This window comes from Artemia franciscana, chromosome 17, assembly GCF_032884065.1.
Source record: "Artemia franciscana chromosome 17, ASM3288406v1, whole genome shotgun sequence".
Taxonomy (NCBI): Eukaryota; Metazoa; Arthropoda; class Branchiopoda; order Anostraca; family Artemiidae; genus Artemia; species Artemia franciscana.
Window position 1 is genome coordinate 40,574,823 of NC_088879.1, and position 123,171 is coordinate 40,697,993.

At 35.5% G+C, this 123,171-nt stretch overlaps 2 protein-coding genes across 2 annotated transcripts in view; both read right to left on the reverse strand.

Annotated features, from left to right (window-relative positions):
- Positions 1-8,495, reverse strand: part of LOC136037586 (rho guanine nucleotide exchange factor 28-like) — a 330,822-nt gene extending 322,327 nt beyond the window's left edge. Inside the window, exons 1-2 of the mRNA XM_065720307.1 lie at positions 8,342-8,495; positions 5,324-5,500 (exon numbers count right to left, since the gene is read on the reverse strand). Of these exons, the coding sequence (XP_065576379.1) occupies positions 5,324-5,500; positions 8,342-8,411 (247 nt within the window). The 5' untranslated portion in view covers positions 8,412-8,495. The remainder of the gene's footprint in view (positions 1-5,323; positions 5,501-8,341) is intronic.
- A 42,962-nt stretch (positions 8,496-51,457) lies between these two features.
- LOC136038237 (serine/threonine-protein kinase PLK4-like) lies at positions 51,458-121,670 on the reverse strand. The gene is made up of 13 exons (XM_065721343.1): positions 121,612-121,670; positions 111,207-111,350; positions 105,987-106,082; positions 103,683-103,893; positions 100,965-101,077; positions 95,754-95,990; positions 93,161-93,292; positions 82,622-84,013; positions 77,655-77,913; positions 75,825-75,955; positions 66,286-66,450; positions 60,451-60,627; positions 51,458-53,401 (listed from the first exon to the last, which is right to left on the reverse strand). Exons 2-13 carry the CDS (start codon positions 111,228-111,230, stop codon positions 53,189-53,191), a joined length of 3,150 nt encoding a protein of 1,049 aa, XP_065577415.1. The 5' UTR covers positions 111,231-111,350; positions 121,612-121,670; the 3' UTR covers positions 51,458-53,188.
- Positions 121,671-123,171: the final 1,501 nt, after the last annotated feature.

Below are 123,171 nucleotides of genomic sequence, written 5' to 3' on the forward strand. Positions count from 1 at the left end.
CAGCCTATTCTAAATTTAAGAATATCAGGTAGATATTGATATAGATATTAATATATATTGATAAGATAGATTATTAGATAGATAGATATCAAATATAAGATGTTAGATATTTTGCGTTAGAAAGGAGTAACACGTCTAGCTTGAAAGCATTTTACCATTTTACAGTAGCAGACTATTCAAAATTTTATTTGACGAAAAAATTAAAATATTAATGAATAGAAAATTAACAGGACTCAGAAGCCCCATCAGAAGTCTCGGATCATCGACGAAAAGATAACATATCGTAATTTACCCCCATAGTTCCTGTTTAAAGGTATCCCATTTTGCCGAAACGTCTGCCATTAAATACTTGTTCAAAATGTTATATGTAGAAGGAATATATGCGCGGGCTCAAATTTTAGGGCTCAAATTTATAATCGTGGTGGGGGAATAAAAAAACAGCAAAAAATAGGCTAATTATATGAGAAGTAAAGAAAATTGTAGTATTTTTTAGGTTCAGGATGGGGCCCAAGTATAAAGCCGTATCCCAGGGGATTAAAAGGTTTGAATCCTGCTCGAAATTTTTGTCCAACTTGTAAAAACATAGCAAAAATAAACGTAAACAGTTTATTTATGCGTTTTTGCACCCTCCCCCGGAAAAACCCTTTTTTAGCCCCCACACAAAATCCCGGATACGGACCTGCCCAAGTCCCTGTGTGTACATGCTTGATTAGACAAGTGCTCAATTTCTTCAGGGGGGGAGGTAACATTGAATAAAACAAACAATTGGGGAATTGTTCAGAAAATATAAAACAAAATAAGAAAAGGCGAAATATATGAGATAAAATCCCGGATACGGACCTGCCCAAGTCCCTCTGTGTACATACTTGATTAGACAAGTGCTCAATTTCTTCAAGGGGGGGGGGGGGTAACATTGAATAAAACAAACAATTGGGGCATTGTTCAAAAAATGTAATACAAAATAAGAAAAGGCGAAATATCATGAGATATTTCGAGGTTTCATATCTATATATATAAAAATAAGTTGTCTGTCTGTCTGCCTGTCGAGTGACGTCATTAAGGATTGAGCTATATGTTGTCATGAAGTTAGTTGTCGACTGACGTCATGTTTGTCAAGTGATGATATTACAGACCGGGACACCGGGACACATATGACGACCGGGACGCCGGGACACAGGGAATATAAATGACGACAGGGACACTCAAAGAGAAATTACAGACTGGGACACCTGGACACAAATCACGACCGGGACAGAGGGAATATAAATGACTACCGGGACACAGGGACACAACTACAACGGGGACGCCGGGGGCAGAGGGGGGACATATAAATGACGACTGGGCACAGGGATTGTTCGAAGAGAAATTACAGACCGGGACACCGGGACACAAATGACGACTGGGACACCGGGACACAACTACAATGGCGCGTAACTAATATGGCGTATAACGACTTACACGCGCGGGGGGGGCTTGGGGGCGCGAAGCGCCCCCACCAACTAGGTGTTAGGGTGGCGCGAAGCGCCACCCAAACAGCTAGTTCTATATAAAATCAAACCTTTTATAAAAGATTCACAACCGTCAAGTAAATTGAAGTCTTTCAAAACTAAGAAATCGGCATGAAGAAAAACAAACTCGCAAACAAATTAAAAAATTAAGGCCTAAAAATATGTTTTTACCTTTTTGACCTCCCGCACAAATAAGCATCAAATAATTATTCGTCCAGGGATTGATTCAAAATCGGCACTTCTCCAAAGGAAACTTTAGTGAAAGTAGAAAAATTATGGCCTAAGAATGTATTTTTCGTATCCCCCCCCCCGAGGAAAAATCTGGTATTAGATAATTCTTCTTTTTTATCTTTCTATATTTTTATACTTCAACTTTTTAAAGGTATAACCATCTAAAAATCAATCTTTCTTCGAAGATTGATCGTTGAGGATTAATGAAACGATTCTTTGAAAGAATGAACCTAAGGAAAAACTGAATACTAGGCTGACATGTATAGGGTTATCCGAGCTCCATAATACAGATGAAAAAAGTTGATATGCAACAGTTGTAGCACTGCTCTGATGCAACTAACGGTAATAATGACGGTAATAACGGAATGACGGTAATAACGGAACGGCAAATAACGGTAATAATAAGTATAGCATAACTTGAACTTGGATCGTGTATCATCTGAATTGCCAAGGAGGTTTCCCATTAGAAAAAACCGTGTACGTTGCATGAAATATTCCACCCTTTATGGAATACATGGCACTCCTGGATGTGCACCTGGGAATGGGCAAACAAATCCCTCAAGATTTGGTTTCCACAATGATCTTATAGCATAGTACTTTATTAGATACGTTTATCTACCATTTAGAGTTGGTTCTCTTTTGTCATTTTTCGGTTTATACGCTAAACAAGCATGGGCGTATGGAAGGGGGGACGGCAGCCACCATAGAACTTCAAATTTACACTAGATATTAACTAGTTATTAACTCTTCGTATATTGGAATTTTTCTGTTGGATGTTCACTGGTAGAGGGTTGAAAAGCCGGAAATAAACAGGAATTTCCAAATATCGTTTCCGATATTGATATTTACGTTTTGATATTCAATATTTATTTTTGGTCCAATATAGCCTATAGATACACCAATTTTGATATTTAGTATCGCCCAACTTTAAATTTTTGAATTGAATTTTTGAACAAGAAGCTTTTATCTAACCGTAATGTGATTTGTGTTACATCATTTTTATAGTGTTTAGGTTTATTATATTTTAATATTACAAGATGATAATCAAAAGAGTATAGTAATCGAAAAAAATTATTAAAAATTAATTATTAAAAATTATCGAAAAATTATTAAAAATTATCGAAAATTAATTAATACTGAAGCTCATTGATGATTTATAGCTTTGGTGATTATTGATGAATAAAGATTTCAAAAGTTTAGATCGAACTTGCTGGTCAAGTGAGGTTTTGTGAACTACCGATATAACTTCAGCTCCACTTCCCATCACAAAATCAGCCGCCCTCCCCCCTTAGATAAGATACTGCCTACACCCATGCAAACAAGATTTTATGTGTCCTTTCTTCAGCTACTCGTCTTAAGCTTCAAGCTAGTAGGTAGAAATATTTTCTTATGGCTAAGGAAGATAGCTCCCTTTGCAGTAGGTAGAATTACCTTTTTGCTTTAAAATATATTCCGTGTAAAAAGAAAAATATTTCACAACATATTAACGCCAATTTCTGCAGAAAATTTTCAATAAAAAATCAGCAAAAGAAAAAATTGCAATATAATGGTTTTTTGTCGTTTTTTCCCCCCAAATAGGGTAAAAGCAAAGTAGTATTTTTTCTAAAAAAAAAACAGGATCAGTTAAAAGAAGCAACAAACTGTAATTCAGTTTAGGATTTACTAGTCTTGTACACTCATATCCTTATGGGAAAGGTTTGGCGGCCACACCTTCTTTACTAAAGTTAAAGGTTTCGTAAAACATTTTCCATAATGTAGGATTTTCCTTGAAACAAGAACAGGATAAGTTTCTCTGTAGTAACTGATCAAACCTGACAATTGTGTAGGAGAGTGGCTTATCTCCGATCCTGAATGTCGTTGCGTTACGTAAATGAAACATTCGGGAATAGATCATCATCACAGATTGAGGAAAATGCAGGTGCAATTCCATCCTATCCCTACTTTCAATGGTGAAAGATTTTATAAGCCGCGTTAAAATCTTAAAATCATTAAAATCTAATTAGTCAGCGGGTATTATAACAAGCCACGCCTTATTCTGCTTCCACGACAATCTAATCCTAAGCCTAAAACAGGGTTTCACTTCAATACTAAGATAAGTAACAGAGTAAGAATATAGAATCGTTTGTCAATATAATTAAATTCGCCATTTTTTCAATTCTTAAAGATATATATGGTTATGTAAGTTTGCACTTAACAAATTCAAACAACCAGATTTCATTTCCACTATCCTGGGTGGACGAATAAAAACATAACCTTTTGGAAGTAGATGCTTAGTAAACTAATCATGCTAGCACAATAGGAGAAGACCTGTCACAATTAATCTTTTAATAAAACGGGGAATGTTATCCAAGGTGGAAGAAGTTGATGAAACAGTGGATATAAGCCACTTTTAATGGAGAGGGGATAATATTCTTTAAAATCGTCTTATAGCTTAGAAACCTCTAGACTTTGCTTTCGAATTTGGGAAAATGAAAGATATTTAATACTGTATGATCTCTCCAAATACAACGATTATTGTCGTTGCAATTAGATCCTAAGCCCTCTCCCCTTGGTGGGACAAGACGTAGACTTATGACATATGAAGAATTTTGCTGATTTTGTTGTGTATTGTTTTTTTTTACGCAGGAAAACGAATAATTATCACCAAGATAAACTCGGTCTCTTGGCATACAAATTAGTATTATGATTTTTCTGCAACAATTTGCAACATTTAATGCGAAGTAATTAAGAAGTCGAGACTCGCTTCACAGTTATCAAATGGGAATGTATTTCCCTTTCAACCTTCAAGGGTCTCTAATTGCAGCCAGCAGACGATTCATGAAAAATATTGACAGGACTGGGAAGGGGAAACAAATTTTCTTAAAGATGTGGTCTACCTAATTCGTTTTGCATGCTAATTTTCCGAAAAATTAAAGAGCCGTTTTCAAGAAAAAACTAAAGGATATATATACAATTAAGACATAAGTATATATATATATATATATATATATATATATATATATATATATATATATATATATATATATATATATATATATATATTGAGATATGTAATACAATATTTCAAAATTTTAAATAAATATATTAGGTTTTGTAAGTTTTCACTAGCAAATCCAAAAACCCGATTTCAGTTTCTCTGTCCTTGGCTGGCACTTTAAGAATAGTAGTCCAAAATAGTGAGATTTTTGTGCTACGTGAATAAGAGTTGTGACCATGTCCACCAATCTACATTGGCTGAATCTCAATCTCAGTAAAGTGCCTTTGTGAATGAGGACTCAACAAAAAAGGCGAATAAGAGTTGTGGATCACGTCCGCCCTCTCCATTGGATGAACCTCAGTCTCAGTAAAGTGCCTTTGTGACTGAGGACTCAACAAAAAAGGCGAATAAGAGTTGTGGACCACGTCCGCCACTCTCCATTGGCTGACCCTCAGTCTCAGTAAAGTGCCTTTGTGGACGAGGACTCAACAAAAAAGACGAATAAGAGTTGTGGACCACGTCCGCCACTCTCCATTGGCTGAACCTCAGTCTCAGTAAACTGCCTTTGTGAATGAGGACTCAACAAAAAAAGCTGAGAAATTCTTACCTAAAACAAGGGATGCTTTACCAGCAGCAGGCGAGACGTGCTGTGTTATCGATATTGTCGGGATTGGTTCTCCTTTGACAGCCATTTCTGTGTTGCAGTTCTGATCGCCAGCACAGGAAGAATTAGAAATATAGTCTAAGATTATGTCTTCGTCGCTGTCATCGTCAAATTTTTCATCTAGAAAAATAACTGTTGGGTTAGCATTCATTACCTAGGGCAAAGAGCAATTAAATGAAAAGATAGGTTGGCAGCTACACCCCCTCCCCTTCTTCGTAAAATGTCAATTATGTATGAAAATATATATAATATCTGAAAAACAGGGCGATGGTCAGGTAAAGAAAAAAAAAACACATTTTAGTTCAGGCCTTTGTGCCAAAATCCCAGAAAAATATTAAAGAAGCTTACTCCCCTCACCTTCGAAAAATTAATTAGATTTTTAGAGCAATACCAAAGAGCACTGCAATAGCTCCGAGATATATCTCGGATACTATATAGTAATCATACTATACTATGTAGTATATAGATACTATATAGTATCCGAGATATATCTCTTGTTCCCAAATCATTTTCATCTATCATACCAATTTATATGCAGTAGTGTCGGTACTTTTATCCATTTTGTATCGCTTACACGTAAACTGAACATTTCAATAATGAGTAAAAACAAAGGTAAAGGACGCGGCTCTCTTTCGGTAAAGGTCCGAACAAAGGTTCGGACCCTGAAGGTCCGAACCGGTGGTGCTGGTTTCCGTCTCAAGGCCCTTCAGTCAGGAAGTGCAATGGGAGGATGAGGGCCAGCCATCCTCTGCTTTTGCACACCCTTCCTGGGTTTGCTGCATTTCATAGATGTAACATATTTCATAGATGTAACACTGATGACCAATAGATGTAACTTAAATAAATAAATTATGTTCTCTTAATGAAATAAATAAATAAATATAATTAATAAATAATCTTAAATAAATAAATTATGTTAAACTTAACAAATTATTTCATAGATGTAACACTGATGACCAGAAATACCTGTTTTTAAAAGCCAAGATCGGTTACAATTTATAATTTAAAGCCACCTAAACCCCTCCCTTGAGAGACAAAAGAAAAATGAAAAAAATCATAAACGTTTGCAATATCCGGAAAACATAACATTATTGTAATAAAAAAAAACTGTTCAAACCTTAGACCCATTCCCTGAAATAATAAAAAGCTTCCCTCTACCCTCGGAGAATAAATTATCCGGATGCCTAGAAAAACGCAAAAGTTCAAATCATTTTCCTTGTTCCAAAATCATTTCCACCGTCGGAATTATCATGGAAACTTCGAGTTATATTTTCACGTTTCTATAGAATATCAAAAGCATTAATTCATTTTTATCAAAATTAAGTAAGCTGCATATTCAAAAGCAAATATCCAAGAAAATTTCAGAACTAAATTGAATCGACTGAAAATAGGCTAGGCTCCCTTCAGAAGGTAGTCGTAAAACGCGTTGCCTGTTTGCCTTGTTAGACTTGCCCTCCCCCCTCAGGTACGCCCCTGTTCCAGAGGGCTAAAGGGATTCTCTCCTATAGATCGGTTTCATACCAGAAACTCAAAAGTGGAAGCTCTTCTTTTCTGAGAATTTAGAACGGTATAATATTAACCAACTGAGAAAATATCAGAATTTTAATCACTTTTTGCTTAATTGACTTACTGATTCGCTTCAAGTTACAAACTTTGACCAGTGTTTGCATATAGTAAAGGTTATTGGGGAGTGTACAGATGTTTTCAGGGGGATTTTTTGGTTGGGAGGAGGGGGTTATGTGGGGGAAACTTTCCATGGAGGAATTTGTCATGGGGGAAGAAGATTTCCATGAGGGGGACGTAGCATTTTCTAGCATTATTTAAAAAGACAATGAAAAAATAAATATGAAAAAGTTTTTTCAACTGAAAGTAAGGCGTAGCATTAAAACTTAAAACGAACAGAAAATATTACGCATATAAGGGGTTCACCTCCTCCTAATACATCACTCTTTATACTAAAGCATTTTTAGTAATTTCAACTATTTATTCTACGGCCTTTGTGATTCAGGGGAAAAATTCTAGCTTTAATGTAAAGAGCGAGGTATTCACGAGTGGGCGAACCCTCTCATATACGTAATAAAAACATATGAATATAGAAGTTTGTTACGTAAGCTAATTCGTAATTTACATTTATCTATTACTAATGAAAACGTTCTTAAGAAATTAAAAGTTCTAATTGCCATTTTTAGTAACCGAAAAATTGGGGGGCAACTGGGCCTCCTACCCCTCCTTTTTTTCAAAACGATTCGATCAAAACTATGGGAAAGCCATTTAGCCAAATAAATAAATATGCAAAATTCGCTTTAATTATTCACCTGCGGAGAGCCGAAATCAAACATGGATTAACTGAAAAACGTTCAGAAATTAAATATAAAAAAAAACAAGTTTTTTTTTAGCTGAAAGTAAGGAACGACATTTACTGTTTTAAAAAGTTGAGTTGAGAGAAAGAGTCAAACTTTAGCGTAAAAAGCGGGGCGTTGAAGAGGGAACTTCTCCTTTCATATACGGGGTAATTTCTGCTCGTTTTAAGTTTTAATGTCGCTCCTTACTTTCAGTTAAAAAAAAACTAGTTTTTTTATTTAATTTCATTAGGATTGGACTGACTTCACTTCTTAAGTTTTGTCAGGATATTTTTTTTTCAGTAACATCTGCTACCACGAAGGTGACCTTCCTTATTTGACAAAGAATTAAATTCAGTGCTTAAGGCTCTATAGATGATAATTATAAAAACCAGTACATGAATGAAAATTCAGCGAGGCATAGTCCCACCAGAATTCCACAGCCCTTACGTTTTCTTCAGGAAAAAGTGTACCTCAGAAGGGGAGCATCAAAAAAAATTATAGAATGAGGGGACCGTTCAGAAAATTGATGGAATATCCATATCCTCTCTTACAGATACAGCGAATAAATATAAATAAAAAAAAAGAAACTAAAAAAAGTACCGATAGAAAAACAACATACCAATACCCAAATTCTTCTTTAAAGCACGATTTACGAAAATAGGCTCAAAATTACAATATAAACATCTCATAAAAGCAAAACCAAATCCAAGTAGTATTTAATATAGATTAGTCACAAAACATAGAAGATGTGCAAATTGTTTGTTTCACTGAAAAACAAACTAAGTACCAAAGAGAACATAATTTCAATCCAAGGAACCATTTAACGCGCAGGTATACTCCTTAGGAAATGAGAATGAGTTTGCAAAAAATAGTTTTTTGGAAAAAATTAAACACAACCAATTTAAAAATCGAAGCAGCGAACCATGATAAGCGAGAAAAATAAACAATATTTTAGAATTAACATAGGTACTGCCATTAAGAGGAAAGGAAATGACATATATTTTGCAGCAATCTTCATAGTTCATCCTCAAAACGTAAAAATTATTTAGTATTTTTACCAACAGGTAGAAAAAGCGGATTTATAAACCACTAAGTTTTATTAGACTAAATCTTTTGCTGGTTTTACTCGGAATTATTTTAACTGGAATAATATTTTTACAAAATATTAAGATTTAGCGATTTGACACGATATTTTTTAGTGGCAAATTAACCTAAAGCAATTTTTAAAGCCCCAACAGGAGCGTATCATGGATTTCTGTTCGGTTTTTTTTTTTCAGCGGGGTACATATAAAACTTCAAAAAACCCACCAAAATTTTTTATATGCATTTTGTTATGTTTTTACGAGTCAAATAAAAACTTTGGGAGAGGGCCAAACCAGATTCTAGCCGTTTACTCCCCCCCCCCAGGAAAATACCCCCGCAGAAAATATACTCCTACGGAAAATACCCCCCAGAAAATATTCCCCTCCCGTGGAAAATAAGGCTTTCAAAATTTAAGAATTTAACATGATTTTTTTCCGTAGAGAAAAGGAATTTTTGTACTTGTGTATTATACACCACTCACTACAGTTTACGCTGTGTAAAACACAATTCTTACTTCATAATATGCAGAATAATTGTACCTAACACATTTTGAATGCAGACCCGCTATAGTTCATCCCCTCCCCCCTAATGTGCAAATATATAGCAAAAATTTGTTTTTAACAGTAACGGAGAAACTAACAAAGAAACCAGTTTGTTCTCGAGTTTTACAACTGTAAACTTAAGCAAGTGGCGTATAATACACAAGTACCGGATTTTTTCATGTCTTTCTTTGTCTTGTCTCGCTCTAAACTGAAAGAAACTAACAAAGAAACAGGTATGTTCTTGAGTTTTACACAGCGTAAACTTAAGTGAATGGCGTATAATACACAAGTACCAAAATCCTTCCCCCTACGGAAAATAAAAAAAACAAATAAAATTATAAAATTTGGAAAGCCTTTTTTTCCACGGTGAGGGGCGGAATCTTCCGGGGTATTTTTCATGGGGAGATAATTTCCAGAGATATTTTTCTAGGGGTTGTCCCCTCCTCAACGCCCCAATCTTCATGGTAAAGTTTGGCTCTTTCTCGCAACTCTACTTTTTAAAACAATAAAAAACTTTAGCGTAAAGAGCGAGGCGTTGCGGAGGGAACAACCCCTTTCATATACGGAATAATGTCTGTTCGTTTTAAGTTTTAGTATCGCTCCTTACTTGCAGTTAAAAAAAATCTTTCTTTTTTTTTATTTAATTTCTGAAGGTTTTTGAATTAATGCATGTTTTCATTTTGGCTCACCGCACATAAATAATTAAAACGAAATTTGCATATTAGTTTTTTTCGTCTAAGTGGCTTTCTCACAGTTTTGATCAGAAGGTTTTGATACAGAAAAGGGGCTGGGGGAGGAGGCCTAGTTGCCCTCCGGTTTTTGGTCACTTAGAAAAAACAACTAGAACTTTTTATTTATTTTACGAACGTTTTTATTAGTAATAAATATACGTAACTTAAGAATTAACTTACGTAACCAACTTCTATATTTGTATATTTTTATTACGTATATCAGGGGGTTCACCCCCTCGTCAATACCTCGCTCTTTACACTAAAGCTTGAATTTTGTCCCAATTCTTTAAGAATGGCCACTGAATCCCAAAGGTCGTAGAATAAATATTTGAAATTACTAAAAATACTTTAACGTGAAGAGCGAAGTATTGTGGAGGAGATGAACACCCTTATTTATGTAGTAATTTCTGTTCTTTTTGGGTTTTAATGCTGCTTCTTACTTCCAGCTGAAATTCTTTCTTTTTTTATCATTGTTTTTCTTAAATGATGCTAGAAAATCCTGCAGCCCCTTCATGGAAGTTATCTTCCCTCATGATAAATTCCTCCATGGAAAGATCATCCCGCGTAACCCTCTCCCCCCAATCCTTCAACACAAAAAAAATCCCTCTGAAAACGTCTGTACACTTCCCAATAACCATTACTGTATGGAAAAAATGGCCAAAGTCAGTAACTTGCAGCCCCTCCCCCAGGGACTGTGGGGGATTATATCATCCCGAAAGACATCATTATTAGGTTTTTCGACTATGCTGAACAAAATGGCTATCTCAGAATTTTGATCCAGTGACTTTGGGCAAAAATAGCATGAGAGGGGCCCTAGGTGCCCTCCGATTTTTTTGGTCACTTAAAAAGGGCACTAGAACTTTTCATTTCCGTTAGAATGAGCCCTCTCGCGACATTGTAGGATATCCGGGTCGATACGATCACCCCTGGGAAAAAAAACAAATAAACACGCACGCATCCGTAATCTGTCTTCTGGCAAAAATAACAAAATTCCACATTTTTGTAGATAGGAGCTTGAAACTTCTACAGTAGGGTTCTCTGATACGCTGAATCTGATGGTGGGATTTTCGTTAGGATCCAATGATTTTTATGGGGTGTTTCCCCGTCTTTTCTACAATAAGGGAAATTTTCTCAGAGTCGTAAATTTCGATGGGTAAGACTAAACTTGATGAAATTTATATATTAAAAGTATCATAAAAATGTGATTCTTTTGATGTAACTATTGGTATTAAAATTCCGTTTTTTAGAGTTTCGGTTACTATTGAGCCGGGTTGCTCCTTACTACAGTATATTACCACTAACTGATGGATTGACATACCAATAGAATCAATGTTTTCTTATGGTTTCAACAATATCAATTCTACTGCTTCGTTTTTACTTAATCCCACTAGCATAAATTTGTTCAATAGCCTTATGGAACACAATAGTTGTAGCATCCTATATATTGATTGTTGCATAGCTCGATGATCAAATGCAGAAAAGTTGGGTGTTACAACTATTTTTATGGGCTTGTAAGTAAGCAACAAAAATTTATGCTTGTTTCTTTTCGCGGTTCACTGCAGCAACAAAGAAAGCAAAAGAAAACACTGCCGTACATCTAAGGTATGCATGAAGACGGATGTTATTACAGTTATTCAAGATTCAACACTTAAATTATTAGTTAATTGAATTATTAAAAAAAAATATTTTTTAGAAAGACTAATTAGGCTACAGTACTGTTATATTAATCCCTTTAGTTAAGTATTGACATATCAATAGAATCAACGTTTTCTTATGGTTTCAACAATATCAATTCTACTGCTTCGTTTTTACTTAATCCCACTAGCCTAAATTTGTTCAATAGCCTTATGGAACACAATAGTTGTAGCATCCTAAATATTGATTGTTGCATAGATCGATGATCAAATGCAGATAACTTGGGTGATACAACCATTTTTATGGGCTTGTAAGTAAGCAACAAAAATTTATGCTTGTTTCTTTTCATGGTTCACTGCAGCAGCAAAGGAAAAAATTTAAGCAACGAAAAAATAAGCAAAAAAAATAATAACATAATCTGCGATACTTTGTAATGACTAAAGAAATAGTTTAGCCCCTTCCCTTAACATAAATTCGAAGTCCCTTAACCCAGCCCCACTTCCCAAAACAAACTTTTACTGTAAGTTACCACTCCTTCCCCCAGCGGAGACAAGAAGTAGCATAGACCAACCAGAACTACGTACAGATGTCATCACCATTTTAATTATACCTACTGGCTGTATATATGAGAAATATTCATTTGATTTTGGCTTCAAGTATCCGTTGTAACCGTAACGGATTTATTTATTGGAATGACTGTGTGGAATGGCATCCATTCCATTCCTTTTCTTTTCAAGTTTGATTTCTTGCTTTAAAGTAGTTTCTGTTTGATTTTGAATTCTTTTTTGAATTATTTTTAGGCCCTTTATAAGTTTTAATGTACTCTTTAAATTGTTAAGTAATTTTGTTTTGGTTTTTTAACCAATTCCTATTTCCTTTTCCTTTAACTGCCGTAGCAACAACATTTAACCTTGTTCAGCATTGCAGGCGATTTTTGGCCTTGATTCTTCTGGCTGCATCCATTTGGAGGATTGCAGTTTGATTTTGATGTTATAGCCATATACCCTTGTTCTGTCATTCCTCTCCAAAAAGTTATCAATGATAAATCATGGGAGTTGAACCCTGGGCCTCCGCCTAACCCTCCATGCCCAAATAAAAAAACTACTAACAATATTTCATTCCAAAAGTCAAAGGAACTGACCCCTGGCCCTCCATTCATGGCCCAACTGCCCCCCAAAAGAAAAAAAATTATTAACAGTAGTCTATTTTATTCCAAAAATCATGTGAACTGACCTCTGGCTCTCCTTCCTCGCCCTCCCCAACAACAAAAAAACGTATTAATAATATTTAATTTCAAAAAATCATAGGACCTGACCCCTGGACCTCCCTGCATGGCACATGACCCAATAATGTAACCATTTAGTATGTCGCTTAACTTTGTTCCATCACTTAGTAACTATGATAGTTATGAAAAGTAGTAAATGAGGATAAAAATACAACTTGTAAATTCGTAAAAGACTTATTAAACATTAAATACAAGTTCTATTAGGGGTATAACAAGAAAAACAGAACGAATAGATAGAAATGCAAAGCAGACATTTAAAACGAGAGTTTGAAGTATGAGCAATAAAGAATCAACTAATCATTGTTTCTTTTTAAATTTAGTGTCTTAATAAACAGTGTCAAATTTGATGATATCTCAAAAACCTACTAATCAAAATTTTACTTTTCACAATAACGTAGCGAATCTTTTCATCTTTTAAAGTTCGATATATTTCGCTTAAACTTAATTCGCAATTTTATAAGAAAAAGTCTATTATTACATTTCCACACCCGTCATATCTATTTATTACACGGTCGATGTCTATCTCAGTATTTCGGTGAACGTTTATAATACTTATACGAACCTTTATTAAAGTTCTGGAGTTTGGCCTTTATTTTAATATTCTAGGATGAACAGATGAGATGATATGTCATATAATGCAGAGCTTTAATTGGATGAAAATCGGTAGTAAAGTGGCCACCATTTCCTCACCAAAATCCAAAACTTAAATTAACAATTTTTGCACTTCTCATACATTTACTATTTCTTATACAAATCCCCTAAAAAAAACAACAATGTTGTAAAAATCACCCCACTTCGCCAAAAAAACAAGAAAAAACAAGAGCTCATCTGGCACTAGTGACGATGTCGGGAGAGCTCATATGGTATGATCTCTAGCAAAATTCTAAGAATCAATAGATTGATTTAAAAAGAAAATCAGAGGCTTAATGCCCGTCAAGATTTAAAATAAGAGCTCTGAGACACGAGGTCCTTCTAAATATCAAAATTCATTAGGATCCGATCACCCACTCTAAGTTAAAAATACCTCATTTTTTTAATTTTTACTCCTTCAGCCACCCAGATGGTTGAATAAAGGAAAACGACTTTATTATGTCAATTTGTGCAAGTCCCTGACGCGCCTACCAATTTACATCGTCCTAGCACGTCCAGAAGCACCTAACTTGCCAAAGCACTATTTCCCCCCCCCCTAGATCCCCCAAAAGAGAGTAGATCCAGTCCGGTTACGTCAATCACGTATCTACGACATTTGCTTATTCTACCCATCAAGTTTCATCCCGATCTATTCACTCTAATCGTTTTCAAGATTTCCGGTTTCCCCCTCGCTCCAACTCCCCCCAATGTCACCAGATCTGGTCGAGATTTAAAATAACAGCTCTGAGACATAAGTTCCTTCTAAATATCATTAATCCTTCTAAAGTTCAGTAACTTCTAAATATCATTAATCCTTCTAAAGTTCAATAAGTTCCTTCTAAAGTTCATTAAGATGCAGTCAACCGTTCTTAAATTAAAAATACCTACACTTTTCTAATTTTTTCGAATTAACACCCCACCCCCAACTCCCCCAAAGAGATCGGATTCAGTCCGGTTATGTCGACCATGTATCTAAGACTTGTGCATATTCTTCCCACCAAGTTTCATCCCGATCTCTCCACTCTAAGCTTTTTCCAAGATTTTCCGTTTGCCCCTCCAACTCCCCCAATACCACCAGATACATCAGGATTTGCTGACACGCCAACCAATTCTCATTGTCCTAGCACGTCCAGAAGCACCGAACTCGCCAAAGCACTGGAAATCCCTCCCCAACTCCCCCAAAGAGAGTGCATCCGTTCAAATTATGCCAATCACGTATCTAGAACTTGTGCTTATTCTTCCCATCAAGTTTCATCCCGATCTCTCTACTCTAAGCATTTTCCAAGATTTCCGGTTTCTAAGATTTCGGTTTCCCCCCTCCCATTCCCTGTGTTTCCGGATTCGATTCAAATTGAATTAAATAAAACAAAACTAGTTTTTTTAACTGAAAGTAAGGAGCGGCATTAAAACTTAAAACGAACAAAAATTACTCCGTATATAAAATTGTTTTTAAAACAATTAAAAAATTTAGCGTAAAGAGCGAGGGATTGCGGAGGGGACAGCCCATTTTATATACGGAGTAATTTCTGTTCGTTTTAAGTTTTAATGTCGCTCCTTACTTTCAGTTAAAAAACTAGTTTTTTTTATTTAATTTCTGAACGTCTTTGAATTAATGCATGTTTGATTTTGGCTCTCCGTACATAAATTATTAAAATGAAATTTGCATATTAATTCTTTTTTTGGCTAAATGGCATTCTCTTAGTTTTGATCAGACGATTTTTAGAAATAAGGGGTGGGGAAGGAGGCCTAGTTGCCCTTCAATTTTTCGGTTACTTAAAAAGGCAACTAGAACTTTTAATTTTTAACGAACGTTTTTATTAGTAAAAAATATACGTAACTTAAGAATTAACTTACGTAACCAACTTTTATATTCTTATATTTTTGATTATATATATATATATATATATATATATATATATATATATATATATATATATATATATATATATATATACTAGCTGTTGGGGTGGCACTTCGCGCCACAACAAAACCTAGTGGGTGGGGGCGCTTCGCGCCCCCCCACGCCCTCCGCGCGCGTAAGTCGTTACGCGCCATATTAGTTACGCGCCATTGTAGTTGTGTCCCTATGTCCCACCTTTGAATATATATATATATATATATATATATATATATATATATATATATATATATATATATATATATATATATATATATATATATATATGTTTTTAACTACGTAAAACTTGGGAATATACAACATTCTTTGCTGTCCCATTGTCTATGCATATAAATAGAATGTCAGGTTTAACGACTCTTGATCATGCAACATATAATGGTCCATGGGAAAACAATCCGTATTCAGATCTATACCTCATGATTCTAATGATTGCCCTTGAGCTTTGCTGATGGTGATTGCTAATCGACGATTCCCTGTGTCGCCATCGTCATTTATATAACCCATTGAGCCCCCCGGCGTCCCTGTTGTAGTTGTGTCCCTGTGTCCCGGTCGTCATGTCCCGGTGTCCCGGTCGTCATTTGTGTCCCGGTCTGTATATACATTCGTTTTTGAATTGGTCTTTTTTTAGGTTTTAGTTTTTTACCTTTTTTTAGTTTTTTTTTTTTTTTTTTTAGTTTTGTTTTTCTACTTTATTTTTCTTTTTTTTTTTTCCTTTTTCATTTTATTTTCTTTTTTAGTTTTTTTAGCTTTTTAGCTTTTTTAGTTTTTTATTAGTTTTTAGTTTTTTTTTCTTTTTAGTTTTTTTGTAGTTTTTACTTTTTTTAGTTTTTAATTTTTTTTTACTTATGTCCTGGTCGTCATTTATACTCCCTGTGTCCCGGTCGTCATTTGTGTCCCGGTGCTTTGTTGATGGTGATTGCTAATCGAACATTCCTTGTGTCCCGGTCGTCATTTATATTCCCTATGTGCCGGTGTCCCCATGGGAAAAACAATCCGTATTCAGATCTATACCTCATTATTCTAATGATGTATCCCTGTGTCCCGGTCGTCATTTATATTCCCTGTATCCCGGTCGTCATTTGTGTCCCGGTGTCCCAGTTTGTAATATCTCTTTGAGTGTCCCGGTCGTCATTTATATTCCCTGTGTCCCGGTCGTCATTTGTGTCCCGGTGTCCCGGTCTGTAATTTCTATTCGAACAATCCCTGTGTCCCGGTCGTCATTTATATATCCCGCCTGTGCCCCGGCGTCCCCGTTGTAGTTGTGTCCCTATGTCCCGGTCGTCATTTATATTCCCTGTGTCCTGGTCGTGATTTGTGTCCGGGTGTCCCAGTCTGTAATTTCTCTTTGAGGTTCCCGGTCGTCATTTATATTCCCTGTGTCCCGGTCGTCATTTGTGTGCCGGTGTCCCGGTCTGTAATTTCTATTCGAACAATCCCTGTGTCCCGGTCGTCATTTATATATCCCGCCTGTGCCCCCGGCGTCCCCGTTATAGTTGTGTCCCTGTGTCCCGGTCGTCATTTATATTCCCCGTGTCCTGGTCGTGATTTGTGTCCGGGTGTCCCAGTCTGTAATTTCTCTTTGAGGTTCCCGGTCGTCATTTATATTCCCTGTGTCCCGGTCGTCATTTGTGTCCCGGTATCCCGGTATGTAATTTCATCAGTTGACAAACATGACGTCAGTCGTTGTCATTTATATTCCCTGTGTCCCGGTCGTCATTTGTGTCCCGGTGCTTTGTTGATGGTGATTGCTAATCGAACATTCCTTGTGTCCCGGTCGCTTTCTCTTTGAGAGTCCCGGTCGTCATTTATATTCCCTATGTCCCGGTCGTCATTTGTGTCCCGATGTCCCGGTCTGTAATTTCGTCGGTCGAAAACATGACGTCAGTCAACACAGAAACATGAAGTCACCTGACAGATCCACATACAGACAACTTATTTATATATATATATAGATATATATATATATATATATATATATATATATATATATATATATATATATATATATATCACTATATATGCTTTTTTGGTTTTTCTTTTTTCTTTTTAGTTTTTTTTTGTAGTTTTTACCTTTTGTAGTTTGCTTATTTTTGTTTTTATTTTTTTAGTTTTCTTTTCCTCCTTTATTTTTCACTTTTTTTCCTTTTTTTATTTTTTTTTTCTTTTTCAGCTTTTAGTTTATTTTTATTAGTTTTTAGCCTTTCTTTCTTTTTAGTTTTTTTTCTGTAGTTTTTACATTTTGTTTTGTTTTTTTTTTTAGTTTTTAGTTTTGTAGTTTTTACATTTTTTAGGTTTTTTTTCTTTTTTAGTTTTTAGTTTTTTACTTTTAATTAGTTTTTTAGCTTTTTTATTTTTTTTTAGTTTATTTTCTTTTTAGTTTTTTTTGTAGTTTTTTAGTTTTTTTATTGGTTTTTACCTTTTTTTTAGCTTTTTTAGTTTTTTTTCGTTTTTTCTTTTTAGTTTTTTTTATTTGAATTTATATTTTTTTAGTTTTCTTTTTCTCTTTTATTTTTCAGTTTTTTCCTTTTTTTTAGTTTTTTTCTTTTTTAGTTTTTTTTAGTTTTTACCTTTTTTTAGTTTTTTTAGTTTTTTTAAGTTTTTTAGCTTTTTTAGTTTTTTTATTAGTTTTTAGTTTTTTTTGTAGTTTTTGCCTTTTTTTTAGTTTTTTCAGTTTTTTTAGTTTTTAGTTTTTACCTTTTTTTTATTTTTTTTTAGTTTTTTAGCTTTTTTAGTTTTTTTTTTCTTTTTAGTTTTTTTTGTAGTTTTTACCTTTTTTAGTTTTTTTCTTCTTTTGTATTAGTGTGAAATAATTCAGACGTCATATGCGGACAATCACGACGTCACTCGACAGACAGACATAACCCACAAACAATATATATATATATATATATATATATATATATATATATATATATATATATATATATATATATATATATATATATATATATATATATGAGGGGGCTTGTCCCCTCGTTAATACCTCGCTCTTCACACTAAATCTTACATTTTGTCCCAATCTTTAAGAATGACCCTTGAATCAGAAAGGCCGTAGAATAGTTGAAATTACTAAAAATACTTTAGCATAAAGAGCGAAGTATCAATCTCCTCCTAAATACATCGCTCTTTATGCTAAAGTATTTTTAGAACCCCTCATATGCGTAATAATATCTGTTAGTTTTAAGTTTTAATGCTATTCCTTACTTTCAATTGAAAAAACCTTTTCATGTTTATATTTGCATTGTTTTTGTTTAATAGTAATGCTAGAAAATCCTGAGCCCTTTTAATTGAATTTCTCTTCCCCCATGAAATATTCCTCCCAGGAAAGATCCTCCCACTTAGCCCCCTCCCCTCAACCCCACACCCAAACCAAAAAAATCCCCCTGAAAACGTCGGTACACTTCCCAATAACCATTACTGTACGTAAACATTGGTCAAACTTTGTAACTCGCAGCCCCTCCCCCAGGTACTGTGGGGGAGTAAGTCATCCCCAAAGACATAGTTATTATGGTTTTCGACTATGCGGAACAAAATGGCTATCTCAAAATTTGATCCGTTGACTTTGGGAAAAAATAAGCGTGGGAGGGGGCCTAAGTGCCCTCCAATTTTTTGGTCACTTAAAAAGGGCACTAGAACTTTCATTTCCGTTAGAATTAGCCGTCTTGCAACACTCTAGGACCACTTGGTCGATACGATGACCCCTGGGGAAAAAAAACAAACAAACAAATAAACACGCACCCGTGATCCGTCTTTTGGCAAAAAATACGAAATTCCACATTTCTATAGGGAAATTCCACATTTCTATCGACATATTTCTATAGGGTTCTCTGATACGCTGAATGCGATGGTGAGATTTTCGTTAAGATCCTATGACTTTTAGGGGGTGTTTCCCCCTATTTTCCAAAATAAGGCAAATTTTCTCAGGCTCGTAACTTTTGATGACAAAGATTAAATTTGATGGAACTTATATATTCAAAATCAGCATAAAAATCCGATTCTTTTGATATATCTTTTAGCATCGAAGTTCCGTTTTTTAGAGTTTTGTTTACTATTGAGCCGGGTCGCTCCTTACTACAGTTCGTTACCACGAACTGTTTGAAATGGAGCATCTGAGACATAAGATCTTTCTATATATCAAGTCCCATTAAGATCCGATCACCTATTCGTAAGATAGAGATGCCTCAATTTTCGCGTTTTCCAAGATTTCTGGTTTCCCCCTCCAACTCCCCCCACTGTCACCGGATCTGGTTGGGATTTAAAATGAGAGCTCTAAAGCACAAGATACTTCTAAATATCAAATTTCATTAAGATCCGATCACCCTTTCGTAAGTTACAAATACCTCATTTTTCTAATTTTTCCAAATTACTCCCCTCCCCCAAAGAGAACGGATCCAGTCCGGTTATGTCAGTCACGTATCTTGGACTTGTGCTTATTCTTCCTGCCAAGTTTCATCCTTATCTCTCCACTCTAAGCTTTTCCGAGATTTCCCCCCCCCCCGACTCACCCCAATGGCACTGGAGTTACGAAATCCTTCTAAATATGAAATTTCATTAAGATCCAATCACTCCTTAGTAAGTTAAAAGTACCTCATTTTTCTAATTTTTCAGAATTAACCCTCTCCCCCCCACCAACTCCCCCAAAGAAATCGGATCCGTTCCGGTTACGTCAATCACGTATATAGGATGTGTGCTTATTTTTCCACCAAGTTTCATCCCGATCACTTCCCTCTAGGCGTTTTCCAAGATTTTAGGTTTCCCCCTCCAACACCCCAAAACGTCACCAGATCCAGTCGGGATTTAAAGTAAGAGCTCTGAGACACGAAATCCTTCTAAATATCAAATTTCATTAAGATCCGATGTCCCGTTCGTAAGTTAAAAATACCTCATTTTTTCTAATTTTTCCGAATTAACCGTCACCCCCCAATCCCCCCTCCAGATGATCAAATCGGGGAAATGACCATTCCTAATTTCATCTAGTCTGGTTCCTGATACGCTTGCTAAATTTCATCGTCCTAGCTTATCTGGAAGTGCTTAAACATGGACAGACAGACAGACAGACCGACAGAATTTGCGATCGTCATATGTTAATTGGTAAATATCAAGTTCCATAAAAAGCCAAAAAAAAGCAATGATATCAATTTCTTTTCCTCAGTGCCATAGCAAGACTTGAAAACAAATTTTTGACAGTAAAAAGAAGTAAAAATTTTGCTTTTCAGCCCTGTTGTGACAGCACAATCCTGAAATAACATTTCGATAGCCTAAAGAAGTTATGATTGTAAATTTCTCCTCCTTGTTATTACAAATCAAGATTTTTGCCTCTCAGTTGCTCTTGTGGCAATACCTGACTGATTCCCTTGATAAACCTAAATTTAACAAAATTATTTTTGGAGGTATGCGTCATTAGTAAAATCTAACAGAGACCGCACAAAGTAGCTGAAACCTTGTATCAAACTTGTTTGCAAAAAGAAACAGTCTTAATAATTAAAAACTCCACTATTAAAAACCAATTACAAAAAAAAACTTTCATCCCAAACCAGAGCAAGCGGTCCCAACCACAAATCCACCAATACGTCAGGGGGAACTCAGTGGTCTCCGGGCCCCCAGAATCCGCCACTGAGCGAAGAACAGATAAATGTAAGAATGTCGACACTAGGATGGAGACTTGGTGAAGGTGGCAGGAGAACACACAGTCAAAATGGTGAAATGGGCAAAAATATGATGAGAAGAAGCAAAATTGATCTGCTTTTAAATATGTGAATCACAATAAAGACAACAGTACACGACCATATAACAGAAAGACCTAGAAAAACAATTCAAGATACAATGGACAGTAAAAGTAAATATGATTCGTTATATTGATTATTATTTATCTAATTTTTCTTATTATTTATTTTTCTTCGCATACAAAACCAAAACACAACTTTTACAAAATGTTGTAGCACGTGTGGTGGAAACCCTGAAAGATCCACGGAATTTAAAAATTCAGATGGATAATTAACCGCCTCATTTGGTTCCAAAACTGTGCCGACTGACTTGTAAAGGACTGCCCGGTCTCGAATCTTTGTCAAAACAATATTGTTGATTTCGTGGATGTCTATATTTTTGGGTGCAAGAATCGCTCTTTCACTTAGCCATTTATTATTTTTATAATTGTTTAGAATATTCGGAAATACTTTTTCAATCAATTCATTTTTGGACGTCACTAAATTACAGAATTCAGCAGGTAGTTGTATACGTCCTGAAATTGAGTCTACTGGGAGCTTTCCGTTTCCAATTGCCAGCAATTGATCTGAAAATGTTTGACCAGAGTCATCGTTTTGCAATCGGACACGCATATTTGTAGTTAATTTTGATGTTTTTACGTGTGCCCATAAATTAGAATTTTTCAGGCAAGCATTCATTTCGTCTGCAGGGGTTGATCTAGGTATTATAGGTAATGTTTGCCTGAAATCTCCCGCAAGCAATATTAATGTGCTGCCAAAGGGTTTCGAATTCCCTCGCAAATCTTTCAAACATTGATCCAGAGCCTCGAGCGATTTTTTGTGTGCCATTGTGCACTCGTCCCAAATAATAAGTTTACATTGCTGCAATACTTTACCCATCCCAGATGATTTGGAAATATTGCACGTGGGAGTTTCTGTAGAATACAAATTCAGAGGCAATTTCAAAGCGGAATGAGCAGTTCTTCCGCCAGGCAGCAACGTTGCGGCTATTCCGGACGACGCAATTGCCAACGCTATATCATTTTTTGATCGAATTGATGCCAGAATCAGTTTTATCACAAACGTTTTACCAGTACCTCCTGGCGCATCCAAATAGAAAATTTCTCCAACGTTGTTATCGACAAAATGCATTATCGTATTATAAATGTCTTTTTGTTCCGACGTTAACTTGGAAATGTTATTTTGTACATACGACAATAGATCACTCGTACTGTAACTTTGTTCACGATCCAATTCTACACATGTCGAAACAGCAGCGGTACGATTAGGTGAAGGCATTCCCAAATCCTGAAGAGGTTTGTTTGCCATACATACGCACAAATCTTCTATAATAACTAAAGTGTAGTTATAAATTTCTGATGTAAAATCAAAAGTCATATCTGATGTCTCTAACCGTTTTCGATGGAGTATATCTTCGGACATTATTGATTTATATTTTTCCCATAACTCTGTAGGAGCTGATGGAGAGCAAGTTGTTAGTATGATGCCGAACAATGCACGAATTTGACTTGGAGTTGACGTTTCGCACGCGTCATTGATGCAGTTATCCCAGTGTTGGTCATTCTCCAATAAATTCAGAGCTTGGCATGCACTACGGTAAGTATCATGTATAGTACCGTTTACAGTTCTCAAATACTCAAAGGACGTCGGACCGGGTACATTCACCAAAGCAGGCGTAGAAAGAAGCATTCATGTTGATTGGGGTGAACGGTGTAGTCTTCCTATCGTGGTATCTTTGAAGATGGTAGGTTGGCCGTCGACTGACTTACCCTGTTTTCGACGTTCAAATACTTTATTTTTAGTATTCCACGTGTAATACGAAGGCACTTCAGTATACAGCAGTTTTTTTGCAAAAGAATCATTTTTGCATAGCGAAAAGAAAGCAGTTAACTTTGTATCCGGTGGATTCAGGGCTCTTTGTTGCACGTTGGATTCCGAAAAATAAACATGTTGACCATTCTGTAAATGTACCGCTAAGTGAACAACAGCTGGACTACGTTCATGTATCGGAAATGAAAGAATTCGCCAAACAGCTTCATTACTGCTTATGTATCTTCCAACCTGATATTGTACGATTTCGTCGATATCTTTGATTTCGGACTGCAAGCCAAATACTGCCATGTCACTGCCTTTGTTGACGTATTTACATATGTATTTGATTGCCTTTACGGAGTTACAATATTAAACGTTTATGTGTGCATTAAATGTTTTTGATAATAATGGGGAATATGGAACAACCCACTGGTTATCTACTTCGATGGTGGTACCGTTACGCTTCTTTATTATTGCTGTTTTACCGCCATCTTCAGTAGATCTTCTTCTATATTGTGGGTAACCATCATTGCCAGTAATTGTGTTGGATACTAAAAGTCGAGGATATTGCTTCGTGCACCTTCCTTTGGCAATGCAAAGTGAATTTTCGTTTAGTCCACCGCAAGGTCCATGTATCATATTTTTTACAACAATATCATATAACCCCTTATCGACATTTTCATCAGGTATTTCAGCGGAAATCACATCATCAATTTCGTTAGAAGTAATTTTATTATGTAGCCAGATTAGTATACGTGCGTGTGGCAAACCTCGTTTTTGCCATTTCACTGAGTACATCCAGCATCGCACTGACCCAAACACTTCAAGTTTAACTATGTAGTTTATCAGTGATTTCAACTTTTGCCGGAAAACACGGGCCGTAATGTCATGTCTATGAACCGCCGATTTTCCTTGAAGTAAAAGCTGCTGTATCTCGTCCCAAGATTGATTACATGTAAATGTAATAAATAAATCTGGACGACCATAGAGACGAACATACGCAATAGCATCTTGAGCATATTCATGCATATGACGGGGACTGCCAGCATATGACGAAGGTAAAATCGTTAATCTTCCAACGTTTGTAGTATTACCGTCATTTACAACTGCATCTAGCAAATGAATGTATTGTTCAGAGCGGAGCTTGGTCTGATTCAGACGGATAAATAGCAAACGTTCTGATTCAATTTTTGCATATATATAAACGACGTATTGGTGAAACAATTGACGGTATTTTAAAATATAATTGTCTTCATCCTGCCGAATCATTAGTCTATAGGAATAATAATGCATTGCACTGCATTTCTTATTCATTTCTTTGTTAGTGACTGGATTCATCAATTTAATATTAAAGTGATAGCCGTCGGCTCCATCCCAAAAAATGATAGGATATTGTAGGGCATCGTAGCATCGATGAGTTTCAGCAATTCTTACCAACTGAGCGTTTCGCTTATGAAGAAAAATATCTCGAGGTAAAAACTGATAACCGACCATAACGATTGCCACTTCGTCGATAGTTGGAGCATTGTATCTACGCACATGTTGGCCAGGAGGCGTTTTGTCAGCGGAAATAACAATTTTATGCGTATCAGTAGGCATCAAATCGATGGCTGTTTTGAACAGACGCAATAAATTATTATTTTTGTGGAAAAGATGTTGCAATTGGGAAACGATTGTCCTTTCAACGTTGGGAGAAATTTCGCAACGTGTATTCAATTCAGAATTTCTATCACTGATGAAGTACAATTGTAAAAATTTATGATTCTCGCCTGAGAATGGTAGAAGGGACCCTGCTCTATGATAAATTTGCCCTTTTACTTTGAAAGTAGGCATAAATTGATCTTGATTTTCGATTTGGGCACCAAACGACGTCATTTGGAAACATGAGTTATATTTTCTGATGTTTGATAAAAAACGCTTAGATTCTGACGTAGTTCCAGTAAGCAGTCTTCAATGGCTCTGGGGGTGCAGCCAGTAGAGGAAGTTTAACTTTCCCTGAGGCGCAACACATTCCCATTGTTTCACCATTAAATTTCAAGGCCTTGCAGTAGGGACAAATTTTAGACATAGTCCCGATTTGAACACATCTACTATAATCATCGACTGGGCTGTACCTGAATGCCATGCGATAATTTTCACGTTGCTCTTGTGATTCCTCGGCACGCTTTCTTTTCTTACTTTCTCTATCAGCCGCAAGCCTGTTTTCTTGCTGTTCTTGTGATTCCTCGGCACGCCCTCTTTTTTCACTTTCTCTTTTAGCAGCAAGTCTGGTTTCGCGTTGCTCTGGTAGTACCTCGACACGCCTTTGTTGACGTAAATTGCACATTCCTAATCTAGCATTATCTCTTGAAGCCGCAAACCTGTTTCCACGTTGCTCTTGTGATTCCTCGACACGCCTTCTTTTTTTACTTTCTCTTTCAGCAGCAAGTCTGGTTTCGCGTTGCTCTGGTAGTTCCTCGACACGCCTTCGTTGACGTAAATTGCACATTCCTAATCTGGCCCTTTATCTTTGAACCGCAAGCCTGGTTTTGCATTTTGGTATCATTCTATAACATTGACAGTTTGAGAAATCTCCACGTGCCAAGCTTGCTAAACCTCAACAATTTATAATAAACCTCAAAATTTTAAGTATCTTTTTTAAGGTTTTCAAATTACATTCATCTATTGTCAAAATATTTGAAATATTTATGCAATTCCCAGTTTTTACATTTAAACCCTCAACACAAAAATACATACAACTTATTTTTATATATATAGAAGATATAATCTGGCGTAACAGACAAAGTGTAACAGACATAACATTCAGACAACTTATTTTTATATATATAGATAAGCGGACCAATATATGTTATCGTAATTGCTGATAAAACTGTACCTGTTGAGAGAAAACTTACACAACCATACATAAAAAAAAAAAATCAGAAAAAAATTGAAGTCAGCTTTGCTGAAAAAGACCTCCGTGTGCAATCATGCACACGCATTTTTGACTGGGTGGGTGCCAAATCAAAAAAAAAACACAGGCCAGAAAACAGCCGAAAACCAGCTAAAACATATGACAACAAACAGCTTAAGAAGATAAAGGTTTCCTCTGAAGGTTTAGCTGTCTTTGGAAATTAAGAGATTGTTAACGCTTTAGTTTTTAAAGACGAGAAGCATCATCGAATTTGACAAATTAGTTTGGCCTATTTTTTTCTATAGTTCATCGTGGCAACACCAGCGGATATAAGATATTACCCTAAAAACCTCATAATTTGAAAAAAAAAATATATACACGAAAACAGCGGTTTCTAGGTATGAATAAACCTAAGACGGATCATTGAGACAAAAATAATCTCTTTTTTGTATGTCCCTGGTACTTTAATTAAATCTATATCCCTAGACTCTCCCCCAATAAAAGAAGAAGCAAACGAAGATTATAAAATCACTTTCAAGGCATTTATATGGACGCAAAAGCGCTACTCCAGTAAGAGAAGAAAACTAAAAATAGCTGGCTTCCAGCTATTGGAATTACAAATTTTCTTTTTGACTTTTTACTTTCACTTCTGAACATACAATTTCTACAGAATTCTATGGATCAATCAAAAAATAAGAGATAAGGCGAAAATAAAGCCTTAACTTCCTTTTCCCTAGACATGAGTCTCTCTCAAATCAATTTGGAAAAAGAGAATTTACCTCTAGCTTAGCTCGACTGATGTTTTTCAGTTATTTTACGTTTATTTATTTTAAAAAATTATCAAACAAGTTTACTCCAAGTATACAAAACAATTCATTTTACAGAATACAGTACATTTTCTGATTTTTAATACCTAGAAGAAAATTGAACCGATAAGGAACGAGGAAGGTGAGGAAAAAGACAAGACCGCGTTTTAATACCCTGTGTCTATGATTACGAGCCACAAGGGGAGGGGGTGCAGAAATTGTGGAAACGCAACTTCAGCAGATACCCCCCCCCCAAGAAAAACTCGAAAAGGTTCTACATCATCTACTTACCTTTCTTTTTAGCATTTTCCAATCTAAATAAATTTAAAATGATTAGCTACGCAATTATGAAAATTTGTTATAATTGGAACTCGAACTCAACGATGGCACATCTTTTCAGACATTGAATCCAAACTCATAGCAACTCAAGACATTCAGAGCCAAACTCAAGACATAACCAAACTCAAGACATTCATAGCCAAACTCAAAATCACACTGACAGATTGTTCATAACAAATTTTTCTTAGATAAAACTATGCCGCTGGCGAAGTGAAATAAATGGAATACAATCTTTAGGACCAAGGCGAGTGTATGTACAAATAAATATGTGTTCAAGTTTCCTCTTGTTAAAATCTTTTGTACTAAGGTTGGGTGATTAGCTTCAAACAAGCCGCGTACGTAAGGAGCCTTCGAGTTCGGGGATACTTTTAAATCTCGCTATTTGTGTGATTATTACTAGAACTTCTTCCATTGTCCAAATCAATTATCCCCAAGCACCTCCCCCACCCCCTCAGAAAAAACTACGCACGGAACTACTTCAAAATTCTTCAGTTTTTACGATTTTAATCGTGGTGATACAACAAAAAGTTGAAAAACAACATCTTTGGTCTATTCAGGGGGAGGGGTTAGGGAGTTTGACCCCTCACTCCCGAATTTTTGTCCTACTTGCAAAAACGTAATGAAAATGCATAAAAATACATTTTTGATGCGTACTTATAGTTTTTATACCCCAAGAAATTTCCATCCCAATGGAAAATCTCCCCAATGAAAAATTCTAAATATGGGAACTTTTGTACCTGTTTTGTTTTTTTTTTTTTTTTTTTTTTTTTTTTTTTTTTTTTTTTTTTTTTTTTTTTTTTTTTTTTTTTTTTTTTTTTTTTTTTTACTGTCTAAATAAATGGATTTATCCCCATTTGAAACTTTATTTGTTCGTCATAAAACGGCAGTGCGGTATAAGAAGAGAAAGCCTAGTTTAAAGTGTTACGTCGAAAATACCTCGTATATATAGGGTAATGAGACTGACCAAGTGAACAATTATAAACTCAATATTTCGTTTGCAATTAGAAGATATAGAAGGTTTTGCCACCTTCATTGGAAATTTGTTTTACTTTTGGATAAGATTAGAGAAGCAAATTTATATCAAAACTTTGAATGAACTTTTTCGGTAATCTCTTTCTGAAAATAATCTAGTGAATCACCCGGATATTCGTTATTTTATGAATCACCCGAAAAGTTATTTATTTTTTTATAGATATGCTAGTTTGAATTATATTATTTTAGTAATTCTACTGATGACGATCGCTGTATATGTGCTCGAAATATCTAGACTTCTGCAACTGTTTTTTTTTTACCGTCTAAATAAATGGATTTATCCCCATTTGAAAATTTATTTGTTCGTCATAGAACAGCAGATCGCTTCACATCTTCTAGAATGAGCAGATTTAGAACAAGAATTTCAATAAAACTTCAAGTATCAATCTGAGTTGGGTAAGAAAAAATAAAACGCATGACTAAAGCACGGCTCCTTTTTCCCTAGACAAATCTTTTTTTCCCAACGAAATTTCTGAAAAGAGAACTTACCTCCACTATAGCTCGACTGATGTTTTTCCATGATTTTGCTTTTAAGTTGCAGAATTCTTTCACTTCAGCTAAGAGTTTGGAGACAACTTACTTGCTAGAAAGAAAAGAAATATGAAATGGGAAACTAAAGGCTTATATTGATCTGTCAAAACATAATACAAAAGATTTTATTTTTAGTTACGTAGCATATGTAAAACTGTGATTCAGGGCATTACGGTAATATAAATGTTTGTATAATTCTACGTATGTGAGGAGGGTATTAATGGTTTCAAAAGGACAGAGGTTTAAAAAGATACCAAAATGAAAGTGGAATCTATCAGAGTTCCAACATCAAAGAGAAGGTAGGAGAAACAGATTATATGAAATTGGTTGGGCTAACAAATTTGGTATCCAATATTTGAATTAAAAAGCTTATATTAATTCGGTGTATATGTATCTGCCTTTAAGTTTCGTATGCGCACACACGTATTTATAGGAGCATTTTCCGAAAACATTTTTCACAAAAATACTACTGTACACACAAGGGAAATGTTTAATTATAATTGTGTTGCGAGAGCAACACTTTGGTTTTGTCGTGTTTTTTTTTTTTTTTTTTGTTCCTAGCACCCCGATTTCAGCTTATTCCTAGAAAGTGGTAAGGGTCTAACCTCTGCGGTTTTTACGGAAAGTGTGGACCTTAGGCCGGATTGATGAATATGAAAAGGATGGTTTTTGCTTGTCCTTGAGCCAGAGCCTATAGTGTGTGAAGTGAAGAGGAGTTGTATAGCCTATGTCAGAGAGGAATATCTGAAGTTATGCAGCCAAGCTTTCGTTTCATCAAACCATGTTTCTGCTTTCGAGTGGAAAGCTCCGTTCTAGCAGGCAAGCAGGCAGACACCAGTTTCAAATTGAAGATGGACTAAAATCTATAATTGTTAAATATATGCGACAGTTACCCTGCCCCACAGCCAATATATCTTCTTTGAGTGATAAATAGAAAAATTTAGAGAAGCAAAAAAGCGGCATTTTCCCACGGGTCCGAAAGTGCTGCCATCTATTGTTTCTACCCATTTCTATTCGTGATTTCAGCTGAGTTTATCATTCGGTTTTTCGCACTTGGGATTGCGGTAGAGAAATGGTATCAGATGTGCCTCTTAAACTTTAAAAGTTCTCTCATTGCTAAAGAAATTAGAGTTTATCCTTTGCTCCTTTCTAAGTGATGACGTTAGAAAGTTGGCCTACGGCAAAAAAGTCAACTTTTGAACTAAGACAGATAGATTTTTTTTTCGACGGCAGTCGATAGCTTTTGATGAGCTGATCAAGGTATATGACATCCATTTTTTTGTACAAAAATTCCTTCATGAGATATACCAGTTTGAAAGTTTAAAGGGGTTGACAACTTCAGTAGTAAGGTACACACTGAAACCAAACATAGGCCGATACCAATTGTGAGACATATAGGGGAATTGTAAGCAACAGTCGGCTGTTAGCTCATAATCATCCTCGGCAATGAGGGGTTCGAAACTCTTACTAGTTGGTGTACTTATTTTTTGTTTCTGTTGTATTTGATGGTAAGACCAATTTGGTTCCAGTGGTAAGACATGTAGGGGACTTGTAAGTAATAATCGGCTGTAAGGCTACAATCATCTTTAGCAATGAGGAGTTTGCAACTTTTGCGAGTTGGTGTACCTAGTATGTATTTTAGCATCCTTACAGATTAACAACTTCAGCGTTTAGTCGCAGCGAGGAAACAAAACCAAAGTGTTGCTCTCGCAACACTTTACTCGGCGAAGCCGAGCAAAGGTTGCTGCAACACCTCACGTTGCCCATGCAACGTAGATCTAGTTTCTAATAACTTAATTTGATTTACCAATCCTACGAATTCCTTAATATGTCCCCCACCAATCCTAAGCAATATCATATCCGGATCCCAGAAACCTGTACTGTCAGGATCAGAGAATAATCTGGCACTAGTTGGTTGAAAAACAATGAAAATGAAGTTACATGCGGATCTATTAGGCAGCTTTAATATAGATTCTTTACAGCATTTTCGCGTTTCCTTTTCATACGGCTAGTCAGGTCTTATTTTCTACAGATCTTCGTTTTTTCCTTCGGTTTATTCCTGTATCCAAGCACATCCTTGGCTACATCATTGTACATGTTTTTCTTCTGCGATCAGACTGATTCCCGACCCTCTGCAGAGTTTTCGGCATCAAGAAGAGCAAAAGAGTTTTTTCAGCCCTGCATGAACTTTTTTTATCTCGGTCATTTAATTTATCCATGTCCACTGACTCTTGGTACTAGATTTGGACTTCTTGGGGAATTTCAGCTTAACTTTTATCCCTGCCATAATAAGAATGTGGGTTAAACGAGCATCCACCCCTCAAAAACCACGTACGTAAAAGAAAACTTGTCTGCACTCTCCTTGACATCAGAAAATGGTCAACTCGTGAAACAACTCCTTGACGGCATGATCTTTGTTAGTTGGGGCAGGGCATTGCATGTAATGACTGAGAGTTTTGATGATTTACAAATCTTGCAAGTAGCCGAAGCATTCTTCACTTATTGGCTTTCATTCAACTAAGGGATTAGCAGCGTGGACACAGACCATGATCCTCCTGCAGCCGTAAAGTCAGGATTCGTTTTGGCTGTAAATCAGTGAGTATCCAACATCTAGCTGTTCCAGTAACGACCTAACCCACCTGACTTCACTTGCAGCAACGAGATCTAGCGTATAAATTTATGTGATTACGTGTTCAGGTTTTGTCAACTGGTTTAATGTTGTAAGATAAAAAAAATCATAATTTTGTCAATATTTTCGCTTTCATAAGTCGTGTTCGTGGATGTGCTGGGGCGAGCCATCGAAAGACGTAATGGGGTATCCGAGAATATCATCAATGTTTCCTTTGAACTTCTATTTTTTTACGAGGATAGGTAGCACACCCAACCCAGAAGTTGGAAAGTCGCGATACCCACCATTTCACCTAGAGTACAGTTTGATAGCATTACACCCTTTCGACGCTTTGAGATACACTGATAGATTTCCACTACTGTCCAGGAAACGAAAGTTAAGCCTCAGCCTCTACAGTGTCAACACCACCACGACAATAGTGATCCGTAAATAGATGGCGGCTGTGAATTCTTTCTACACTGATAAAATGTAAAAAAAAAGAAATTAAAATAAAAAAAAATTTAACTGAACTGACTTTACAGCAAGTTTCTGATTTTGCAGATAGTTTTTAAGCATCCAGAAAGTTTCAAATTTACAGCAAGTTATCAACATTGAAGCAAGTTTCTGACTTTACAGACAGTGTTCGACAGCATCCGAGGATATGATCAATGTTTCCTATGAACTTCTATTTTTTTTTTACAAGGATAGGTAGCACGCCCAACCCAGAAGTTGGAAAATCCGTAGTGCGATACCCACCATTTCGCCTAGAGTACAGTTTGATAGCATTGCACCCTTTTGACGCTTAGAGATACACTGATGGATTTCAACTGCTGTCCAGGAAACAAAAGTTAAGCCTCAGCCTCTACAGTGTCAACACCACCACGACAGTCGTCAACTTTGTTTTTACTTATTAGTCCCAATCTAGATTAGCAAGGATCATAGCCCAGCATAAAAACGGGCTGGAAAGTTTAACAAATAGGGAAATGGGTATTTCAATCAATTCAAATGTGTACAAATAGGCAGGGCCAGGATACCCCCCAAGATTTTTTTGGCGCCCTCATTCCATTTTGTTTCTTTTTTTTAAAACTTGTCAATTTGGTCGATTATAGTCGCCATTCTCACATTGCCCCCCCCCCCGGGATTTCGCTCTAGATCCACCTTTGGGTGGGGATTCAAGTCGTCTTTTGGCAAACATATATGTATGTTATGTAAAGACATAAACCTGAAATATATTTAAAAGACCTATATTTTGGGATGTATTACTCAATCTGAAACGTGGGAATTCAAGAACTCATTTTATAGTGTAAATACAATAGGGGGGGGGGGGGGTTAAATTCATAAGAATAACTTCCAGTCTTTGACATTTTGTTCTCAAGAGACAAAATTTAGAGTTTTCTGCTTATTGAAAACCCAAAAATATTAAATACTAGTCATCATTTCTAAAAATAAACAGACTCAATTTTAAAAAGGACATTTATTTCGAAGATCTTCAGGATTTCTAATTTTCCAAACAAATTCTTTGGGCTATATCAACCACAGAACATTTTTTGCAAAAAATTTTACTAGTGTCCATAGTAGAAAGAAGCTTAAATCAATCAGTGTACCTGATTCAAGTCCCACAAGCCATTTCCTTTCCTCTCAAAGCCTTGTGGAGCACAATTAGACATTTTGATATTTATGTGCCTAGAGAGTAAGAGTATTCAACCTATGTCGATCTACTTTAAAAGCACTATACAATTCCAACCACCCACTTATTAGCATAAGAAAAAGTGACTTATTAGTGACAAAAGAGCAGAATAAGAAAAGGGCTGATTTGTGAAACTGAAAAGCCCAAATTGATGGAAGAATCCCACAAAACATCCAACAAAAAATTCCGCTAAAAAGTCCCACAAAATATGCCTTCCCTCCAAAATCCTTATGGAGCACAAATTGACAATTTGATATTTATGTGCCTCAGAAGAAAGAGTAATAATTCTATACCCCTCTGCTTTAGCAGCATTATGTAGAATGAGAAAGGGGCTCATTCATGAAACTGAAAAGCCCAAATTAATGGAAGAGTCCCGCAAAAAAAAAAAAAATCCCACTAAAAAGTCCCACTAAACATCCTTTTCCTCCGGAATCCTTATATAACACAATGGGATATTTATGTGCCACAGGAGGAATAATATTAAATCGATGTCCATCTACTGGACATCAATGTCCATCCTTTATATCTAAATGACTTTCCCATGTCTGCAACCTGGGGACGCGCCTGGTACATAGGGGTAGGCTAACCAGATCAAAATATGAAGAAATTTATTTCCAACAGTTTTCAGAGGGAGGTGGACTGTCCCTCCAATTCTTGTGTAGAAATACTACAGCATCATGTTTTTCCCAGCTAGTGTTGGATTAATAATATACTAATGGCTGTGTATTACGTAACTCCACCCAACACCCTTATCAGCATAAGGAAAAAGTGGTTTATTACTGACAAAAGGGCAGAATGAAAAAAAAAACGGCTGATTAGTGACTGAGAAGCTCAAATCTCAAATGAAAGAAATTTCTTTGTCTTGTGGTTAAAGGTTCACTTAAGGCACTGTGGGTCTTATAATAGTAGCCTACAATGCATTTTTATATATATTCATTTGAAAATCCGTCTTACAAAAAAAAGGCAGAGCATTAATAATAAAAAAAGAACAAAAAGTAAACTATTAAAAAAATAGTACCCACTTTCCTCTCCTCTAACTGTGAAAGTTCTACAGCCTATTATGTCATTTGCGCTTTACTGAAAACATGCTGTATTATAAAAAAAATTTTATATACTTATAATATTGGAAAAAAAATGAAACGAGATCTTGAATTCCTCAGTGGCCGGGAGTCAACATCATTATATATTAAAAGTAACATTTTATTTTCACTAGTTCTTCCCAGTTATCTTGATTATTATAGTGATTTATTTTCATTTGTCGTCAATGCTTCAGAAAACAAAGGCACACTGTTCAAGACACAAAAATATTAATTTATAAAAATAAATTTATAAAATTTATGAACTTTATAAAAATATAAAGTTCAAACACACATACACATATAACCTGTAATTTTCAACAAAATGCAATGATGTAACAGGTTTTAGAACTTTTGCAGTTATGGAAGGTGGAAGGGAGCAGTATCCAAACTCCTGTTTGTAGTAATTTTTGTTTGTTTTAAGATGGACTTGAAGGTTCAATTTTATTTCTAGTCATTTCAGCATCAAAAAATTTATTTCAGCATATGTTATCTTTTTTTATATGATCATTTATTTCAATTTATGTTTGTTTTGGGCTCCATTCATTCTTTAATAGTAATTTCTGGTTGTTTTGAGTTTAAACTATTATAGGACTTCATTACTGATGGTCTTAAGTTTAATATGTTTCTTTACTTTTTTTGGAAAACTTCTTTTTTAGGAATTTTTTTGAATTAATAACTATTATATGGCAAACCTTAATGTTACAATTTATTAGGAAAAAGATTTCTACAATTTCGAAAAAAAAAATTAAACTATTCAAAAAGTGTACGAATGGAATTGCCACTGTCAACAAGCTTATACTGGAGAATTATGGTGCCCCACCTTGTGACAAAAAAAAATGAACACTACTTTGCATGAATAGCACAGGATGTGTCATTTTTTTCTGTTTTTTTGTATCTGATCATGTCAAACCAGTGGCTGTAGAATACTGAGAAAGGGCCCTTATGAAAGGATATCGAATATCTGTTACCCCCTTTGATACCAATTTTTTTCTACCATTTTTTTCTGAAGAAAATCAATTTCCGCCCATTAAAATGGACATTTCTATGTCAAATACTATTTCTAGGGTCAAAATACTTAACAGAGGTTTAAAATCTCCTCTATTGTGTACTCTTTCTTCAAGTGCCTTTACTAAGTAAAAAATAAAAGCTTTTGAACAAAAACTGCCTAATAAAAAAATAATAATTTAGTCTAGTTCATTTTTATGAAAATAACTCAATTTTTATGTAAAAATTCACAAAGATACCAGTGACAAAATGCCCCTTGTATGATTTATTTATGTGAGGAAGTTGCTCACATTTTGTTCGAGACTTTAAGGGAGATAGGAATACCTATAAAATTCTATATTTGAAGTTCTTTCTAAACAAAACATCATGTTGACTTTAGTTTCATTACTTAGGTTAAATTCCTATATTCTTTTAATGTACGTCAGTTTACTAAAATTCCCATATACTTCATATGGAAGAGTATTTCTTAGATAATTATATTTCCCCCCCCCCCCGTGTCTTCTCAAAGATATCAAGAACACCCCTTGGACACTTTTTTTGAAAAAAAAAAAAACTTCAAAGAATTCAATTTGTCCAGAACCTATTAAATTTTAATTATAATTAAGTTTCAATAAATATTACTGATACACTCTTTTGATAGCCTGTATCCCCATAGTGTGGTTTTATTAAGGTCAATACCTCTTAATTTCTGCTTAAAGTTCCATACATTTAGTTTTCAACATCCCTTGAATAGTAGTACCAGCACTAGTAATATGCATAAAGTGACTTTTGGCTAGTGCAAGAAATAAGGACAATCGATTGTCTTCTGAAATAAAAACAATGAAACCTATCAACGCAATAAAATTTTTCAAAGACGGAATGTGTTAGAAACGCAAAACTGAAACATTTTTGTGCTATTAGGGAGAGCCCAATACAGTGTAAACCCAGGACACTTTGTGTCACTACACTTTGTGTGTGAAAGTTTAAGATGGATACAAAATAAAGCCAATATTTAATGCACTACTTTAATAAAAATTAATTGTGAATTCTTTAATTTTATGATCTAATTAAAAAAAAAGACGGGGTGTAAGTTTTATTGTGTATATTAAAAAAAATAAAGAAAGGGCCAAAATTAACTTTTTAAAATTAGGTTTTTCTCAATGAAGTAAAGAGCAAAGCAGAAACGTAAAACGAACCCACTTTACTTCATCGTGTACTACGTAAAATACATTAACAAAACCAGCTCAAATAAACTGATTCACGATATTTCCCAGCATTTATAGAATTCTCAAAACTAGTACCTTACTGAAAACTGAGCTTATTCAATAGAATTATAGTTACATACTAAAAGTTACCAATATCATAGCTGATGAACAACTATTGATAGCCTCATTAGTGGCGTCAATTCAAAGGGGCAGTGCCCCCAGCTGACACTTGTGATGGCAGAGGAAGAGTTGAGCATACTTAGCAGCGACTTTAACGCACAGAGCCATCTATTTATACAAATATAGATGACATTGAAGTTGTTAAACTGACAAAAAAATTAAGTCTTATCACAGGTTGACTTGCAAAAAAAAATAATTGCAGCTAAAACACATGGCATGCACTAATCTATACAAATAAATATATGAAAAAAAACAGCCCAAGAAGAGAAAAAATGAAAATTACTTTGAGAAATAAGCCAACTTCACTTTATGTTAGAAAATACAAACATTGCTGGAATTAATCTAAATTAATTTTTTGATATACTAGATTTTAACTACTGAGCTTCTTTGCAAATTTTTAATTTGGTCTTATATTTTAGTTATTACAATTTTTCCACTACAATATTTCAAAAGTCATTTAGTCTCTGCAGAATTCTGAACACTATCTTTTGTGATCCATTTTGAGAAAAGATTTTGTTGAAAAGATTTAACCATTTTGAGAAAAAGATTTAACATGTGTATTTTTACAATGTTTTCTTCACTGTTGCCTTTAACCTTGTACTATTTAATACAACAAGCTCTGTAAAACCTACTGCATTTATTATGCATATAATAAATATGCAATAATGCATATCAAACAGTTCGTGGTAACGAACGATTTTGAACGATTTTTGAATTTGTAGTAAGGAGCGACCCGGCTCAATAGTAACCAAAACTCTAAAAAATGGAATTTTGATACCAATACCTACATCAAAAGAATCGCATTTTAATGCTGATTTTAAATATATAAGTTTCATCATGTTTAGTCTTACCCATCAAAAGTTACGAGCCTGAGAAAATTTGCGTTATTTTAGAAAATAGGGGGAAACGCCCCCTAGAAGTCATAGAATCTTAACGAAAATCACACCATCAGATTCAGCGTATCAGAAAACCCTGCTGTACAAGTTTCAAGCTCTTATCTACAAAAATGTGGAATTTTGTATTTTTTGCCAGAAGGCAGACCACAGATTCGTGTTTATTTGTTTTTTTTTGTTTTTTTTTCCCAGGGGTGATCGTATCGACCCAGTTGTCCAAGAATGTTGCAAGAGGGCTCATCCTAACGGAAATGAAAAGTTCTAGTGCCCTTTTTAAGTGACCAAAAAAATTGGAGGGCATTTAGGCCCCCTCCCATGCTAATTATTTTACCAAAGTCAACGGATCAAAATTCTGAGATAGCCATTTTATTCAGCGTAGTCGAAAAACCTTATAACTATGTCTTTGGGGACGACTTAATCCCCCACAGTCCCCATGGGAGGGGCAACAAGTTACAAACTTTGACCAATGCTTACATATACTAATGGTTATTGGGAAGTGTACAGGCGTTTTCAGGAGGATTGTTTTGGTTGGGGGAGGGGTTGAGAAGAGGGGGGTATGCTGGGGGAACTTTCCATCGAGGAATTTGTCAAGGGGGAAGAAAATCTCCATGAAGGGAGTGCAGGATTTACTAGCATTATTTAAAAAAAAACAATGAAAAAATAAATATGAAAAAGTTCTTTCAGCTGGAAGTAAGGAACAGCATTAAAACTTAAAACAAACAGATATTATTACCCATTTGAGGGGCTCACCTCCTCCTAATACCTCGCTCTTTACGCTAAAGTATTTTTAGTAATTTCAACTATTTATTCTATGGCTTTTGTGATTCTGGGGTCATTCTTAATGAATTGGGACAAAATTTAAGCTTTAGTGTAAAGAGCGAGGATCTGACAAGGGGGCGAACCTCCTCATATATTTAATAAAAATATGAGAATACAAAAGTTCTTTAAGTAAGCTAATTTATAAGTTACGTAAATCTTTTACTAATTAAAATATTTGTAAAAAATTAAAAGTTCTAGTTGCCTTTTTAATTAACCAAAAAATCGGAGGGCAACTAGGCTTCCTCCCCTGCTCTTTTTTTCTCAAAATCATTTGATCAAAATTATGAGAAAGCCATTTAGCCAAAAAAAAAATATAAAAAAAATACAAATTTCATTTTAATTATTCCTCTGCAGAGAGCCAAAATCAAAACATGCATTGATTCAAAAACGTTCAGAAATTAAATAAAAAAACAAGTTTTTTAAACTGAAAGTAATGGGCGACATTAAAACTTAAAATGAACAGAAATTACTTTGTATATGAAAGAGGCTGCTTCCTCATCAACGCCCCGCTCTTTACGCTAAAGTTTTTTACTGTTTTAAAAAGAAGAATTGAGAGACAGAGTCAAACTTTAGCGTAAAGAGTGGGGCGTTGATGAGGAAGCAGCCTCTTCATATATGAAGTAATTTCTGTTTGTTTTAAGTTTTAATGTTGCTCCTTACTTTCAGTTAAAAAAACTTGTTTTTCTATTTAATTAATAAATAGATCAAAGTTGATTGGTTAGACCTCTATAGCCAGATGTAAAACATAGAACATAGTAAGTTGGTACATCTTGGTGATATTTATCTTATGCTGTCAAAGAGGCAAACTGCATATTGGCTGCCTTTTTTGCTAAACAACTTCAAAAATTAATAGACTCAAAAGTTATTTAAGGTGACTGGAAATTAGCACATATTTCTATGTATAAGGGAAGAAGAAAGAAAGGCACTAGGAATTACAGAAATATAAGCATTTCATCTTCAGTGAGGAAGTGTCTTGAACCTACAGTTAATGCTTCAATTATCAAATACTTGACTAATAATAATCTCTTGAGCCAAAATAAAGGTGATTTTAGACCAAATGATTCAGTTGATACTAATCTCACCACTACTGCTACTGCTACTACTACTACCAACAACTCATTACAGCACCAAGCCACCTGAGGCAAACACAGCTATGCATACTCCTCCTGTCATCTAATCTATTTAAAGCCTCCCTCTTTGCACCCTCCCAGGTAATACCCATTTCTCTTAAATCTTTCATTGCAACATCATACAAACCCCAACCCCAGATGATCTACCTTTTGTTTAGCCCTAGACAGCTGTCTGAAAAGGATAATCTTCAGCAATTGGTCAACCTTCATCTACAGAACGTGCCCTAACCATCTCACCCTTTCTCTCACTATATTCCTAGAAAGTGGGATTGAACCACACTTTTTGCACAGCCTACTGTTTGAAATACAGTCAGTCAGCCAGGTACCCAAAATGATCTATTGGCAATTTATCTGGAAAATATCTAGCATATCTTCCTCCATTTCTCAGAACCACACTAGACCATTGTCATTACTGTAGCTCCCAATATTCTAATCTGGGTTTGCAGACTTATCTTCCTATTTGTCAAAACTTTTTTCCAACTGTGAAAAACCACCCTTCTACTTCTACCTTCTAACATCTTCACATGTCCACCTAATCTTCCACATTTTAACGTCTTCCACATTTTCCACCTGTTCTACTTTTAACATCTTCACTGCTCCCAACATCTTTATTAACAACACTATCAAGGTAAGTGAAGCTGTCCACTTGATTGATCTTTTTGTTATCAAACATCACTTTAACATCTTCACTTATTCCTAGCCTTAGTAACTTAGTCTTTTTAACATTAATTTTTAGACCTATTCTATCATCCTGAACTTGGAAAGAATTTAAAAAGGCACATCAAAAGCTGTTTTTACCTTCTGCCTAATTGTAACACTAAATACTCAAAGTAATAATCAAAAGTAATTGAAAACACTAAATATTTATAGGCTAAACTGTGTTTTTTTCACATGAAGAATCTTGCTGCACAATACCAAAATGAGTATTAAAAGGCACCTTCAGCAGTATATTCACCTTCTAGCCAGCAAATTAATTGAGGAAACCTAACAGGCTAGATGGGATGGATAGTCACCTAGTTAGCCAGGTATCTATTAGGCTATATTCAGCCAGAGTAAGGGAAAAGAGCAGCATTAACTGAGATGGAAGAGGAGAGATGGCATTTACCCCCAAATTTTAAAAAAATGCTATTTAATATATTAATATATTCTCTCTACAATTTTGTAAATTAGTTTAATGGATAAATAAGTACAAGATATCACAAATAACATAGGGAAAAGGTGAACATGATACCCAATTCCTTTTTTATGCTCCTTCAAAACATAATAATAAATTCACTCATTAATGTATCCCTTTCCCCAAAAGGTCCCATATAGAGTCCAAGGAACAAAAAAAAATGAAATTCCTATTTTATAATATGCAGGATGTTATTGTTAGCAGATTAAACTCTTTAAAATCAATTGAAACAATATTTTGGTAAATTATAGACTCAATTGCCATTTTTGGACACCTGTCTATGCTAAGCAGAAAGCAGGTCATCTGCAATTGGAGTATAATGTCATAAAGAAAGATTTAAAGGAAATGGGAACTTCTTTAGAGGGTGTGAAGAGGAAGGCCTTGAGCAGATTGGGATGAGGAGAAGCACGTGTAGCTGTGTTGACCCCAGGTAGCTTTGTGCTGTGGTGAGTTGTTAGTAGTAGTAGTATCTATCCAATTACAGAGGAAAATAAATTTCAGGCTGAAAAGATAACCTTCTTAATACAGGAGCTATAAAGCATTACTGAATTGAAGCAATGGAGAAATATATCATTAGGTTTATATATTAGACCACCTTAAGAGGAATGTGCATTTGCAAGTGACATGGTTAGTTGTAAAGAGCACAAAAGAATCAAGTAGTGACCTTGTTTCTATACCAGTTATAAATCTTATGTTAAATCACATTAAATTGCAGCTAGGAGCAATCTAAAGATTTCTTCTTGTAGAGCTCCATAATGATGCCTTGAGTTGTATTCAAAGTTCTTTAGTGACCAGGTGCTGTTGCATGATCAGTAGCATCTCAATTGAGCCTACACTCTATATAGGACAACACAGCAGCCAGCCTTTGTTTGAAAACATCAATAGATTTAGCAGTAAGTGTTTCATTTGATAGTTTGTTCCAACTGTTGAAAATTCATGATGAAAAGAATTGAGTGTAGACTCTAGATATGGTAGACTGCTTAACAAGTTTCAGATGATGACCTCTAGTTCTTGAGTTGGGACTAACACTAGGGAATAATGCTGGGAGAGCACTAGCGCTCATGAACTTGGAGGTTAAAATGGCATCCCCTCTTTTTCTCCTGCAAGCAAGTATAGAGAGATTCAGCTTTGATAGTCTGGCTGGGTAGGAAAGCTACATCAATGCCAAATATCACTTTGGTGGCATGTCTTTGCACATCTTCAAGAACTTTTATGTCTTTTTAGAATATGGGGAGGCATTCCAAACAATAAGTTTAGGATGCACACATCTCTTATATAGAAGACTGAATAGTTCAACTAGCATCACCAGCAGACCTCTCAGTAGGAGTACTGGATTTTAGTTCATTGCCAATAGTGACATCAAAATCTTGCTCATTATTTACAGAAAAGAGTAGGTTGCCTACAAAAAAATAAGAGCAACAAAGATTCAGTTTGGCAAAGTGATTGATATGGCACCTGACAACATTGAATTCAAGAGGACATGCCTCACCCCAATGACCAAGCAATCAAAGATGATTTTGTAGATGGGCATGATTTTCATAGGACCAGGCTGGTCCAAGAAGCTTAATGCTGTCTACATAAAGAGTCAATTCAATCTTGATAACTGAAGGAGCATCATTGATGAAGATTTTAAACATTGTAGGACCCAAGACACTTTCCTGGGGAATTCCACTCAAAATATGTATAGAAGAAAGAATACAATTACCAGAGTCATCAAATAACTGAACAAATTGAGATCACAAATAAAGAAAATCAAGGATCCAGAGCAGGTTAATTGCAAGTCACTTGTGTTAAAGGCTTTAGAAAAGTCAATCAGGACTGATTGACATGACCAATCATGTCAGCAGGGTAAAAAGGTAAAGGAAACGGCATTAAGACTTTACAGTCCGTACCGGCGGTGCTGATCTCTGTTTCTTGGCCCTTCAGCCAGGAAGTGCAATGGGGGGTTGGGGGCCAGCCATCCTGTGCTTTCGCTCACCCTTCCTGTTTACCTTCCCCAGATTTCTCCAGGTACCCATTTAGAGATGTCAGCAGGGACCCCCATATCAAGCAATTTGGTGATGTTACCTTAAATTGCACCTTGGAGCAATATAAGGATTTTTCCTTGTAGAACTCCAGAGTTGATAACACATGACATATAGTTGAATACATACACTTGACTAGTAGTTTGATGTTGCTGATTTGAGTGCTTCCCAGTTGTACTTCCATTCTTTTTTTGACCATTCATTGTCAAAATGGTTCTTAAAGCTGTCTATGGTTTGGGCAGCAATGGTATGTCATCATATGATTCAGGGAGATTGGTATCAATAGGTCTTCCTGAACAAAAGCCATATTGTGAATTGTGCAAAACATTATTTGCTTCAAGATGTTTATTGACTACAGAATTGATTATTTTTCAGGAACTGTAACTGTTGATGTCATGCTAATTGGTTGATAATTTTCAGCAAGGTCCTTTATACCTTTTTTAAAATATAAGATGTTTCAGGTTTTAAGAAGAAATATTCAGCCAATTTGTTTTCTTAATAGCATTTTACTTTTAAGACTGAGGAAAATAATAACCAAGATTCCTGATTCAGCTGTATATGTTAATTTTTTCTGACTAGACAGTTTATCTTAAACATGATTTTATACTTTTAGGGAATATGGGCTCTTTTGAGGCCTTATTAACAGCTCAAAATGGAATTTGTGTTATAAAGATCATTAAGCTCCTAAAGGACATGAGAAAAGACATCAAGTGATGCATTAACCCCTATCTTAGCTGAATTATCCTATGTTGTAAGCTACAAATTTGCCTAGGCCCACTTCATCCCTAACTCCCCCAAATGCACAAATATTTAGGCCTAGCTCAATTTATATACTTCCTATGCATTTTCTGTTTTTTTTTTGTTGGTAAAATTCTAGTTCATTGACTATTGGCTATCTCAGAAAGGGGTTAGGTTAGGAAAATGAAACTTTCAGGGGAGAGTCTAAAGTATGTCCCAGGAAGGTATTTTGAAGTATCCACCTCAACTCCTTCTCCTTCTAGAGAGCCCTGACCTTAGATGACCTTTAAAGATATGTATGTTATAAAAGTGAAACCTTGCAAAATAGATCTTCTGCTTCAATGAAGTATAACAAAATTGTTTTCAGCTTCACAACTTTGTTCAATCCCAATTTATAAGGTTTTAAAGTTATGCAAATACATTCCCTAAATTTTGAAAAAAAAAAGGTTGACATGGCTCAGAATTTTACTCAAATAACTGGAATTGCATTTTCAGAACTAAAGGCAGAGAAAAAGCAACTGGTAACTGAAAATTAAGGTAAAATGTTGTTTTGTCAAAATTTCAATTGGTATAGACCTGTCATGTAGGCAAATTTCAGGGCCCTCTAGAGCAAGAGGAAGTGGAGGTTGGTACTTCAAAATACCTTCCCAGGACATACTTTAGCCTTTAAACATATCCCTCAAAGTTTCATTTTTCTAACCAAACCCCTTTCCAAGATAGCCAAAAGTCAATTCAAAGGTCAAGGCCCTCTAGAGGGGGGAGTAAAGATAGTTGCTTCAAAATACCTTCCCGGGACATACTTTAGTCAGTAGATTCATTCCTGAAAGTTTCATTTTCCTAACCTAAACCCTTTCAGAGATAGCAAGAAGTCAATTAACTAGAATTTTACCCTTTACATTCCTTTTTGTATCTGATTACTATCATACAAGTAACTTAATCCATTATTTACTCTAGCCTAGTAATTGTATCAAGATTTTTGATAGGCCTAGTTGGAGTTACCAAGAATAAAAGTGGAGGCAAAACAAACTTTTTTTTCAGTAGTTCATAGCTTCAATGGATCTACAGCCTTCCTCAAATCATTTCTAGCAATTTAAAGTTGGATTAAATCATTCAAACTGTTAATTGAATTAGAATCAGCATGCTATGGAGCTAGTTATATTGGACATCATTATTTTGAATATTGTTTTTGCAATTTTCTAAATAACACTCACCTGAAAAATTTGAGTTATTATTAATGAAATTTGTAGTGCGTTAACTTTGTTTTACAGTTACCTTTACCTTGTTTATATTTGTACATATTCTTAAAAATGTTGCCATAACGGTCGAAATTCTTCCTTTCGTTTTAATCTGAGAGATAGAGAAAAGAATAGAGTGCAGATTTAGGCTAGATTTCGCTAATTTTCGCAGCCAGATCTCAATTTTAACTGGAATTAAATTTGGAAGGTTAAATTTTAGAAATTAAATTGTTGCAATAAATTGATATCAATTGATATGAAATTGTCCTCTTTTAATTTTTTCTGTCTCTAATGGGAAATGCCTAGAAGCCAGATCCTAGCAAAACTTTTGTATTTACTAACTCTGCTTTAACGACAAATTACGGGAAAATTTTTGCAAAATCTGGTTTCTGATCCATTTCCTTCTTTTATGGTTTTCTCTCGTTTAGACAAAGCCAAATACTCAAGTTAGAATATCAACATTTTAAAATTAGCCAAATAATTCCCCTGGTTTGAAGATGAAAAATGAAGCCACACAACAGGTAATACTTTCTTAGTTCAATAGCTATCACATACAACCTATTTAAACAAGCATATCCAAAAACTATTTTAGTTAATAAAAAATTCATTACTTTAAGGTAAAATTTTAAAAGATCACAATTACTGATTGTAATGTGGCAGTGTTATATTAAAAATTTAGAAGATTGTGATTTGCTGAGGCTGTTACAGAAAACCAGGCCATGATTAGTGAAGTAGCAAGCAGAGCATTTTTGACTGGCCTCTAAATAAGTCTACTGAAGATGAAAACGATACGGAAAGCTGTGATGGGTGACACCCATGTGACCCTAAATGGTAGTCGAATCGAGGAGGTTCAGTCGTTCAAATACCTTGGCTCAGTGATAAATGCAATTGGGGGTCATCAGAGGAGATTCCGAATCACATATCCTCAGAATGGAATGTCTTTCTACAGCTAAACGATTCGCTTTGGAAGCGTAGTGAAATCTCTTCCCGCACAAAGTTCCGAGTTTATATAGCCATGATACTTTTTGTTCTTCTCTTTAGGTGTGAAACATAATCACTGAAAGCAACGGTAGCGTCAAACACGGACGTATTCCATCAAAGATGCCTGCGATAAATATTACGCATCCGCCTCTTAGACACAGTCTCGAACGAAGAGGTCAAGAGAAGAAATAGGCGTCGCCCACTTGCCTCTGATGTTGTCAAAATGAGACTTCTGAGGTGGTTTGGCCACACCATGAAGAGATCAAAAGAATATATTACCAAAAAATGTCTTAAATGCCTTTCCCTACCACTATGAAAGAAGACAGCAGGAGGACAGAAGGAAACATGGCTTGCGACAGTCAATGCCGACCTAGAGCCTATTGTGATCTATACTTATTGTGTTTTACCTTCGTACCTTTCTTCTCATCTGTTGATTTTGTTGTACTTATGTGTTGTTTTCTTTTCTGATGTTTATTTTGTTTTCTCTCTTTTTACTCCACTATCCTCACATTGTTTGTGCAGTGGGTTATAAAATTATTATTATTATTGGGGATTCCGAAAATTTGGGTGATGCTGGGATCACCACTGGCTGGAAAATATGAGGCCCGCCATCCTAGAAAGAAATCTATGGAAAGAATTGAAACATTTCGTCTTCTGTTGGGCGGTACGACGAGCCTGGATGCAGATTGAACTTGCAATAAGTACAAGTATGTAAAGTACAAGTAAGGACCTGGGATACACTCCTTCAGACATGATACAGATTAAGTACTATTTGTAATAGTTAAAAAAAATATTAATAGTATCGTATGATTCTGATAGACTAAATGAGGAGCTAATACAGTAATGTAATGAAAAAGAATACAGGCCCAGGAATTTGGAGAATGCAGTCTCAAGGTAAAATCTCTGGATATGATCAACAAAACTTTAATGCATCACTGCTAACTTATGAAGTCAACGTACTTCCACTACATTAGCAATTATTCATTTTTAAATACTTAATTATGTTAAAAGACCAGTGACAAGCTATTACTTTTATTAAATGCGCAATATAAACAAACAAAAAGATCATTTTCTTAGAATATCATATCAGAAGACAAGGCCAACTTTTTTTTGCATATCAGTATTTGTCAGAAGTCAGGTATGTTTTATGACCTGGGGCAAATCTAAAATGTCCCGAACAACAATCATTTTGTACAAGAATTATCTGAGCGATAGATCATATGAAAACCAAAAAAAAATGCAAAGAAAGCGGAAAAAGCATTAATATGAACTAAGAAGGTGTGAAGTGGAGGTCATGGATAGAATTGGAGATCTGGAAGACGGCACAATAGTGAAATATTGTACTGGCATGTTAATAAATTGAGAAGGAGTTGTCAATCTGGACTTGTCCCATTTAAAGATAGAAACGGGACCATAATTAGTTATGAGGAAAGAGTTAAATAAGAACTCTGTGGAACTTACTAAAAATTTGTTCACATTGCTCTAATGTAGTTTTTGCTCACCATGGTAACCTTACTGAATCTACAATTTTGGCCATTGCTATGTAATCTTTTTAGCATATTAAATAAAAAAAGAGTTCTTTTTACAAAAATTAAGAGTGAGTAATAAAAAAATAACATAAATTATAATTAGCAATGAACGAAAAGTTAAAAGAAACGGATATTAGGCTTAGTAAAAAATGAAACGAACAATAAACTTATAATGTACTAAAAATAAACGGATATTGAGCTCAAATTCCAAACGAACAGAAATTACTAGATAAATTAACTAGGAGGTCATATCCATCCCAATTACAGTAAAAAAAAAGCCTTAAAAAATAAAAAACAAAATATAAATATAAAAAATGAAGCCTTTAATGTAAATAAATAAAACTAATATTCAGCTCAAACTTAAACAAAAAAAGAAATTACTAGATATATGAACTAGGAAGTCGTCCCTCTTGTAACCCAATAATAGCACGAGTGTCGTTTGCACTTTAATGAAAGCAATATATATTTTAAGCAATTTCAAAGGAAAATGAAAAAAAAAATTCCTTAGACCACACTGCTTTTCCATTTGAGAAAAACAATTAAGCAAGAAATTGTCTAATGTAGTAGCATTAGTACTGGAGGTTTGTTTATAATGTAAGTTGTTCTTACTTTTTTTCTCTTTTTGTGTGTTTAGTTGTCGTTTTTTTGTGTTTGTGTGTGTTATTTTCAAAAAATAACCGTTTTTTTCACTTACTATTTCTTTTATTTATTTTTTTCTTTTTTTTTTAAGTGAGAAAGGCTCCCGAACGTGGGACCGAAATATTCGGATTTTTTTTTATTAAAATGTTGTCTTGTTTTTATTTCTTGTTCATTGCTTTGTTGAAATTAAAAGCCGTTTTTCTCCCTTAATTTTTCGTAAAAAATTAATCTTTAGTCAAATAAAAACTCTAGGGCTTATCCAGAGTGAAGGGAGTACCTAAATTAATTAGCCATTACCTAATTTGCCTAATAAATTGCCTAAATTAGGCCAAGAGTCGGGTAAGACGGACCCCACGTTGTCGTAAGTAAGACGGGTAAGACGGACTGACGTTGGTCAAAAAGTCCGTGTTGCCCACCCCATAGGATAAGACAGACCAGCCTTTAGGGGAAGAGGGATTTAACTGAAGAAAGATGAATTGTCCCTAAACCGATTTATTTGCAATGCTTAAAAAATAGTAGAAATAAAAAATAAATGTGTGTAAATTCTAGATTTAAGCACTTTTCAAGGACAAATATAAGTGAAAAACAAAATCAGCCGATTGTCCTTTCCGTCCAATAGGTAGGTCTTGGCAGCTTCATGATGACCTCTTTTGTCCGTACGAACCTCATCTCTTCATTGGCCACGAATTTACTCGACGGAACTAACCGCTTCCAAGACTAAACTTGGAAACCATTAGATTCACAGTCACGCACAACTCCATCGTAATTCCTGAGGCTCTTAGCGGTTGGAACTTTCACAGCCAAGGAATCACCAGATTTTGGTTTGGTCTCATCAAGAAATTCATCCTCTGACCAATCCAAATGCAAGCTGTCATCGCTTTTATCACCCAGCGAGACATGTTAATTGTGGCTATCTTCATGTTCTCAAGCTCTTTGGAGAGGTTTCTCTTTTGAGACCATTTTTTGAGTTTTATTTTGTGATGTTTTTCTTTTCAACTCAAATTCTTCTTCCAGTCTGTTTTTATGAAACTAAATATTAACCAAGTGACATATAACGATCGCAAATTCTGTCGGTCTGTCTGTCTCGGTTTTACTAGTTTAGGCACTTCCAGATAAGCTAGGACGATGAAATTTGGCAGGCGTGTCAGGGACCAGATTAAATTAGAAATAGTCATTTCCCCGATTTGACCACCTGGGGAGGAGTGGGGGAACGTTTAATTCGGAAAAATTAAAAAAATGAGGTATTTTTAACTTACGAGTGGGTGATCAGATCTTAATGAATTTTGATATTTAGAAGGACCTCGCGTCTCAGAGCTCTTATTTTAAATCCCAACCGGCATTAAGCATCTGATTTTCCTTTTAAATCAATTTATTGATTCTTAGAATTTTGCTAGAGCTCATGCTATATGAGCTCTTGGCTCTTCCGGCCTCGGCATAAGTGCCATATAAGCTCTTAGCTCTTGCTTTTCAGATATGTTCTTTAGAATTTTGGAATTTGTTCTTTTCCTAGACGTAAGTCTAGGAAACATTTCTAGTCACATAAGTCACTGGGCTGCTGATTGTTGGCAGTACATTGTTATCTAAGCCGTCGTCACCAAAAATGGTTTATACAGCTACATACTGGTCTGTCCTAGGATACGCCTCTGGTGCTGGTTGACTGGCCACGAAGGGGCTGAGAAAGTCGTGATCTTGAAAAAATCTCCCATCAAAAAGAGTATATTCCCGTTTTTGGAACCCACTTAGCATGTTTTCTATGGTGAAAGCTCTTGGAGAAGCGATTTTGATTTCATGGATGGTAATCCTCCTGTTTTGGATCGAAATGGTCCACAAATTATTGTATTATCGCTTCAATGGCCCGTCTATAAACAGCAACATCAACAGGATGCAGCTTGTGACTGCATTATGACAAAAGCGTTGAGACGTCAGTACCTTTTTCTCTACCAACATTAACCCCACTCAACGATACCAACCATGAAGAGCTTTAGGAATTATGACAGAGTTGTGCGTAACTGTGAATCTGACTGTTAAAACGCAAAATATGTTCTGGTCTTGAGAAAGCATGAGGGTTATCAGCCCTACGCGTGTTAATTATTGCTCGTTTTGAGTTTGAATTGTCCGTTTATTGTAATTTCTGTCCGTTTTCAGTTTCATTCGTTTACTGATAGTATTTCGTGATAGTTTTAGGCTTAGAAGACTATTTGACTTTATTTCTACTCATTTTTGGCTTAATGAAGCTCCTTACTTTTCTTTGAAAAATTTGTTTTGGAGAAAAAGCTTTTAAGTTATTTTCTGTTCGTATTTAATTGACGTAGTCTTTGAAAAACTAGCGTATTTCACACGTTTTCAATGTTTTTTACTGAGAATCTACTGAGCCAATGTTATGACTACATTCAATCTTTTTGTAGATAATGATCTATATGATAAAACATTGAAAACTAGCGAATTTCACACGTTTTCTCGGGTAAAATACGCTAGTTTTTCAATGTTTAAAGAGGTTTAGATTATTATCTACAGAAGTTCTGAATTCTGCCATAACACTGGCTCAGTAGATTCTCAATAAAATACACTGAAAACGGTGAACTACGCTAGATTTTCCATGTTTAAAGCGGTTTAGATCATTATCCACAAAAGGTTTGAACTCTGTCATAACACTGGCTCAGTAGATTCCCAGCAAAATACATTGAAAACGTGTGAAATACGCTAGTTTTTCAATGTTTAAAGAGGTTTAGATTGTTATCTACAAAAAGATTGAACTCTGTCCTAATTCAGGCTCAACGTCATAATTCTGGATTAGTAAATGGATGAATCTGAAACCAATGAATACCACGATATAAGTATCTTGTTCTTTTAGTGAAAGTTAAAGCTGTAGGCTTATCACAAGGTTATACATTTCAAGAGATCCAACATACAGCGGAAATGCCCTTCTATCGTAGATGCAGAGAGTATGTTTATATTTAGCTCATTATACTTCTTAACATTCGGCAAAAATTTCACCTCAATACGGCTTATTATTTTCGGGAGCATCCCTTTCCCAGTAACAAATCTTGCATGTTGAAAATAGAAAAATTGAATAACTTTCAATCCTTGCCCCTGGGGAAGTAAGGGGATTATATTTTCCAATAAAATACACCTCCGACAAAGCTTTTATGGCCACCCCTTCCATAAAAAACATATAGGCCCAGGGACATAGCTGAGAAATCTTTGCCTCCCTCTAGTTCTTGATTTTTTGTACCCTGGAGGCATTGTTTGAACTATTTTGAACAAGATGGATATCTCAAAGTTAGAAAAGGGCACTGGGAAGCTAATTGCCTTACGATCACTTTTGACTCTTAAAATGAAACTAGAACTTTCAACTTTCAATCAAATGAGCCTCTTCCGAAGTTTGTAGGACCACTCCTTCCACAAAAACCTTGTATGTCCTTGGGGCATACCTTACAACCCTTGTCCCCGGGCTATGGAGAGGGGTTGGGGTGTATCCTGAAGGAATTGTTATATGAATCTTGGAGAAAAAAGGGCATGAAGGGGTTAATTACCCTCTGCTCAATTTTGACTCTAAAGAAAAAAATAATAAAACTAGATACCATTCAAATGAGCCTTTTCCAAAGATTATTCGATCATCCCTTCCATAAAAAAACCTTATATGCCCCCGGGGCATAACTTAAAACACTTGCCTCTGGACTCTACGGGGTTGTTTTTTTATTAACAGATCTTCGAACTATTCTGAGCATTAAACGGTGTTTTTCAACGTTCACCAGTCCATTTTCAACGATTTTTTGTTTATAGTTATCAGTTTTTGTATATTTATAAAAAAAAACAACCCATTAACAACTATAAAACCCTAAAACCAGCTCTAAAATAGTATAAAAATAATCAAACTTATGAAAACTAGTATTCATATCCTCAAAGATAAAATACAAACATCACAGACTTCCTAAGTCATTCCATAAAACACTGCACTGTAATTGTCAAATTTAGGATCCACATAAAGGTAAAGTTAAAGATATTAAGGTTTATACACCCTCTAAAAGTGATTCTGTTCTATTGGACATATACAAATTACATTTCTGAAGCCTTAATGCCTAAAAATTTCAATGTTATTCAATATTTTCGAAAGCATTCAGTAGCTGAGTTTCAGTTTTATCCATCTATTTTTTTTAAAGTTTTTTTTTTTTTAAGATTTAGATCATTATCTAGAAACAGTTTAAACAATGTCATAATTATGGCTAAGTAAAATACGTTGAAAACGTGTGAAATATGTTAGTCTTCATTGTTTTTAAGAGGTTTTAATAATTATCAAGAAAAAGTTGGAATTCAGTCATAATGCACTCCTAGAAACTGCTCAACACATTCTCAGTAAAATACGTAGAAAACGTGTAAAATACGTTGGTTTTCAAATTTTTTAAGAGATTTAGATCATTATCATTATCTAAAAGTTTTAATTCTATCGTGATTCTTGGCTCAGTAAAATATGTTGAAAACGTGTGAGATGTGTTGGTTTTCAGTGTTTTTTTAAGAGGTTTAGATAATTATATAAAAAAAAAGTCTGAATTCTGTCACAACTCTGTCTAAGTAAATGGCTCAGTGAATTTTCAGTAAGATACACTGAAAACGTGCAAAATACATTAGTTTTTCAGGATTTTGAAAGGTCTAAATAATTATCTATAAGAAGTTTGAATTCTACTATAATTCTGGCTCAGTAAAATACGTTGAAAACCTGCAAAATGCGTTAGTTTTTCAATATTTTTAAGAGTTTTAGATCATTATCAAGAAAATTTTTGAATTCTGTCATAATTCTGGCTCAATGTCATAATTATGGCTTAGTAAATGGATAAATCTGGAACCGAAGAATACTATGATATCAGTATTTTGTTCTTTTGGTACAAGTTACAGCTGTAGGCTTATCGTAATATCATATGTTTCGAGGGAACATAAATCTTAAATTGTAAATAATAATTACCACAAAAATTCTAGTCTCCTAGCAAGGTCATAACCAGAATGTTATGTTAACAGGGGGAGGATGGAGGATCATAGTGACTAATCAGTAATATAAACAAAATATAAAGTCATGTAAATAATGGGACGCGTTCCGATAAGTAAAGTAAAATGGTTAGACACAATTATAATCCTAAATTAGTGCAATTTACAAATTAAATTATACACTTGAGATAAATATGAATGGATGGGGTTAAAACGGTGAAACGCCCAATGGCTATGCAACATGTAATTATTTCAAAAACAGAATCTATATCCCCCGAAGATAAAAACTATAATAAGGAATACAAAAGGACGACAGAAGTGAATACCATATATGGGGAACATTTGGTTTTCAGTTGGGATGAATTCATAGATGTAGCTAGAGACTGTCTAAAATTTTAACTGTTCCCTGAAAAAGTCGTCTAAAGCGAATATAAAGCTAAATCCTGAAAAATGACACTGCATATACACCCCTCCACTCTCCCCCAGAAGGGTTTCAAGCTACACCAGAAATTAAGTTGATGATCTTTCTCTAATTAATCACAAAACTGTTGCGAATCGTCTTTACCATGTGACATATAAGTTCGGAAAAGCAGCCAATTATCTTGAGTGTAATTTCAAGTGAGATTATCTCAAACCGGAAGGTAACTTTTTAAGGTGTTGTAAAAACTTTGGCACTTGCGATAGTCTATGTTCTACATCTGCAGGAAGAACAGAATTAGGAGGAAACCGAATTGAAACAGGGTCAGTTTGTCTACGCACTTTAATCGCTGCAGTGTAGGGTGATATGCTAAGCTCATATTTGTCACTGAAATATATGTCCAATTCTCCATTAGTACGCTAAAAAAGGAGAAATCCATTAGAAAAATCATCTAAATAGTATATATAAAATAGCATAATAAAAATAATAAAAATATAATAAAATAGATAGAAATAGCATATTATAAAATAAAATAGGTATTATAAAATAGCATACAAAACAGACAGGCAGGAGGCCAGACCTGTACGCAAATTAATAACGCAGTATAGCATGTCTAAATTTTCATTAAGGAAATAGCCGTTTAAAGCAAAACCTTGTTTTAATGCAGTGGATTGCCATATAGGTTGAACCCCAGCTCCGCATCATACATTTTCAGTATTCTGGGCTTAAGACGAATCAGTTACAATTCGTTTTCAGCCACTATGCACACTCTCGTGTTAAACCCGGGTTTTTTTGAACTTAGAAAGCCCTGAAATATCGAGTTCTAACTTGGGGTTCCTCAGTACTTAGCGTTGAAATTCATAAATGAACCACAAAGGTGATTTCAAAGTTGATCTGTTCACATAGGACATCAAAAAGGTTTAAAACGAAATTTTTAATTGTTAAACATTAGTGCCTGTGATCCATTTGAAAAACAAGAGCTAAGAGCTCATATGGCACTTGTGACGAGGCAAGAAGAGCTAAGAGCCAAGAGATCATATGGTATGAGCTCTAACAAAATTCTATGAATGAATAGATTGATTTAAAAGGAAAATAAGAGGCTTAATGCCGGTCAGGATTTAAAATAAGAGGTCTGAGTCACGATGTCCTTCTAAATATCAAAATTCATTAAGATCCGATCACCCAATCGTAAGTTATAAATACCTAATTTTTTCTAATTTTTCCTCTCCCTTTAGCCCCCAGATGGTCGAATCTGGTAAAACGACTATATCAAGTCAATTTGTGCAGCTCCCTGACACGCCTACCAATTTTCATCGTCCTAGCACGTCCAGAAGCACCAAACTCGCCAAATCACTGAACCCCTCCCCCCAACTCCCCCAAAGAGAGCGAATCCAGTACGGTTCCGTCAATCACGTATCAAGGACATTTGCTTATTCTATCCACCAAGCTTCATCCCGATTCCTCCACTCCTAGTGTTTTCCAAGATTTCCCCCTCCAACTCCCCCTAATGTCAAAATATCTGGTTGAGATTTGAAATAAGAGCTCTGAGACATGAATTCCTTCTAAATATCAAATTTCATTAAGATCCGATCACCTATTCGTAAGATAGAAATACCCCAATTTTCACGTTTTCCAAGAATTCCGTTTCCCCCCTCCAACTCCCCCCTATGTCACAGGATCTAGTCGGAACTTAAAATTAGAGCTTTAAAGCACAATATCTTTCTAAATATCAAATTTCATTAAAATCTGGTCACCCTTTCGTAAGTTACAAATACCTCAATTTTCAGAGTTACCCCCCCCCCCCCCCCAACTCCACCAAAGAGAGCAGATACGGTCCGGTTATGTCAGTCACGTATCTTAGACAGGCTTTTATTCTTCCCATCCAGTTTCATCCTGATCTCACCGCTTTAAGTATTTTCTAAGATTTCCGGTCCCCCCCACTGCCCCCTCCCAATTACGCTGGATCCGGTTGAGATTTATAATAAAAGATCTACGAGGTTAAACGAGGTAAAGTTACGAGGTCCTTCTAAATATGAAGTTTCATGAAGAACCGATCACTCCTTCGTAAGTTAAAAATACGTCATTTTTCTAATTTTTCAGAACTAACCCCCCCCCCAAATAGAGTGGATCTGTTCCAATTATGTAAATCACGTATCTAAGACTTCTGCTTATTTTTACCACCAAGTTTCATCCCGATCCCTCCAATCTAAGCGTTTTCCATGATTTTAGGTTCCCCCACCCCAAATTCCCCCCAATGTCACCAGATCCGGTCGGGATTTAAAATAAGAGCTTTGAGACACGATATCCTTCTAAATATATAATTTCATTGAGATCCGATCACCCGTTCGTAAGTTAAAAATACCTCATTTTTTCTAATTTTTCAGAATGAACCCCCCCCCCAAACTACCCCAAAGAGAGCGGATCCGTTCCAGTTATGTCAATAATGTATCTAGGACTTGTGTTTATTTTTACCACCAAGTTTCATCCCGATCCCTCCACTCTAAGTGTTTTCCAAGATTTTAGGTTTCCCCCTCCCAACTGCCCCCAATGTCACCACATCCGGTCGGGATTTAAAATAACAGCTCTGAGACACGATATCGTTCGAAACATCAAATTTCATTAAGATCTGAACAACCGTTCCTAAGTTAAAAAATACTTCAATTTTTCTATTTTTTCCGAATTAACGGGGCCCCCACTCCCCCCAGATGGTCAAATCGGGAAAAAGACTATTTCTAATTTAATCTGGTCCGGTCCCTGATACGCCTGCCGAATTTCATCGTCCTAGCTTACCTGGAAATCCCTAAAGTAACAAAACCGGGACCGACAGACAGACAGACCGACAGAATTTGCGATTGCTATATGTCACTTGGTTAATACCCAGTGCCATAAAAAACTCTGCTCTCTTCCCACCCTTCCCAACCCCGCGTTTTAGCTCTAAGACCCTCGTTGTTTATTCTTGCGGCACTACATACGTCCAACCCACGTTGGAACCCGCTGAGTCTGAAAAACGAGGCACAGTCAAGTTCATCATCTAATATTATTAGCCTCATTGATCTTTCCGTTTTTTTAATAAGAGCTCATTATAAATACATATCATGAAGATTTATCTATAAAATATATCTCTCACTGACCACATAACATACTCCACTGAATCCGTTTGCCTCATAAGGCATATCTTATGGAGTAATGAAACTATCTTTTTGCCGGAAATATCTCGTGATATTTCATGAATCAATATCACGAGTCATCTTCCACGACTCGTGACAATATCACGCTAGTTGCCTCCCGATTATTTCTGATTCTTAAAAGAGCACTAGAACTTTCACTTTTCAATCAAATAAGTTTCCTCTAAAGTTTACTCAACCATCAGTTCCATAAAAACCTTTTATCTTCCTCAGACACAATTTACAATCTCATAATTTCTAATATTGCAAGATTTTCGTTTTATGTCAGTAAAAGCCGCTGATGTTTAAGGGGTTGAACGAATGAATTAAATTTATCTCAGTCGTTAGAGCATCATTCTCCCATTCCAGGGTTTAAAGGTTCAAACTTGAAGTTAAAACTAAAGTTGAAGTTGAAGTTGACGATGAAGTTACGGTCGCTAAGAAGTAAAACATTGAGAATAAAAATATTCCTTTCTGGGTAAAAGCGGTATTTGTTGGTAAAATCTACCCCCAACAAAGGATACTGCAAATATACACTAGATTCGTTGCTATGTCGATAGAACTTACAAGAGAAAACCCTTATTTTAACATACAAAATCAACAAAGGGGTTGAACGAATGAATTAAACCTATCTCAGTCGTTAGAGCATCATTCTCCCATTCCCGGGTTTAAAGGTTCAAACTTGAAGTTAAAACTAAAGTTGAAGTTGAAGTGAAGTTGACGATGAAGTTACGGTCGCTAAGAAGTAAAACATTGAGAATAAATATATTCCTTTCTGGGTAAAAGCGGTATTTGTTGGTAAAATCTACCCCCAACAAAGGATACTGCAAATATACACTAGATTCGTTGCTATGTCGATAGAACTTACAAGAGAAAACCCTTATTTTAACATACAAAATCAACAAAGGGGTTGAACGAATGAATTAAACCTATCTCAGTCGTTAGAGCATCATTCTCCCATTCCCGGGTTTAAAGGTTCAAACTTGAAGTTAAAACTAAAGTTGAAGTTGAAGTGAAGTTGACGATGAAGTTACAGTCACTAAGAAGTAAAACATTGAGAATAAATATATTCCTTTCTGGGTAAAAATTTGTTGGGTAGAAAATCGATACTTAGACTAAAATATGCACGTAGATGGATAACATAGAATGTAAGGAATTGATGGACAAGGGCGTACCCGGATTTTGTTCGGGAGGGGGGTATTTTTACCAGGGATTTACAACAACAAAAAACTTAAAAAAAAACAAGGTTTATTTACATTTTTCTTATGTTTTACTTGTCGGACATTTCTTTTTTTTGTGGGGGGGGAGTTATTCGATCCCAGTAACCTATCCCTGAATATGGCCTGGGTGGTGATGGGGGGTATATTTCCTAAGTAAAAGAATATTCCTAATTTATTTCATTTTGCGTATAACTTATTACCGTCTTTTGAATGATTATATCTACTTCAATCACTGAATTTTGCTCAGACACGAAGACGATAATTATAACATTGATAACGTTTCTGAAACAGTTTATAATGGCGCTACGTTAAAACAATAAATTTTAGCATGCATAATTGACCTAGATTTTGACTATTTAGGGGACTACCCGAGCAAAGCAATTACCCCATCTAAAGGCAGAAGACTTGAATCTTTGTCAAAACAAAGCGAAGGCCTTATGCGAAAGGAGGTGAAAAAAGTGGCAAAGCCGGTTTTCTGCGACAAAAAGACCCACTGAACAGGCCTTTTTGGCTAGTTACTTCCTCAATTTGCTGATATTTTTGGCTTTGCTTACGGCAAAACCAAATTCCACTTTCATATTGCCTAGGATACAAAATTCTAGAAGACGAAAAAAATTTAATTGCGACGATTTTCTGTTTGATTATTTCCCAATATTTTATTCCCAGTCGACTTTTTGTGTGTTTCAGCTGCAAAAAAATGAAGGCTAGAATACATTTGACAAACAGTATCACAATGACTACATCAAATCGCAAATGAAATCTGCGGTTAGAAAAAAAAGCAACAGTGAGAATCACAAATAGTTTTATAGGAAAACATATCCTATAAAATGCGTGATTCTTTAATACATTAAGAGGAAGGAGAAATTGAAATCGCGCAAGACTTTCTTAGCTCAATTATTATTGAACCTCATGAATTGAAACCTCATGACGTAAAACAGAAGAATAACGGATAAATACCCTTTAAACCAGTTCAGGTTCAATAAATTAAAATAAATTAAATAAAACATCCATACTTCACTACATACAATTCATACAATTCTAAACATATTCTCCCGTCATTGCCCGGTCAACAACACCACCCGTTGACACGTCCAGCGAAATAAACAAAAATACAAAAAAATTATAATAAAAAATAAAAGACACCAAGAACCCTGGAGAAATCCAGGTCCAGTATAATCAAAAACCAGATAAAATGGGAACAAACTTAACATCCCAAAGGCGATCCGCATTAACTAACAAAAACTCACTTATCACAAACAAATTCCAATATATCAACATAAATTTAAGTTTTCGTTTGGTTGTTTGAATTGATTTTGAAGTATCCAATTTAGAACTGTGCATCTATTTAAAACATCTTTTATTTTTAGAAAAATACGCTTTTTTAGTATTTTTTTTTCCCAGTGTGGTTGTATTGATCCTAACCTGACGCCATGACATTAAAAAAAAAGTTAACACTATCTGTATTTGGATGAAAAGGGACAACAAGTCAAGCTTTAATTATCGTCTATGCCAGGGCTTCTTAAACTTTTGTAATTCCCGACCCCATTTATGATTGCGAGTTTCTTAACGACCCCAGCAAATATAAAAGAAAAATAAATTAATATTTTTTAATGATATATTTATTAGGTAACAATATACATATGCATATGAAAATATATAAATTTAGAATTCGTTTTGAAACATATAAAAATCTAAAATTGAAATTTGCGCAAAATGTTATAGAAATGTTTTTATTATAGTCTCAAAAACAAAAGTGGATTCTGACCGTCTTAATTCTCTGGAATATATCCAAGTAGTTCCGTGGTAAATATTAAATTAAAGTTTACGTTAAAAATTTAATGAGATGGATGTGCCTGTTTTTTATTGCATAACAAATCAAATCTTTGTGTAATGTTTGAAACTGCTAGACGTAAGACCTCTTCAACATTTTTGATCGCTGAACGATATTGGGATTTAATGTGTGTTAAAGCTGAGAAAGTAACTTCACATAAATGTGTGGTGTTGAATGGCAGAAGTACATTTAACGCCATATCGGCGATTGTGGGAAATTCAGTTCTAGTTCCAATCCAGAATTCAGTGAAGGGCTTTTTTTGGAATTATAGTTTTAAGTTTGAGTCACACGAAAGCTCAGCAAATTCCTCTTGAGCTTTAAGTGGCAGATGATCAATCTTACTTAATCCAATCCAAAACGGCCTTTGAATCCAAACTATTTTTTGTAAATCAATATTTAATATAAAATATGTCCGGAACTGTATTTCTAGTTCCTTTAAGTGATCTACAATAGTTTTTGCAATAAAAGTTTTACGATGAATTTTCTCAATTACAAAATTGTCGACACTAGAAAACATTTCGAACGAATTTTTTTCGACCCTACTTTTCCAAATGGTGGCATTTTTAATAAAACTTTCAATTTTATCGTTTGAAGTAAATATATCGCAATTTTTTCCTTGAAGAGACAAGTTAAGATCGTTTGACTTCGCAAAATATCTGACAAATAACACAGCTTGGATAGCCACAAGTCATTTTAAAAAAAAGCAGCAAATTCACATGTTCGTTCAGTTAAAAATATTTCGATCTCGTCCTTTAATACCAATAATCTTTTTAAACTTTGACCTCTTGACAACCATCTTACTTCTGCATATAATAACAAAATTGTGTAGTTGGAATTCGTATCCTTACAGAGATTTGAAAATAAGCGATTGTTAAGGGCATGGCTCTTAATAAAATTTATGACCTTAACAGCATCCTGAAGCACATCGTTCAATTCTGGTGCTATCAACCAATTAAGAAGCGCCCAAAGGATTTTTACATACCGGGACTGTAAGGTCCCGTCGGTCGCAAAGGGTTATATTTATCTACGATGATTGTTATTTTTCTTTATAAAAACAATTTTAGAAGTTAAAAAACATTTTTTGTTAAATTGTATTTTTATCACTCGCGACCCCATAATTTTGCTACGCGACTCCAAATGGGGTCGCGACCCATAGTTTAAGAAGCCCTGGTCTATACGATTCATGCATTTCCTAGTAAAGACATCTATATAAATATTATCAGAAAAATTACTTAGGTAAAATATATCCTTACCTCGACAATTCTTCCTAAGCCAGGTACATCCGCCCTCTTCACTCGGCTTCCACTGTATCCTTCAGCAACAGATACATCATTTATGCCTTTTGTCCGGCCGAGTTTTCTATCTGATTGACTATTACCTGATTCCCATCTACTTGAGATTGTGCTTACCGAAGTCCCAAAAGAGGGCATCTAAATAAAAGACTGATATCATTATCATAGATAGCAGCAGCAACAGATGAGAGAAACTCAAACGATCCAATAGAAGTTTACTATCCAGTTCAGAAAAAAAAAAAACACATATAGTAGAAAACGAAAATAAAAATAGGATATGTATTATTATTTTCTCTTAAGAAAATAATGATATGTAGAGTTCGTTGATTTTTGAATCAGCTTGGTCAAATTAGTGCCTAGATTAATTACTTTAATTAGTGCACTAGAGTGGCTAATTAAAGTAAAGCCAAGAAAGATAATCTCTTTTAGAGGGGAAGCTGGCGTATCTTTTTCATAGCTGTATGAAAATGACCAAGTTTTAAATGTTAGAAAACTTTTGTTAATTTACATGCAACCATACCTGCACACGAATGGGTAAGAATATATTTTCATCCAGAAAATGCCTCAGATAGTTTACGTTGTGATAATTATCAAAAAGCGACGGGGAAAGTCTAAAAATTTGAAAACTATTTTTTGAGAAGATAAACGTCGAGATCCAAAGAAGAAAATCTTAAAAAACAACGGATCTATAGCCATTAAAAAGAGAGAAAAAAACAACCATTTTCGCCTGTACACAATACGGCGCCCTTAGGACTGAAAAAGAAAGAGTCTAAACCACAAACAACTTATAGAAAGGAAGGGATCTGAAATCAAAAAAGGACAAATAGATAAAATCAAGCTGACATACAAAATTGTTACTCTGTCATTAAACCACGAAAGTAGAATATACTAAAGTACTAAAAGAAGTATAAAAGAATATAACAATATAAAATATAAAAGAACTAAAAAAGAATATATTAAAAGAAGTAGTACTTCTGGACTCTTTACAAAGACAAACAACTTATAAAAAAGGAAGAGATCGGAAATCAAAAAAGGACAAAAAGGAAAGATCAAGCTAATATACAAAATTGTTTCTCTGTCATTAAACTACGAAAGTAGAATATACTAAAATGGTAATTTTTCAAAGACCACACAGTCTTTCTATGACAAACAAACAAAAGTTCAAATAGGGGCAATTCCTTTTATTAGACAGTGAAAACCGATACAAACAATTCTGGATATTTCAACCAGATACATCAATGATCATCATCAGCAGATAAACTAAAGTATTACAATTAATACGAACTATATGTAACTCCACCTCGGTCCAACTGATGTTTGACTGCGACAGTCCCAAGCCTGTGTAAAGGTGGAGGGTTGGCAGTGGGTTTGCACCCCACTCCTGTGATCTGAAGGGGAGACTTGACAGAGAAACCTAACTACAACCGAAATATCCAAAGAAAAGAATACTGGACCGATCTCAAAGACAGCGACCAATGCGTTCCCCCGGACAAGATTTTTAAATGCGAAACAAAAACTAAAAATTGGACTTTGGAATGTGCGACTACTCGCACAAGATTCCAAGCCGGAACAATTGGAGATAAAAATGACACGATACAATGTAGACATTTTTGCTTTGTCATAAGTTCGATGGCTTAGAAATGGTAGAGAGAGGTTACCTGGAGGGTCCACGATAATGTACAGTGGACCTGAAAAGAAACAAGAACATGGAGCAGTTATTATTCTTTCGGGAAAAACTTCCAAACACATCGTTAATTGGAAACCTATAAACCCCAGACTGATACATACATACATATATATATATATATATATATATATATATATATATATATATATATATATATATATATATATATATATATATATATATATATATATATATATATCATGAAAAGAGAAATCAACAATGCAACAGCACAAACACATAAAAAAAAAAAGAGACAGAAGGAGAAAAGGAAGACTGTTTTCCTAAATTAGTGATTAATATAGACCAGCACTTGAATGAGGCCTTAACCCTACTCATCCATACAATCACATAGGTCAAACAGCATAGCCAAACACAATCAACCATAAAGAATAATCCATGGACAGGCAGTCATGTCGTCAATAAGTATAAGTCGTCATTTACCAAACAATAGAAAAAACAATAAAGACAAATAATTCAGAGGCAACAACCCAACACAAGGGCTCATCAGGAGAATACACTGGCCTATAGGGTTTCGCCACTTTAAATTCTCTACCCAGCCAAGTGTTGTGGCTACCATCGAATATCTATGGCATCACCGTGTCAGGTATCACCCCCAAAATACATGCCTATGAAAAAAAAAACAAAAAACAGCAAATGTAAAACAACCAAGTAACACCAAAACAAGCTTATCCTGTTAATTTATCCCTCTTTTTAGCAACAATAGGTAAACTAAATATGATAAAATTTACCAAATCACAAATATTAACACATTGCAAAAAAAATAAAAAAATAATGAATTAAACAATTATAGAATTCATCTTTACCATGTGGCTATTTTTAAAAAAAATCCAATCTATTAGAAACACAATTCAAAATAAATGGCGCTGCATCATCATTTGTCGAACCTCCGAAATTAGTTGAAGAGCTTGCATAGCTGAAACTAATTGCTTGTTAAACACCCAAAAGTGATGCAGGAGATGAAATACAGGAAGAATTCTACAATCACTTAAATGTTACAATAAAGTTAACACCATTGCATGATATCATATGCTTGACATATGATTTTAATGCCAAGGTTGGAAACGACCAAACGCATTGCCCTGCAACCATGGGAAATGAAGACCTTGGCACCAGAAATGAAAATGGAGACTGCTGATAACCTGTGCACTATCAAATGACCTTATCATCGGCGACAAATTTTTCAAGCACAAAGACATCCACAAATATACATGGACGTCTCCAGACAGAGTGACAAAAAACCAGATTGATCATATACTTATAAGCAGAAAATGGCGAACGAATCTCCAAGATGTTTGCTCATTCAGAGATGAAGATAAAAGCTCTGATCATTCAATTATGATAGGAACGATCAAAATCAAGCTGAAAGCCCCGAAAAAAAGGGTGCCTCCGCAAAAACCACAATTTGGACTCGGAAAAACTGTCAGATAGGGATATCAAAAGAATTCATCAAAGAGCTGTCTTAACAGATTCGAACTCCTACAATCCCTTGAAGAAATGGTTGAGGAATGTGGGGGAAAATCGAAGAAAATTATAATGGAGCTGCTAAACTAGTCCTTGGTTTCAAGAAAAGACCAAAAGACCAATGGCCGTTGGATTAAACGTGGATATTGAAAAAGGCAAACAGACGAAACTTCTTCTTCTTCCTAACAGCATTGCTGAGAATCGTGTTCAGCACCCTGACACACCAATATCATGGACAAGATGGTGAAAAAAGTGCTAGGAAGGACAAACGTAACCATCTTGAGAAGAAAGCGGAATTAGCTGAAGAAGCTGTAAGAAGAGGAGACTCGAAGACTGTATACCGTTAAGCCAACAAAATCGTTGGAAACGTCAGACTATGGAAGGTCCTATACGAGAACCGAGTGGAGGTCTTGCAACAAATCCAAAAGATATGAGCAAAGTCTGGGTAGACTATTTTCGGACACTTTTAAACCGTCCTCCCTCTAGAGCCACCAACGATCCCTGATACACCGATACTAAACCTTCAAATCAACATAGACTTCCCGGATACCACAGAGATTTATATAGTGGCAAAACGACTGAAAAATTGACGATCCCCAGGCAAAGACAGAATTACAGCAGAAATGCTTAAGACTACTGTCATCCCTTACATGACCTTGTGGATCAAATTCTTCAAGACAATGTGGGAATCGGAAAAAGTGTCTAAAGATTGAACTAGAAGAGCCCTGGTAAAATTTTTCAAAAAAGGAGATGCCACAAGTGTAAAACTGGCGTGGTATCCACCTCCTTTCAATCCCAGGAAAGTTGTTCGCTCTCATAATCCTCAACATAATAAAATCACATCTTGATAGACACCTACACGAGCAACAACACGGCTTACGCCCAAACCGCTCCTGTAATGACCTCATATTTGTCCTCAAATTGCTGCTGGAAGCAACCAATGAGGGAAGAAGGAAATTGTACCTTGTGTTCATACATTTTGAGAAAGCTTTTGATTCAGTAGATAGAATCAAAGTAGATAGAATCATCCTTGTTGTAGACTACATCTTAAGTAAATGTGAGGGATATGAAATTGATATTGGTGAGCTGGCCAGACTTGTAGATCTCGATTTGGCTGACGATATAAACCTTCTTGAAACATGTAAACTGAGACTGTAGACCTTTATAAATAGTGTTAGAGATGCAACAGACCGATTTAGACTAAAAATCAACAAATAAAACAAAAAGCAAGGCTACCAGTGGATCCCCTCTTGCTATTAAGTGTGGAGATGACCACATACAACAGGTGGTCGAGTTCAGATACCTTGACAGTACAGTCGAAAAAACTGGTCCAAACGCAAGAGAAGTCCAACTTAGGTTGAGACAAGCACACGGGGCATTTAACCGTCTCAGACGAGTTTAAAAATCTCAAACATACTCTCTGAGGCTAAAACCACAACTATTCCAAAGCAATGTTCTGTCAGCACTGCTTTATGAATCTGACACCTGGCACCTTAACCAGCAATAAGAGAAAAAATTACAATCATTCGAAAAAACTTGCCAAAAAAGAATTCTAAATATAAACTGGACCCAGAGGGTAAAAAATGGCACCATCGGGCAACAGGTCCAGCTAACTTTAATAACAGACATTAACCGTCAACATAGGTGGCGTTATTTAGGGCATGTCATGAGGACGGGCAGTAATTGATCGTCGCATTCCATCCTCTTCTAGCAACCAGAAGGTGTAAGACGAGGCCGTTCTAGAAACACCCAAAGACGTTCATACAGATGAGGCCTGTCAAATATACATGCGTCCCTAGAGCCTGAAGACGCACTAGCTGCAGCAGGCCTCCAAGATGACTGGAAACTTTTCGTGGATGCCCTGGGTGCCTCTGGAGGCCCAGGAGGAACTAATTTCTAGGGTGATATTTATACAGAATAAAATAATTATCTCTGGGTTACAGATAATTTCTAGTTCATTGGCTGGGAAGGGTCATTAACAGAGTTTGTTGAAAAATAAAATATAAGTTTAAAAATTTAGGCAATATTAAAGAACTCAAGACTTTGAATGAACCCTGTTAATGACCCTTCTCAGCCAATGTACCGGAAATTTACGGGACCTGAAAGTAATTATATTATCTCGTATAAATATAGTTTCTTTTAAGCGTAATACTTTAGTTTATATACTGATAATCACTGATGTATGTGGGCAAAATATCCAGAATTTCTTCTGTCTGTTTTTCACTGTCTAATAAATGGACTTGTCCCTATTTGAACTTCTGTTTGTTCGACATGCTGCAATTGTATGAGCCGCTTGTATGTGAAATGTTACATCAACTGGGGTCATTCCATTTCAACATGGACTAGCAGAGCAATTATAATTAAACAAGTTAATAGCTTACTCTAAACTTAAATAAGTTAGACTAAAAAATCTTACTCTTTTTCTTAACGCTACGATCATATTCTTTACTGCTATATGGGATTTGCAACGGCTACTAGATGAGGTGGGGGAGGGTCAATATGCCATTATTAAGATTTTTAGGATGGATTTGGCCTTGTTGCTGCCTTTCTACATTTTTTAAATTCGTCACACAACTAAAAAGCCCAGTTACAAAAACGTAAGGAAAACTTAAGTTAAATGTACTTGCCATAGCTGATGAGACTGTTGGACTCTGATTTTCCTTGTTCTCAGTCAACAGCCCAGAATTTTGAGATGGCTTTCTTCCAAAAATCACAGGGAAAAGTTGTAGTTCAGGGTTTCGACCTGCTACTTCCTCCAAAACGTTCTCATATTGCTTGCACTTCTCATGGCACTATGAAATAACAAGAAACTAATGGGGCATGTAAAAAACGTTCATAGTCCTAGTAAAACTGTGTTTCAATTGCCTTTTTCAGGTGAAGTTGGACAAAGGCCAAGACCAATCATTGCATACCTAAATGGGTGGTATCTGAGCCGCCTTATTAGGATGCAATCTGATTGGTTATATAATTTTACACCACTATATTTTATCGAACGTTAAACACCATACGCAAAACAAATGTAACAAGACATAGTACTGTTCACATCAACCCATCCATCGAATTCGTTCATTATGAGAACGGCTAAATAATCGGTTCATTATCGACTGTATATACTAATATATATATAATTAGAATACATCTTATTGTTTTGCTATTGTCCAAACCGTTGGCTTTTGTGTGTTTTGAAGGAAATTTGTATCTTAGAATATAGCCAATCTAGTTTGAATATAGCAATCTAGAAATCTAGAAACCAGAATATAGAATCTAGACATTTGCACTGGCTTCTGATTAATGGATAATTATTCTAGACTTGGCCTGTTTTTTTCGGGGAGGGAAGGCTTTTGTGGGCTGAAAAACCTCTTCCTGGCTATGTTATCTATTATGGGTTGCCTCCCCGTAGAAACATTGCAAAAATATATAAGGAGTCAAAGGTAATAGGCTAGAGACTATCTGTAGAGGATTTCGACTCCTGTTGATAGACCAAGATGGGTCCAGGAATGCACGAAGCCTCCATTTAATTGGAGGTGCCAGGGATTTCTTGCTGTCCAGTTATAAGCTGGATTAAGCGATTTGTGTATACTTGAGAAGAAGTGTTAATCCCCATCCTGCACTGATTCTGGGACCATAGCTTTTCCCGAGACCACAATAATTTCAATGATTTAAAGAATATGAAAATTTCAACTGTGAATATTATAACATTAAAAACAACTATCGTACTTAGATCTTGACTGACGAATTCAGATGCTTCGAACTGGACTTATTATGATTGTCAGAAAATCATATCCCAGGGGAAGGAAAAATGAAATTAGGTGATTTAGAATTTAGTTACTAGTGTAGGAAGGATTGGGTGCATAAGCAGAGAGTAAGGCTTAAGATGAATAAGGAAACTGCTAAGTCTTGTGCAGGTTGAGAAGGTATTAATAATAGAATGCTAGTGGCTCATTTTATGACTAAAATGTGCAGGGTATATGCCTGCAGGGTATATATGCAGTAGTATATGCCTCTGTAGAACCGGCTTATGGAGATAGTAGACTCAGATGAACATTAATTACAGCTACAGGAAAAAATAAACAAGGTTCCAGGTAGAAATATGGTATTTTCATTAGGAGATTTTAATGTCCAGGTCGACAGAAAAAGAAATAGATGGCATACAAGTGTAGGTAAATTTGGTGTAGGAAAAGGAAACAACAGTGGTTATAGATAGCTTCAATTTTGTAGGTATAACAATTTAGCTATAACTAATACGATATTTGGTCATAGCCCATATGTTAGCAAGGTATTCACATTATGCTAATACACCTAAACCTGTTGTTTATATTATTGTAAACCAAAGACTGGCAGGATCGGTACAAGCTAATAGGGTATACGTATATGTTACAAATGTTAAAATTAAAGATCGCCATCTAATAGGGTCTTAAGTCTAGGGCTAACCTAAAGCTGAAATTTAGGAAGGATAACTACCCTCCGGGAAGCTATGAGGTTTGGTAGACTTCAGGATGGGAATATGAGAGAAATTTTACAGGAACGTTGAATACTAAACTGGAGGGTTTAAACCATGAAAAAAATTTTTGGAAAAAAGTATGTGAGATCACTGATGGTGTAACAGGGGAGAAAGTTTGAAACGCAACTAGATGTATTATTGAAAATGCTTTAAACTTAATAGAGAGGAGGAGGAACTTGTACAAGAAATATTTGAGCGTTAGATCATATGAAAACAATATAAATGTAAACAAAGTGGAGAAAGCACTAAAACATGCATTAAAGAGGTGTGAAGTGGAGACCATAGATAAAATTGCCCAAAATCTGGAACATGCAGCCAGACAGCATAATAATAAAATATAGCACTGGTATGTCGATAAATTGAGAGGAAACAGTCAATCCGGACATGTCCCCATTCAAGATAGGAACGGGGCGACAATCAGCAATAACGAGAGTTAAAAAGAGATAAACATAACATTTTGAGAATGAGCTAAACCACAATAGAGTTACAGGAAAAGATATAGTAGAGAATGAAAAAGTTTGTGACACTTTGGATGAGAATAAAGATTTGCAAGGATGAATTAGTGACGGTACTCAAACGATAAAAAATAGTAAACCCCAGGTGTTGATAGTGTGATAAATGAGTTTTATAAACATGGTGGTTATGGAGCTGAGGACAAGTTAGTAAAGATTGCGAACACGATTTTTAAAAAAGGGGAAGTGTCTAGCGATTTTAGGACAACTTTAATTAAAAAACCCTAAAAGAAATGTGATAAGAGTGACTGTGGTAATTATAGAGGCATTGACATGGTTTCTTTAGGAAGCAAATTACTTGGCAATATGAGCGTATTATTCAGCTGATAAAAGAGCTTTAGCAAAGGTCCTATCCTTGTGTGATACGCCAGATAAATAAATACCTTAAAGTGATTAACAAAATCCGTTCGTCCTCAGACGAGGCGGTCTTCATCATCAGACGAGTTCATGATGAAGGATTTAAAAGAATTAAGAATTACGTATATTTTAATACATAGATAGTGCATACAGTCTAATGCATATTTAGTGCTTAGCAGATCCATTCATTTTTTGTTTTTCCTTAGTTCAGTTTTATTTCAGAGATCAATGAGAAAAAACTGTTATGTGGCGTACTTAAGGTAAGATTAATTTAGGTTATTAATTTGATATATTTAAGAAATTGAGTTTAATGGAATACCAGAGTATTATATCAATAGCAAGCCGAGCATTATTTTAATTATTTGTTGTCCTTTATTAATATAATGAGGGTAATTTATATATTAGTGCGGTGTTAATTTTCTAGTTAGCAAGTACGGCAAGTATCTATATACGTATATTTAAGAATTTTCTTTGCTTTTTTTGAATGGTTGAAAAGAATAAAACACAAATATGACTTTTTTTTACATCTTTTCGTCTTGGATGGCAAGTAGTACGTCTATCTACTAACAATTATACCAGATTGGGATGGAAACTCCATTTTATACCTTAAAATGGTGGTTCGTTTTACAGAAATAGTAGGAGGAAAATAAGTATTGACCGGGAAAAATTGATACAGAAATGGTTTCTCGACCCTCCGAACAGGAAAAAGAAGCTTAGCAATATATCAAAATTTAAACCTCTAGTTCGATCTAAAATTGTTTTTTTACGTTTTTTTTTATTTATTTGCTAAAAACCGAGAAAAATTTAAAAAAAATATGTAAAAACTAAGTGTTTCACACATCTTGTGTTTCACATATGTTTCACATATGGTCAACTTTTGACTCTGAATTCATTTCTGGTGTTCATCTCACCGCCTGGCCAAAGGAAAACTACTTATTAGCAAACAAACATATTTCTAAAAGAAAATAAGCTGTAAATTTTCAGAAAACTGCTACTACCGTCTGTCAGGGTCTATTTGGTAATGTACAAAAATAGGTTCAAAAGCAAAAAACGAATTAACAGGAGCGACAAAACACCTCAGTGCCCTAGACTTTTTAGAACAAAGTACGTTGTAGCTTAGACGAAAAGCTTTTATCTTATTAACAAAATGTATAAAAATTGCACTTCATCTAAATGTAGGAACTAAATTTGTCATCATCACAGTGAACTTTTATTCTTCCTCACTAAGTTCGTCTTGAAACTTAGAATCGTCGCCTGAATTCCTGATACAGGTAAGGCAGACTACGGTACACTCAAGCCGTTTTTCTTACAGGTACACTTACTATACCAACCGTCAATACGACAAGAGCATTTAATAATTTTCAGCAGCTGAGACGGAGCGGCAGGAAGATCTATTTTCATTGGCGCAAAAACTTCATTATCTTGCAGTTTCCATCCTAAGTTTATAGGGTCTACTGGGTTCCTGAGCCAGACTTGAACTTAACAGTAGACTCGTACGGAGTGGTACTCCGCTGCTGCCTGAGTCAGTGGCAGCTCTTGCGGATGCACGAAACTACTGGCAGTGCTCACTTTTCTGTGAAAGATTGCCTTTCTGGCAGTGTCAAGGATTGAAATATCAAGGTAACCGTAGAGTACCAACAAGACCCGCTCTCTTGCTCCCACAATATCGTCAATCGATGCGAACCTGTCACCAAACACAGAAGCGCCGTCCCTAAAACTCTTGTCTGTAAGTAGCAGCTAAACGGCTCTGCTCTTTCCTATTCCATAAAGGTGAGAGTTTGTGTCACAACCAAGCATGGCGTGACAGAGCAGCATCAGATGGCTGGCATCTGTTCCAAGCTTTTGTTTTATCTCACCAATATCCCAAGCTGAACTGGCACTACTAAACTTAGCTTCAGGTGAGAAATATAAACGCCCAGAGCACGAGTCTGATCGACTGATCAGAAGAATTAAAATATCAGTATCATCAGCAACCACGATGGTATCTGTAACACGAGCAGCTTCTACTGCTTTTTCTGCAATTAGAACTTCAGCGTCTCCTTCCGAGTGGAAAATTTGCAAATTGATGGCATCCAAATGGTTGCCAAGAAAATTCAGGAAACATGCTTTGTTCGCTTTGCACGAAAGAAACTCTTCCTTTTTCATGCAGAAGGTCATCTCTTCGATGAAAAAGACCTGGCGACCAACCATACTTCCTCGACGTAAATGGGTAGCATCTTTGATTTCTAGACCCCCTTCACAGCCATCAAAGAGAACAATAGCACTAGTACACCTTGCGTGTTTGTAGTGAATGAGCTTGAAAGATCGCGTTTGCACGTTCGGGCTTATTTGCTTTTCTTATTAAGCCTTTGCTTCCAAAGAGAGAAGGAGTAATCGTACTAAGTTCGCACTTGAAGTATCCTTTTTGAAGGTCAGTTCGCTGGGCCACTATTATAAATCACTCGACGAGGAGCGCCAGATCTATGTACACTACCCACGGATGACCCCGCCCATTTGGCATTCAGACAGGTTACTTGGTTTTTTTTTTCTTGAAGACTTGCTCCTTCAAGGTTTTTCCCGTCATCTCATTAGGATCAAATTTCCAGCCGCATCAGCCTCGTCAACATTAACATCTGAGGAAGAAGTTATGCCGTTGACAATGTTTCTATGCTAATCGTCTCCACTGAGCGGGGAAGATTCTCCAAAGCATCCAGCGATCTTCTGGGTGTCGTCAAAGTCACGCTCCTTTCTCCTGGAACTCATGTCGCGATGCTGTTTCTCCATCAAGAGGTCGATCTCAAGGCATGTTGGTCTTGAAAGTACCTAAATGGGTCTTTGTCACCCCACCTCAAGTCGTAGGACCACCCGATGTCTTTAGGCTTCGCATGTGCTCTTTTTCGATGACAAGATATGCCGAGAGCCCAGCCCAGCGTAGCTTTGATCTTTTAATGGTATGAACTCCGCGTTCAAATGCTTTGGAGATTTCTGAGTAACTGGTTTGGATCTTAGCCATCTCTTGCTGGTATATCTAGACAGACATGACATAGAGGTTATGTCCAGATGCTGCTAAAAACGGAAGCATCTCTACTGCAGCTTGTAAGTGCAGATCCCACAGGCGCAGTCTCTCGGCACGTATGTATTTGAGCAGCAGTCCAACCATATCAAGAAACTGAAACCAGAGCTTTGCCGTTCTCTGAGACAGCAGGTCTTAGCGTTGCTGCTTGAAAAAGTTATCCAGTTGCTTGAGTTGGAGTTTCTAACTGAGATCTTCGGGTGGGAGGTATCCGTCTAGGACGTCATTGAAGACAGAAGACATGTCTAAAAAGCCAAGATTGCTTGCTTGTCTTCGCGGAGATGGGCATATATGGCCGAGCTCACGAGAATATGAGCACGAATAGCTCTGGAAATTCCTTTTCCAGAGAGAATGTGCGGTCCTGCACCAGGTGCATATAAAAAAAAGGTAAAGGATACGGCATTAGACTTTACAGTCCGTACCGGCGGTGCTGATCTCCGTTTCTTGGCCCTTCAGCCAGGAAGTGCAATGGGGGGTTCCAAGACCTCTTTCAGACCGGAACTTTGCAAGAGGTGTCCTATGCATCCGACAAAACTCATCATCAAATGGAAACCACCCGGTTTGAGAGCAATACTAATCAGCTCATTCGTGGTGTCGGACTTAAGGATCTTCACTGACTTCCACCAGAGCGGCTGATCAAATGTGAGAACTGGTGTGAATCCGTATATTCTCTCTTGCCAAGCATCAAAGCGCAAGGTTGAGTAAAGGAAGGATCCATTTACACGGGAGATCAATCATGGGCAAAAACAAGATTCTTACCTTATTGCGAAGGTTTCCAGTTTCATTGTGAATTTTGTTAGAGAAAACTGACTACATGAAACGAGCTCGACCTTGGAAAGTTCAAGAACCCGGTGGCTAACCACAGCTCATCGAATGAGGCATACCGGTCGTTAAAAGTTCTGTCAGGAATCTTCTCATATTGCACCTTTGAAAGCACCGCCTCACTAATGCGGTAAGGGTGGATGGGAATTTTTCTTTTTTGAGATTCTTCATTTAATGAAATTTTAGCTCTCGGAATGAACGGTCGGCTGTTACTGAGAGGTGGTGTGACTGTTACTAGTAGATGCATCCCACGGAAAGTGTTTCTTCCGTCCATCGTGCATACATCGTAATCTGCATTGTCAGCTACATGCTGCACAGCATGTGTGGAGGCGAATCCCAGAAGGCTAGATTTGTCATGGACTGATGCACAACGTTTAAATTTCTGGACCTCAGCGTAGGATGAGCAGAATCCATGGATGTGTAAAGTGTCGATAAGGAATCTGGACTTGAAACGGTGATCCAGTTGCACTGCTGAGGCTAGTTGCAGCGGGTTCTATCAAACAGTTCTTCTGAGAACACCATCAGGCTACCAGGTAGAGAGTCTTTCAGCTGCTTTGCCAGCTGAAAATAACTGCTTTGCTTTCATATTTGATTCCTTCTGTACTGGCAGTCCTTTCATATCACTCTTGAGAATTTTGGCTGTTAATCTAATAAGCTTGATTTTCTCACTCTCTTTGTTATCAGTTTTTTCAAAGTAATAAAAATCCTGGAGTATCTAGGATATTTTTTCTTTGAATGTCACCACGTCAGCCTTCCCGTCAATAGTTGCAAATATCAGCTGGTCTTTGAAACATTCCAGGAGCTTGCTCTTCAAGTACTTTTTACAGTACGGTTCAAGGCCAGTTCCATTCAAAGAATTTTTGCAACAAGCTCACTGACAATAAGCTGTTCTTCGTCATTTTCTTTCGAAAAAATCGAGCAGCCTCAAAAACGCCTGACATCTTTCATTGTGTCCTGACCCTTTTTGGACGTTTTTTTATATCTGGTTCGATATCTTCAAGTATTTCAGGGAGTTTTTGCGTCATAAATCTGGGTGGAATACTCTTCTTTGATCGAAACATAGAAGAACAGGCTGCATGGTAAATAGGGTCAACTGCGTGCAGGTCCGACACTGTACATATTCGGTGGAAAACGTTATTGGCCCAATCATCCCCTTAGTTTTTGCATGCTACTTTTATACTTTCTTCAATGTCTTTGGTCCGACCCTTGTACCACTCATGACCTTTTCTGTGGTTAGTGTTAACATTTATCCTTGTAGCGCAGAAAAAGCAACACTCTTGGAAATTGAAACTGGGAGTCCGTGATCCCAGTACCACTTTTTCTGCGTCCGTCCTTTCTGACAAGGCTCGTCTTCTATCATTATCAATTTTTGACAGGTATATTTTGTTTGTGAAAGTATTTCTGCAAGCAACATGAACTTGGTTCCCAGCCTGGACAGACATGCTAGTACTTCACGTTTATCCAGCTTGGTTAATCGCTAGAGCTCCTTTCTCTGCCAGTACCAACGATTCTGAGCTGTCTATTGGTCGCTCCCACAAAGGGCACAAGGCGTCGGTACTGTCTACCATCTAGAAGCAAGAATTGGGGATTAGTAGACTGTCAGTGAATACGTTACAAGAAAAATTATGACCTGAATCGGACAATCTGCAGCCAAGTCCCAATAAAATCGAGCAAAAAACCTCCCACGGATAACCCTCGTTAGCTTCCTTCGCCAAAACCCCAACGTGAACGGTAAGTTTTTTGCGGGCGATAGTACTCTCACTTGCACTAAATATTAAAAGGGTACAATTACTTCTGCGAAAGTGACGGGAGGCTTTTTGGCGGGCGTTAGTACCCTCACTTCCACTAAAAAATCTCCATTCAGGGCAGCTACGTCTAGCGTGCTGCATTAAGCCGGCATGTTGGCTCTACTTAACTTTAGTCAGGTAGATGGCGCTGACAAAGTATGTGTCGAAGAAAGAAGTAGGAAGAGCGTAAAGTTGCTTTACTTTCTGCATTTCCTTCTTTCAATTCATTCCTATTCCGTAGTAGTTACGTAACGAAAACAATGACAAGATTGAAAAATCCATCTGCGCAGTTTTTTTGTGGATAGGTAGGTCTGCAAGGCTGAGCACAAAAAAATACTTTGAAAAGAGAGTAAAAGATCAATGCATGGTTGTAGCAGAAGCTGAATATCAGAAGGGGATCTTTAAGCGTCTGTAGTAATAGATATTTATTCGAAAATTGCTATTTGTGGAGAATGGTGAAAATGAATCGAAAATTTGTGCTCATCTTCGAAAAATACCCTATGAACATAGGTCACTTGTGTTTTTTTTTTTTTTTCATATGTCTCTTTAACTTGAAAAACAAAAAAGTAAAAACAATAAAATGACAAAAGGTGACGTTTATGTTATATTCACTGTAATAAAATCATTTCTTGAAAAGGAAACCATTAACTGGCTTCTTTTCTTTTCATCGTTCCTCATTCTTGGATTCTGAAAAAAAAGCGAAAAAAAAACCCAGAAAAACGCGATGGAGATTTTATTTTTAATATATTGTAGAAGTCTCTTTTCTGAACGAAGTTGTGCAAAAATAATTTCTGTGTCAATTTTTTCCTGGTTCGACCATTTTTTTTCCATATCTCTCTACTACTAAAAGACACACAGAGAGAGATACAGAGAGTACGAGAGAGGGGTGAGGGGGAGGGACAAAACGATAGATAGAGAGAGGCATAGAGATTTGATAAGCAACTACCCTGATTAGCTAACAAAGTAAACAAAGTTGAAATCAATTACAAAGGATTTAGCTGACACACCCACCTGAAAATACATGGAAAATATAATGCAAAGGTAAATATGTTATAAAGGAATTACGTAATATAAGGAAGTATAGAAATGGAATACAGAAAATATATAACATATAGAAAAAAGTCAAAACACTTGCCTCCACATAATGTTCATACGATACAAGTATCTCACCCGACAACTTGGATGGATCATTCTCAGGAAGTAACTTTGGGGAATGGCCCGGCTCTGTTAAGCTTAATCCAGAGTTACTTTTTAAAATCCTAGAACCTAGAGAAAAAAGTAGAAAAACTATAAGTGAAGATGTCAAACTTTCATCGCTAAAAAATTAAAACAAATATATACATTATATTAAATATAATATACAATTAAATTACATAATTCACGATAATTAAGTTACAACAAATTACGGCAAATTAAATATTATATATAAAATGGAAAAGTATACAATTAGCAGAAGTAAATATTAATCAAATATGAATAATAAAATATACGTTAACCCTGCAAAACTGCATTTTGATCATTTTGAATGTTCATTTTGTCATTGAGAGCAGCCAAATTCTCAGTCTCCTTGGATCTGCTGATGACACTGGATAAAACACTAGATGTCTCTTCAAACACACTGTTTGAGCGAAGAGGCGGTTTTAGGGGGGGGGAACTTGCCCCAGGCTCAGAAATTATCAAATAAATAATCTTACTGTTATTATTGTTTTATGATTTTTAAAAATTTATTAAAATAAAGTAGAGGGCGCAGTATAAGCAAAGGGAATCCGAAATTTCTGTTTTTCCTACATGTTCATCACCATTTCTTGAAAATATAAGTAAGAAGGCCGAATTAGATCAATTTTAATGCTTTTAGTGGTATTTTGAATTCAAATTTTGTTAATAAATGAGAATTCTGTTAAAATTTGGCCCACAAATTTTTGGCAGTCAGGGGGGGGGGGAATGTTGCTGATTAAGATTTTACCCCAGGCACAACAGAGGCCAGAATTACCGCTGTGCTCTAATTCTCTCTAAACAAAGTAACTTCAAACTACAATTATCAAATCTATCATTCGCTTTTTGTCTTATTGCAGAATTGAAGACATTATCAATTTTTTGATAAGCCGATGGTTACCAGCTGCCTCGTAACCAAATAATCACTATTTAATCATCTAATAGCTTACAATAATGAGCTTTAAGTAGAGGAACTCATGTGAACAGTAACCAAAATATATAAAAATGGTAGCAATATGTATATCAAGAGAATTGGCTTTTGTAGTGATTCCAAATTATATAAAATTTGTCAAGCTTAAAACTACTTCACAAAAGTTAAGAGCCTGTTTAAATTCAACCTTTTAAAAGAGGAGACAATACCTAAGAAGAGGAGTAATCTTGATGAAAATTGTATCTTCCAATTCAGTAAATAAAATTAAATAAAAGTAAATAAATAAATAAAATTGTATCATCCAAAAACCAAAATAAAGAGATTTAACACCATTTATCTACAAAAATGCGAAATTTGGTATTCTGCTCGATAAAGATGGTCGCGAATGAGTGTTCCCTTGTTTGTTTTTCTGCTGGGATGATTGCATCAAACCAGTAGCCGAAGAGTATGGGAAGACGGTTCATTCGAACAGAAATTGGATGTTCTAGCGTCTTTTAGTTGCACTGCAACAGAGCAATGGATGATGAAGGGGCAGCCGGTAGCGATTTTAGGCTTCATAATCGGGGCGGGGCAATGTATACCCTAGGTGTATAAAAATATAAAGTAAACAGAGAAACTTAAGGGGTAGCTGCCTCTTTTGCCCAGACCAAAAACTGCTACTGGAGGTAGCCCCCTCCCCCCAAATATACGGAATAATTTTCCTTTCCTAAAATTGAAATATTGAAGCCTTAAGAATGCAGAAAAATAACATCGCCAAACCTTACAGAGGGAACATAAACATTCACAGGACACTACAGAGAAAAAAATAATATAAATTCTTACCATTATAAAAATTAACTTCAAAATCGTTATTAGGACTATTTTCCATTAAACAGCATTTGGCCATTGAGCTATAATAGGTAACTTTTGGCGTTTTGGCTTTAACAAGCTGAACAAAGCGGTTGGCATACTCATATTTCTTCCAAAAACGTTGAGGTAAGTTTTCATAAGAGTGAATGAAGTCAGCACCACCTGATGGTAAAAGAGGAGGAGTCTCAGATACAGGGATCCCTCTACTTCCGTTTGGCTGGTAAATAGCAACCTAGATTATAAAATAGAATAGGAGAATAATATTCGAGAGTACCCTCTACTTTCGAATATGCCACTTGCTAACCGTTCTCTATTTTCGTATATATTCGTACAGTTCGTGGTAACGAACTGTAGTGAGGAGCGACCCGGCTCAATAGTAAACGAAACTCTAAAAAACAGAACTTCGATGCTAAAAGATACATCAAAAAAATCGGATTTTAATGCTGATTTTAAATATATAAGTTTCATCAAATTTAGTTTTTGTCATCAAAAGTTACGAGCCGGAGAAAATTTGCCTTATTTTCGAAAATAGGGGGAAACACCCCCTAAAAGTCACAGAATCTTAATGAAAATCACACCATCGCATTCAGCGTATCAGAGAACCCTATAGAAAAAATTTCAAGGTCCAATCTACAAAAATGTGGAATTTCGTATTTTTTTTGCCAGAAGACAGATCACGGGTGCGTGTTTATTTGTTTGTTTTTTTTTTTCCCAGGGGTCATCGTATCGATCAAGTGGTCCTAGAATGTTGCAAGAGGGCTCATTCTGACGGGAGTGGAAAGTTCTAGGGCCATTTTTCAAGTGACCAAAGAAATTGGAGGGCACCTAGGCCCCCTCCCATGCTCTGGGAAGTGTACGGACATTTTCAGGGGGATTTTTTGGTTTGGGTGTGGGGTTGAGGGGAGGGGGCTATGTGGGAGGATCTTTCCTTGGAGGAATATTTCATGGGGGAAGAGATATTCAATGAAAAGGGCACAGGATTTTCTAGCATTACTATTAAAAAAAGAAAACAATGAAAATATAAACATGAAAAAGTTTTTCAATTGAAAGTAAGGAGTAGCATAAAAACTTAAAACGAACAGAGATTATTACGCATATGAGGGGTTCTAAAAACACTTTAGCATAAAGAGCGAGGTATTTAGGAGGAGATAAATACTTCGCTCTTTATGCTAAAGTATTTTTATTAATTTCAACTATTTATTCTACGGTCTTTCTGATTCAGGGGTCATTCTTAAAGAATTGGGACAAAACTTAAGATTTAGTACGAAGAGCGAGGTATTAACGAGGGTACAAACCCCCTCATATATATAATTAAAAATATAAGAACATAAAAGTTTTTTACGTAAGTGAATTCTTAAGTTACGTATATTTTTTACTAATAAAAACGTTCGTTAAAAATTAAAAGTTCTAGTTGCCTTTTTAAGTAACCGAAAAATTGGAGGGCAATTAGGCCTCCTTCCCCATCCCTTATTTCTCAAAATCGTCTGATCAAAACTAAGAGAAAGCCATTTAGCCAAAAGAAGAATTAATATACAAATTTCATTTTAATAATTGATGTACGGAGAGCCAAGATCAAACATGCATTAATTAAAAAACGTTCAGAAATTAAATAAATAAAAAAACTAGTTTTTTTAACTGAAAGTAAGGAGCGACATTAAAACTTAAAACGAACAGAAATTACTTCGTACATGAAAGGCCTGCTTCCTCATCAACGCCCCACTCTTTACGCTAAAGTTTTTTACTGTTTTAAAAAGTAGAATTAAGAGAAAGGGTCAAACTTTAGCGTAAAGAGCGGAGCGTTGATGAGGAAGTACGAAGTAACCCTTTCATGTACGAAGTAATTTCTGTTCGTTTTAAGTTTTAATGTCGCTCCTTACTTTCAGCTAAAAAACTAGTTTTTTTATTTAATTTTAATCAAGAATCCAAAGAAAATTTAGTGTTAAACAAACTAATTACAAGCTTTCAGTGAAAACACAGGAAAGCCCTTAAATATGTCTTGTTAACTTAACTATGAAAAATTAGAAAAAAAATTAGGTATTTGTAACTTACGAACGGGTGATCAGATTTTAATGAAATTTGATATTTAGAACGCTCTTATTTTAATTCCCGACCAGATCCGGTGACATTGGAGGGGGTGGTTGGAGGGAGAAACCGGAAATCTTGGAAAACGTGAAAATTGAGGTATCTTTATCTTACGAATAGTTGATCGGATCTTAATGAAACTTGATATACAGAAAGATCTTATGTCTCATTTTCAATACGAATCGGATTCGGGGACACAGGGGGTCGGAGGGGTCCAATCATTCTTGTTACTCTTAAAAGGGCACCAAACACTTGCGCAGCAACTGGAGTGCAAGAGGGATGATTCCCCCTTTATATATCTAGTAAAAACAATTGAAACAAGTAAAAACAAAGTGAAAACATTTTAAATATTTCGTTTTTAATAAATTGCAAATTGTGTTCTGGTCTTGAGAAGACACGGGGGTGGTCAGCCCTATTCATGTTAATTTTTGCCCGTTTTGAGTTTGACTCGGTAATTTATTGTATGATTTAAATAAACAAAATACGTTTAAAATGTTTTGACATTTATAACTTTAATAAATTAAAAATTATTACAACTTTAAGGAATATATATCAATATATGCATACTAACCTGACAATCCACAGCCATTTTTTTCAGTACGGGAATTTTTTTTTCAGTAAGGGAAAATACGAGGCTTGGAGGGGTGGGTGTTATCCACCCTCCGATCACTCTGAATCTAAAAAATAAAGGTACTAAAACTTCTGATTACCAATCCAAAGAGCCCCCTCCGAAATTTATACGATCATTCTTTCTATATTTACCTTATATGCCCTCAGGGCATAATTTACTTTACCCCGAGTGCTGGTGGGTGGGGATGTCATCTTTAAAGAAATGATTTCCGGTCTTTTCAATTACGTTGAACAAAATGACTATCTCAAAATTTTCATTGGGTATTTGGGGAAATGACTGGCGAGGGAGGGGGGTTAGTTGCCCTCCAATCACTTTCGACTATTAAAAAAGGGCACTGGCCATTTCAATTTCCAATCGAACGAGGTGTTTTCGATGTTCTACGACAACAGATGGCCATCTCAAAATTTATATCAGATACACTTCGATAAATATACGATGTTTGGTGGGGGGTACCACCCTCCTATCACTCTGAGTCTTTAAAAAGGGCGCTAGAACTTCTGATTACAAATATAATTAGCTCCTCCAAAGTTTACACGATCACCCTTTCTATATATACATTACAGGCTCCCAGGGCATTACGTATAATCCTTGCCCTGAGGACTGTGGGGGGTTGTCATCCTCAAAGACATAATTTCCGGAACTTTCAATTACGTTGAGCAGATACTTATCTCAAAATTTTTATTGGATGTTTTTGGGGAAACGGTGGGCTTGGGAAGGGGGTTAGTTGCCCATCAATCACTTTCGACTATCAAAAAGGGCACTGGTCCTTTCAATTTCCAATCGAACGAGCTGTTTTCGAAATTTCTACGACAACAAGTAGCCATCTCAAAATTAAAATCAGATGCATTTTGAGAAAATACGAGGTGTGGGAGAGGGGGGTATCTACCCTCCGATAACTCTGAATCTCAAAAAGAGCAATAGAACATCTGATTGCTAATCCAGAGTGCCCCCTCCAAAGGTTATACGATCACCCTTTCTATATATATACCTTATATGCCGCCAGGGCATAACTTACAACCCTTGCCCTGAGGGCTCTGGGAGAGGGTGTCATCCTTAAATACATAATTTCCGGACCTTTCAATCACGTTGAATAAAATGGCTATCTAAAAATTTGGATTGAAGGGGTTTGGGGAAATGGTGGTCGTGGGAGGGGGGTTAGTTACCCTCCAATTACTTTTGACTATTAAAAATGGCACTAACCCTTTCAATTTCCAATCGAATGAGCTCTTTTTGAAGTTTCTAAGACAACAAATGGTCGTCTCACAATTTCTATCAGATGCATTTCGGGACGATACAATGTATACAAGGTATGGGGAACATACAATACAAGGTATGGGGGGGGGGGTATCCAAGCTCCGATCACTCTGAATCTTAAAAAAGGCACTGGAACTTCTAACTACCAATCGAATGATCCCCCTCCGATAGTTTAGAGCAGAGGAAGATCGCGCGAAGCTGTTTCTGAAAGAGCGCCAACAAAGTAACTTGGGCCCCAGCCCTTTCAGTTCTCAATCCAATGATCTCTTTTCGAACAAATCATTCGACTAGGAGTTCCCCGGTCTTCAAAAAAAAAAAAAAAAAAAAAAAAAAAAAAAAAAAAAAAAAAAAAAAAAAAAAAAAAAAAAAAAGTCAACGTCAAAATAACAAACAAATACAGCTAACAAACAAAAGCAGCCAACACTGAAAAAATTTAACAAATAAAAGTTTATGCCAGGTCCGTTGAGTCTAGCAAAAACAAATGCTACAGTAAAGGTTATTTCCAAGAGACTAACAAAAGGGGGAGAATGGGTTTAATCCCATACAAAAATCTAAAAACATACTTTATCATACTTTAATCATACTCTTTTTAACCCTTATACCACCCCCTTTCTATTCTTGTCTTGGGCTATAATAAAAGAAAGATTAAAATGGCAAAGTGTCGTTTTGCGGAAGAAGGATATTTAAAAGAAGAAAAGATTTAAAGGAAATACGAGCTACATGGAAGAGAGTAAAAAGTAAAGCTTTGAACAGTTTAGAGCAGAGAAAGAGCAAGCGAAGCTGTTTCTGAAAGAACGCCAACAAAGTAACTTGGAGTAGCAATGAAGCGTTATCAGTTCAAGTAGTTAGGGCAATACCTCATCTCAATTGTAACAAAAAGTAAAGTTTATCAGGCTTTTGATCAGTGACCCTTTAAAGTAAGCCCAGACAAAACAGAACTAAATCGCATCAAGTCTTAGTGCTATTAACTTACCCTTAGTCCGTCGTCGGAAATTCTACAAACATCAACGATTCTTTCCAAACCCTTCTTAGATTTGATAAATTCTAAGCACACTTCACCGTTTTCCAGTATTTGCATCACCACATTCTTAGTTCTTTGTCTAGTGGCCTTAAGCCTAGCTGTATTTAAAGGGGGGAAGTTCAAACCTTCTTTACTGGTTTTCAACACTTCCCCGTCTCTTTGTTGAGCCCTATGGGGTATAGTTTCAACAGCCGCTGGAGCAGAGTGGTTAGACAAGTGAGAAGAGAGTGGCACACCATATGGTTCATGAAGCAATTTATGTTGTGTTTGACATGCACAAGCACTGAAATGAGCACAAGACACTGGGCAGTTCATATAATGGCTACAGTTTATTTTTTGCCCACCGGACTGAAATGGTAAATCACCGGGACAACTTAAATGAGATGACATTGTTGGATGTGGGGCATGAATGCGGTGTAATGGTGCTGCGGCACAACGGATAAAATCCTGCCTTCTTCCAGAAGTCTGATCATCCGCCATGTGAGTGGATAGATCTTTTTGAAAATAATCAATAGAATTAGATCTTAGTGGAGAGTTCATCTGCACTGGAGCTATTTTGGATTCAACCGACTGAGTGCGCAGGCGATCTGTAACTGTTTTTAGGTCTCGTGGTTGATTTTTATACCTTACTTCTCTGTCTAAACTCCTCGGTCGAAGATAATCTTTTTCCCTTGGATATGACCTATTTCTCTTCTCAATTTTCTCAAGATTTTCACAACTTCTCAAAGGACTGTCATATCGCCCAGAATAGTTTATGCCATCGTTACTATTGAAATCAGAAGTTTCTCTTAAATGTTTTTGCCTGAATTCATTGTCTGTGGTTCGTCCACGATTGTCTTGTCTAAAGTTCTCTTGCAATCTACCTCTTTGATTGTACTCATTTTTCCAGTCAGACAAACTTTCAGTATTGTGCGCACGCTCGCAATCACCACTTTCATAACCCAATTTTAGTTCTGATACGATCACACCGTCCACGTTATCATTTTTGGAATAAAAATCATGTCTTTTTTCATAATTTTTATTAGCACTGGGCTCCAGCAAATATTTTTTAAATTTTGTCGAATCGCCACTACCATGATTAACTAAAACATTATCCCCACAAAATCTTTCCTTGCTTTCTTCAAACGAGTTGAACCTCGACAAACCCTCACGAATAGGAGCTAAAGGCTCACGAATTTTAGTTGATGCTGAATGGGATCTTCTCAATATATTTCTCTCATGGTTAAATAGAGACGGGTCAAAATCTTTTGTGAATCGAGAGTTAGGCTGATTTTTTGAACTTCCTGATGCGTCAGATACTGTCGTCATTGTATACATTCCGCTATCTGATGAGGAAAATGAAGCCTAAAAAAATATAAGGAATTATATATATATATATATATATATATATATATATATATATATATATATATATATATATATATATATATATATATATATATATATATATATATATAGACTGAGCAATGAGCAATCTCTGCATAACTGATATAGACTGAAACAAACTTATAGATTGTAAAAGATATTAGACTAATTTCTAAAAATTCCAAATGTATCAGATAGATCGTAGCCCCACTCTTATTTTTTGTAATCTCTGTTCGTCTTAAGTTTCAGTGGCTAATTCATTTTAATTTCTGTGCCCTTTGGTTTCATATATTCTTTTATATATATTCTTTCATAGCAATTTTTGTTCGTCTAAGGTTTGACTTATTACATGACTGTTTCTGCTCGTCTTAGGTTTTAATATGACTTTTCAGTTTTCCTTGAATTTACTCTCATGGAAAATATTTTTTTCTAATTATTAAAAAAGAAAATATGTTTTTTTCCAGATTTTTGTTTTTCGTTTCGGACATTTAACAGATGGTGTTGTTTTATTTATAGTCAGTTATGATTTTATGTTTTTTGGGAAGAATTATGAGAGAATATTGACTGATGTATTGAATATATTGATTGATGAGTCAATTTTGTATAAGGTGTTCAAGTACCCAGCCACTACAATATTTTTCTTTTTCTTTTTTTTAAGTAATTATGCAGGCTGATGAGGATTTGAAGGTTTTTTTCAAGATGTGATATACAAGTATAAGTTTCACTTCGGGTAATTGTTTATTAATTCTTTTGTTGATAAAATCGTATAACTAGTATCATTATAACTATTATTTCTACAATTTTATTAATGATTTTATTGGTATAGATTACACCCACAAGGTTTATGTCTTGGACCCACGAAGTGGGTTCGAGGCATAGATTTTACGAATATATGATGTACAATGATATAAGCAAAATATAGTCCTGAGAAGGCGCAATGGGTTTGAGATTAACTTGGTAATACGAGACCCAGACAAGGAATCCCGCTGTAGCATCACACTACAAGGTCAACGCAGGGATCTTATCAGTAAAAAATAGTCCAAAGATCATAGGCAGCGAAATTGCGCTGCCTAAGTAGAGTGATGTGGACACAATGTTTTTTTTTTCTGTTTTATATCAAGGCGCTTCGTATAGAACGAATTGTCGTAGAAACTTCGAAAAGGACTGATTCGATTGGAAATTGCAAGTTCAATTGCCCCTTCTAATAATCAAAAGTAATTGGAGGGCAAACAGCCCCCCCCCTCCCACACACCCATCATTTCCTCCAATACATATAATCAAAATTTTGAGATTGTGGACAGCGGAGTTGAAACGTGTAGTAATTGTGTCTTTAAAGATTACCCCCCCCCCCCCGAAAGCGCTTGGGATAAAGGTTGTAAGTTATACCCCGGGGAGATACAAGGTTTTTTATGGAAAGAGTGGTCACATAAACTTCAGAGAAGGGTAATTGAATTAGAAATCGAAAGTTATAGTGCCCTTTTTAATAATCGAATGTGACTATAGGGCAAACAGTCCCTTGGCTCCTTACCCATCATTTCTCCAAACACATCTAATTAAAATTTTGAGATAGCCGTTTTGTTAAGCATATTTGAAAGGTCCATTTATTATGACTTTGGGGATGACAGCTCCCCCCTCCACGGCCCTCAGGGCAAGGGCTGTAAGTTATATTAGTTGCCCATTGCTAACATTTAAGGTTTTTATGGAAAGGGTGGTCGTATAAACTTCAGATGTGGCTCATCCAATTGGAAATGAGAAGTCCAAGTGTCATTTTTAAGAGTCAAAAGTGGTAGAAGTGCAACTAGCTCCACCCCATGTTTTCTTTTCCCCAAATGTATACAATAGTAACTTTCAGCCCCATTTTGTTCATTTTTGTTCAAATTTGTTCTAAAGATCATATAAAAAGGCCTCTGGGGTTGAAATAGCCCCTGGACCTGGGGACAAGAGTTTTAAGTTATGCCCCGAAGGCTTACAAGGTTTTTATGGACTGGGTGCTCGTATAAACTTTGAATAGGGCTTGTAATATTTGCTCTTTTTAAGATTCAATAGTGAATTGAGGGCAACCGGCTCCCTTCCCACAACCATGATTTTCCAAAAAAAAACATCAAATCAAAATACGTCTACTTTCTTCAGCATTTTTGAAAGATCATGTAATTATGCCTTTAGGGACGTCGACCGTACTCATAGCTTCCAGAACAAGGGCAGTAAGTTAGGCAATTCATTCACTGTTTACATAGAGAACATGTTATTGAGAAAGGTATGCAAGATTAACCTTTACTTTCTAAAAAGACAAAGGGCATTCAAAGGGAAGATTGAGGGGAGTGTTGAACTTAATCAAAGCATATTGTATGTATACCGACTGTCAAAAGGGCGTAACCCAAGAATGACTGAGTATATTAATTTGAAACTTTCAGGAAATGATAAGGGAGATGATCAATTGACCAAAAAGGTAAAGTTTGTACTCTCCTACTACTAAATATATCACCACTACTACTGCTTTCTCTATTACTACTAAAACTACAGTACTGCATTTAAAACACTAAGAGGAAATTTGAACTAAATCAAAAGACACTATGTGCATGCAAATTGTCAAAACAGCGTATCTCAAGAACGGATTTGAGCATTAAGCAGTAACTTTCAGAAAATGCTTAAAGGGGAAAAACAATTGTTCAAAAGGCAATATATCCATGCTACTACTAAAGCTACCGCTGCTACTTTTACTACCACTACTTCTGCAGCTACTTCAACTACTAACTATATTGCAACCACTTTTAAGGCTAAGAGCATTAAAATGAGAATCCCAAAAGTATATAAATGTACAGATTATCAAAAGGATATATCAACAATATGATATCAACGACTAATTGTATTAAGTTGAAGTTTCCAGAACCTGATGAGAATAATGTTCTAATCACCAAAAGGCAACACATATACTACCACCACAGTTGCCACTACAGTTACTGTATTAACAGTTGCACAGTTGCCACTACCACTACAGTTACTGTATTAATTTTTTGGCCATCAGGTCTCTAAAGTTGTTGGCTCGCCATGGAATCCCTGCCAACACCTCCTACGCATATATTTCTCTTTTATTCGTTCCACACTTAAATACTGTTGCCCTGTATGGCATTTCGGGCTGACTAGGGAACAGTCGGACCGGGTTGAGAGGGTGCAATACCGTGCCCTCCTAGTAATCTCAAAAGCCCCAAAAGTACCGAAAATATCCCTCCTTAATCAGTTTCAACTTCAAACCCTTCAATCTCGTCGTTTAAAACTCGCCCTATTCTTTGGCAATAAAATCCTGTCCAGCCCTATACACCGAAATAACCTCCCGCCTCAACATCAACCAGCACGGGTAAGGCCACTCAGGGCCGTTGCAGAGCCTGTACCGAAACTTCAACCTGTGACTGTGTCACATGCTCGTTATGAGCTTAGTTTTGTGCCCTCGTTTGTTAAGTTGTTTAATGCTGGGTCGACTTTTTAATCCGGATTATTGTTGTTAATTGTATATATTATAATTTTTTGTATACTTGTCGACTTATTTTCGTGTGTATTTGACAACTATTGTTGTTAATTTTATATATTACAATTTTGTGAATGTTAATTTTGACTTGTCGACGGATTTTTGTGTGTACATGACAATAAAAACTAACAATCGGCTCTGTCCGTCGCTTGTTTTTTTAAATAAAATGAATTTGAATTGAATTAATGACGCTAAGGGTATTAAGGTGAAACTTTTAGAGAACGTTTAGAGGAGTATCAATTAAACGAGAAAACTACACTCAGGCGTGTTTTTGAAAGGGATATGGGCAATATCATAGGCAGTAACGCTCTATACTAACTAGAGATAATATTGAAACTTTTGAAGGAGCTAATTCGTTTCAAGATTAAAGTTCTAGTACCCTTTTTGATCACACCCAAACACATCCAAAAAATTCTGAGACAGTAATTTTGTTCATCAAAGAACAGTCCAGCAGCTATGTCTCTTGGAGTATTGGTTATGGCAACCCACACAATTACGAAACTAGCCCATTATGCTTTAAAAATAAATCAAAAGGCACTGTGTGTATGATTGCCAATAAAACACCTCAACAATATATCGAGAATGACTGGGGTATTAAGTTTAAACTTTCTGGGCTACTAATATTACTAATTCTGCTGATACAATTTCATATAACATAAACTGTATCCAGGTTGTGAAAGAACATAGAGAAAATTTTTTGGAATGATATTAAGTTTCATTTTTCAGATCAACTTGAGGAGGTATAAACTTAAATTAAACAATACCATTTGTGTCAGGATTAACAACTGTTCAGAAATATTTGTCCAACATACAAAAAGCAAGCCAGATTATGGATTCTTATAGAAAAATTAAATAATAATAAAAAAAAAGTTTTCAACTGAAAGTAAGGAGCGACATTAACGCTTAACACGAACAGAAATTAACGCCCCGCTCTTTACGCTAAAATTTGACTCTTTCTCTCAACGCTACATTTTAAAACCGTAAAAAACTTTAGCGTAAAGAGCTGGGCGTTGAGAAGGGAACAGCCCCTTTCATATACGGAGTAACTTCTGTTCGTTGTAAGTTTTAATGTCGCTTCTTACTTTCAGTCAAAAAAACTTGTTTTTTTATATTTAATTTCTGAACTTTTTTGAATTAATACATATTTCGATTTTGGCTCTTTGCACATGAATAATTAAAACGAAATTTGAATATTAATTTATTTTTTGGCTAAATGGCTTTCTCATAGTTTTTATCGGACGATTTTGAGAAAAAAAGGAGCGGAAGAGGATGCCTAGTTACTCGCCCCCCTCGTCAATACCTCGCTCTTTACACTAAAGCTTAAATTTTATCCCAATCCCTGAATCACAAAGGCCGTAGAATAAATAGTTGAAATTACTAAAAATATTTTAGCGTAAAGAGCGAGGTAGTAGGAGGAGGTGAAACTCTCATATGTGTAAAAATTTCTGTTCGTTTCAAGTTTTAATGCTGCTCCTTGCTTTCAATCGAGAAAACTCTTTCATATTTATTTTTCCTTTTTTTATGCTAGAAATTCCTGCGCCCCCTTCATGGAAATTCTCTTCCCCCATGACAAATTACTCCATGGTAAGTTCCCCCCACATACCCCCCAACCAAACCAAATCCTCTGAAAACGTCTGTACACTTCATAATAACTATTACTATATGTAAACACTGTTCAAAGTTTGTAACTTGCAGCCCCTCCCACGGGAACTGTGGGGGAGTAAGCCGTCCCCAAAAACATAGTTGTTAGGTTTTTCGACTATGCTGAATAAGATGGCTATCTCAGAATTTTTATCCGGTGACTTTTGAAAAAAAATGAGCGTGGGAGGGGGCCTAGGTGCCCTTCAATTTTTTGATCACTTAAAAAGGGCTCAAGAACTTTTAACTTCCGTCAGAACGAGCCCTCTCACGGCATTCTAGGAGCACTGGATCGATACAATTACATGGGAAAAAAAAATAAATAAACACGCATCCTTGATCAGTCTTATGGAAAAAATTCAAAATTCCACATTTTTGTAGATAGGAGCTTGAAACTTCTACAATAGGGTTCTCTGATACGCTGAATCTGATGGTGTGATTTTCGTTAAGGTTCTATCACTTTTAAGGGTTGTTTCCCAATATTTCAAAGATAAGGCAAAGATTTCAGGCTCGTAACTCTTCAAGGATAGAACTAAACTTGATTAAACTTATATATTTAAAATCAGCATTAAAATGCGATTCTTTTGATGTAACTATTAGTATCAAACTTCCGTTTTTTTAAGAATTTCGGTTACTTTCGGAAAAAACAAAAATATATAAAATATTATGTTTTTCAATGAAAAAGAGTATGTCAATAAAAAACCAACAGAAATTACTTCAAAATACTTTTTCCACAAAACAAGTTTTTCAAAGAAAAGTAAAGAGCTCCACTAAGCCAAAAATGAGCAGAAGTAAAGTCAAATAGCCTTCCAAATGTAAAACTACCACAAATCACCATCAATAAAAGATGAAACTCAAACAAACCGAAATTACAATAAATAATCGAGTCAACTCAAAACGAGCAATAATTAACATGAGTAGAACTTATAAGCCCCTTACCTTCTCAAGACCAGAGCATAATTTGCACTTTACTGAAAACACAATACATTCAAAATGTTTTCAATTTTTTCTACTTTAATAATTGAAAAATATTAAACTTTAAGGAATAAATATCAATCTAGCATATCAAACTGACTATCCATGGCCATTTGTTTTTTTTTTAGTAAAGTAAATTTTGCTCTGGTCTTGAAAAGCCATGGAGCGGTAACGACTAATCTTCGAAGCAACGGAGATAGGATAATGCTAATAGGCTTATGCCTTTTCTCGGAAGTTTTCGTTTATAAAAAATGTATGAAATTAATAAAAATAAAAAAAATATGAAGACAATGACGAAAAATAAGGGAAATATAATACAGATACTACAACAGAGAAATCAATAAGAATCCTTTTTATTTTTTTTAAATAAACCAAATTTTCTATTTTTGGGACACTTGTACTTACGAAATTCATACCAAATCACGATTTTATATAACGAAGCGTTTAGGGCAGTACCACAATCTCGTCAGTGTTGCCACTCGATCAATGAGAACCAATAAGCAAATATAATTAATCAAATTTGACAACACTTTTCGTCGGCAAAAGTTCAAACATTAACCATCTTTTGTCTCCTAAAGCAATTAAATCTCCAAAGGAAAGTTGCACCATTCTTAAGCTGCTGAGAGCTATATGTTTTTAGCTGTTTTTTTTTTTTTTTGCTGATTTAACACTTGTCTTCTTTTTTTCTTTTTTTTTGATTTAGTGCCAACTACTACCAAAAACTACAAAACTGTATGTGAACGCTCTTTAATTCAGAACCGCAGTCCTGATTCTTCTTAATTTTAAAATATTTATGACTGTGTAGGTTTTTACGCAATCAAACAGTATTTTTTGCCAGAAGGCAGATCACGGATGCGTGTTTATTTGTTTGTTTGTTTGTTGTTTTTTTCCCAGGGGTGATCGTATCGACCCAGTTGTCCGAGAATGTTGCGAGAGGGCTCATTCTAACGGAAATGAAAAGTTCTAGTGCCTTTTTTAAGTGACCAAAAAAACTGGAGGACACCTAGGCCCCCTCCCACGCTAATTATTTTCCCAAAGTCAACGGATCAAAATTCTGAGATAGCCATTTTATTCAGGTTAGTCGAAAAACCTTATAACTATGTCTTTGGGGACGACTTACTCCCCCACAGTCCCTGTGGGAGGGGTTACAAGTTCAAAACTTTGACCAGTCACACAGTTCGTGGTAACGAACTCTAGTAAGGAGCGACCCGGCTCAATAGTAATGGAAACTCTAAAAAACGGAATTTCGATGCTAAAAGATACATCAAAAGAATCGGATTTTTATGCTGATTTTAAATATATAAGTTTCATCAAATTTAGTCTTTGTCATCAACCTAACCTGAGAAAATTTGCCTTATTTTGGAAAATAGGGGAAACACCCCCCAAAAGGTCATAAGATCTTAATGAAAATCACGCCATCGAATTCAGCGGATCCGAGAGCCCTGTAGAAAAAATTTCAAGGTCCAATCTACAAAAATGTGGAATTTCGTATTTTTTGCCAGAAGACAGATCACGGGTGAGTGTTAATTTGTTTGTTTGTTTTTTTTTTCCAAGGAGTCATCGTATTGACCAAGTGGTCCTAGAGTGTTGCAAGACGGCTCGTTATAACGGAAATGAAAATTTTAGTGCACTTTTTAAGCGACCCGAAAATTGGAGGGCACCTAGGCCCCCTCCACGCTCATTTTTTCCCAAAGTCAACGGATCAAAATTTTGAGATAGCCATTTTGTTCCGCATAGTCGAAAACCATAATAACTATGTCTTTGGGGATGACTAACTACCCCACAGTCCCTGGGGGAGGGGCTGCAAGTTACAAACTTTGACCAATGTTTACATACAATAATGGTTATTGGGAAGTGTACCGTCGTTTCCAGGGGGATTTTTTTGGTTTGGGTGTGGGGTTGAGGGGAGGGGGCTATGTGGGAGGATCTTTCCTTGCAGGACTATTTCATGGGGGAAGAGAGATTCAATGAAAAGGGCGCAGGATTTTCTAGCATTACTATTAAAAGAAAACCATGAAAATATAAACATGAAAAAGGTTTTTCAATTGAAAGTAAGGAGTAGCATGAAAACTTAAAACGAATTACACATATGATGGGTTCTAAAAATACTTCAGCATAAAGAGCGAGGTATTTAGGAGGAGATAAATACTTCGCTCTTTATGCTAAAGTATTTTTAGTAATGTCAACTATTTATTCTATGGCCTTTCTGATTCAACGGTCGTTCTTAAAGAATTGGGACAAAACTTAAGATTTAATGTGAAGAGCGAGGTATTAACGAGGGGACAAACCCCCTCATATATATAATTAAAAATATAAGAATATAAAAGCTTGTTACGTAAGTTAATTCTTAAGTTACGTATATTTTTTACTAATAAAAATGTTCGTTAAAAATTAAAAGTTCTAGTTGCCTTTTTAAGTAACCGAAAAATTGGAGGGCAGCTGGGCCTCCTTCCCCACGCCTTATTTCTCAAAATCGTCTGATCAAAACTAAGAGAAAGCCATTTAGCCAAAAAAAAGAATTAGTATGCAAATTTCATATGTACGGAGAGCCAAAATCAAACATGCATTAATTCAAAAACGTTCAGAAATTAAATAAAAAAAAACTAGTTTTTTTAACTGAAAGTAAGGAGCGACATTAAAACTTAAAACGAACATAAATTACTCCTTATATGAAATGGACTGTCCCCTCTGCAATCCCTCGCTCTTTACGCTAAAGTTTGACTCTTTGCCACAATTCTACTTTTTAAGACAATTAAAAACTTTAGCGTAAAGAGCAAGGGATTGCGGAGGGGACAACCCATTTCCTACACGGAGTAATTTCTGTTCGTTTTAAGTTTTAATGTCGCTCCTTACTTTAAGTTAAAAAAACTAGTTTTTATTTATTTAATCAATTCAAAAATCAGACTTCAACACGTTTAGTTGTCTATTAAAGAGACAGAAATACACAAGAAAAAATAATTTTATAACCATAAGTTACTTTGCGACTAAATTACCTTGGTATATTTATCCTTTCGCTGCATAAATGGATGACCTTTAACATCCTTCAGCTTTAACCTCTCTTGTGGAACTTTCTTCAGCAACTTCGATATCAAATCCTTTGCTTCAGCAGAGAGATTACTCGGTATCTGCAAGTGAAAATTTGTCTGTATAATAAGCTGCAAACAAATACCCCCCCCCCCCCTCCCCCCAAAAAAACAACCAAAAAGTTAATGCCGTTTTTTAAGAATAAGGAAAACTGATAAGGGAGGAATTTGCAGCCTTTAAAGCCACGAATTAAATTTTTGCATAAATTAAAACTGCAATTAGAAATAAAACTCTAGGGTTACCAAGCACAAAAAAAAATCAGAATAAGATTAATTTCATCTTTTTTAATTTGGATCCCTAGTCAAACGAGCTGCCGTCCCTTTCTCGTTGAATTTCTCCTCCTGTTTTTTACAATCCATGTACTTTTATTGGGATCTACTAATAACTTCTCGGACCTTGGTTTTCAAACAAATTTTTATCCACAATTTCTTTCTCGATTTCTTGTAACGAATTTACGGCCAGTAGGACGAAAATGCCTCATTTTCTAATTTCTAAATCTCTAATTAATTTCCTTCCTGCTGGCAAGATACCCATTGGTTTTCAAGTTTCTTTGTTTGGTTTTATGATAAATATTACACATGAGCGTTCTAGTCATAAAGTATTTAAACATAAGTTGGCAAGTAAGTCCTAATAAGTTGGGACTTAGACGATCATATCAAAACCAAAATAAAATTGAATTTCAAAATATTTCACCATATTTCAGCTCAGTTGCCGCCAGGTGGATTCAATCTGATTCCTCTCCCTTCTCGTTACTCTTACAAAACTTAAATCTTACTTTCCTCTCACATTTCGTCACCATTACACAACTTTTATCTCATTTTTCTTTCACTTTCCCTCACCATTACACAACTTTTATCTTACTTTTACATAATCGGCAAGTCTCCGTGACACCCAGCCTATCCCTGATCTGAAAGCAATGATGCGATATTATCAATTTGAATCGCGTAGATCTTCAAAGATTTTTTGCACTCCATCACACAGTATAAATATTAAACATTAAAATTAATATTCTGGTCATTCATCGGTGTATGTCGACATTCACCAATTTCGGCCATTGACGGTAACATATAAATGTAAACCAAACATATGTAAACAAAGGGAAAATTTTGGATTTGTTTATGTAAAGTGCATACCATATACCATGAAGAATCAAATCACGTAACTACCTGCACCATGAATATCATGCTAAAAGACGGATGCAATCCGTCTTTCAATTATCGAAATTGAAAAACGAAGAGTCAAAAAGTTTGACTCTTTCTCTCAACTCTAATTTTTAAAACAGTAAAAAACTTTAGCGTAAAGAGCAGGGCGTTGAGGAGGGAACAGCTCCTTTCATATACGGAGTAATTTCTGCTCGTTTTTAAGTTTTAATGTCGTTCCTTGCTTTCAGTTAAAAAAACTAGTTTTTTTATTTTATTTTTGAAAGTTTTTGAATTAATGCGTGTTTTTATTTTGGTTCTCCGTACACGAATAATTAAAACAAAATTTGCATATTAATTTTTTTTTTTGGCTAAATGGCCTTCTCATAGTTTTGATCGGACGATTTTGAGAAAAAAGGAGCGGAGCAGAAGGCCTAGTTGCCCTCCAATTTTTTGGTTACTTAAAAAGGCAACTAGAACTTTTAATTTTTTACGAGCGTTTTTATTAGTGAAAAATATACATAACTTACGAATTAACTTGCGTAATGAACTTCTTTATTCGTATATTTTTACTACGTACATGAGGGGGTTCGCCCCCTCGTCAATACCTCACTCTTTACACTAAAGCTTAAATTTTGTCTCAATTCCTTAAGAATGACCCCTGAATCACAGAAGCCGTATAACAAACAGTTGAAATTACAAAAAATACTCTAGCGTAAAGAGCGAGGTATTAGGAGAAGGTGAACCCTATATCCGTAATAATTTCTGTTCGTTTTCAGTTTTAATGCTGCTCCTTAATTTCAGTTGAAAAAAAATTTTTCATGTTTGTTTTTCATTGTTTCTTTTTTAAGTAATGCTAGAAAATCCTTCGCGCCCTTCATGAAAATTCTCTTCCCCCATGATAAATGCCTCCATGGAAAGATACCCCCGCGTAACCCCCTCCCCTCCTCCCCCAACCAAAAAAATCTCCCACCCCAAAAAAATTATAAAAAAGCAAACCATTTACAAATATTAGCATATGGTAAAGTAAATGAAATCTCGATTTTGAGGACTTGTAAAGTATCAATGAACGAAGTACTTCGCTCCTCTTTTATATTTTTTACACACGACTTAGATTTTTGCTCTTTTACATTCATTTGTTTTTCTTTTTTCTTTCCTTCTATTAGTTTCTTTTTAAATTCTCAATTTAATTATTGTTATCCAGTATAAATATTATTTTCGAGCATTAATTTATTGATTATGTTCGTTATCAATAACTTAACTAACACTAATAATCCTCAACATCCATGGCTAAATATAAAAGTGGAACATTAAGTAAAAGTAAAAACAAACAAGATATAAAAAAGAAAATTGAATCACAAACCGTGTAATCTGTCATTACTACTCTTGTGAGAGTGGATTTGACCCCTTCAGTTTCAAATGGGGGTTTGCCAACAAGTAATGTATAAAGCAGAATCCCGAGTCCCCAAACATCGGCTTCCAATCCGTGGGAGCTTCGCATCGCAACTTCAGGAGATATGAAGTTTGGAGTTCCACAAAGCGTTAAATGGCGCTCATCGGGTCTTGTCAGCTGTTTTGCAAGACCGAAGTCACATATTTTCTTGAAAAAAAATTTTTGCATTGAAAAAATTAACTGGATTATGAAATGAAGTTAAAACATTAATTAAATTGTATTCGAGAAGATACATACGAGAAGAAACAAAAGACAAAAAGAAGGAGAAAGAGAAGACATATAAAAGGGGAGTAAAGATACTGAATTTTACACATCACTAAAGTCTTATTATATTTTTTTCTTTTTTTTTCTCTCTTTTTATCTTTTCTTTTCTTTTTTGTGTACTTAATAATTTAGTATTATTGATGATTAATGTAACATGAATATAGTCGCTATTACGGGCCAGAACGGCCTTTTTGCGAATAACTGGTATGTATGTAAAGTAAAAGTTTAAAATAAAAATCTACCTAGCTACCTACCTACCTACTCTTATCAGGCGCTATTTTTAAAGTTGCTGACGATAGCAAAGAGAAACGCATATATACATGCAGGTTCAGTGCGAGTGTGAGGTGTGAGTGTGGTAAAAACCCGAGAAAAATAAATTTTAGCTATAGTTTTCCAATTATTCCGGCGATAGGAGTGGGGATCATTTAACAGGATGATTCTGAGTCTGTGAGACAATAGATCACATCTACAGCAATTGGGATACCAAATGTAGTATTTAAATAGCCACTTTCAAAATGCCAGTTTTACTAAGCAAAACTATTTTTATCTCTTATTCTACGATATAAAATAAGAAAAATTAATTTTAAGTGGCGCCTAAAAGAGGCCCAACAAAATTGACAAAACACTAAAGTAGTTTTCAACACCATCCTCAAATTGCCGAACTCTATTGCATCTGGCCAGCACTAAAAACAACAGATGAAAAATAAAAATTTGCTTAGCCTTAGAAGTCTCTGCGGTAAAATTACAAAGAATTAACAAAATTATCATTACTACAAAATAATTAGTAAAATTAATACAAAAATTAATTGATTAATCAGTTGACTAAACTAATCATATACAAGATCAATAAAAAGAATCATAAAATTACAAAGACAATTTTATTGATGTAATTATCAATATTGCAGCAAAAGAAAAGATGAATAAATGCATAAATATTTTGATGAATTGAAAGATTTTATTGTAAAATGTTCGGGTATTCGGAAGCTGGATTTCTTTCACGAAATATTAAGTACTGGCGAAAAATTTACAAAAATCCCAAAATTTTGGAAAATATAGAAATACAGCGCACAATAGTTATTTTTTTTCTAAATCTTATTTCATTATAATTTTCATGACTTCAGGGTCTAGCCGTTGCACTGATCTATCAAATGAAATCATTTGATATGAAATCAAAACGATATTTGTTGCATGCTACAAGGGAAATAAGAAACAAGACCCTAAATTATTTAAACATGTTATGGTTTCAAAACATTTGCTATGGCTTGGTTTCAGATGGTATGGCTTCAAACTATGGTCTCAAACAATTTTCTAGTTTTAAATAATTCTGAATGCTAATAATTCTGAAGGCCTCTGTCTCCATTCATTCAACCGTTCCTTCATTGTCCCCAAGTGTGTCTCTAATTCCGCCCAGCGATCCCCCATTAATAAATCTATACTTCAATGGAATATAATACCTTCCAGTGTCGAGCTATCCACAAGTTTTCGCATACTGTATAACAATGTACTAAAATTTTGATATTAAAATTCTTTAAATTCTTATTCAATTTGCTTTAATTACTCATGTTTTCTCTTTTCTTTTTTTCTCTCTTCTTCATTTTCAATTTTTTGTTGTTATGGTCCTCAACAAGTTCGCTCTCAGGATCTTTATTATTATTAGTGCCATTTTTTTTTATTTGAATAAATCAAAACATTATTTTGTTGCATGCTACAAGGGAAATAAGAAACAAGACCCTAAACTATTTAAACATGTTATGGTTTCAAAACATTTACTATGGCTTGGTTTCAGATATTATGGCTTCAAACTATGGTCTCAAACGATTTTCTAGTTTTAAAAAATTGAAAATTTAGTTTAATGAACCTCCCTGGGATGAAATTATAAAAACCAATTGTTGTAAAGAAAATTAAATTAATCCATAGGCATTCTGTTTGAACCCGAATTTGGGGAAGCCAGGGAAGTGGATATTTGTTTTAACTAAATGTAGGTTATCGCTGAAACATCTCACAAAAATCGAGTTTCGGAAAAGGTAAACGCATTATATGCTTTCATGTTGCTGCGGAAAAAAGAGTAGAGTTATTGAGGCTATATTTTGTTCAATCTTATTGAAGCTATATTTTGTTCAAATCTTGTATATTTGGAAAAATCCAAATAAATAAATAATTTTAGTACCCATTATAATTAAACATAAAATGTCACACAATGGAGTATACGAAAGGTAATAAAAAAGAAAAAAAAGCCTATACGAATGACACACAAACAAGTTAACAGAGAACAATTAAAACACAAAATAAATAAACAATACATTCAAAGGTGCTGGCAAATAGCTTGAAAAAGGCTATGCTTATGATCCAATGATGAATCATTTCGTTTCATAAGAATCATTAAAGGGTCACACAAATTACACTAAATTCTAGTTCTAGGCTGAAATTCTAGTATTACTTGTCGAAGGTGGCAAACCCAAAATATACTTCTAATAATTAAAGAAAAGGGATCTATGACGCTTAAAAGAAAAAAAATCACTAGAATCTGTTCAGTACTAATTTTTGTCTTATTATTCTGCATCATTCCATAACTATCTCATATAGATAAACTGTCCTACGGGATAATTAATCCATCCCAACTATAAAGATAAAACTCTTGTATCTGGTCATTATAAAAAAAAAAAAAACTTAGGAAAATAATTTCTCTGGATAATATCATAGGTTTTTTTTAGATAAGAACTTAATTATTTCTCCAAGATTCTACCGTAAATGAGTCTCTTCTAGTCAGTTCATCCTCAGTCACATGTACGGATACATTAAATAATCCGGAACTTCCAATTAGTGTGTCAATTAAGAACACGAAAATGCTTGTTATTCAAGCTAAAAAGTTAGAAAGACTTATGGTATATTTGCCAAAATAAAAGGGCAGTTTGATAAATATTGACTAGGAAGGCTCAACACTATTTGCACCCCATATATTTTTCTTTATGCCTTTTTGGAAGTTTCTTAACGAGACGGAATCCCTTAACATTCGGAGACAATCCTTTAGATATTGTAAGATTTTCCTTGGCCTTCACATTTGGCTCAGAAATGCTTATATCGCAAACAAAGTCCATGGTTTCTGATATTACCGTGGAAATGGACGAATTCTAGTTAAGATTCCAAAAGCTTAGAGAGCATATAGTTGATTTTCCTTAGAATTGGATCCGTGTTTAAATAGTATTTAAGTAGGTACTTAAGATTAAATAGTCACTTTTTAATTTCCTGGTTGAAGTTTTGTTTGAATTTTATGTAAATTCCTTTTTTGGTGTTCCTTACTTCTTATGTTGTGTTTTTGTTTTCGTATTTTCTTTTTTCCTTCATTTGCTCCTCTGTGCATTTTTCATATTTGTAAAGAGAGTAAACATAAATTATTTATAAAAAACAAAAAAACAAAAAAACTTTTATTTAAACGTTAAAAAAACGTCTAAAAACAAAAAACAAAAAATTCCTTTTTTGGTGATCCTTACTTCTTATGTTGTGTTTTTGTTTTCGTATTTTCTTTTTTCCTTTATTTGCTCCTCTGTGCATTTTTCACATTTGCAAAGAGAGTAAACATAAATTATTTATAAAAAACAAAAAACCAAAAACTTTTATTTAAACGTTTAAAAAACGTTTAAAAACAAAAAACCCAAAAATTAAAAAAAAAAATTATAAACAAAAAACTGTTTAAATTACGAAGATCCAGGTGCAGCTTATAATGTCCGAAATTGCCTACTACAAGCTAAAAAGCAAGCAATCTGACTTAAAACTGAAGCAGCAAGGATAGTGAAACTGAAATATGATTCTTTGAATTACTGAAATAGAACCTTATACAACCATATACATCTTATAGAATTAGGGAAACTGAGAATTCAATTTTATTGAAGAGGATCTCCACGTGCAGTTATATCATAGTAGTGGACGCCAAATTGCAAAAAAATGAAACTTGGGTGGAAAAGCAAATTAAGATGGCACTAAACAGCTTAAGTATCGTACCTAGGAGTGCGCTGTTGCCTTTGGGAATAAACGTATTATTAACGTTTTATTTTTAGAGACCAACAGTGTTGCCAAATGTAGCTAATTAATTATTGCTTACTTGTTTTTACGGCTCAACAGGGCAGCATTGACAAAAATATGGTACTAACCCTAAAACTGCGTACTTTTGACCCCCCCTCCAAAAAATGGAAAATTAAAATTTCAGGGATGAACAGACCTACGATGGGAAAATTGTTCAGAAAATGTTTTTATTTTGATGTCCTTGACATATGATATATAACCCATTGTAAATACTAATAAATAAACTTCCAAATGCAGATAAATCCATTATATAGAGGGTGAAAAAAAACAAACAGATACTAAAATCCATATATTTCAATAGCATATACAACGATCTTCATCAGCAGTTGCATAGATGGTTGTAGTATAGGGTTAAGTATGTTAATTACATAGGGTTAATAGATTTAGTATTGGGTTAATAATAGGTTAATAATTAATAGGGTTAAGTGTAGGGTTGGATCCCAGGCGAAAAATTTCTTTATTTTGATCCAAACTTTTCTTTTGCGGCAGGAAATGGAGAAAATAGAAGGGGACTCGATAAGGCGAGGGGGAGGGAGTTGTTGATGTTATGTTTATCCAAACTGGTGCTTCAAAACTAGTTTTGTAGAAATATTTGTTAAACTTTCTTCTTTGCTATTATGGTGTCATCCATAGTTGCTATTGTCTGGATTGGGTGTTTAACGGACACATGGATGTTAATATGCCTATTTTTATGTTTAATATTTATCTTAGTTAGTATATATTATATACTTAATGTTTTTATAATTTTTTTTAATAACAAGAGGAAAATATTAGCCTTACCAGCTTCATTCCTTTTGTGATAAGTAGATTAGCTAGACTCAAATCCCGGTGAAGTATACCTTGAGAATGCAAATAAATAAAGCCTTCCACAACTTGATGCATTATTTCTCTTGCTGAAAAAGAAATGTAAATTAGCCCTGTTCCACTTCGATTACAGCGCCAAACTTGTGACAAATGCGAATACTAATTTTATGGAGACCTTCGTGAAACTCTGGTGGCAAAGATTTCTTCAGCATTTGCTAAAAAGCAATTTCGAGCGTATAAAGAAAAGTCGGACAACAGCTATGCACAAAAATTAGCTAAGGGCTAACTCGGTGAAAATACGTTAAATTTTGCTCGAAACAGAGTCACGGAAATATTTCGAAATATTATCACGTCCATTCAACAACACCCACCCTCCCCACCCCTCAAACGCTAACCTTTTTAAAGGAAGGTATGCATGTTCCATCTTGCTTGAACCAGAATCACGAAAGGATTTTTGACCTGTACAATTAAAGGATTAAAGCAAGCCTTTTTCTACTACTCCCACCCCACTGCCAGTTTTTTACTAAAGAAGTGCGCATGGGGCTGCTGATGGAACCAGAAATATACAAAGATTTTCGACCAGTACTATTTGACGCAAAACAATGGCCAATGGACACTCCATCAGCAGCTCTCCTCCATCAATCTGTTTGCATAAAGGTAGGGAAGTTGCTCCATATTTGAATGGCATGACTAGAGAACTAAAGAGGATAAAACCTGTGTTTTCAGACAGAAATGGAAACTGGTCTCGTTGCCTATAAAAAAGGTATAACACTAAAATAACAGGGATTTAATATTTGAAATCAGAACAGGATATGCCAGAGATGAGTCACGATCCACTTGAATTGTTTGCAACAGCCCTACCCATCATACCCTATCGTTTTTAGTTGGGTGGTATCTTGAAAAGGAACGCTAGAAGAGTACTGAAAACAGTCAGCTAGACTTTTTTTCTACTCAGGAAAATCCCAAAACAGTGATGTATCCTCAGGCCAAAAAAGCGTCCTGGCTAAGTGGTTGGCGCGCTGGTGTGAGAATTCTTTGTCCAAGGGGCATGGATTCAATCCCATTTGTGACCAGTTATTTGGTTTGGGACGGGGGTCAGTGGCGTGACTCTCTAAGCTCAGCCAGAGCTAACCCAGCTCTAAATGGGTATACCTGGAGAATTCTGGGGAAGGTAAGCAGGAAGGGTGTGTCAAAGCACAGGATGGTTGACCTCCAGCCCCCTATTGCACTTCCTGGCTGAAGGGCCATGAAACAGAGATCAGCACAGCCGGTATGGACCTTAAGGGTCTAGTGCCGTCTTACTTACTTAGGCCAAAAAAAATGTACAGTTAATGAGACCGTTTCAGTAATGTGTCTGAACTTGCAATTAATAAAATAAGGCATTGAAGACTTTGTAACTTTAAAATTAATGCTTAGCTTCTTCTTCATAAGAAGGTCTTCATCGATACTTCAAAGATTTTCACGCTTCTCCACTTCCATAGCATTTTAGAATAAAGATACATGGCTGTCAAAGCATATCAAGAATCTGCCCTTAAGTTTGCAAGAAATTGAGTTTGGAAATCGTATGCAATCCCAGACAAGGAGGTGAAGCCGATGTTGCAATCACAGAATTGTTGGCGTCTTCTCTTCCCTATTCCATTAGTAAGATAATACACTAAAATCCTTGCCTAAAGACCAGTCGTGGAACAGTCAATATCTTTAAAAGCCCTCCCCCAAGCCTTAGTAAGTACATACAATACTACATTCTCAAACTATTGCAAAATAATAAAACATGCATGCTATCTTTGAATTTTGCATAACAGCATATCATAATCTTCGACCAACACCGACCAGGAATTAGGATAAAAATCGTATTATAGTCTGAATAATGAGTTGTAGTCGGTGCCAAAATTTCAGAGATTTTTGGCATGGTCCTTACATTATTAATAAGACAGTTCGTTAAAGGCTTTCCTGAAAACACAATCAAGAAAGTCAAAGAATATTCCTGATTCTTCAAAAAGCCGCCTCGAGCTTTCATAAATTTCAGCAAATTTTGTTTTCACAATCTTTAAGAATGATACACATACTATTGCTATATTTGATTTTTAAATAGGCCGAAACAAAAATAAAAGACTATCAACTATTTCATCAAAAGGTCTCGCTTAAGGGTTCACCAATTTTTGCAACTTTTATTTTTTCACACCTTTTAAGAGTAAGACAGACGTAGTTGTCATTTTTGACTTTTACACCACCAAAAAAAAGAATCAAATTGATCAAAATTACCTTCTATTTCATCGAAATGTCCCCTCAAGCTTTCAACAGTTTTTACAATTTTTCGTTTTCAAACTGTTTAAGGATAAGACAGACACGGTTGTCATTTTTGGATGTTACACTGCCCCGGAAAAGTAATCAAAGAAATCATAACTACCTTCTGCTTAATCAAAATGTCTCCCAGGAGCCGTCAACAATTTTTGCAGTTTTTAATTTTTGCATTATTTAAGAATATGACAGACATGGTTGTACGCTTTGATTTTTACATTGCCCAAAGCGTAATTAGGAAAATCAAAACAACCTACTATTTCATCAAAAGATCTCCCCTCGAGTCTTCAACATTTTTACATATTTAATTTTTACACATTTAAGTATAAGACAGACATGATTATCATCATTGACCAACACACAATCCGATACGTAACTAAGAAAATCAAAGATTACCTTCTATTTCATCAAAAGGTCTTCCTCGAGCCTTCAGGAACTTCTGCAATTCTCCATTTTCACAAAGTTCCAGAATAAGATAGACATGGTTGTCATCTTCGAACCAATTATACAGTTTTACAACGGATGGGTGATCTAGGCGTGAATGAATCTTAATTTCTTGCTCTACTCTTCCTGCTAAATCGTTTCGACGGACATAGGACTTGTCGATCTGAAAATTAAATGATCGGTGGAGTAAATTATTTGCCCAAGAAGTGGTCATACGACAGTACCCCATTGCTTTATTCATGGGGGTACATAGCTGATTGTCTAGGGGGGAGGGCAACAAATAATATAGCAAACACAAATTTTGTGTTAAAAGAATGAATATTCAATATTGTAGCGCACACAATTCATCGTTGATTGTATAAATTAACAATAAAAAAATATGCAATTAGTAGCGACTAGATTACGGCTTGATTCTGACAGAAGACGGTTAATTTGACAGCATCAAATTACTGACAATGTAGAGAATAGAGTTCGATTCTAAAAGGAGACGGTTAATTTGACAAGTACCAAATTACCGACAATGTGGAAACTACAGCTCGATTCTGATAGGAGACAAGAAACGATTATCGGTGGTGATACAGATTTGTCTGTTCTGCTGGTCCATTGTTCAAAAGAAAACATCAACCTTCTTCACTATCAAGTTGAATGCAAGCATTTCAGTATTCTAAAAGCGAAGCAGAGCAATGGTGACGCTGCAGCTGAAATTCTGTTCTTGGCTACCTTCCTACGTTATGACACTTCGTCAAGACTGCACGTTTTTGTTAAGTTGATCTGCTGTAGAAGCAAAATTCAACTCCTGTCCAATTATGATATACATTAATCCACATGGCAGCGTTGAGCTGGATTATGTTCAATTATAAGAGAATTCATTTAGTGGTACTAATGATTGCAACTAAATAATAACTAGCAGCCAAGGGTAAAATGTCAGAAAACATGGGAAAGGGGTTAAGTCACATTTTTCAGTGGCAGTCCAACAATTAGAGGCAAGAAAAGATCCATAAACTGCAAAATTAGTCTTGCTGCCGCGATGTATGGGTAGTAGCAGCAGCAATAGTAGTCACGGTAGGAAAATAATTCTCGACAATTCAGTGTGACGCTATAATGAGCATACTTTGATTCTCAAATTATAGTTCATTTGCAGCCCGCCAGACTTGGTTCTGATTCCTAGAAACAATGTTTTCTGATTCCCGAAAACTTTTAGTGAGAAAGAAGCAGTTATGGTAGGAATAGTCGCGCAGCAAGAGCTGCAATGGTAGTAGCAGTATTCTTCCATGTAGGTTTAGGATCTTTGGAAACAAGTATAAAACTATGGTACTGAGAATGCTTACATTTCCTGATTAAAGCTTGAACAGAGCCTGCATAGTGAGTTTCAACAACTAATTACTAATACTTGGAAATATTTCATTGAAAAAAACGTGAGGCTTATTTCAAAATATTTTCATAGTGGGACAAATATATACGAGATTCCGTGACCGACATAGGGACAAGACGAAAAAGCTACTGAAATCTTTTTTTATACTCTTTCCAAATATAATGATGAATCCACTCGCAAATGCCTCCCACCCCCACCTTGATGGTCCCATATATATCCAAGAAATATATAAAAACTAAAACAATATAACTATGAAATGCTTACTTTATAATATACCTTTTAAAATCATTTCGAGCAGTGCTCTGGAAAATTATGCACTCAATCAGAAATGGGGAAAAATGACACACTGAGAAGATAACCAGTTCAATATAAGAGGTACAACGTTTAAATAGATTGATGTAAAATTTATATTTACATCATATGTAATATTTACATTATAAAATTATTATATATTTGTGAAATACATTATTAGGGCTATATATGGGAACATCACAAGGAGGGATGGGGGATGAATTTGTCAGTATATTTGGAAAAAGCAAAGAGATAGGAATTAAGCAGTATGTTCACCTTGTCCCTAGATCAGTTATGGAATCTTGTATATATTTACCCTTAGTAGTAAATATATATATAAATATTTAATATATTTATATATAATATAGATATTTTCATTTTCGCTCTCATGTTTAGTTTTGGTTTGAAGTTTCATTGCAGAACCAAACCCAAGCATAAACTTGCTAAATTGCAGAAACGAAAACATTAAAAATCACCTATCAATACTTTTACAATAAGTTTCAATAATTTTATAAGAATAGAAAATGAATTTTTGAATATTGGGGTATGGTCTAGCTTCGTACTAATACTTGTATTTTCAAAATGACACTTACAATCTTGATAGCTACAGATTCCCCATTGCGTAAATTTCTTCCAGAATATACGACTGCAAATCCTCCGCGGCCGATTTGTTCACCAATTTGATAATCCTAAAAAATGAAGAAAAATAGTCACAACAATGAACACAAGAGTAAAATATTATGTCTATTCGGAGTCCCCTGCCCCCCCCCCCCCCCAAGAGACGGAAATGTCTCTTGGGACAAACCCCACAAAATAAACCCCACAATTGACGAAGCAGTTTACACAAAAATAATTTACAACTGCATTTCAGAAGAATAAAAATAATAAAGAAAAATAATAATAATAACTTTGAAAAACTGAGCATAAAATAATATAAATATAAACCAAACTGAAGAAAACAAAAAGGAGACTGGAGGCTTTGGCCTCTTTGTCCAAACGCTCGAAAAAAATCAAAATTTTCTTCTTTTTTAGGTTGGCTTTACCAAAGGGAATTTTTTTCCCTTTTCCCATGGTATTCTTGTTTTGATTATCTCAATTTTTCAATTTGGAACATTATTTTTGCACAAAAGGCGGCTTAACAGTTTTTTCTAAAATATCTGGCTGAAATTTTTCACTGCTAGTTCAATCTTTCTTGTTAGTCTTTATTATAGCCAGTGTGGTCTCAGATCTTGGTTGAATCGTGAGCTTGACTTTCAAGCAGCTTTTTGCAGGAATTATGTTTTCATTTTGAAAACTGAGATACTCTTCGACATTATGTCGTCCCATCAAAATCAAAACATGTCAAGAGCAGAATAACAGTTTTGGGAAACTGCAGTTCACATTTGCCACATTAAAACAAAAATAGTGCTGTTTTTTGCTTTTTTCAAACATAAAAATTCGCAACATTGTCAATTATACTGCTAGTCTGGACAATTATACGGTAATCAGCCCTAAACAGTGCTTCCAAGTTCCCTCAAATTTTTTGGCCCTTCCCAGAAATTCCCAAAAAATAAAAATTGTGTCATCTAAAACAATTCCGAAAATTAACTTTTCGTACAAACCCCACCGTTAACACAAAACACCAATCGGTAATTGTCAGGGAGATTCCCGAGAGCTAAATTCTCTTTTGGGAAAACTTGGCTAAGCCCCAAAAACTTAGGGACAGCACTGGCTGCATGGGTGAGTGGCCCACAGTAGTTAAGAGCCCTTCACGAGACAGCACTGCCTTATACGATGAAGAACAGCCAATGACTTAATTTTTTTGTTCTGTTTGGAAATTGTAGTTGTTCTCGTTAAAGACAACAGTTCTTTTTTTGCAATCTTAGGCACCAGTGTCTAAATATAAGGATGGTAATACAAATTTCTAAGCAATTGCATAGAGCGTGGGGTCACAGAAAATGTACAGGCTAACTTTTAGCTCCCACAGAAAAAATTACTGCAATAGGCAATATCCAGGAGTTGCATCAATGACTTATTTTAATTGCCATCAGGTTCATAAAAGATTTCCTCTTTGTGACTGTTGCTTATAGAAACATGAATAACAATTCGCATGCCTGTTCCTGTTAACAAAAAAAAATGCCCATTACCTGACAAAAAGGAGAATATTTTTAAACTCAATAAATGTCTTGACCTACCTACTAAAGGTTGTATTAGGTTATATTAGGCAGCAATTATGTTTTGATATTTCAAAAACTCCTTCTACTGCATAAATATGTGTATTATTATGCAAATTTTGAATCAATCGCATATAGCATAGGGTTACAGAAATGTACAGGCTAACTTTATGTTTACTCAAAAAAATTTACCACAATAGACAATATCTAAGACTTGCATCAATGACTAATTTTAAGTGCCGTTAGGTAGCCAAAGAATTTTCTCTTCTGTGACTGTTGCTTAGAAAAACCTGAACAACAACTCACATGCTTGTTGCTGTTGATAAGAAAAAAATTACCCACTACCTGACAAAAGGTGAATATTTTTAAATTCAATAAATCACTTGACAAACATATTAAAATTGCCTAAGTCAGCAACTAAATTGACATGATGAGCAAACATGGCTTATGCATGAACATCTATGTGACCCAAGACTTGGTGCTGAATTACAAACTGCTTTGCTGCAGCAAAATTAGCCAAAAATAAAGATTAAATCTTAAGTTTTACCCTGTGGGATAACAAAATTTTAATGGGAGAGCTGAAGAGCTTTTAAGTTTTTGAAGTGTGCATGGCAGTTCTTGTAAGTCCTGTGTAAACTGGAGGAGGGATCACCATTTCATCGGTAGCTGCTAAGCTGTTCAGTCTGTTTCTACTAAATAGAATCATCAATCAGACCGACCAAAACCTCCGCGAGAGGAGAGCATGCGCTGACCTTGTCTTCATTATGCAAATACTGATTGAAGAGAACAATGAATGGAGGAGGAAATTACTGATCTCATTCATAGACTTCGAAAAAGCATTCGATTCATTCTCAAAAAAACTCAAAAGCATTCGACTCAAGATGGTACAAAATCGTTTGGGGGTCAAGCAGGGATGCGTATTGTCTCCCCTCCTTCTCATGATTGTCATCAACGTCGTCCTTCAAAATGCTAACAGCAAAGGAGTAAAACTTAGTAAGTCAAAAAAACTGTCAGATGTAGAATTTGCTGAAAACCTAACCCTCCTAGATGAAGACAAGGCTAGCCTGCAAGAATTCTTTAACCGTGTAATAGACCGAACCAAAAAATTGGGAATGAACGTTAACGTAAAGGAGACGAAATGTATGGTTGCTTACAGCGATCAACCTCCCAAGATCTTCCATAAGGGCGACAGAGTCGAGCAAGTATCATGCTTTCGATACCTTGACAGTATAGTTGAAGAGAGGGCAACATAGCTAAAGAGATCCAGACCAGAATTGGGATGGCACAGACTGCCTTGAATCGGCTTTCATCAATATGGAAATCTCCAAAATTCTCATTAAGGCTAAAACTGAGACTCTTCAACAGCAACATGATGAGCATACTGCTTTACTTATGTGAAACCCGGAAACTTGACCAAACTCTAGAAAAACATCTACTAGCCTTTCAGAATTACTGTCTCCGACGATTTTTGCACGTCCATTGGTACCACCGAGTCACCAACGAACAAACACAAACCCGCACCATGCAACCACCCGTCACAGAAGTAATCAAGCATAGACGCTGGCGCTTTCTTGGTCATGTACTACGCATGCCGGACAGTAGACTATCGAAGATGAAGTTCCAATGGAGTCCAGGGGGTTCAAGATGCAGAGGCAAGCTGATGAATACTCTATGCTGGATGTACAGAAAACACCGAGCGACAAAAAACACTACTTTTGTGCCAGACTGGGTGGATGTATAAGCAACTGCCCAGCTTCCAGAAGAATGGCGGAGTCTCAATGATGCCCTAAGCGCCCTGGATGGCGATGGAGGAACTAATGTCTAAGGTAAGGTTACTTTTGAAAGGTAAACCTGATTCAAGAAGAAGGAACAATAGAGTCAGTCACCTTCAATTCTCGAGTCCTCCTCCTTCCCTAAGATTCTGATGCTGATCATTTAGACAAATACAAGATGACTAAAAACGTAGTGTACTTGGAAACCTACACCACATTAAAGAAGAAGGAACAATAGAGTTTAAAAAATAATTTAAAATATAATTTACTTTTGAAAGGTACACCAGATTCAAGAAAAAGTAACATTAGAGTCAATCACCTTCAACTCTCTAGTCCTCCTCCTTCCCTACGTTTCTGATGCTGTTCACTTAGACAAATACAAGACGATTTAAAACGTATTTTATTTTTGAAAAGGTACACCAGATTCAAGAAGACAGAACAATAGAATCAATCACCTTCAATTCTCCAGTCCTTTTCCTTCCCTATGATTCTGATGCTGTTCACTTAGACTGATACAAGATGATTTAAAACGTGGTTTACTTGGAAACGTACACAGGATTCAAGAAGAAGGAAAAATAGATTCAGTCACCTTCAACTCTCCAGTCCTCCTCCTTCCCTACAATTCTGATACTGTTCACTTAGACAAATACAAGAGGCTTCGAAACGTAGTTTACTTAGAAGCCTATACCACATTCAAGAAGAAAGAACAATAGAGTCAATCACCTTCAACTCTCAGTCCTCCTCCTTCCCTACAATTCTGATGATGTTCACTTAGACAAATACAAGAGGATTCAAAATGTAGTTTATTTTTGAAAGGTATACTAGATTCAAGAAGAAGTAATAATAGAGCCAATCACCTTCAACTCTCCAATCCTCGTCCTTCCCTCAATTCCGATGCTGCTTCCTCAGGCAAATACAAGAGGATTCAAAACGTAGTTGACTTTGGGAAGGTACACCAGATTCAAGAAGAAGGAACAACAGAGTCAATCAGCTTCAACTCTCTAGTCCTCCTCCTTCCCTAAGATTCTGATGCTGTTCATTTAGACAGATACAAGAGGATTTAAAACATAATTTACTTTTGAAACGTACACCAGATTCAATAAGAACAAACAATAAAGTATAATATAGTCAAAAGTTTTCATAGTTGCAAATTTTACTTTCAACTCTTGTATCCTATAAAGGAAAACCCTTCAGTGGACAACATCACATTTCCACTAAAAGCAGCTAACATTACATTTTAAGTCATTGTAAGTTTCACATGGCATCAAGACTCAAAGGGGGGAGGGATATCAGAGAATTTCTTGGGAGGTCAAAGAGAATAAGAACATGTTCTTCAGGACACTGTTCCACATGAAGGAAATCAACACTACACACTCACAGTCATTGTACACAGATAATTCTCTATGTACACAGCCTCAAAAGTATAAAAGAAACACAGTAAAACACAACATACCTAATCTACCTTTTATGATCTGTATACTGCTCTGGAAAACTTTAAAATAAATTTCAGACATGTGAAGTTAATTATATAAAGACCAAAGAAACTAGAAATTAATTATATAAAAATTAGCATTGCATCCATATTTTGTCCAAATATTACATTGCATGTATACTATCATGACAAGTTTAAAAGAATAACCTTGAAATAAGAATTAAGTTAAGTGGGTGTAGTAATTACTTTCATTATATCATTCAATTCCTGGTGCAGTCAGAAATCAGTACAAAAATTACAGATTTTTAAATTACAGTTTTATATACAAAAAGGTGATCAAGGTATCAATTGACCTTCTTTTCAAATAAAAAATAATAATTCCCTTAGAAATAATCTAAAATTACTAATAAATTGAAAATGTCTTGTTTAAACACCATGGTTATATGCTGTACTTACTTTCAAGAGTAGAAAGTCTTCCATTTTAGAAGAATTATCTGTTCAGTTTCTTGTAGCACACATTTTCTAAAATCAAAGTCTGGAAAGCAGATCATCTATTAGAAATGAAGTTCCAAAAATATCATTGCAGATCTGGACATTATCCTGTAAAAAAAAGGTATACTCAAACAATAATAATAATATTTATAAAATAATAACAGTTAAAGCAGATAATAAAAAGATGATGAAGGTTAGTTGTTACCAACTCTTAGCTTGAAAAATAACAGAGGTGTTTTAAGTAACCAAAATGAAATTCCCATGTATAGTGTCTGTGCCTTAATAATAAGGGTATTTGGCAGAGACTAATCTTCATTATCGAAAAAAAGGTTTAAAAATAGCCTATGTATATTAATGTGAATATCCATAATCTGGGTAACATCAACATTTACTGGTGAATGTCCAAAATTCCTTTTTCTCTGCTTGGATTCAATTAGCTTTGCAAATCATCTTTTTCAGTCTTATGTAAGCTATGATGGTAAAAGCTTAGATTAGGTTAAATTAGGTTACAAATATCAGAAATGGGTTAAAAACATAACCTAACCTACCACCATCAAACCTTGCATAAAACTGAAGAAGTTGACCGGCAACACTGACTAAATCCAAGGAGAAAAAATGTATTTCAGATATACACAAATAAAGGCTACAAAGGATAAAGATCCTCCTGAGCCACTGGTGGCATACAGGGCATCAAATTATTCTTTCATTTGCTGAGTCTTTTTTACAGGGACAGGTAGCAAGCTTGTTGCCCAACCTTGCTGCAGCAGGTATTAAACCCCATATTCCTCAGAGCCAGCAGATCTACACCAAAAGAAAAACAAATTTTTGAAGCTATTTGTGCATTGACCCATTTACCTTAAATTACACTTGCTAGCAATATGAACGAATCCAGTGTATACCAGTTAGTGAAGATAGGTCTGTGGGAAGCCTTCTACATGCCATTACATGGGCCATGGCTGGTCACCCAATTATTGTTGAAATTGGCATCAAAGCTTTCAACGGTTAGCAAACTGAGTACTTATTAGAATTTGCTGCACAACTATATATGTCCACCTCACCTGGCATAATGAAGACTCCATACAGTTGAATCCCATTTGCTGAAATTTTGTGCCAGGTCTTTAACAAACAGGAGCCAGAAGCTATCCCATTTTCTACAAAAATTTCAAAAGCCAACAACAGCATTGAGGTTGTTTTGACAGTTGTCCACCAAGTCTCTGATTGACTGCCAGGATATCTGTGGCAATCAAACAGTTTGTGTTAACAAACTATAGTAAGGAGCAACCTGGTTCAATAGTAACCAAAACTCTAAAAAAAGGAATTTTGATACCTATAGTTACATAAAAAGAATTACATTTTTATGCTGATTCTAACTATATAAGTTTCATCAAGTTTAGTTTTACCCATCAAAAGTTACGAGCCTGAGAATATTTGCCTTATTTTAGAAAATAGGGGGACACACCCCCTAAAAGTCCTAGAATCTTAATCTAGATCTAAATCTTAAAATAGAATCTAAATCTTAAAATTCATAGGCTTAACGGCCTGCCATCAAATTTGTGAATAGATTATTATTATTATTAATGAAATCACACCATCAGATTCAGTATATCAGAGAACCCTACTGTAAAAAGTTTCATGCTCCTATTTGCAAAAATGTGGAATCTTGTATTTTTTGCCAGACCCCAGGGGTGATTGTATTGACTCAGTGAACCTAGAATGTTGTGAGAGGGATCAATCTAATGGAAATTAATTCCTAATACCCTTTTCAAGCAACCAAAAAACATGGGAGGATCTTTCCATGGAGGAATTTATCATGTGGGAAGAGAATTTCCATGAAGGACCCCTAGGATTTTCTAGCATTAGTTAAAAAATAATAATGAGAAAATAAATAAAAAAAAGTTTTTTCAGCTGGAAGTAAGGAGCAGTATCAAAACACAAAATGAACAGAACTTATCACGTATATAAGGGGGTTTGTCTCCTCCACAATACCTCACTCTTTATGCTAAAGTTTTTTATTGTTTTAAAAAGTTTAGTTGTGAGAAAGAGCCAAACTTTAGTGTAAAAAGCAAGGTGTTGAGGAGGGGACAACCCCTTTCATATACAGAATAATTTCTGTTTGTTGTAAGTTTTAATGTTCCTCCTTATTTGCAGTTAAAAAAAAGAAAGTACTTAAAAAAAAGTAGTTAAAAACTTATTTGCAGTTAAAAAAAACATCAGACAAAGGAGCTCCTAGAAGCAATTGCTTAATGATGTGGTCGTTGGGACTTCTCAGGACAAAGCCAAGCCAATACAGTCTTTTCTGTTTGACAATCATGGCTGTGGGCTCAACATTACAGCAACAGCAATGCACATCAGTATTTCATATTCTGTTGGAGTATTGAATCCTTAGAATTTTCAGGGGTCAAAGACTTCCATATCATTGAGAAGAAGCACCTTCAGTGGCCAAGTCTCTACTGCATAGAAGAGAAAATATCTAACAATTACTTTATGGACACAAATTTGTGTCTTCATACTGATCTTCTGTTGGTTTCACTAATGGTGACAGAATTGAGAGATGAGAAGAATAGTGAACTCAGCCATCTCACTTGGAATATTCTACAGGTTAATGAAATAATTGCAGGAAGAATTATTCCTTTTCTTGTATTGGCACTCTTGCATAACAGCTTTGCTGGATGACCTCTGGTTCTTGATAATTGAGCAGGCTAGAACAGATTTTTGTTGTTGGACAGGAGTAACTTGTAGCTAATTTTCAGGTCATTTTTTGTTGACAGTATGTTAAAGTTAATAGCTTGAGGTTCTGCATTCAACATGCATACTCTTTATCTTTCTGTCCCTTTATGCATTTTGTTTCCTGTCTTTGGACATATTTGAGAGCCAACTGGTTTGTTTTATTAATTATTTTGTCAACTCACATACCTAACACAGATTTGATTTGACCAGGCTATTTGAAAGTGCAGTTTTAATTTCAGGGGATCCATATATACTGATGGATCCGTCCAGAGGGAAAGAGCTGGAGCAGGAGCATGTATCCCATCCCTGAATTTGAATATTTATTCTCCTCACCCATTGGGATCTTCTATCCTGTCTGCTGAATTATGTGCCATCCGCCTGGCCTTGGATGCTCTTATAAATTATAACATTGAATCTGAAAATATACTCTGTCTCTCTGACTCTAAATCAGCATTACTACTGATCCAAAATATTAATAGAATTGCTAATGACAAAGATTTATATAATATTAGAAGACAGCTTCTTAATCTTAAGATCAAGGAAAATGAAGTTTATTTTCAACATGTTCCTAGTCATAAAGATATAAAATATAATGATATGGCTGATTCTCTAGCAGCAAAGGCTTCCATGTTATCTCCTAGTCCTTCCTCTGACCTCAATTCACGAGATATTATCAGGCAAAGATCCAAAGTTAATCACAGTACATTAATGTTATCTCCATTTCATACAAGATTAAATACAGTGCTATATTACCGACTGAAATCAGGTGCCCTACTTCTAAATAGCTTGTTATTTAATTGGAAGCTACATCATTCCCCTTTATGCCGAATCTGCATTTCAACAGAGGAAACAATCCAGCATATTTTATTTGATTGCCAGGCTCAGAGTGAGGAGACTGTTGCTCTTAAGCGTTTCTGCTCCTTGGCTAAGATTCCAAATACTTATACAGCTATCCTGGATTCTAACCTGCCATGGGAAATTGATCGTAAGATATTTAAGGCAGCAATTGATACCTTAAAGAAGAGAAATATTGTTTAATAAGGATTAAAGCTTGAAGAAGTCAATTTTTAATGGGACGCGATTTATCCATAATTTTTGATTGTGCAGAAGAGAGCGGGAATGAGTAGGAAGAGCCGTATTGGTACCGGCCGGCCTAGTGCCTTAAACTGCTGGGGACAGGTAGCTCAGGTACTCACACTTCCCACAATCAATAACAGTGTATTATTGTTCATAATCGTATATATCCATTGTTCGCAGACTGGAGCAGAATAGCGCTTCCAGTAGCTAGTTTTTCTGAAGAAGAAGTCAAAGAGGTGAAAGGACTTGTTGTTAGTCCATATACCTCCCTACAATTTTTGGAACTGGAACTGGGATTGACCTGTAATTGTACATTTGATAATACTAAGGGTTTGATAAACCTTTGCTACTACACCTCACATATGGTAGTTGAAATTAATAACTTTATCTACACTGATTGCTGACATCAAGTATTGGAGTTGTGGACTTTCTTCTAAAGTGGAGAACCCTTCACTTTTCAACATTAAACTTGAGCCTCTATATCTTAGTCTATTCCCCAAAGTTGTTAAGATTTGACTGTTTTGAAGCCTCATCTTCCTCAATTTATGGACACAATGTATCCTATTTATTATTTGTGTATCCAAATAAGGATGGAAGCACTGCTCAGAAGCTGTATTGGTCATCAATCAAAATAGGTGGTAACTACAAGGAACAAGATAAAGAGAGCAATGCACAAGTGAAAATAGATCCCAGTTAATCATCTCTAGGGTTTTTACATTGTTTCCTTCAATGTTTTGGCAGAGATTTATCTGTATTCATGTATTAATGAGTTGTCCTCAAGTAGTTCCCATTTTTTCAGTGCTAATTCAACAGTTTCTTCTGGTGCTTAATCAACTGAGCCTCTTTCTGCTGGTGTGTTTTTTGCTAATAAATCATCTCTGCACAGTGCAACCAAAAGTGCAACTCGTCATGCAAATGATATTGGAAAATTAAGAATTCTTAGTGCAAACACTGATGGCCTCTTCAACAAGGTTCCAGAACTCCATCTCTGCCTAGCAAAACAAACAGTTGATATTGCAGCCATATCTGAGATATGCCACAAAAATGTGAAACAGCCTCTTACAGCCCAAGCACTTGAAATAAGTGGATACCAACTCATATCTAACATTGAGTCCGATGCCTGCAGGAGAGGTGTTGGAATATATGTAAAAAGCAGTTTCAAGGTAAGCACTTTGATTCCTTCTTCCCATTGCTGTGTTTGGGTTGAGAATGTCTTGGGTTGAGAGTATCTTGCTAATATAATTCCTGATATTATCAAAGACTCTTGCAACCAACATGTGGTGATTCTTGGAGACTTCAATTTTCCTGATTATGATTGGGTTGATGGTTCTGGTTTTTCAGCCAAAGAACAGGAATCTCCATTTCTTACTTGTCTGTCTGAACATTCGCTGTTCCAAACTGTTGACCAACCTAGACAGTATAGAGATGGTCAAGCATCCAACATACTGGACCTAGTTATTCTTAATAATCCAGATTTGTGGACTAAAAATGACCCTATTGGTAACAGTGATCATGCTGCTATCCTCACAGAATTGCGCTTGTCTACTACTCAACCTCTTCCTAAACAACACAAAGTTATTGATTACAGGCGTATCTCTGAGAGACTTGCAGACTTTGATTGGGATACCATATTCACTTCAGATATCAAAGAATCTTGGCAGAAATTCAAAGCTGTATTGCTAGTTTTTGAAAAAGCTCACACTAGAATATTTAGGAGGAGACAGGCAAAAACACCTTCATGCCTTCATGACTTGTCTAACTAGAAAACTACTGAATAGGAAGAATCGAGCTTGGAAACACTTTTAAAAAAAGAAAACAGATGCAAACTATCAGAAGTATCAAAAGGCATGGAATAAGGCCACCAATTCCATCAACAACTGAAGAAGAGACATGAAGAAAGGTTAGCTGAAAATATAAAAAATAATCCCAAGCTGTTTTGGCAGTATGCTTCTGTTAAATGTCGAAATAGGCACTCTTTCCCTGATTTGACTCATCATGGTCAGACAGTTTCAGACCCAGCTATTAAAGCCAAGATCCTAAATAACCAATTTGCATCAGCTTTTACATCAGAAACTGCTAGTAAGCTCCTGGCTCCCCCCTCATATACTGTTACTCAACCAATGCCACTTCTTGAGCTGACTGAGGAGTCTGTAATGAAACAGCTAGCTTTGTTGGATATAAATAAATCTTCAGGGTCAGATGGCCTCCACCCCTGTCTCTTTAATGAGTGCAGAACAGAAATAGTATACCCACTCTCAAAACTCATTAGACTATCTCTTGATAGCTCAAAGCTTCCTGCTGAGTGGAAAGTGACATATATTACCCCCATTCACAAAAAGGGAAAGAAAGATTCTGTGGAAAATTACCGGCCTATTAATATTACCTCTGTTGTTGTTAAGCTTCTTGAATGTATTGTTAACAAAGCAGTTATTGACCATTTTGATTGGAATCATCTTCTTAACAGCTCTCAACATGGTTTCCTATACAATAGATCAGTTGACACTAATCTGCTTGAGTCATATGACTATATTACAAAACTACTGGAGTTGGGAATCCCTGTTGACATGATCCTCCTTGATTTTTCAAAAGCATTCAACAAAGTTTGCCATAGGAGACTTGAGCTTAAGCTACAGTCTATTGGTTTGGAAGAAAAAATTCTTAAATAGATTCTGGATTTCTTGAGGAATCGTGTCAGCATGTAAGACTGTTTGATGCAGATGGCATTCCAATTCTATCCTCCTCTCAGAATGTTATCAGTGGTGTTCCTCATGGTAGTGTTCTTAGCCCCACTGTGTTCAATATTTTCATAAATGATGCTCCTCTAGCACTTAAAAGCAGGATGACATTATATGCTGATGATTCCAAGGTAATTGGTCCAGCTAGCACTCTTGAAGATACTTCCCAACTTCAAAATGACCTTGATCTCCTTAGTGTGTGGGCTAAATCTTGGCTACTCACTTTCAATGGGTCAAAATGTCATGTTTTACACTTTGGGCACAAGAATATCAATACAACTTACTCTCTTTATGGTCAGCTCCTTTCTCCAGCATTGGAAGAACGTGACCTAGGAGTAATTGTTGACAATGATCTTAAATTTAGCACTCATGCAAAGAAGGCAGCAGCATCAGTTAGCTCATCTCTAGGGCTCATAAAAAGAACAATTTCCTCCTGTTCTCCTAAAATTCTGAGCCTTTTTCAAAAAAGATGCTAAAATTCTTGAAGATGTCCAGAGAAGAGCAACTAAGATGGTGAGTGGACTGCATGAGCTCCCTTACCCTACAAGGCTATGCAAGCTGAAACTCCCAACTCTGGTTTATAGAAGAAGACGGGGTGATGCCATTCTGTTTAATTAACTTATTAATTCAAAGGCAGTTCCTGGTCTTCTTCCTCTGGCGTCTCAGGATTCTTGTACAAGGAAACATAAATCGAAGTTATCCAGGCATTTCTCCTCAAAGCAGCAATGCACCCATTTTCTTACCACTGTGTTGCCAACCTCTGGAACAAATTACTGCCAGATACCATTGCTGCCCAAACCACAGACAGCTTTAAGAACAATCTTGACAACAAATGGTAAAAAAAAGAATGGAAGTATAACTGGGAAGCACTCAAATCGGAATCAGCAACATCAAACCACTAGTCAATTGTATGGATTCAAATATGTGTCATGTGTTATCAGCTCTGGAGTTTCTACAAGGAAAAATCCTTATATTGCTCCAAGTTGAAATTTAAGGTAATTATTAAAATAAAGAAACAGACACTAATTGATTTTTCAAATATTAGCCATCACATCCCATAGCTTCTTCATCTTTCTGTAATCTGGCTCATCCTAAATTACAATGACAATACATTTTTTGTAGGCTGTCAACAAATTGGCTCATTTATGTATCCTCATAAGAATGGCAGGACTTTCCAGACCATCAATAAATTGTCAATCAAAGAAGATAATAAATAAAAGAACCAAAATCTGGAGAGCAAGAAAAGAAAGATAAGACATTCTAGTTAAGCACTTCTGGGCTGTTTTTCACCATTTTACAACATTAGAACCAGCATTGTCAAGCTGTGAAATCATTTTGAAATGTCAATTTACAAAATCTGGCATTTTTCACATCAACTTTTGGTTATGTTGTGTTGGTAGTTCAATTGTTGAATCAATACCACTACCTACACCTTAAACACTTTCATAGACAGTTATGTAATGATATGTCAATGCTGTTCTTTATAGGCTATTTATAACATTTTTTACATTGTAAATTGATATGGGGCCATACCTGTAGTTGTAATTCCAGATATATAAGCTCAGGGTATCAGAGATTTGACTAGTAACAGTGGGGTTGGGAGCATTCTCAGAAAAGCAACCATGATATTTGGAAAAAACATAAACTAAGTGGTTTTTCTACTGTCTAAATAAAACACTGTTAGCTAACAATTTTACCACCAATAGTGTTTCTGTTCTCCAACTAAAAATTGTTAACTAACATTGTTAGAGATTATTTCTAACAAATCAATTACTTGTTGGAGAAGTTAAAGCAAATTCAAGTAAAATTCTAGTTAATTGACTTCTTGCTATCTCAGAAAGGGTTTAGGTTAGGAAAATGAAACTTTCAGGGATGAATCTACATGCTGAAGTATATCCGGGGAAGGTATTTTAAAGTACCCACCTCCAATCCTTCTCCCTCTAGAGGGTCCTGAAATTTGCCTACATGACAGGTCTATACCTATTGAAATTTTGACAAAACAAAATTGTACCTTAATTTTCAGTTACTAGTTGCTTTTTCTCTGCTTTTAGTTCTGAAAATGCAATGCCTGTAATTTTAGTAGAATTTTGAGCCATTTTAATGTTGTTGTTTTTTTAATTTAGGAAATGTATTTGCACATCTTTAAAGCCTTATAAAATGGGATTGAGCAAAGTTATGAAGCTGAAAACAATTTTGTTGTACTTAAATTAAGAAGAAGATCTATTTTGCAAGGTTTCACTTTTATAACACACATATTTTTAAAGGTAATCAAATGTCAGGGCCCTCTAGAGGGAGAAGGAGTGGATGTAGGTACTTTAAAATACCTTCCCAGGATATACTTCAGCCTGTAGACCCATCCCAGAAATTTTCATTTTCCTGACCTAAACCCTTTCCAAGATAGCAAGAAGTCAATTAACTAGAATTTTACCCAAATTCCTTATGTTGACTAACAATTCTGCTTCTACTGTCTCATTAATGCCTGTTAGCTAACAATTGGAGGTAAAATCCTAGACAAGCAACTTTTTGCTACCTTGAAAGTGGTTAAGTTAGTAAAATGAAACTCTCAGGGATGGATCTATATACTAAAATATGTCCTAGGAAGGTATTTTAAAGTACCTATCTTTACTCCATCCCTCTCTACAGGGCACACACTTTGAAACATCCTTGTTCTATAAAAATAAACCTTGGAAAATAGATCTTCTGCTTAAATGAAGGACAGGGAAAATATTTTCAGCTTCACATCTTTGCTCAATCAATTCACATCTTTGCTTTTCTAATTTATGAGGATTAAAATATCTGCAAATAAATTTCCTAAATTCAGAACAAAAACATTCATATGGCTTAAAACTTAACTCAACTAATGGAAATTTCACTTAACCCTCTTCTGATTTCTAGGTCTTAGAAATTTACCTACTTGACAGGTGACACAACAATATTTTACCTTAAGTTTTAGTTATCAGTTTCTTTTTCTCTGATTTTACATCTGAAAATGCAATTCCTGTTATTTGAGTAGACCTTAAAGTCATATTAATGTTTTTTTCCAAATTTAGGAAATGTATTTGTAAATATTTGAAACCTCATAAATTGGAATTGAGCAAAGTTGTGCAGCTGAAGTTTTCTTGTGCTTTATTTAAGCAGAAGATCTGTTTTCCTTTCATAACACAGAGATTTTTAAAGGTCATCAATGGTCACTGCCCTCTAGAGTTAGAAAAAGTGGAGGCAGGTAGGCCTACATAAAAATAGCCTACCTCCCCAGGACATACTTTAGTCTGTAAACCCAGTCCTAACAGTTTCATTTTTAGCCTAACCCCTTGCCAAGATAGAAAGAAAAGCTAAACTAGAATTTTACCACATAGCTTAACTACCCAGGACACAGGCTACTTCAACATGTAAGATCCATCCCAAAAGTTTCATTTCCCTAACCTAACCCCTTGCCAAAGTAGCAAAAAGTGGCTTGCCTAGATTTTTAAAAAATCTAATGATGCTTCTTTTATTTCATTAGCAAGTAAGCCTATCCTTTAAGAGTGGTTAACTGCTAGATTGATAGGGTAGGCTACTAGCAGCTTTCCAAGATAGGCATATGAAAGTACTAACTAAAAGTTTGGCTAAAGCATGTTCAACAGAATTTTAAAAGTTTTGAATTTGGGCTTCTGTAGCCTACTTCCCATTCCCTGAGTAGGCTAGGCAATCTGAAGACTGTTGTAAATTGTCAAACAGCCAATGCTACAATTTCACAGCAGGGCTACTGCTCAAGTGGTGAAAAAAAAGGTAATTTTGTAAAAGTTAATCCTAAAATTTATCTACTAAGGAAATACAAAACAGTAGCCTACCAATATCATAAATAAACAGATCAACGGGTAAATTTTGAATTTAAGGTTTTAGCGCGCCGGTACGAGAGTGTCAAACAGTTTGGGTTATTCATGAACACCAAGCTTTTTCGGGTTATCTGGTGAACCAGAGGATGTAGCAAATTTTCTTGTGTTTGTATATCAAAACCAATATGGGACAGAAATTAGTAGTTGAAAATCCTTTTTGAATGCCAATGTCGGCAAACAATATCTTTTCTCTCAGAAACAATACACGCAATAGGTGCTATACCTGCCAAAATTTGCCAAAAACCTGCCAAAAATTTTCGCCATAGGTATAGTTTGAAAGCAACATTTTCATTGTTATGGCCAGAAGGTTGGAACTTAGTATTTAATATTCCACACTTAAACTGACATTTCAAAAAAATACTCGAGTTTTTAAACTAACTTGGCCGTAGAAGAGAATATTATTTTTATTGTTGGTTTATTGACCTCCTTATCCCCTGCAGTCTCTTCATGCGGTTTCAAAGCAAATTATGGATGCTATGACATGCAACCAGATGTCTATCATAGTATACATAAATAAAACATATAACATATAATAAAATAAAACATTCAGACTCATATGTTTGATCTTGCTGCGGATCAACGTTCCCTTCTTGGTATTGTTTATTTATTTATTTTTTTGCAGAGGAAATCAGTGTTCTGTAGCCTTCTTACAGAAAAAAGATAAAAAAAATGAAAAAAACGCATATACGAATATCTTTAAGTAAGTAAAAAATTGTCCTTCATTAAGTATATCTCCAATAATATTTTGGTAAAAAATACATAAATTTTTCTACGTTACTAAGCAGTATAAACAAAAGTAAAACAAAATTGAATAATGAAACTAATTTTCGTCGACAATATAAAGTCAGACTCGTGCATGACATGGAATTATCTCTTATGTTAAGTATTGAAAATTCGGCAAATATTCTAGATTTATTGGAATAGCTATCATTTTAAAAATATCATCCTCAAAATCCGTGTTTCAGAATTCATCTCTTTTGATTGAAGATTTGGTTTTTTATCCAATAAAGTTCAAGACCAGCAGCACAATAAAACTTATTAGAGCGTAAAAGTTCCTGAACACAAAAAATCGGTAAGCACAATCTCCTAAATGTACTTACGAGGTGCTTGGGCACTTTTAAAGCTCAATGCATAAAGAGGTAGACAATTAGGACTATCACGACAACTACCAAAACAGATTTTCAGATCCCAACCAAAATTGGTCGAAAGAATGTGAAAATGTTTCACTGCTACGTTTCGAGATCAGATCCTGTCCCATCCTCTTTGGGGGAGGGAAATACAGGTGGAGTGAAGGATCCCTGAATATTTCTTATTATGACAGTTAATAGATCTTGTAAAAGATTTTTAGAAAGTAGGAAAAAGTGTCATTGAGTTACTTCTTAAATGTTATTATCCACTTCTAGCTTATTCCACTAAGACAAGCCCTTTCTTTCTTCTTTGTGATTTTTTGTTTTGACGAGCTCTAGTGGACTTAATCTCTATTTTAGTCGATAAGAAAAATATAGGCTTCAAAAT

Bases quoted from the DNA above. Each gene is read 5' to 3' on its own strand.
- LOC136038237 (XM_065721343.1), bottom strand. From the start codon at position 111,230: ATGGAAGACTTTCTACTCTTGAAA. The intron at 103,894-105,986 runs GTAAGTGTCATT...TTTAATTTTCAG, and splicing joins AATCTGTAGCTATCAAGATT to ATCGACAAGTCCTATGTCCG. The intron at 75,956-77,654 runs GTAAGAATTTAT...TTTTTTCTCTAG, and splicing joins TGAAGTTAATTTTTATAATG to GTTCTAGGATTTTAAAAAGT.